Source organism: Neomonachus schauinslandi, chromosome 5 (genome assembly GCF_002201575.2).
Source record: "Neomonachus schauinslandi chromosome 5, ASM220157v2, whole genome shotgun sequence".
Lineage (NCBI taxonomy): Eukaryota > Metazoa > Chordata > Mammalia > Carnivora > Phocidae > Neomonachus > Neomonachus schauinslandi.
The window spans coordinates 11,056,055-11,195,049 of NC_058407.1; the positions used below are offsets into that span (position 1 = coordinate 11,056,055).

Below are 138,995 nucleotides of genomic sequence, written 5' to 3' on the forward strand. Positions count from 1 at the left end.
CACTGGGGCCCCTGGTAGGTGGTTGCCTCGGGGCTGTCTGCCGCCCCTCCACTCCTCCCTGGAGAGTTCTGTGACTTGATCTGCACAGTCCAATCTCCAGGTGAGGTTTGGGGCTGCCTCTCTGGCCTGGGCTGGGTCCCCCTTCTCCTTGCCTGGGCCTGGGGGGCCTCAGCCTGCTGTCTGTGGCCCTTTCTCCTCAGCCTGCCATACCCTATCCCGCCCAGCTCCCCTCGAGGCTGGAAGGCCTCCTCCAAATCTTTCTTGGTTTAGAAGAGCCCTTCCCTGCATCTCTGACAGCCTGTCTCCAGTCCTCTTGGGTCTCCCGAGCTAAGCAAGATCCTGTGTGTGTGTGTGTGTGTGTGTGTGTATGGGGTGGGTGGGGTGTTACACGGTGACAAGGGTGGGGACAGGGGAAGTTGTAGCCTCTCAAAGTCCCTGACCTCAACATTCTTGCCTACCTCTTCCCTGACCTTCTGCTCTGGCATCCTCCCGTGCCCTCGTTTAGAGAACTCCTGGAATCTGGAATGGTCCCGGACATCCACCTCGCTCCCCACCCCTTCCTCTTCTTGCTTTGGCAAAGGAGACTTCCATTTCCGAGGCACAAGAGCGGGGAATGTGTCGACTCTGGCGTGGGCTCTGCCGCAGGGAGCAGAATTCTCTAGAGCTAATTGAAGCAGGGAAGGAGTCATGAGAGGCGACCAGCCAGGGGTACAGAGGACCCGGACTGGAGCTTGTGCTTTCCAGATGGACTCTTCCCCAGGCCACCCGTGAGGCGGCTGCTGCCCCGTGGGCCCTTCGGAAGTCTGGGCTGCGGGCACTGGGACCCCAGCAGCCGGATGGACGTCCTTGGAAGCCGGTGACGGGCTGAGGCCACCCCTGCTGAAGCAGGGGGGAAGGCACAGAAGCAAAAGCCTGCCCTCTGCCTCATGATCTCCTTCCACACCTCTCTGAAGCCTGCAGGGCCAAACCACCTCTGACCCTCAGCTTCAGGGTGGTCTTGGCAGGTGCCAGCAAGGCCCCCTGCAGGAGGGTGGGCCAGTCCCTCCCATCTCTCCCACGGACCAAGTTGCTTATAATTCCCATGGCAACCGTGTGAAGTCGGTGCTTCAGCTCTGTTGTGCGTTTTGGGGGACAGGATCTGAAATAGGAATTTCCTCGAGCTGGTGCAGCGCCTCAGGGGCAGGCTGGGATGGAGCCCACCAGACCCTGCATTCTGATTCTTGCTGTTAAAATCCTGGTGACTGTCGAGCTCTCTGTTATGGATCCTTCATTTAAAGATGAGAAGAGTGGGGGCGCCTGGGTGGCTCAGTTGTTAAGCGCCTGCCTTCTGCTCAGGTCATGATTCCAGGGTCCTGGGATCGAGCCCCGCATCGGGCTCCCTGCTCGGCGGGAAGCCTGCTTCTCCCTCTCCCACTCTCCCTGCTTGTGTTCCTCTCTAGCTGTCTCTCTCTGTGTCAAATAAATAAATAAAATCTTTAAAAAAAAAAAAAAAAGATGAGAAGAGTGAAGTCCAGAAAACAGGGGATGGGGGAGAGCCTTCTCAGGTCACCGGGAGCATGGCATGACCTGGGAGGATGGAGGTCAGATCTCACAATATTTTGACTTGGCCACAGAGATGGGAAGGGGAGGAGGCAGATTGGTCCAGGGTCAAGAGGGGCCCTAGCTCGGGCTATGCACATCAGAGGGCCTGCTCTGCTACTCTAGCCCCCAGCACAACAAGTCTGCAGGGCCACCCCGCTTCTAGACCCTTCTCGGAATACCTGGGATCCCGACATTGTCTGCCTTGTTGGCCCTAGACCTGCTTCCAGGCTCTGTCCTCCCAAGGGCGGACTGTGCCGCCCCCAGCAGGAGAGATGGCCAAGGGTAGCTGTGTGTGTGTGTTGGGGGGGGTGTGGACAGAGCTTGGAGGTGTGGGTTGGGGGGCTATAGGCATCCGTACGAGATGCCACAAATTGTGGGCTAGTGCTGAGGGAAAGAAGGGAAGGGGGTGTGCTCAAGGCCAGGAAAAGGGGCCTCCCTCTCCTGGGGCCACCACATTCGAAAGTCCAAGAATTTGAAGTTCACATCTGTCGTAGGTCATGGGGAAGGTGTATTTGTGTCAGGGCAGGAGGATGTGCTCACAGTTTTTTAACTTGATTTCTAACTGTCAAATACTTAGACTACGGGATCTGAGCTTCCCTCTGTGCTCTGGCCCAGGCCTTGCCAGCACCAGGGGCCCGCCTGGGCTCAGGGCTCACGGAGCCCACCGAGGGCGGTGGATGGTGCGGGACGGGCCCACTGTTTGGGGGAAAAGGCTCTATGAATGGTGTCGGATTAGGAAACGGTTTTGCTTTCTTGTGTCTGGGCGGGAGCAGGTGGGCTTGCAAGTCGGTCACAGAGGAGGGAATGCCCGTGCAAGGAGGGGAAGGGTTGGAAGCAAAGATGGCCCAGCTTGGGCCCAGGACTGGGGGGCTGGATTTTGTCTCCCAGGGGAAGAGGGATGATGGAGCTGGCTCCTGAGGGAGGGAGGGGCAGGGAGAAGGGGAGATCATAAAGGCAGGTTGCATTCACTGTGTTGTCCTCATTGTGCCTTTTTCAGCTAAGTAAAAAAAATGATTATTTTATCTTCCCTCTTCCACTGCTCAGCCCAAGGTTTGCCTAGTTTCTTACTCCAAGGGTCAACCCACGAGCCTTGCTGTATGTGCCATCGGGGGGCGCTGGTACTGGCCGACATCTGCAGTGGAGAAACATAGAGGAGACACGGCCTTGTCCCTTGGGAGCCAAGAAATGCCAGGGCAGGACAGTGGCTTTGGGGGCAGCACACTGGAGAGGGCCAGGGGTGGGGGGGCTGCTTGGACGTGGCCATCCCTTAACCACCTCTAAAGTTCCCTTCACATTCTTTAGGTGAGGATTCAAGGCAAAATGTAACCCTAGTACTTAATGGGGCCTCACGTGGCTCAGTCTCTGCAGCAAATGTCGTTCCTCAAAGCCCAGTCCAACCATCAAATAACAAGGAAAGGCGACGCCGCTCTTCCCTCGCTCTCTTGAAGACCATCAGGATTGCATTTAGGATTCTAGCAATCCTTTCCAGAGACCCCTCTTTAATCTGCTCGTTTGTCTCCTGCCCAGAAATTGCTCCCGCACCGCCCCCTCCACTTCTCTGGTGTTGTGGCTGTCGCTCTGCTTCTGGCCCCCCAGCCAGTTTTGGTCCGTGGGTTCCCCGCTTCCCAGCCCTTTCTGGCCTAAGGACCATACTGGCTTTGGACGTGAAGTCGCCGCACCAGTGTGTCGTTAACAGTTGCCAACCAACCCCTATAGTTAGTGCCAGAGAGCTGTCGCTGTGCCAGGCCTGCTGTTGGCTGCTCTGGTGGGGGAGGGGGGGAGCGGTCCACGGCTCCTGCCCTGGAGGACCTCCCCTTAGGGACAAAGCACCTACTACATGTCTGCACACAATGCTAACCATTTAAACCTCACAGCAGTGCCACAAGATGGGCATCATCAGGTCGTCAGATCTTTGCAGTATGCTAGTGAGATACAGGGTTATTCTTCGTGTATGGACCAGGGAACCGAAGCTCAGCAAACGCTCATTAATATAAGCAAGGCCAGACTCCCACAGCTCACGCCCCTGCCTCAGGCCTGGCTGACCCCAACACCCATCAGCAGATGATGACTTGTCCCAGGCCAGGCTCTGAGCCAAGGGCGGAAATGACCACCAGGGGTGACCCTGAAAAGGGAAGGAGTATGGTGGCCCAGGCGCTGAGACTCGGAGGGCTTGCCGGCACTCCAGGGCCTCAGTTTCCACCTCCGTGAAATGGAGCTAGCCACACCTACTCCAGTGAGCAGGGGAGTGCCGAGAAGCACGCCCACAGGGCTTGGCCCAGCGAGGCTGTCCAGGAATATCAAGCCGAATGCAGGAAGACGTGAAGCAATGATGGAAGCATATGTTTTGTCCAAAAGAAATAGGCCCCAGAGCTGGGGAGGCCGAGAAGCTGGGGGTGGGATAAAAGGAAAAGGGGAGCGCTGGGGGCGTGGAGAGGTGGGATCTGGCAGCTGCCTGGCAGGGGGGCCTCCCACCACCCAGCTCCTTCCTCTCCTTCCCCGCCTGCCTCTGGCTGGATCATGAAGTCCTACAGATTGCATCTTCGATGTTGCTGGAGTTGGTCCTCTCCGGTGGGGCCTTACTCCGGGCCTCCGGCTCTCTCGGATCCCCTCAACAGCCGGAGAAACGCATGCGTGCGCAAAACGTGTCCGCTCATTGATTCTCTACTGCATGGGCTCTCCGGGGCCCCAGGGCTTCAGATACCATCCACATATTGATGACGCTGAGCTGCAGGTCCGGCCCAGACACCCCCGGCGGCCCCCCAGACCTCCTGCTTCCACATAAGTGGCAGTACTCAGCTGCCCCAGTCACCACCGCAGGTGGTCTTTACTGAGCTGTCCCCTCACTCTCACGTGCGGTGGCACAGACTTTACCTGGAAAGCCCTTCTCCAAGCTGACCGTTCCCTCCATGTGCACCATTCCCCCTGTGGGCCTTCCCCGGGGTGATGGCAGCAGCCTCCAAACTGGCCTCCCTGCCTCTGTCGTGAGCCCCAGTCCCTCCCCTTGCAGCCGCCGGAGGGACCGTGGTGGGCATGCATCCGGCTGTGCCCTCATCTGGTTAAAGAAGCTCACGGCCTCCCTCAGCCAGGCCGAGCAGGCTCTTCACCCGGTCACGCTGTTCTCTCTGCTGGGGTTTCCCCGCCGGACCTCCCTTTCTCCCCTCTACCTTCCTGTAAAGAAGGCTCCTTTTGTTCAAGAGAGCCCTCCCCACCAACACACGGCGCTGCCGGGCCAGATAGGGCCCTGTCCCCAGCCCGGGGCCAGGCTGGATTGGGCTGAGGCCACCGTGGTGGTCCTACCCCCCTTGCCAGTGATTGGTTTAGGAATGGCCATGTGACCCGGTTCCCACCAAGGAGGGGAAACCCGACGATGAGGAAGTGAACGACGGTGTAGAGAATTCTGCTAACAATTTAGGGCAAGCTCAAACTTCAGTGGGTGTCCTTCCCACTGGGGGAACTTGGTAAAAGCACAAAGGCCCAGGCGCCCCCCCCCCCCCCCCCGCCCTTTCAACGAGCCCCGCCTCTGAGTTCTTAGCATTCCAGGAGATTGTGAAGCCCTCCAGCATCAGGGGACCCCTGACTTAGAGGAAAGGAAGCCAGCATTTGGTCTGGTGCTAAGCTGTGCCCATCTGACTTTGACACAAATCCTCAGGGCCAAGCATTGTTGTTACAGATTGTTTTGCTAAGTAGGGAGTCCCCCATATGAGGCATAACTACAACTCAGACAAAGGTAACCAATGCAATAGCAAAAGGAGGGTACCGGAAAGGTAATTCTTAGGTGGTGAAATGAAAATGGCTGAGAAACCTTCCAGTGCGGCAGAGATCACTAGCTGTCCTCCAATATCCACCCTCCCTTCTTCCATAGGAGCAGAATCCTTGAGTTTTGGCTGGCCACGCGGTCATCTAGAATAAAGACTCTCCCTAGCCTCGCATCGAGGTGAGGCCATGTGCCCAAGTTCTAGCCAGTGAGAAGGAGCAGATTCCCGGAACCTTCCTGAAAAGACAGCTGGTAGGTGCTCTTTGTCTCCTTTTCCTTTATCCTTCCTTTCTTCTGCTGGCTGGAAGACAGGACATGATGGTTGGGGCTCTGGCAGCCATATTGGACTGTGAGATCCTGGAACAAGAGATCACACACAGCAAACAAGAGAAAGAGGCTGGGTGATGCCACCGTGGAGTAGAGCTGTCATGTCAGCCCTGGATGGCCCACCTCGAGATTTTACTTGAGCGATACCTTTCTGGCTTAGGTCTCTGGTCTTTGTACCCATGCCTAATTCTAACTGATAAAATGACTATAGAGAAATGCAAAGTCAGACCATGGACTGTCCTTTTTCATTCAGGAGATTGGCAAGAATGAAAAGATGATTATACCACTAGAGACCGTGTGGCACCATTGTTAATAACCCACCTGGGCTGGACTCCAGCCGTGGACTTACCAGCTATGCAAGCGTGGAGCAGATCTGTCACTTCAGCACCTTGTGCCTTTTTTGGGTGTTCCCTTACCTGAAAAAAAAAAAAAGGTTGGGGAAAAAAACAGCATTCATCTATAGAGTCTTGGCGAGAAATAAATTCTGAGAACAGTGCCCAGTACAAGCATGCACGCAAGTATCTGCCTTTCCTGTTACCGCCGAGCTACCCTCCCGCTGTCGTGTGTGGGGGTAGATGGGCCATGTTCACCCTCGGTCAGAGGGAGTGTACAATGTAGACAGCCGGTTCAGAGGGCTCTTGGCCATATCAAAACTTCAAAAGTCCATACGGGACTCTTTTCAACATGGCCCCTGGAACCTGGCAATCTGCCCTAGGAACCTGAAGCCCTTGGGGCCAGATGTGTTCCAGACTTTAGCGATGTGGTGCGTATGCCCCACTCTGGGGCGTTCCCTCATGGGGCCTGGGGGTGTTTCATGCTGTGGACTCCTTGCGGTCTTCAGCCCCCTCTGATTTCAGCCTCCGGCAGACAGTGGCCCCCCTCGAGTGCAGCTGGGAAGTTCTGGGGCATGAGTGCTCGTAGGGGCACCCTCGCCTGATAGGGCCCAGGCGCAGGTGGGTGAGTGCTCAGCTGCCTTCAGTCCTTTCTCAGGAGGTCCGAGAGGGGTTGACTTCCCTGCTCGTTGCCCCATGGCCCTCTGCAGTGACCTCAACAATGACCCTTGTTTGGGCTTTCCCCTGTTCCTCTCCCCAATCCCTGCCTCCTGCTTCCTGGCATCATCTTCTGAATAAACCACCTGCGCTCAAGTCCTACCTCTGGCTCTGCTTTTGGGGAGCCCAGCCCAAGACCGCCCCTTAATGAAACACACTATTTTTTCAGCAAGCTGCATCCATATTCACAGTAAGATAAACAAAGACTTTAAATAGTCTATCAATTTGGGTTGGGTTTGCTGCCAAATAGGTAAAGAAAAGGGGTTTGGTTTTCTGAGTGTTTGGATTTCATAGCTGCGGGTACGGGACTAGCCTCTACTCACCTGGTACATAGAGGCACAGTCTCTCCCGCTTGGTTCAGTCAGGGGAATGGAGAACTTCCCATTGCCATGGATTGCTCCCAGAAGGCCCCAAGGACACAGCAGTTCCCAAGACCTGGAGGTCCTGCCCCAAGGAGCTGACCTCCAAGTGGGAAGAAACAGTCAATAAGCCTAGGTACAGAAGGTGATTTGGCCTCTGGCAACAATGGGAAAGGAGATCCCAAGGTGGGAAGACAAGATTGCATTTAATGGGGTGTTCAGGGGAGGCCTGTTGCCAGGATGATGTCTGAGCAGGGACCTGACCGGTGAGAAGGGGCCCTGGACACGGATCCAGGGACAGGGAACAGCAGATGCAAAGGCCCTGAGGCAGAGTGGGGTTTGACTTGTTTGAGGAGGTGCAAGAAAACCACAGGGGGAGGCACAAGAGCCGACAAGAAGATGGGAGCAGGCCTGGGTTAGAGAATCTCTAGTGTCTAAGAGCAGAGGGGTGTACTGAAGGGCTTGGGGTGGGGGGAGGGGGGAGGGGGGCCCCCACGATCTGATTTGGAAGAGCCCTCTGCTTGACACTCGCAGAGTATTAGCAACAGGGCGGATTCAGAATGAGCTGAGTGGTGTTCGCTGCCCACACGAACCCCATGTCCTCTCCAACAGTATCCACGCCCTCTCGGCGGGAATGAGAACCGCCACCACCACGGGTGCTCCTGATTGGTCTAAGGTGACCGCAGCCCCTGCCAGTGATAGGTCGGGAGTGCACACGTGACCATTCCCTGCCAAAGAAACGTCAGGAAGAGTCAGCGGGGGTTCTGGGGAGGCCTTGGGGAGTAGCTGGCTTGGGGGTGATACCTTTCGAGAAGATGGGGAGCCCGCAGAAAGAGGGAAGAGGCTGCTCCTGCACCAGGAGCCCAAGGCACTCCATGCTTCTGCCCTGCTGAACTGGGGATGTGTTGGTGGTCCATATGACACTGAGCCGGGTTTCAGCTCCCGGCAGCGGAAACTTCCAGACGGACAGCAAGCAAAATGTCCATTGGAACGGAGGGTCCAACAAATCAGGGCCGGTTCTGTGCTACGGAATACAACAGAGCCATCACAAAGAATGCAGGGTAACCTCGTGTCCTGAAAGGGACCCAGCCATTGGAGATGCTGTTTGTTCTCAACCTGAATGATTCTGTCCCTAGCTAAGTTGCCAGGTTAAGCAAATAAGAATGCAGTGCAAGCCGTTAAATTTGAATTTCAGATAAACGATGGATAATTTTTGTAAAGTCAAAAAAAATCTCAGATGGTGCCTATTAACTGGATGTCCTGTATTTTATCTGACAACTGTACTCCCAGAGGACTTTCGGCGGCGCCTGGAGCCGCTTCTGACTGTCGGTATTGGGAGGAACAACCCTGGCAGCGAGAGGCCGGGGACCCGACCCTACTGAATGCCCTCCAGTGCAGAAGACAGCCCACAGCAAGGAATGATCCCGCCCCAAATGTCAGTAGTGCCAAGGTTGAGAGCCTCTGTATTATGTGAAAAACAATGACCCGGTAGGATATGGTAGGATCCCGTGTATGTGTGTGGGTGTATGTGTTTTAAATCCAACCAAGCTATACAATTGCATAGAGAAAGGTTTGGAAGGTCCCACACCAAAGTCATGTGGGGGTAAGGAATGCTTATTACTTCTCCGTCTAAATACTTCTGCAGTGTTTTCTTCTTTTTAAAGTTAATACATTTGAAGTTACTATAAATGTACACACACACACACACACACACAGAAAGCACACGGATCAAAATGTGCGGTTTTTCACAAAGTGAACATGCTCACGACACAGCCCTCCAGGGGAAGACACGGTCTGTGACCAGCCTTCCATGAGGCCCCTCGTGTCTCCTTCGGGTCTCTGGCTGCCCTGCTGGGATCGCGGCTCTCCGGACTCCTAACCTTCAAACAGACCCATGCAGTATGTAGTCATCGGGGTCTGGCTTCCTCCCCGCAGCAGTGTGTCTGAGAGAGTCGCTCACACTGAGTGTGCCTTCGCTTGTTCTCACGGCTGTGAAATATACCACCATTTATCCGGCCCTTCTCCTGTTCACCGACACGTGGGTTGTTTCCAGAATGGTCCCACGAGGAATCAAGCTGGTATGAACATCCTTCCGCAGGTCTTTGGGTGAGCATATGTGCTCACTCTTGACAGCTACTCACGGCGGCAGAAATCATTCAGCCCGAGGGGGTGTTTGCGTTCAGCTTTCTGACCAGAGAGCTTCCCAAGTCCTTGCACCGATTTCCACGTCTGCCAACCGTTCGTGAAAGTTCTCGTTATGCCGCCTCCTTGCCAGCCCTCCATACGGTCTAGCTATTTCATTGTAGTTCCTCTGGTGGGTGCACACACTGGTAATCCGTGTGATCCTGATAATGAAGCTCAGCACTTGCTCCCATCTCTGGGGACCCCGTGGATATCCCCTTCTGTGCAATGCTCGTTCAAGTCGCTTGTCCACTTTGCTCTCAGGTCGTCTCCTTTTCTCTCCTTGATTTGTAACTGAGTCCTGTTTGCAAATATCTCTTCCCATTGTGTGGCTTGCCTTTTTCCTCGCTGCCAGGGCTGCGTCCTTTTCTGGACCTTGACATCACCCAGACCCAGGTAATAGAATGGGGACTTTTGTGAAGTGACTCAAGGCCGAGGAGGTCACAGACACTCTTAGCATAATAAGGTCCTGGGGAAAGAACAGCTGGAGGTCAACCTTTGCTGTGTGAAAGGTCTGGTTGTCCTTTTATAAGTGCCACTGTTGGACTAGACCCCCTCCCAGGGCAGGGTGGGGGGAGGCTCTGTTCCTCCTTCCCCCAGGACCTGAGCGCCCCTCTGCCTCCCCTCCATTCCCCACCAGGGCAGTGGCAGAGCTGGACAAAAGCTGAGAAGGACCTGACAGCCCCTGATGAAGCCTGGATGCAAGAGGAGGCAGAACTTCGGTCAGAGGAAGGAATTAAAAAGAACCAAGGTATGGAGCCGGAGGGGGGCAGGGCAAAGGAAGGGTGAAGAGGGCAGAGGGTCCTGGAAAGTGCTTCCCGCTGTCGTGGATGGAACCTCACCCCACCCACCAGTGTCTCTTGCCTGCATCATTGCACATCCCTCGTACTGGCCTCCCAGCTTCCATTCTTGCCACCCCATCCCTAACTACCCACTTTGTGCCAGCAGCCAGAGTCTCGAGATCATTTAAAATGAACAAGAGAACACATTTCTCTTGTGCTTAAAACCTCCAGGGGCTGCTTTTTGTGCTTAGAAGGCATTGCGCATAATTTCTAGGGTCAACCAAGCAAGACATGGTCTGGCTTGGACTGTGTCTTTTACCGCCCTCGGCCCCAGCCGCACTGGCCGCCCGTGGCTCAGACAACCACCTGTTCAGCCTCAGGGCCTTTGCATGTGCTGTTCCTGCCATCTAGAAGGACAGGCCCCATACGTTTGCATATTGGCTTCTCATCATTCGGGCCTTTTCTCAGTGTCACCTCCCCTCTGGGGGTCTTCCCAGAGCTCTCGAATCTGACCCTGCCCCAAGTCACTATCCCCTCACTCTTAGATTTCCTTCCATTATACTCACTCTGAAATGATTTACTTTTCTAATCAGTGGACTTGTCTGTCGGGTTCCTCGCTATGTCCCCAGAGTCCCAGCGTGTACCCAGCACACAGTCCGTACTTGATAAGGATTCTTTGCTGAAGGCTGCTGGAGTCTGGATTGATGGGAGGTCCCCTGGGATCCTGCGTAGGCCCCACCGGATGAGGGAATGTGCACTCTGGGGAGGACACTAAGAGGCTACTTGCTAGGGTTACTTATTACCTGGGTAAATAAACAACCATTACGAAAAGTAGTATTAATTACTAAAGAAAACCACCGAGCTGGATGAACCGTCAGTGTCCTCCACCCTGGCCAGTGTCTGACATATCCGAGGTCTGAGGAGCCCACACAGGGCCGGGCCCTTGAGACGGGGTTGGCTTCAGATGGGAGCAGGTAGGGGGAGGGGAGAGTGCATCTTCCAGTTCCAGCCAGAGGTACCCTCCTGGGCTGCCTGGGAGGGAGGACGGGGTGCTGGGGTTATGTGAGTGCCCCCCACCCCACCCTGGATGACTGCCAGCTCAGAGTCGGGGAGCCTAGGGGCCCCAGGAGGCACAGAAACACTGTCTGGTCAGGGGGCCAGGGAGGAGCAAAGATGCATGATGAGGTCCCAAGGACAGAGGGAAGGTCTGTGAGGAACCCACTCATAGTAAAAACAAAAACATAGTAAAAACAAAACAAAAGAAATAATGAGGCCAGGAACCAGAGCAGGTTTGGAGTGAACTGTTGGCAGCCTCTTGCTTTGGCCGAAAAACTGAAAGGTGTGGAAGCCACGCAGCCGGGCTTCGAGGAGAAATCTCATTTTACAGAGGGGCAAACTGAGGCCCAGAGGCGGATGGGCAGGGATGCCACTCTCTGGACTACCAGCCCAGTGCTCTTTCCTCCAAGCTTTGGATTCTGCAGATAGCCAGATAGCCAGAACTCAAGGGAGGGGATGGAGGAGCTTGGTGGGGTGCAGGGGAGTGGGGTGGGGGCACTGGCTCCCATTGGGGAAGTGAAAGGTGCCTGCAAGCCTTGGAGGAAGGGGAGCAGCAGGGGAGTGGGATCATCCCCAGCAAGCAGCCCTGCCAGCATAGGGAGAAGTGAGGGAGGAGGAGGAGGAGGAGGAGGAGGGCAGGGCTGGGGGCATTAGGATTCCAGGCAGCTGCCGACACCCAATTTTCCAGCTGGGTGCCCTAGCCTGTTCTCTGAGCACCCTGCCAGAGCCGGTCTAATTGACAGGGAGAGAGGAGGCTGCTGGTGGGGTAGGGGGGAGCAGGGGTGGGAAAGGACAGGGGGAGGGAGGGAAGGAGAGGAGGGAGACAGAGGGAGGAGGGAGTGGAGTGGGGGGGGTAAAGGGGAGAAGGATAGGAAGCAATGGGACCCCTGGGGCTGCAGGGGAACACGGACCCTGGGGGAAGAGGGTTTGCAGGTTGATGCAGCTGGAAGGCAATCAGTTCCACCCCCTGGTTTAAGGGAGGAGGAACTGCCCAGAGAGAAGCAGCAACTTACCTGGGGTCACACAGCCAACAGGTGACAGAAGCAATATACCAAGAGGCAGGGGCAGGTTTCCTGACTCAGGCCACAGGAGGGAGAGAGAATCCTGGGAAGAGAGGGAGAGGCTTCTGGGGCAGTTGGAAGGGGTGAATTCCCGGGAGACTGGGGGTGGCCCTGGCCTCCTCCTGGGGTCCTGGGGACGTGCTTGGGCAGCGGCTGCCTGCCTCCCGCCTCCCCTCCCACGGGCCTTCTGCCTGGCGATGGCAGGAGGGCCTAGCAGGGATCATTGGCCTTCTGACACGGTGGGTAGATGGGTAGATGGCCGGAGTGGGTGCCAAGGCCGCCCCCTCCAGCTCCCCTGGTGCTGACTGGAGTAGTAAGCGCTAATGACAGGATTCGGGGCTCAGCCCCCGGGGCGGGCCAACAAGGGAGGGGCTGGTGGATGGTGGGAAGAGAAGAGTGGGGAGGGGAGGGACCGCCCAGCCCCTGCAGCCCCTCAGGTGACCTGGGCCTGCCTCAGGATGTGCCCCAGCCACGCTGGGTTGGTCGTGGGCATCCATTCACTCAGCTGCTGGGCCCAGGGTGTCCACGCCCCCCCTCAGCCCGCAGCTGAGGTCACCGTGTCCCGGCAGAAGCTTCTTCAGGCTGCGACTTCACGTGGCATTTACAAGAACTAAACCTCATCTATTTCTTGCCTCCACCCCGTTCCTGCTTTTTCCATGTTTTGGCCACTTGGCCCCTTCTAGACAAGCTTGGCCCAAACAGGGATTGCACTGGTGCATCCCGTTCTCCTTTGACCTGCTCTCCTGGGGTGTGTCTGGGCCCCCGGGCTCTGGCGGGGACGGCGGGACAGCAGTCCTCTGGCAGGGCTGTGGCCGGTGGGTGCTGCCAAGCCCTCTGGGCGCTGTGTCCTTCCACTGGGGGTGCTCTTGACTGCCAGCTGCTGCCCCGGGGGGATCCCAGAACCCCCAGCGGTATCTCTCGGGGGGATCCTTAGCTCTCAACTGCCTGTCCTCCCGCCCCCCCAACCCGATCCCGTGTCTCAGGAAGCGCTGGCTTCCTCTGTGCCCACCGACTGGGCGAGCATCTCCTTCCTCCCTGTGCTGTGCGCAGACACACGCTTCAGACTTTTATTTAGAAACTCGAAAGCTGAGCCTTAACTTCTGTGGGCATAATCACACCCTGAAGGTGGTGAGTCTGGAATGTTCCAGGCTGGAGAAAGCCAGTAGCATAAGTCGGTAGTGGTGAGAGGGGGATGTAAGCCCAGCATGGGTTGACATGTGTTCCCATGCAGAGCCTCACATGCATCAGTGACCCCCCCCCCCCCCTCCATGCCAGGTGATTCTCTGGTGGATGAGGGAGAAGGGGAGGGGACCAAGGGATCCGATGTACCTGGGAGGGAGGAGGGTCTGTGAAGGGGTCTCCCCTTCCCTGGGCTTACCTTGTGCCAAGCTGGGAGTCAGGCGTGTGGGTCTAGGATGGGGTTGAGGCCGGAGGTGGAGGTGGGCAGGGCCCCTGGGGAGCTTCTCCAGAACTTCCAGGCATCCTTGAGCAGAAGTAGGCCAGTCGGCCAAACTGGGGCAGGAACAGGGAATCTGGGCCGAGGGCCTGGTTGGTCCCCAGGGCTGTGCCTCGTGCTCTGGCACCTCTCTGCTGCCCGCCCCTGCTGGGGCAGCCCAGGGCAGGCTGGCTGTCCACCCGCTGGTTAGTCCCTGGCCCTCACCACTGCATAGCCCTTCATTGGCCCTCGTTCCATCCTAAGGAACCAAGGCCCCAAGAAGGAAAGTAGCCCATCTCCAACCCCAGGACAGCTGTATGGCAGGGCTGGGATCTGGCCCCTGGCCTCTGTGATGGTAGGGCTTAGCCTTTTCTAGGCTGTCACACTGCTGTGGCCTTCAGGGGAGATGGGAGAGGGCAGGCAAGCTCTCTAGTCCTGGACTGCAGGCCCAGCAACCCTAAGCAAGGATGTCGTAGAGGGGCTTTGAATAGTAGAGACGTTGGATTTAGGGTTTCTTCTGGCCCCAGACTCAAGGAATTTGGGAGTTCTCTGCCTTAGAGTATCAGACATCATGCCTTTTCTGGGGGAATCTGCATCTTCAGAGAGGACTTTTCCAGATGCAAAGGAATGGATTGATAATGATAGGTCGGAGGCCTGGTGACTAGCGTGTGCGTGTGTGTGTGTGTGTCTCTGTGTGTATCTGTGTGTGTGTGTACTACCACCTAACAGTTGTGTAACACTGGGGGAGTCCCTCAGCCTCTCTGAGCTCAGTGTGTTCCCCGATGACAGGGAGGCCGCCGGCCCAGGCCCAGCCCAGGAGCTGCCCGGTCTGTCGGGGGCCACGGGGCAGATGGATACTGAGAACAGCTGGGCTTCAGTGGCCGGAGGTAAGGGTTGTTATGTCCATGGTTTGGGTCGTGATCTTTGTCCAGCCAGGCAATCGGAAGCCTGTGTTGAGGAATGAAGCAGAGTTGCCTGATGGTGAACCCCTGCACCTTTGGAATAAGCGTGGAAGTCAACCCCTTCTAGAAATAATGAAGGTGAGGCTGGTTCCGGAGCAGGATGCCTGGGGGTTTGGGGGAGTAGAGGCAGAGAGAGCCAGGGGGGGTAGAGGTGGTTTGGCTGCAACCCCCCACCACACACACACAGCTGAAGGGGCTGCAGAGAGGTGGCTGAGCCCCCCTGAGGGGTGGGTGCAGGCTCTTCACCGAGTGGGGGCTGTGTGGATGTGTGTGGGTGCCTAGTGGGTGTGCATGTGGTGTGCACCCCTGTGTTGGTACCCGGGCCTTCCCGGACACCCCTGTTTTCCGCTGTCGCAGAGAGAGCTGCCCACAGGCCCTGCTGTCTCTGGCCAAGGGCAGAGGAGTTCTTTATTTCCATGGCCTTCCACGGTGATTAAGTCTCCAAACTTTTTCTTAACCATCATTTCTTCAAAATGAAAAATCAAATTGCATCTCCAAGCAGCTTGGAAATCGATTTCTTTCGAAATGAACTTTTGGAGAAGCGATTCCAAAGAGAAATAAGAGGAGGAAGGTGGGAGGGGGAGAGGGCGGGGACAGAACAGCTGCCAGGGCCTCTGAGGGCCCAAAGGGGTGCCCTGGACAGGCTGGGGCCCCCCCTCCTCACCTTCCCCCCCCGCCCCCGCCCAGCCGCAGCTTGGACAGTGCCCCCCACCCCTGCCGGCCCTCAGTCCTGACCCTGCACTGGGGCCTGGCGGCCCGGCGTGGGAGACCCAGCAAGTGCCCACCTCACGTGCAGGTCTGAGCCCTTCGGGGGCAGAAACGGGGCTCCACAGTCAGCCCAGGAAGGATGGGCTGTCGTGTTTGCCTGTAGAGGTTCCAGTTCAGGTAGATGTGAAAGGCTCAGCACTATACCAGGGTAGGTGCGGGGTCAAGGGAGGGGGGCAGCTCCGTGCCAAGGAGAGTCACAGCCAAGTCCAGCATTCAAGGAAGGACAGGTGGGGGTGGGGTTGGCGGGAGACCCTTCACGGGGGAAGAGGTGTATGCCTCAGGGCTTGTTTGCGTCCCTACTGTGTGCCAGGGACTTTGGCATTTATGAATCCATTTTACACATGAGGAACTGAGGCTCAGAGAGGTGGAGCAACTTGCCCGAGGTCACACAGGGAGAAAACCCAGATCATCCTTGGTCCCCAGCCTGTACACCACCCAGGGTCCCCACAGAGAGCATCTCGGGAGGGCTTCCCGGAGGAGGTGGCTAGTGAAGGTGATGGAGAGGGAACGGCAGAGAGGGTATTCCTGGCAGGGGAAACTGCACAGTGACAGGCAGAGGGTGCACAGAGTGGGGATGGCGAGGCAGTGGCTCACAGTCCGGGGAAGCAGGGAGACGGGGTGGACAGGAAACAGGCCAATTCCGCCCCTGTGAGGGGGCAGGGGGAGGGGCTCCTGGTCTCAACAGGCAAAGGGGGTGGATGGGGAGAGCTGCCTGCCAGAGGGTACGGCGGGGGGGGGCGGCGGGGGCGGGGGCGGTGATGGTGGCACCCACAACAAGGGCTTACTAGGGGCTAGGCGCTGTTCTAAGGGTCTCACATGAACGAATCTGGCAGCCCAGTGAGGCAGGTACCAGGACGATCCCATCTTACAGATGCGAACGCGGAGATCAGAGAGGTTGAGTCAGAGCTCAGAAGTGGTAACACTGGGACTCCCACGCAGGCTCGCCCCTAACCCCCCCCCCCCCGCTCTGCTGGGGAGAGAGAGCAGGGGAGCAGCGGGGAGGTGGGAGGGCCGGCTGCCCCAGCGGCTGGGCTGGGTGAGGCCCCGCGGAGGAGGGCAGAGGAGGCCTGCACGGGAGGACCCTCGTAGGCCATGCTAAGGAGCTGGGGCTTCCCCTGAATGCTGAGGGCCTGTGGAGTCTTCCAGGAGCAGGGTGGGGGTGATGGTGTGACCAGGGCTCCCCCCGCCACCCTCCCCTGCCCGCGGCAGAGGCACGGGCATGAGGGGCAGGAAAGAGAGGCAGCCCACGGGGAGAGGCAGAGGCAGAGTTTCCTGGGGTGCGACAGGAGGCACCCAGAGCCTGTCTGTCTGTTCCCGACACTGTTCCTCCTGGGCCCCGAGAGCCGGCAGCGCCAGGGCCTTCTGTGGCGGCCTAGAGCTCCGGGGCGAGTGGGGTACGTGTGCGTGTGAGGGTGTGTGGATTTGCGTGAGTGTGAGGTGGCTGCTGGGTTAGTGGGGGGGGATGTGTGTGTGTCTCGTGGTGGTGATGGTGGCGGGTGCGGACACGGTGCAGCCAGCCCAGGGCAGGAAGGTGCCGGGAGAGGGTGATGGGGTGCTGGCTCGGCTGCCGCGCACTGCAGTGTGGGAGCTCAGTGTGGCTCTCAGAGAGCCTGGCCCGTCCCGTGGCAGGTGCTCCTCTGGTCCTCGCCCCTTCCCCACGCTGCTCTGCCCACCCTCTGGTTGACACCTGAGGGAGGGGAGCTGAGGCCAGAAAGAGCAGGGGGGAAGAGGGTTGGGGAGATCTAGAGGGGGCAGGGAGGTGGGGCAGCAGGAGGTGGGGCAGCAGACGGTGGGGCCTGGAGGTCAGTGGGGGCGCGGGGGCAGGTTGGGGGGCCCTGGGAGAGAAGCGCCAGCAAGGCCCGGCTGCCTCCCTCCCTGGCTGGCAGCTGGGGTCAGCAGGAGTGCTGGGGGGGGGGGTGGCTTAGCAGCAGGGGGGAACAGGGAACGCTGGCCAACGTGGAGGAGGAGGAGGAGGAGGATGAGGAGAAGGAGGCAGAACCACAGGCTGTGGAGTGGAGCCGTGGGGGCTGAGAGACAGACAGAAACCTCAGGCCGGAGACAGCCTGGGGGGGCTTGGAGGAGGCACCTCCTCTGCGCCAGGCTCCGGGGAGCTAGTCCTCACAGCAGACGAGACAATGGGCTTGTGGGATGCCCCGTTTCCCTGGGGGAAACTGAGGCTTAGGTGGTCCCGCAAGTGTTCAGGCAGAGGGGGGATCATAGAGCCCAGGGTTTTGTAGGGAGAGGGTGGGGAGGGGAGGGGGAAGGGGAGGTGGGGGGGAATGTGGGGTCTAGACCTTTCGGCTGGGGCTCCCTCATGCCTGGGGATTCCTGGACAGAGGGAGGGGGCTAGCCTGAGGGTGGGAGCTCTGAGATCTAGTCTCCACCTTGTGACACCTCGCTGTGTGTCCTTGGCCAGTCACTGCCCCACGGTGGGTCCCAGTCTCTCTGTCTGTGAAGTGGAGGAGGCCTTGAACTGCATCATCTGCTGTATTTCTTTCAGCTTCTGTGACTCGAACCCCACGAGACCCACCTTGCTGACATTCACGGAGAGCCGATGGGCACAGCTAAGCTCCCTACCCAGGACTTTCCTTTAGCTGCTGTGGGAGCACTCTCTCCAGCTCTCTGTGCCTCAGTTTCCCCCTGCTCTGATGGGATAGAGGGACTTGAAATGGATCTGTCTGCCCAGGCCTGGCACAGACTAGCTGGATGAATGCCTCCTGTCTCCCCTCCCTCCCCACACCTAGCTTCCCCAGCTCTTGAAGCCTCCGCAGGCTGGCTCTGATGAAAGGTTCATTTTCCTTTCATTGTGCAGGTGACAAATTCTGCCGCCAATAATCTCTTGTGAAAAATCAACAGTGAAGCCCAGCGGCTCCCAGGGTCCCAGAGAAATTTGAGTGGATTTCTGGAGGAACAGGGTGGAAAAAAACCCAGGGACAGCTGTGGGATCTGGGGGGCAGGGGAACAGAGAGGGACAGCCACACTCAACAGTGTGCAGCCGGGACTGGACCGCACTGGCACCTCGAAGGGAGGGGCTGCCCTTCTCATCACATCGGGAGCCTCTGCCCAGGCCGACCCTTCCTCTCCCCAGCTCCCCCAAGGAGATGGGCCAGCCTTGCGGGCAGCAGGAACGGCCCGAGTAAGCCAGGGTGGTATGGTGGGCTTGCTCTGAGGATGCGCGGGGTGTGGTGGGGGAGGGTTGGGGGGAGTGTGGGGGGCGAGGCAGGCCCTGCTCAAGGGGAAGACAGAGGAAGATGGGAGGGGAAGACAGACGGAGAGAGGGGTCCCGCTCTGAAGGGCCTGAGAGCCCAGGAGAAGTTGGGCTCCCTTGGAGGACATTAGGAGCCATGGAAGGTTGGGAGCAGGAGACAGAACTGTGCCACCTATCTTCTCTGCCCTCCTTTGGGATGGGGGCCCTCAGTCAGCCTCTAAGGACCCAAGCCCAAATCCTCTCTTGGGGGAGGGTGGGGAGTGCAGAGAGTGGTAGGGCAGAGGGCGGGAGGCTGGGGGAAGACCCACCTAACACAGCTGGAGCACCACCCTCGTGCCAGATTCTCTCAGGGCTCCCTGCAAGGCGACACAAGCTGTAAGTGGCTTTGTCTGATCACAGAGCGCCAGCAGGAAGGGGACCCTTGCAGTGACCTGTCTGTGGGGGGAGCTCTCCTAAATGGTCTCATTTGTGCCTCTTCCTCCTCCCCGTGAGGGGATCTGTCCTCACGGGCCCATTTTACAGATCAGAAAACCGAGGGTTTCAGAATCGTCAAGTGTTAGCGGCCATCAAAGAAGCCCATATTTCTGGCTTCCGGACCAGTGTTTGGCACAGAGAAGGTGCTTAATGAATGGATGGGAGCCAGGATTTGACCCCTCCCGCTCTTTGGACTCCAGAATCAGTGCTCTCCAGATGGCACCATAGAGCTTTCTCTGAGCTGGTGCTATTGTGAGAGAGCATGACAACCCCAGAAATAGAACCATCTGGGAAATGTTCAACCATCTTGGAAACCTAGCCCAGAGAGGGAAGGTGATTTGTTTGAGGCCACACCGTGGCAGAGCAAGGACCAAGACTCAGGTCCTCAGACTTGCCCCTCAACTCTGGGCCCAGGCTGGTGGGCACCGTGGACTTAGCCCTGAGCTGGGCAGGAAGTGTGGGCACTGCGGCAAGCGCTCCCTGGCTCTGAGCCCGGGCCCAGAATGGGCAGGGAGAGAGGGCGAGGGCCATGGTCACCAGCTAGTGTTGGTGCAGCAGGCTGCGAAGTGGACGATCATGTAGTGAGCTGGGGCTGAGCCTCCCCCAGCTGCTGGGGGGCCCCCTCTGTGACAGCCAGAGCCCCGAGAGGCAGGCCTGGCCCACTCCTGCCCTCCATCTCTGCCTCCCTGCACCCCTTTGGACCCACTCAGCCCCAAATTCCCATTTCTATCATTGCCCCGTGGCCGCTTGTAAGGACAGTGGATCTCCTCCCTCAGGATCCTTCTCGCCCATTCTTTCCCTCCATCCGTCCTGATGCCTCTCAGACTTCAGCTTCAGACAGATGTGGTTTCGGAGGCAGGCATCTCTCAGCTGTGTGACCTTCGTGAAGCCACATCCATTTGCCTGTGGCCTTGCCCGGGGCCTCACTTTCTCATCCGTACAATGGGGTTAGTACCCGTGGCACTGGCCTCTCAAGGGTTTCTGTGTCCAAAGAGGCCCCTGAGCATCAAGCAGGTGCTCCCTCTGTGGTAGCCGCCAGACGGTGATGGGGATTTGTGGTAGAAATCATTGGACTCCAGGCGCCTCACCACCCACTTGCCACCTGACAGCCGCCTTCCGGCTCTCCATCATGGCGGGGGAGGCCGGGAAAACTCCCCACTCCCTGCTATTTCTCCTCTCAAGCCTCCGGGAGGTTAATAGCAGCTTCTCACCGGGGTAGTTGGCTTTTTTCCGAGTCTCCTCTGCCTGTTTCTTCTCTGGGAGGATATTCTCAGGCTAGTCTCAGTGAAGAAGGGAAGGAGGGGAGGCAAATGCCTCACTAAGGGGACCCTTAGGGATGGGAGGGGGGCTGGTCTGGGCAGGACTTGGATCGGGCAGTGCCTGTTTCCAGAACAGTCCCCAGGCGCCGGGCTGGGTTTAAGTGTGGCAGAAGAGACTCCGGAGTGGGCTTGCACAGTTCACTTCCCTAGCCCAGGTTATTTGACTGGGGGGGTGTCTGAGCCTATTGGGGCCCGAAATGAACCTGGTGGTCCCTCCTCAGGAGGAAGGGAAACTGCAGATGGAGTGCGGGCCAGGCGACACGCTGGGTGATGGGGCTGGCCGGAGAGCCCCTGAGGTCCCCCTGGCTCATCACTGGGGCCCAGGGCTCCTCCTGCTGGTATGCGCCCCAGCCAGCCTTGCCGGGTGGGGGCCGGCCACTTTGTGTGTGTGTATAGTTTTTATAAAAACTGTGGTAACATAACATAATGTGAAATGTTAACCAGTTTTAAGCAAACAATTCTGTGGCTCTAAGCGCATTCACACTGTTGTGCAACCATGACTACCCTCCATCTCCAGAACTTTCTCATCTTCCAAAGAGAAACTCTGCCCATTAGACAATAACTCCCCTCTCCCTTCCCCCCATGCCCCCCCCCCCAAGAACTCCTTCTACTTCCTGTCTCTCTGAATTTGCCAATGCTGGGCATCTCACAAAAGTGGAATTAAATATTCGTCCTTTTGTATTTGGATTATCTCTTTCAACATATGAGTAAACTGAGGCCCAGAGAGACCGCGGGGCTTGCCCAAGCTGCGGGCCCTAGCCCCCATCCCTCCATCTTGTCTCTTCGGTTTCCACATATCTGTGAGTCTTCCAGTTTGCCTGTCACACCTCCAGAGTACCATTTCCTGGAGGAAGAGAGAGAGGAGCTAAGAGCCCCTGGGTTGAGAGACTCTAAATGTGGCGCCCACATCTTCAGGGGGCCACCTGGCTCTGCCTAGGGGAGGCCTGGCAGTCCCAGGCTTGATGGGGAACATGCCGGAGACCACTAGGCCCCTTGGAGGTCCCAGTGTTTCTCTTTTGATGCTGACCCGGTGACCAGACAGACCTTGCCCATCGCCTCTGGTTGTGCTGACCTCACCCTTCCCCAGGGCTCTCTGGGTAAGGGAGGGGACAGGCTAGCAGCTAGCAACTTGGCCCCAAGGGTCGCCTGAGGCAAAGAAGAGCCTGATCCAGGGCTCTGGCCTTGGGGTGACCCACACTTCCTTTTTTTAAATTAAATTAAATTAAATTTAATTTTAATTTTAATTTTTTTAAAGATTTTATTTATTCATTTATTTGAGAGAGTGAGAGAGAGAGCACATGACGGGGGGAAGGTCAGAGGGAGAAGCAGACTCCCTGCAGAGCAGGGAGCCCGATGTGGGACTCGATCCCGGGACTCCAGGACCATGACCTGAGCCGAAGGCAGTTGCTTAACCAACTGAGCCACCCAGGCGCCCGTGGGGTGACCCACACTTCCTGACACAGTTCCCATGTCCTCCTCCTAGGCCTTCCAGGCTCAGTGTGTGTGTGTGTGTGTGTGTGTGTGTGTGTTTAGAGAGGTCCAGAGTGGCTGGGAAGCTTACAGTTACTGGGAAACACATTTATTATGCTCTCAGTGTGTGGGGGGACATAAGCAAGTCAGGTGTCTGGTGAGGGAAGGGAAGGTAGAAAGAGTTCCCCCATACCCTACTCACCTTCTTAGTCCAACACTTAAGACCCTATGTGATCTGGCCCAGCCCACGTGTCCATCAGCAAATTCCATAGATGCGTTCGTTCATTCAGCAAGTATTGACTGAGGAGGGCTATGCCCAGGCACGGTGTCAGATGCTGGGGTCTCTGCCACAGCTGTGCCGAAGACGAACATGCCCTGTTTGCCTGGAGTTCCCGAGCTTGTGGCCCCGTAGCAACACCTAACATTAAACAAACAATCCGATGACGTGGGGCCACAGACAGTGCACAGGGAGCTCCGAGGCCTTGTGAGGGACCTGAGAGCAAGCTGGACTCAGAATGGGAGCTCGAGGAAGGCTTCCTTAAGACGCTGTGGGGCAGAGGGATGGACGGACCAGCCAGGCAAAGAGCTTCAGGAAGAGTGTCCCAGGCAGAGGGAACAGCACATGAAATGGCCCAGGGGTGAGCTTGGGGAACGTCGAGGAGGCGAGACAGCGGCAACCTTGTTGAGTGAGTGGAGGGTGGGGGCCATGGGGTTGGGGCCTGGACACTAAGGACTCACCACAGGGGACTGCATACCCGGGGTGATCAGAAGAGTTAGTAGGGGACAAGGAGGAGAGATCCCCTAGGCTGGGGGACCGAGTCGGGGTCGCGTGGTGTTACCGGAGTCCAAGGACCACGGAACCAGGTCGGGAGCTGGGGCCTTGGAGGAACGGGAGCCATGGGCAAGCAGTCAGAGAGGGGAGGACCCTGGGCACCTCCCTTCCTCTCTCCCTCCAGGCTCCCAGTAGGGCCTCCGGTTGGCTGACTCCAGCTGAAAGGCAGGTGATACGGTGATACGGTGATACGGAGGCTCAGGAACCGTGGCCTTGGGCAAGTCTCTGTATCTCTCTGAGCCTCAGTTCCTTCATCTGTTAAAGGGACCAACCCCACGGACCTTGCGGGTCTTTGGTAAAGGCTGGAGGTAAAGGCAAGGGGGCCGTTTCTCTGCTGGGCCTCTGATAGCACAGAGTATGGCCGGGACCCTGCTTGGCTCTCTTCTGCCCGAAGTTTGACCTGCAGACCCCACTGCCTGTCATTCCTCGGATCCGTCAGTGCTCACCGTGTCCCTGCGGTCCTGGAGCCTCAGAGCTGGGTCAGACCCCGGCCTCTACGCCCCCAGCTCAGGGCCGGCCGATGGTTGCAGACTGCACAGGACTGCTCCCACAGGTGCAGGTGAGTGCCATCAGCTTCCAAAATGGGGGTGCGATGGTGGGGTTGCCCATTCCGAAAGAGCTCCCTGTGGTAGGAGGCTGTGCCTTGAAGGCCTGGGAGTGTATCCCATGCAGAGAAAGCACACAGCAGGTCTGATGGGCCTTGAACCCCAAGTGGAGTCGTTTGACTTGGTCCTCAAGGCTGTGGGAGTCACCAACGATGAGAGAGAGATAGAGACAGACAGACAGAGACAGACTGGGCAGCTCTGCCCTGGGAAAGACCTGTTAAGATCAAGCCCAGCATCAGGTCCCGTAAGACCTGCATTGTGGGTGGTGGCCTGGAGGGAGTGAGGCTCAAGACAAGGACACTAGTGAGGAGGGTCTCTCTAGGGGGGTCCCAAGATCGAGTCCCCTGAGTTCCCAGCCAGCCTCACCCCCATTGTGCTGGCTTTCTGGGGCTGCCAGGGTGATCCCTCTCCCCTGCCCCAGAGCCCTGGGAGATGCTGTTGCCTGGATTCTGGAAAGCTCCCCAGTCCTCCCCCTGTGGCCCACATTGAGGCCATACTGCCACATCCGAGACTGGACTCCGGCGGATTACTTGTTTCCGCCTTGGTTCATTCTTGCCTAGATCGGGAGGCGGAGAGCTGGAGGAGGCTGGGGAGGAGAGGGGAGGAGGAGCCTGTCAGTGAGGAGAGGGAGGGCAGTCGGGGGCTCTGCAGTGTGCAGTGTGATGGGGTCCTCCCGATGCTGTGACGGGCTGTGTGTGTAGCTGGGGGTTTATGTCTTGGAAGGGAGTGCACGGGAAACCTAGCAGTCCACTGGGGGCTACACCTGCTGTTTTTACTTTCTCCTCCCACCCTTTCATGACCCATCGAAGGGTAAATAGGGACCCCACCACCACCTCAAAGCTCCAAGGGGGGGTTATCGCTGAAGTCAGGCTGGGCATCCCTAGCCAAGGGGAATCCTGTGGGTTGGTGGGCGGCACAGCTCGCCCTCTTCCTTCCCCTGGCTACACTGCAGCCCAGCTCCACTGTCACACATCCTCACGCCCCTCCCTGGAGATAGGCTGGAGGTGGGCGGCAAGGTGCTTCAGTGCAGGGAGGGGCTTCGGGGAGCAGAAGATGAGGGGAGGGAGACTGAAGAGGCAGGGAGCTGAGAAGAGGCTGGGAGAAGGTGGGGGAGGTAAGGGGGGCAGAAATTGAGAGCAGGCAAGGGAGAGCTGGCAAACCAGCGGTGACAAAATAGGGGCGGTTGCCTGAGTCCTGCGTGTGTCTGTCTGCTTCACACACATTATCTCATTTAATCCCAACACCTCCAGATACTGGTATTATTTCCAAAGCCTAGTTTTGTAAATGTTTGCGTTTTATTTAATCTGTTCATTGGAATTGCTAATGCATTCATGCATTTCAATATTTAAAAGACAAGTGTGCAACACCAGGTCTCTGTCTCCTGGTCCCTTCCTCCAGGGACCAGGCTCCCCTCCCTGGAGGCCGACAGCTTCAACAGCGACTTTGATTCTGCTCTGCGCCAGGGTATCTGCGCAGAGACATGCAAACATATGCATAGGAAAGCAAATATGTACACAGACATTTCCCCCCTTTTTTAACCCATTAAAGGGCCACATTCCATCACCAGGCGCTTCTGAGTTTTTCCCCCGCTTAAATCTATTTTATACCGGAGGCCAGCACTGAGGCTCCGGGAGGTTAAGACAGTCGTCTAGGGTAGCACAGCAGGGCTGGCGAGGTGGGCAGAGACCACGGCACACTAGGGGGAGAGTGGAGAGGATCAGTTTGGAGTGGGGGAGAAGGGGAGGAGCTCTCCCTGCGGGGGCAGCCAGCGGAGGCGCGACAGGGGCGGGAGGCGGGGGTGGGGAGACACGACAGCGGAGAGCGGAGGCGCCAGCCCGGGCGGGCGCCGGAGGCGGCGGAGGCGCTGGGGCGGGCGAGGCTCCGTCTCCTGCGGCCCCCTGGGGGGGGGGGGGGGGGGGAGCGGGTGGGGGCGCCGTCCTGGATGTCCTCCTCTGCCCCCTTCCAAATCCTGCGCTTGGGGCCATCAGGTCCCCCCCTTCCCAGCCTCTGGATTAGGGCTGGGAACCCGGCGGAAAGCAACCTGGTTCTGGTCCTGCTCCGGCCTTCCGAACTAGGACAAGCCACCTGTGACGTGGGTCGGCGGGCGCAGGCAAGGGAAGACAAGCCTCGCCCTTGGACGTTCCGGGGCCACTCTCCTTATGGGTCCCGCCCGTCCCCTATTTGGTGTCCCCCTTCCGTCCCCGTTACAGTGCACTCGCGCCCCTTCCCCCACTGCCCAGGCTGGAGGAGAGGTGGTCCCCGAGCGTTGGGGGCCCGGCAGCCTGCCCCCCTTCCCGGAGGAGGATCTACGTCTGATGCAGCAGGCGCGGTGGCAGCGTCCCTGTCGCTGAGCTTTGGTGAAGGCCCCCCGCGGGGTGCCCCGCCGGGTCCTCGAGCGTGGCCTCCACTGCTGCACAGCAGAGTTCGGGGCCCAGAGCCGTAGCTGTCTGCTTGGTTTCTGAGAGATACCTCCCTGAGCCTCTCTTGGCTCCTCTGTAAGGGTTGGGGTGCGGTGGGGAAGGAGGATAAGATCTTAGGATGTTTGAGAGGGTGGAAAAGAGTAACCCATGGCGATTGCTTAGCTCAGCGCCTGACTTAGTGAATGCCCAATAAATGTCTGCCAGGATGATGATGGGATGGTGATGGTGATGGTGATGGTGATGATGATAAGGATTCCAGATGGCCTGGCTGGAGGATTCTGGAGCCAGAATGGACCTTAGAGAGACTGCATGCAAATCCCCAGCCCCCTCTACATTCAGGAATAAAGGAGTAACTTGTTCAAGTCTAAAACCAACACTGGGGAGGGAATGTGGTTCCCAAGTGGAAATTAGAGGGTCCTTGGCCCCCCAGTGCTCTGCAACACTTCCTCTCCCTGACAGTGGGTGCTGCAGCTGAGCCCCCCTTCACTCTTTGTCTTTACTCCCTTCCTTGGAATATCTAAACTGGAAGGGCAGTTGGGTCATCTGGCCTAACCCTCTGGCTCACTGTGTGACCTGGAGCTAGACACTCACGTTCTCTGGGCCCGCTTTCACACCTGATAACTGAGGGGGTTGGGCTAGCCTAGCAGTTCCCAAAGCCTAGCCATGCATTAGAGTCCGAGAGCTTTTAATAAACTGTCAGCGGCTAGACCCCTTTGCAGACCTGGTGAGCCAGCTCCTCTGGGATCTGAACTGGGGAATCAGCACCCAGCCGAGTCCTGGTCCTGGGAGGCACAGCACAAAGGGCCTTTGAGCTCTTGACCCTGAGCCCCTCTGCAGCCCCCTCTGGGACAGATAAGGACCCTGAGACGCAGAAAGGGAAGGTCATCTGCCCCCTTCTCAGTCTCTTCTCTCACTGGGACCAGACTGACCTGGGGGGAGTTGGGGGGGCAGGGCCACCCTGCCCGTGGCTGACCATCCTTGTGCCCCCCTGTGCCAGCCTTGTTCTAACCTCACGGCCAGGGGCCCTGCCTCACTTTTCTGAGCCCACAGTTGGAAGAATCTCTTGGGTGCTCCTTGAACACTTCAGGTCCCCGCAGGGCCCCCTCCTGCAGGGGCACCTGGGAAGGACAGAAGTGGAGGCCCCAGGAGGTGGGGGCAGGCATGCAGGAAGTAGGCTCATCCGTCTTCCTTCTCCAAGAGCTTGTGTTCTGGTCCTGACTCCTCTTAGGAGGGATGGTTTGGGAGAGGAACTGATTGAAATGTACTTTTCGTTTCGGGAAATTAAAGTCCTCAATTTGAGAGCATGGCGACAATTAGTGTTTAATCATGGGAGGGTAGAGCACGGGGAAACGTTCCCAGTGCATGGCTGGGTGGGCTGATTATCAGCCCTGCTTCCTCCTGTGGGGGCTGAGGCTCATCCCGCCCCTTCGCCAGGACAGATTAAAGGTATAATTTGATGAATCAATTTGTTTTCTGGAGGAGGGAAGAGGGAAAAGGGAAGCAGAAATATGATAATAGCTGGAATCGAGTTGCTCCATCCTGTCCTACAGGAGTCATTAGGAAGGGGTGCAGGGAAAAGAGGCAGATCCAATCAAGGAGGCAACAGGGTCTTCCTTCAGGTAGCGTGCTGACATAGTGGCCTTCGAGGACTGGAAGAGCTGAGTTCAAATCCTGATTCTAGCATTTATCAGGTGTGTGACCTTGAGAAATCCACTTAACCTCTCTGTGCCTCTATTTCCTTCCTGGTCTCTAAGAGAGGCACAAACCAGCAGGGTGGCTGGGCCATTGGTAGATGTGTCTCCTGCAGTGTCTGGCACATAGTAGGTGCTCAGTGAAGGTGACAAGAGAGAGAACACTGGCTTTGGGAGGGAGGAAATGAAGCTGAGACAGTTGCCCCTGCTGAGCCGGGCTTGGGGCGGTGGGCCAGATGGTTCTTGGCACAGCATCCTTTGGGTGCCCGCAGACGGGGCGCAGTGATGGGGCCCTTCTAGGCAGAAGGCCAAAACTCCAAACAGTGGGCAGCAGCAGCAACTGTGTGGTGCCGGGACCCCAGCCTGAAGAGTGAAAATAACCTCTTCCTTCCTTCCAGAAGTCTCCCCATCCCCCTACCAGGTCAGGTGCCCCAGCTCATCTCAACATCCCCTTGTCTCCCCTTGTAGCTCGGCGAGCACCCCTCAGGGCCGGGGACACAGCCGGTCCTCAATCCAGTGGGTTGAGCACTGTGGGCAGCTGGGAGCAGTGGCACCAGGTGACGGGCTCTGGCTGCAGCTGGACTGGCCAGGAGAGGGTGTGTTGCAGCAGAGAGGGCTCAGGTCCGAATCAGACAGACCTGGGTTCAAATCCTGCCTCTCCCTTCCTGTGTCTGGGGAACACGTTGCTGCCTTCTCTAGATCTCATCTGTAACTTCCATTTTCCCAGGCTGGTTATTGATGACAGTAACATTTGCCTCCTCCCTCTTCTTAGCAAGGGGGCCCCAGAGAAGCCTTAGCGCAGCATCAGGGGATGGTTTGGGGCACTGAGAGGGGACAACAGGGATAGAGACAGAGGCCTCTCTCCATTTACTGAGTATGAGTCACATACCAGGCCTTGTGCTAAGGTTTCTAGGTCCTTTGTTTGACTCTACTACTCCCCTCTAAGACAGGGATAATCGTCCTGAGGCTCAGAGAGGTGACCTGGCTTGCTCAGGCTCACTAGCGAGGAGCCAGTTGTTGAACTTGGGGCTCTCTGACTCAGAGTCTGGGCTCTGTCCAAGCTGGTAGGCACTCTAGGAGGATGTCCTGGGGCTGGAGGCTACAGCCGGGCAGGGGGGGAGGGGGGCGGGCAGGCCCATAGATCCTGGCTAAGGGTTCCAGGTGGGCCTAGCACTAATGGGCACTGTGAGTGGCAGGTGCAGATCTAGCGGGGAAGTGGGAGCTGGCCGTAATGGGACCAGGAGCTCTGCCCACCTCTTTCCTGCTCCCACTCCTCTGGCCAGGAAGGAAGGGGTGGAGATGGGGGGCTCGGGGAGGAGGCGTGCACCCAGCTTCCCTTCACGGCTTCCCTCAGCTTTCCCTTCTGCCCAGTAGGCTAATGATCCCCACCTCCCAGGTCTGTTCTGAGCCCTGAGGGCAGTAACGTACTGGGGTGAAACTTGTAAAAATCAGGAGGTCAGGTCAGCTAGAGTGGTCCCTCTCCCCACCTCCAAGAAAATGTTCTTTCTTTGGGACCCCAGAATCTTGGGGATGCAGGCAGGTGCCCGCAGATTATGCCAGGTCTCCCCCTGTCCCCCCTCCTCCCCCAAAGCAGTCCTAGGCGAGAGACCCACACAGCCTGGCCTGAACGGGTGGGTGGGTGGCTCTGGCGTTACCAAGAAGTGCCTGCCTCTGATTGGAGAGCTGGTTTCCATGGTGACCGATTGATTGCCCGACTTGCAGAGACTCAAGGGGAATGAGCAATGGGCCTTTCTCCCAAGCTGGACAGCTCAGGGTTTGGGCTGGGAAGCCCAGGCAGGGGAGACACCTATGACTCCTCTCAGGCCTGAGGGGCCCGCAGGGAACAGGAGGGCCCCTCAGCTCAGCCTGGGAGCCATGGTTGGGTACCTGCTCTGTGTGTGTCCTGAACTACGATGCAATGGGAAGGGGAGGGGACGTGGGCTGGCAGTTAGGAAGCACCTACTGTATGAAAACGAAGCTCCTGGGACTCAAACCTGGCCCGGTAGAGTCCCAAGCTCATGAGCTTAACCACCAGGCTACGACGCTTCCCCATGATGTTTGTAGGGACTCAGCCCATTGATGGGGACATGCACCCCAGCACACACCTTGGACCACCAGAACAGAACCGGCGGCGTCGAGCCCTGTGGGCGAGGGAGGGACTGGTCACTGCTGGGGGGGGGTCAGGGCCGGAGTGTATGAGGGCTGCAAGAGTCCATGAATATGGACATGGGGGATGAGTTAGGACTGAGAGGACCCGGTTCGGAATGGGGAAATAAAAGCATCCCTGGCGGGGCCACCGGCCTTCACAAAAGGAAGGTGTGGGACGAGCAGGGCATGTGGCAGGGGTCCGATTCTCCTTCCGTGGCAGTGGGCTGTCTGGTTTGTTAGCCCCCAAACCTTGCCCCCCCATCTTACTCCTTCCCACTCCCCTCCCTCCTGTGTCCTCTCTGGGTGGGGAGATAGGCTGGTTGAACCCTGACTGCTCCCTTTGCTGGGGTCTGGATGCTTCTTTGGGCCCCCAAGCCACAGCCCTATCTCCGTCTTAAACCCAGCCCCCTGCTCTAGCCCGAAGATTCCTGCCCCAGCCTGGCTCCTCCCCAGTGCCGGCCCCCACCCTGCACTGCCCTGGCCCCTCTCCTATCATCATCTTCTGCCTCATCTTCACCCAGGACTCTTAGCCCAGCCACTGTTCCTCTCCTATGTCCGCCTCCATTCTGCCTGCCCCTGTCCCCGTCCAGCCCTGCCTTCATTCTGAGCCTTGTCCCGGGCTCGGCTTCGCAGATGGGCTCGCTTAGGTACGGGCCTCATTGGCATTCTGTCCACAGCGGCATCCGTTGCTGGCTGCAGGCGCTGTCGGGGTGAGGGAGAGAACGAGACAGACAGAGGTCGGGGCTGCGGGTTGGGGGGAGGTCTGGGTCTGCTCCCTGGGCCTCCTCTCCGGACAGGGGGCCTCCAAGCAGGATTGGAAATAGCTGCTCTTTATTGAACACCTACTGGGTGCTGGAAACTTCAGACAGTAACGTCTCTAGCCCTCCGGCGGCCCTCTGTGGCAGGTGTTATTCTCCATTTCACTTCAAGAGGGGAACCAATGTCTCTGTGGTAGACATGGACAGGCTTCACCCTGGACCCAAGTCCTCCTCATCAGAGGCCCCGCTCGCAGTCTTTGGCTGTGGGGTTGGGGAACGTGAGAGTAGTTGGCCCCCGACTTCAGGCGACCCTGGTCCCCGAAGCCCCATGAGATCTCCAAGGATGGTCAGGGCTCCCATAGGCACAAAAGGGGGTGAGTGAGGAGAGGGAGGGAAGGGGGGAAGGAACTGCAAGAGCAGATGCTTGGAGACTGGGACACTTTAGGGAGGATGGGCCTGGGGGATGCAGCTTGGGACAAGGCCAGGCAGGGGGTCAGAGGCACTTTATATAGGGCTTGGGGACTTGGAGACCCGGCAGGGTGGCTGGCCCTTAGAGAGAACTGGGGAGCCACCGGTTGTTGAGCAAGAGACAACTTGCTCAATATCATCCGTATCGATTCCTCCCTTCCTTCACTGGTTCATTTATAAAACACGTACTAGGTGCCTTCTCTGGCCATGCCTTTGCTGGGACTGGTGATACAGAAATACCAGTCACACTCTTGGTCCTCAAGAGGCTCCGAGGCTCACCAGGAGAATGCATATTCATGCCTTCATATTCATGCATATTCATAATGGTCCTGAAGCCCCATTGGTGGGAGGAGAACTTTGGTATACTGGGGGCAGTGGAGGTGGGTGAGAGATCTGGAAAAGTTTCATAGAGTCAGGGTCTGAACTGAGTCTTGGCGGGTCCTGTAGAGGATGCCAGGCCCACTGGACTGGAGATAAAAAAGAAGATTCTAGGCAGGTGGGAATAGCATGAGCCACCTCCTGGAGGCTTGATCCAACCTCTTGGATTCAGGCGATGGCTAGTAGTTTGGGTGTTCGGTAAGACTGCACTGGGGAGCACGGCCTGAATGGAGAGGACAGTGAGGAGCTGGGAGCAGGGGTGTAGGGAGGCATGACAGAGGCAGGTCACCCAGGGGGTGAGAGAGAACTCCAGGGGGACAGAGAGACCTGGCAGGCGATGATGAAGGTCAGAACAGAGGGGATGGATGAAAGGAAAAGACTGCCAAGTATCCACCCATCCATCCATCTAGAAAATGTTTGCTGAGCACCTACTGTATGTCAGGGACTGTGCTGGGCACCGGAGGTGGAACCAGCGGGCTTGCTCACTGATTGGGTAGGTGGCTGGGGACTCAGCTGGTGAGCATGGAACGAAGACAAAAGACAGTAGAATTAGGAGATGGGCGATGGACACTTTGAGCTCAAGGAGCATTCCTCCAGACACTGTGATTGGGGACGGGGGAGGCGGCGAGGAGCAGGGCTGAGAGAAGATAAAAGGTATTTCCAATGGGGGAGTAGAAAGGACTAATTGCGTGTATGGTGCTTTGCTGGTCTTTTCATTTAATTTTCATTTAATAGCGTTCCCATTTGTCCGGATGAGGAAACTGAGCCCCAGAGACTTCAGCACTTGTCCCCTTAGTGTAGGGGTGGGCAAACATTTTCTGGAAAGTGCTAGGTAGGAAATATTTCCAGCTTTGGGGACCATACCTCTCTGTCAACCAGACTCAAGTCTGCCATTGTGGTGGAAAAGGCAGCCGTATTCAGTAGCAAAAATGAATGAGTATGGCTGTGTTCTAATAAAACTGCATGAGCGCTGGGATTTGAATTTCATATAATTTTCACGTGTCAGGAAATATTCTTCTTCTTTTGATATATTTTTTTTAATATTCAAAAATGTAAAAACCATGCTTAGTTCCAGGTTGTCCCCAAACAGCTGTTGGCCTGTGGGCTTGGTTTGGCCACCCCTGGTTGGGAGGTGGTAGACCTGGGTTTCCAACCCAGATCTGCAAGTCTGTGGACCTCCAGCTCCAAGTGCTGTGCCCACCTCTGCCTCCTTCCCGTGGGCTCTGCTCAGTCTGTCCCATGGTCCAGTCATCCAGGATGCACATTGGCACTCTGCTCCCAGGCAGCTAGTCTCGGGGAGGAGGCAGGGTGAGTAGGCCATGAACTCTGGATCTGCCATTCTGGAAGGGGTCCCTGCCCAGCCACTCACCAGCTGGGAAGACCCGAAACCTCTCCGGGCCTCAGTTTCCGCATCTGTAAAGTGGGGCTTAGCAGAGAACCCACTGTTAGGCTCACTGTGAGGCCACCGTGAGAGTAGGCCTGGAAACGTGCCTCTTCCCTTGGTGGCCTCAGTTTCCCTCCTCCGCCCCTGGTCTCCAAGCCTGGTCCCCTCTGCTCCGCACCTCTGCCTCTGCCTCCCCCATCGGCAGCCCCATCCTTCACGCCGAGAACGACACCCCAGGTGTCTTCCCAGCAGCCACCAGCACCAATGGTTTCTCGGTTTCTCGAAAGCTTTTAAAAATGAGGTTCCCTCCGGGGCAGCGGGGGTGGTCGGGAGGGGGCGCCGGGGGAGCTTCCTGGGTGGGTGGCGGCTGTGGCTGTTCCAGGCCTTTCGAAAGGAAGATCTGTGGCTGACTATTATGGAAATCAGGCCCGAGCAGCCTGCCGGTGGCGCGGGAGGCGGGAGCCTGGGGTGAGCACCTGCTGGTGGCTGGGGGAGGTGAGCTGGGGTGTCCCGTCCCCGCCGCACTCCTGCCCCACGTGTGAGCGTGCCCTATCTTCGCCTGGGGTGGGGGTGGGGTGGTGCCAGGGAGCCTGGGCGGCGCTGCTCCCTCGCAGGGCTGATGGGCAGAGCTGCAGCTGGAGGGTCTGGGCTTTGAGGCGCTGGGGACTGGGGGCCGCGGTGCTGGTTACTTTCAGTCCAAAGGGAGGAAAAGGCTGTGGGGCCCCCGCCCTCCCCGTGGGAGTAGAATGGGGCATAACCCATTCTAGAATGTGGCATAACCACAAGTCCCTCTTACTCAGTGTGCACTTCGCACCCAGCACTCTGCTCAGCGCACTGTGGCTGTTAATCTATTTAAAATTTTTCCATTGATGTGGCCGTTATCACTCCCATTTTATAGACGAGAAGATAGAGACCCGAAGAGGCAAAGCTCATAGGGCAAAGACCTGAGAAATCTGAACCTGAGGCTGCTAACACCTGTGGCCAGTTCTCACACCCTTGGTCCTCCTGTCTCCAGCTGGAGGATGGGCCACTTGAACTTCCAGGGGCCCCTTTCCCACCCTGAACTCCCCACGCCTCTCCAGAGGGGGCCTCTGCGGATGGGGAGACAGACACTCTGCCTATGTGTGGGACAGAGCTGAGGGTGAGGGGTGGTCGGTAGTGCTGAGATCCCCAGTTCCTGCCTATGCCCTGTGCCCTGTGCCATGACCAGAGGGTTTGAGGTGAGCCAGGAGGACACCCTCCTGTCACCCTGCCAACTGCAGGTGCACAAAATCCCATCATTCAAAATCCAATTCCTTTATATGTTCCACATTCTGGAGAACGGAAACCATCTCGGCCTAAAAGTGTTGGGGAAATAAAACTAGGAAAGTCAGATGCATTTGGCCACTCTGTAAGCCGGAAAAATGACCCTAGTAGAAAGGCAGGCAGCAGCCTTGGAAAAATCACTGTAGCAAACAAGAGCTGCTAACGAGGCCGAGAAACCCACAGGTACACGGGCAAAGGGCAGGAGCCGACAATTCACACCAGAAAGGAAACACAGGGGCTTAACCATCCCATGGAAAGAAATCCATTCCCACTCAGAGACATGAAAGCCATGCAAACTTTAATAAATGTAATTCCATTCAAATTAATCAGTATTTTAAAACATGAAGTTATTTAATCCACCGCTGAATCAAACTCTCTTTAGCTGAACTCTAGTGTCTCGCCTTCCAGAGCTCTGCAGATGTTAGCTGCTCTCAATCTTTACAATGGCCCCAATTTACAGAGGAGGAAACTGAGGCTAAGAGCGGTTAATTATGTAATTTGCCCCCCGGTTACACAGCTGCAGAGTAGCTGAGCAGAATCCCCCGTCACACTGCCAAGCAGGGGCGTTTCAGCCCTAGGCCAGTGGTTCTCAAAGGGCGGTCCCAGGTCAGAGGCGTCAGTATTACCTGGGGACTTTTACAATTGCTGGTGTCCAGGCCTCACCTCAGAGCTACTAGATCAGACTCGGGGGGTGGGGCCCAGCTCTCTGCATTTTAACAAGTCCTCCAGGTGATTCTGATGCTAAGATTCAAGAATTAGTGCTCTAGGCTCCGGGCTCCAGGTGAGCATTCAGGACTGGGTTCTTGCTCCTGTTACAAAAGACAAGTTAGACTGGCCCAACCCTTTTGAAATACGAATGGATAGCAGGAGTTCCGAGCCGGTAAATGGCCAGAACTGCACTCCCGAGAAGCCCTCTGGACAAGGTTTTATTCCTGAAGCTATTTTAGACAATGTATTTATACATGTGCAAAACTGTAAACAATGTAAGTCTCCAACAATAGGGGGTTAGGGGAGAAATGTTGTCATCGAGAAGTGAGTTTGTGAAGAATGGACAACATGGCACAGTGAGGGTGAACGACGTGTTCTGGTTTGCCCAGGATGTTCTCAGTTTTAGCTCTGACAGTCCTGTATTCTAGGAAACCCACTGGCCCCGAGAAATGAGGACAGTTGGCCATCCCAGTTGTAACCGGGACTAGTTCTGCAGTCCAAATATTTCTGTTCTCTCTTCTCAAAGGGCAGGTGGCAGGATGGTCCTTCTCTTCCCTCTTGAAGTTAGGTGGCTCAGTGACTTGCTTTGGCCCATGAAATGTGAGCCAAAGTGACGTGTCCTATCCAGACAATGCTCCTGACAGCCTGTGTGGGGATGACACCTCCTCAGCCCGGGGTTCCTGGGTGACTGATAAGCAGAGGCCCCTGGCCACCCCCCGCAATGGGCAGACAGTGTGAGCAAAGCATAAACTCTTGTGTGTGAAGCCACTGATATTTTCAGGTTATTTGTTACCACAGCATAACCTAGCCTGTCCTGACTGCTACACGTGGGGGAATATGAATTCCACGGTGTTAGGAAGACACGCATTACAGACTTCTATATGCCACAGCATTGCACACATAAAGCTTACAGGTGTGCTGGGAATAATCTGAAGTTTAATTATTATTTAATTACCTATATTAATCAGGTAGAGGAATTCTTTTTTTTTTTTTTAAAGATTTTATTTATTTATTCATGAGAGACAGAGAGAGAGAGAGAGAGAAGCAGGCTCCCAAGGAGCAGGGAGCCCGATGTGGGACTCGATCCCAGGACCCTGGGATCATGACCTGAGCCAAAGGCAGACGCTTAACCATCTGAGCCACCCAGGCGCCCCAGGTAGAGGAATTCTTGAGCTAACTTTTTTTCTTCCTGATCATTGCATGATCCAACTTTTCTATAATGAGCATGTTTTATTATTTTTTTTAACAGGGGACATTTTATTCAAAAAATACTTTCTTTGGGTCAAAGCAGGGTCCTCTCTGGGCTCTTATTCATTAAATGAAAATCTGGAGGAGGGAGAGAGGGGAATTAAGCTTTCGCTTCAAAGGATCAAAGGGACTGTTAAGGTCAAGGAGTTAATCCTCTCGGGCATCTGCAAACTCCCTGCTGGCTCCCAGGTCCCCTTGGCCTCAACTGCCCAGTGGAAACAAGTTGAGCAGATGCTACTTCCTGGCCCTGTGACTCTGGGCAAGTCACAATCTCACTGAGCCTCCACATCCTCATCAGTTAGATGGGAATAACCCTGTCAACCTCGTGGGATACTAAGAGAAGCAAACGAGAGAAAGCATGCTCAATACACGTTGGTACCTTCTGCCTGCCTCTGTCTTCCTCGTGGAGCCTCCGTGGTGGGGCGCCCCTTGGACATGTCCCTTAAGCTCCATGAGCCTCAGTTTCCTCATGAGAAAGGAGAAGGATGATGTTACAGGCCTAGGCATCCCTGGATGAGGCTGGAAGTCCCTGTGCAGAAGCTGAGAGATGGGGAGAAGGAGAGGGCTTGGGGAGTTTGGAGTCCAGCGGCAGAACTAAAGCTTATACCCTCCCTTGAGACTTGCAGCCGCCAACCACAAGACCGGCACGCCAAAAGCCAAAACTGTGAGCATTTAAGATCAGGACAAAAGCAGGTGCTGGGTCTCCTTTGGAGGTTTGGGGCTAGCACACCTGTTTTCTGACATCTCCGGAGTCTTAAAGGGGCTGGGGTGGTCAGGGAGGACTTCCTGTAGGAGGAGGGCTTCAGCTGGTCTTGGGAGGATGGTATGGGCAGCCCCGGGCACCTGTGGGGGTACCCTTGCTCTGGGCCTTGTAAGGAAGCCCCTAACAAGAATATAAGAGTGGCAGGTAACATCTGTGGAGGGCATATTGTGGATTTGGCTCACTGTCCTTGTGATTAGCCCACACACTAGCACTGGGGCAGGACTTGGGGAAACTCACGAAGGGGAAGAGTTCCGGGGCATTGGGTGGTGGTAGAGGCCTGGGGCCCAATGTGTTCTGGATAGAACCTCAGCCCTTTGCTTCTCTAGGATTTAGCAGCCATAGGTCACATCCCTTCTGGCCCACAGGGTCACCTGGATGTCCCCAGGTGGACTCCTGTGGATGTGACCAGTCTCTTGGGTGAGCATATGTCTCGGGGTACCTGGGGCAGCCTGGTTTACTCCTCCTGTGCTGGCATCCCCTCTAACCCAGCATTCTAGTACTTTCTGACGGGTCCTACTTTGGATGATGATTTTGTGGCCGCTCTAAATCTACATGGTCTCAAGCCGGGCAGCCTTGGTTCCATGCTGGCGCAGGCCCTCCTGTCTGGGCCATGTGGCCCTGGGAAGTGGGGATCTGTAAAGTGGGGACGATAGTGCTCATGCTGGAGAGCACTGGGAGGTGGGGAGGCACCGTGTTGGCAGAGGCCCCAGTGTTATAGCTGGTGTTCCGTGAGCGGTGGCCCCGGCCATGACCTACTGATGCTTGGCACGGTGGGGTGGCTGGGTGTCTGGGCCAAATCTGGAGCATCGGGTCTTTGTGGGCTGGTTTTGAGCGTCAACTAAGAACTCAGAGGAGGATATAAAGGGAGACCTCCGTAAATACTGCCCTCGAGGGCAAAGGTGATGGAGGCCTTAGCTCCTGCCTTGCGCGGTGGGGGCAGGAGATGCCTGTCAAGCCTCTTGGCTCTCCCAGCCACCCCATACCCATGTTGCTCCTATCCAACCTCTGCCTGTCCCTTACCCCTTTCCTCCAGCCCCCATGCTGCCCTGCACCTCCTTAATCCATCCCCACAAGCAGCCTCTGGCCACTCTCCCAGTGAGCTCTTCCCTGGCTCCCGGGCTCCAGGGTCTGCGGGTCCCCTCTATGCCCCCTGGGCACTTCGCTGCTCCCCAAGGGGCCACGCCACTGTGCTGGGGCTCTGCGCATTTCCCTGGGCAGTCCCTCCAATCAGGACCGTCCCCTCCCCACTGTTTGGCAGGTGTCCCACTCTATCCCTACCGGCCCTTCTCCCCTGTCCCTCACTGCAGGCCCCAGTGCTTTGCCCTCAAGGAGGTCATTTATTCCTCTTTTCTTTTCCTGGCCTCTGGCCTCAGCCTCTGACGCATCCATGTTTCTCCTGGAGCCCAGTGCTGGCCTGGAACCAGGTATCAGAACATGTTCTCCCTCAAGGAGGCCTGGTGGAATCTGGCTTCTCTCCTGGAGGGAAGTTGGATTTTAGGAAGAGGAGGCTGTGCTCACAGCTGCCTAGAAGAAGCCAAATGGGGTGGGGGGGGTGAGGGGTGGGGGGTGGGAAGGGCTGTTGGTGGGGTTTGGTCCTCTCTGGTGACTGTGGGTCCAGAGAGGGTCCGCCACTTGTCTGAGATCATGCAGAAATTTAGGGCAAGGCCAGGACTTTGACCTAGATGTGTCTTACTTCTTCAGCCATTCTGGGGAGGTCTGGCAGGGTGGGGGGCATGCAGGCTGGAGGAATGGCTGGGTCTCTGCTGCCTCCGGGCATTGGGCGGGGCTGGGCCTTTCATCGAGGGGAAGGAGGGGCTCGAAGCTGGCAGCTAGGGTGGGAGGAGACCTGTCTTTGATTCTTTGATGCTCACACTTTTTGGACCCCTGGGGAACGCCTGAGTCATCGCTGAGCCAGCAAACATATTTAGCTTCTTTCATTGTCCCTAATAAATCAATTTCTCCAGGTCTCTCACACCTGCCGCTCGACTCCTGGCTGCCCGCCCGCCATCTCCTGCCTGCTGGCGTCTGGGCCCAGGGCCCCAGTGCCAGCTCCGGGTTTCCAGGCCGGAAGTGCTCCCACTCCCCGGCACGGGGCAGACGCCCCCCCCTTGCCTCCGGGAGCCCCTTGCTCTTTTCTCCTCCATCCCAGGGCATCCTGTGCCAAGCCTGTCCTCCCTTATTCTGGGATGGCCTCTGTTCAGCAGCCACGTTCCTGGATCCCCAGTCAGAGCATCATGACAAGGGCCACTGTGGTCTCAGAGACCCGAGGGATTATTGTGCCTGCAGCTCAACCCCTGCCAGGGCCCAGCCTCCCTCAAACTCTTGGCCTGCTGAGACTTGTGTTTTGGGCCCAAGGGAATACCAGAAGTACCTGGCCTTGTCATGCCTCCTTGTCCTAGCTCCTCTTGGCCCCATTGGCTGGAAGAGCCTCCACTTAGTTTATCTTTCACAGGCACCTCTTCCAAGAAGGCTTCCCAGATCTTCAATTCTCCTGACTCCATGACTCTTTCCTCCTTCTATGGCCCCAGCCTGTCTTGTACCATGAAAGCATGTGCATGGTTTGCTTTGTAATGAAAATGATAGCACTTAACATAACTCTGAGTAGGTACCCAACACTGTTCTAAGTATTTTGAACATATTGGATTATTCCCATTTTATAGATGGGAAATCTGAAGCTCAGATCTCTTAGGAAACTTGCTTAAGACATGGTAGAGTTGGGTGCCTGGGTGGCTCAGTCATTAAGTGTCTGCCTTCGGCTCAGGTCATGATCCTAGGGTCCTGGGATCGAGCCCCACATCGGGATTGCTGCGCAGCGGGAAGCCTGCTTCTCCCTCTTCCACTCCCCCTGCTTGTGTTCCTGCTCTCGCTATGTCTCTCTCTGTCGAAAAAATAAATCAAATCTTTAAAAAAAAAAAAAAAAAGACACGGTAGAGTTAAGCCTTGAACCCAGGCCCTCTGGGTGGCTCTCACTACTGCCTCCCTGTGGCTCTTCACAGTGAGTGGCTTTTGAGGCACCTTCTTATCCACTCCGCCCCTCCTCCCCCACCCCCCACCCCGCCCCAACGCACCCTCCAAACAGTCTTGATTCACCCCAGGGTAAGGGCTCCATCGGGCCCATGTCTGAGACCCCCTTGTACAGGGAAGTCCGCATTAAAGGTCGTGTCATGGAACTCACCTGGCTCAACCCTTCAAGGAGGAAGATCGCATCTAGAGGGGCTAGGCCGCTAGGGCAGGGTCCCAGAAACAGAAAGTGAGAGAGCCCGGGTGTCTGATTCCTCGGCTGAGCAGGGGGCCCTGTGCCCGGCAGGAGGCGAGAACGCAGGCCCGTGCTCATCGGTGCCTGTGAGCAGGCTGCTTGAGCCTGCAGATCCAGCTGCTTCCCCTTCTGGGATGCCCAGGCCCAAGCTCTACTCTGGGCAGCTTCCCCTCCCGCAAAGGGCAGCTCTCAGGCCTCCCGGCTGCCTACGCAGTGGCAACTCTCATTCATGTGTGGTGGGAGCCCCCTGCTGCCCACAAAGAGGAGTGGCGGGCCGGTGGGGAGGTGGGCAGAGGGCCATCCTGGGGAGCGGCGAGGGGCCTGGGCCAGCAAGTCCGAGCCCACTGGTCCTTCCCGACTGTGGTGTGGCCCTGGCTGTCCACCTCTTTGGCCAATCCCCCCACCCGCAGCAGCACCAACTTTCTCCCAGTTCCCTGTGTCTCTACACACCTGCACCCGCTGAGGCTGAGGCCCAGAGGGCCTTTTCAGTGGGTTTCATCCTAAGCAAGAATTATTGAGCACTGAGCAGGGACAGACTGGCCTGGGAGGAGTTCACAGTTGGTGTGTGCGTGCGTGCGTGTGTGTGTGTGTGTGTGTCGGGGTGGGGTGCAGCACACACAAGGTGAGCTCACTGCAAGATCAGGTGTGTGTCTTTCCCCCGACCTGGCTGCCAACAAACACTCATGCACAGCTCCTTTGAGAAGCCTCTCTGCCCAGCCCAGCCCTCCACTGGCCCCCGTGCCCCCGGCCGTAACAGTGCAGGTTGGTCTAGGCTGTCCCTGCCCCTTCGCACCTGTTTTCCCCAGCAGCCCCCAGCTCCCTTTGAGGGCCATGGCTTTATTTCCATCATCTTTGGATGCCTGGTTCCTTGCATGGAGCCTGGTACTCGGTAGGCGCCGGGACCGGAGCAAAGAACGTATGGAGAGACTGATCGATCGGTTTGGCACCTTCAGTCCTCAAGGAGCAGCTCAATGGTGGAATCTCAGGCAGGGGCCCCGGGAGAGGGTGTGAGGGCCACTTCATTGCCCTACATCCAGAGGGGGCTGCCTAGAACCCTGGAATTCAGGATCGCCTGATTGTAAACCCCATGTGGGCTTGTCCCCCCAGTGCCTGGAACATTGTAGCTACTTAAACATTGTGTAAAGTACCAATAAGTGAAGGTTACTGAATTCCAGCTTGGGAACCCTCCTCCCCCTCCCCAGTGACCGCTGGGGTCAGCCTGTACTTGCGTCCTTCCGGAGCCAGCCTGGATACCTGCCTTCCGAGGCAGCCGTTCACTCTCTCTTCAGCCAGCACTGCCTGTTGGGAAATTCTCTTGCCTTTCCCTGGCCTTGACAGGGCCACTTCTCCCCTGCCCCTGCTCTGAGGGGACCTCCGTCACAAATCCAGCCTCCGGGGACATCTGTCTGGGTGGCAGCCATGTTGCCCTGAGGATGAGGGTCCAGGGCCCTCTGAGGGCCCACTCTTCCCTGTCTGGTCCTCCTGCCTTCAGCTGGGAAAGGAACAAGGGTGAAGAGCCTGAAGGGGGGGGGGCGTCAAGGACGGCAGGTGTGGTCACAGAGAGGACAGACCCCACTCCCGAGATGTATCATGAGCTTTATTCTGTCTTCTGAGTGATTTCCAGGACAGCCACTCATGCCTGCAAAACACTGCTTCCACCCTCTCAACGATGGGGGAGGAAGCTGAGGACCAAAGAGGGAACAGGGGGGCGGGGGGCGAAGGCCACACAGCCAGCGTGTGCCAGTGGCGGGAGAGGACCTCGGAGCCCATGACCCTCAGCCCAGTGCTCTTTCCATGACCCCCGGCTGTCCCTTCAGGGGCCTAAGGAGGCGGCAGCGGTGCCATCCAGTTCCCAGGCTGACGTGGGGTCTGTGGAAGTCCTCAGATGTCTGCCAAGGCCCCCTGCAGATGCCCATCCCAGACCCTCTTCAGTACCGTGTCATTACCAGACACTCGCACACCTCCAGAGACGAGGATCTCACCCCTCACAAGACAGCTACTCTCTCCCTGGCCCCACGAAAGGTGTGCGTGTGTTAGTGGGGGTGGAGGGGACGAGAGACTGCCTCCCCTCCCCTGGGGAGCCCACCTCGCTCTGGCTCGCCCACTCAGGCTGGTGGTGGGGCAGGTGCAACCGCATCTCCTGCTTTCCTGCCAGGGAACTGCCCTCCAGGGTCTCCCCCAGAGCCTGTGTGAGGGGGTGAGAAGGGCTTCTGAGAAGGAGCCTGTTCAAGGACTCCTCCTCCAGGCTGGGGCCTCCCTGAAGGCAGAGTTGCTTGCGTGCATGCTGGGAAGTCAGCTCAAGCCTTGATGCGCTACCGCGGGTCTCAGGGTGCCAGGACCCGCTGGGGCAGCCCCTCACCACCACAGGACCCCTGGTCAGTGGTCAGCAGAGAGGCTGGGGCTGAGGCTCTGCCATAAGCTTCTATGTCATTCAGTGGCATGGGCGCTGCCTCCAGGCCGCCCTCCTGGTCACCACGGTTCACAAAGCTCTCTCTTCTTGGCTTCGTGGCTGTACCACCAGCCCTGCTTGCATACATCTGTCAGGGATGCTCTCTGCCATTTTCTTGAAGATTCCCACTTGCCCCTCCTCCAAAATGGACATCCTTGCGATTGGAGCCCACTCTGCTCTTGGCTTCCCTGCAGCCTTCGGTCGGAGCCCCACCAGCTCAGGCATCAAGTGCAGACATCTCCAGCCAGAAGCTCCTTAGGTGGACCCAGTACAATCTTGTCCTTCTACTGAAAGGAAGTGGTCCGTGAGGAGGGAGGTGGCAGGTGGGGCACCGCTGGGATCTGCACTGGGGCTGTTACCGTTGCTGGGGGTGAAGGGCACAGACACAGAAGGCACCAAGACGTTTCTATCCAAACCCCGCAGTTTTCCAAGAACCAGAGGAGTGTGACTTGGCAGAGGACACACAGCAATTTGGAGACGGAGCTGGGATGGAGTCTGCAGGTGCTGGGCTCCTAGTCCAGTGCTCCTGGCGTCTCCCGGCGGTCCTGTCTGTGGGTCTGAGCTGTGTGTGTGGGTCCCTCAGGCAGGGACGGCCAAGCCCCAGCCAAAGACAGGGGAGGGGCTGGCTGAGAACCCCCTGAGCAGAAGGAGGAGGCATTACCATGGCCAAGGGCGGGAAGCACTCAGGATCCCCACGGCTCCTCCTCCCTCGAGGGCCGACAGCGTTTCAGAGTCCAGGAGATGTTTCACAGAAGAGGAGACTGAGGCCCAAAGGGAGGACAGGGTGCAGGGTTCTGGGGCTGCTTTCCTCGCTCCTTGCTGCAGTGACGTGGGCAGGGGGCAGGGGCCTTTCCTGGCAGTGCCTGGGTGCCGAGAGCCAGGGGACCTGAGTGCCACCTCTGAGCCCGTGAGTCTTCCCACCCACCCTCCTGAGCCCTGCCCCCTCTACCCCCCACTCCTGGTAGCTCAAAGTCATGGGGGCGGGGACAATGTCTATGCGCCAGAAGAGGGTGTCCTGGGGTGGGATATAAGTCTCCAGGTACCACAGGTCATGGGGTTCCCGTGACCCCTGGACCCCCCGGCACCACCTCTCAGGAAGCTCAGTGCTTGTTGGCAATCTTCTTCTTCCGAGCAGAGACCAGGTCGTAGAAGGGGACACGGGTGATGCTGGCTCTGAAATGAGAGCAGGTGAAAAGATCGCAGGGCTGGGCTGGCTGCCAAGGGGCTCCCAGCTCCCAGGGTTTGTAGCAGGGGCGTGGGTCTCCCAGGGAGGGGATGGCCTGCCGGGCTGCAGGAGAAAGGCCAGATGGCCCCACCAAGGACCAGGTTACGGTGAGTCAGCCTTGCCCGGAGTCCCACAGGCCGGGCGGGAGAGGGTGAGGCTGAGAGCGGACAGCTTTGGGAATTCTGCCCCCCCTCCCCCAGTTCTCCAGACCCCTCTTCAGACTCCCAGAAGGAGGCGGAAGGAGCCCAGATGGAGCCAGCAGGCCCGCTTGCCCCCCACTGGCTATGTGCGGGGGCAGGTCCCTCCCCTGGGGGGGCCTCGGGGCCTCATCTGTAAAATGGAGGTCAGAGTGGGTTTGGCCTGGCCACTTCACAGGACTGCTGCACGGCTTGAGGGGAAAGAGCCCGCAAGTCCCTGGGACACAGCTCCTGGCCTGGCAACTCCTCGGTGTCATCCTCTGGCTGACAGCACCCACCATCACCCACGTCTCCCCATTGGCTCTTGCCCCTCACCTGGCTCCCTCCACTGCCCATCCCGGCACCTCAAAATCAGCCCCTACACCATGGCCTTCCTCACCTGGCCACACCCCTTCTCTGTTTACCAGTCTCCCCAGTGCCCCCAGGAGAAACCCGCACTAGTTGCCATGGCGACTAAGGACTTGGTCTCCCACTGCCCAGTCCCTGCAGAGCCAGGCCCCCTGCACTGCCCCGCACCAGGCCCCCCAGGACACCAGGCTGCTATCCAGGGAGGCCCTGCACTGACCTGCCCTCTCGTCTTTGCCGGTACTGGTCCTTCCCCTTAGAGAGCCCTTCCCTCCCTCTCCACCAGGTCTTTCCAGGACCCCTTTGGATCCTGGTGCCAATGAGAGCGTCATTCAAGAGCACTGACCACGGGTCAGGCACTGGGCAGAGAGCTTTACATGCAACATCTCATGGGATCGTTCCGCCAGCCCATGAAGTTGGGGCCTTGCTCCCCTGTGTCCTGGGGCCTGGCTACAGAATCTGGGTGGCAGGGATTTGCATGCCAGAGACAGGAGGGAGATTCTGGATTTAACCCCTTTTGCGGACAAAGAGACAAGGCCCAGAGAGAAGCAGGGGCCTCCGGGAGGGACAGGAGGCCCAGCTGGCCCTTACCGGATGGCCTCGATCCACTGGTCGCGCTCGTCGGCGCTGGACGCAGAGATGCGATAAGACTCGTGCTTGCCCTCCACCACCTTGCCCTCGCCGTCCGTCTTACACGCCTTGATCTTCTGGCCCCGGCAGCTGGGGTTGTAGAGCTCCAGGCAGAACTGCGGGGAGGTGGCTGGGTGAGGGCTGGGTAGGGGTGGGAGGAGAGGGCGGCCGGGCCGGGCTTTCCCGGGTGTTCAGCGAGGACTAGCCACTTGGGGCTCGGACCGACAGCAAGACACACCCCACCCCAGGCCGGCTTCCCATGCAGGGCCAAGGGGCAGGAGCTGCTCCTCCTCACGTTGAGAACCTACTATGTGCCAGTCACGACCTAAATCCACCGTTTCCCCTAAAACCCCCAGCTGACTGCTGGGGAAACTGAGGCTCAGAAAGGAGCAGAGACTTGCTCAAGGTCATCGGCCAGTGTCAGAGGCAGGCTCTGAGAGACAATGAGACCGTGCCCTTTTGATGCCATTGACCTGCCCCCAGGTTCTGGAGGGTCCAGGCCAGCCGCCCCCTGGCCTCCCTCCCCATTTCAGAAATTCCCCCAGCAGCTGGGGCTCTCAGGACCCCACTGTGCCACCTACTGGCTTCTTGGGGTCGTCCACCTTCTGCACAGAGAGGTTCTCCAGCGGTATGATTCCCCGTGGCTCCTTGTCCTGCAGGAGGGGCCGGGGAAGGCCAGGATCAGCAAATGCAGCCTTGACACCCAGGGCAGGGAGTGAACTTGTGGGGCTCCCCAAACTCATAGAGGAGTGCACTCATCTCCCCAGACTCTGTCCAGCCTTGGAGGGGGAGGGGAGCAGTGCACAGAGAGCCCAGGCAGGGAGTTAGAAGGCTGCCCCTCCTCCTTGCCGCTCAGTCTCCCCCCCTGTGAAATGGGTGCGGAGGGGGGCTGAATGGTCTCAAAGGGGCCCCAAGCTCTGTGAGTGGACTGATTAGCACCAGTCTGGGAGTGGGGAGAGGGGCAGGGGCAGGCTCAGGAGCATCCTGCTTACAGTGGTGAATTCGAAGTAGTAGAGACAGTTGTCAGTCAGGATGAACCAGCGGCGTTTCCACGTCTTCACGCGGCCCCCTGCGAGAGGCCAATGGTGCAGTCAGCCAGACTTCCTCTCCCTGGGCCACTGACACTTCCTTCCGTGAGAGCGGGGCCTGGAGAGCTTTCCTCTGCCCCTTCCTCTCAAGCCTCCTAACCCCCAGCCCACCACACTTTCCCCCAGACCCATCACTTTGTCCCTCAAACACCCTAGCGGCGCCCATCACCCCAGGCTACCCCTGTCCGCTTGAGCTGGCATTCGAGGCTCCTCCAAGATCAGGCCCCAGGACCAGTGGCCGCCCTTCCCCCTCATTTCATCCCTTGGCCGCCTCCCTGCCTGGCACCGTGCTAAGTATTTCGTCTTTTGCTTGCCAGACAATGTTCTAGATGTTTTTAGAAAATATTTGCTTATTAATCCCTAGAACCACCTATGAGGAGGGGACTGTTATTAACCCCATTTTACAGATGAAGAGACCAAGGCACAGGGAGGCGCAGTCATCTGCTCAAAGTCCTGCAGCAGAGCTCAGATTCGAGCCTGGTGTCGTAGCTCCAGAGCCCAAGTGCTTGGCCATTTTGCCACACACTGAACTCTCCCAGGGCTCGTGATGACCATTTCACAGCCGTGGAAACCAAGGCCGAGGTACCTGACCACTGGCACGTGCAGGGAGGAGCTGGGATCTGTGACTTAGAGTCTCCCTGGGGCTGGGAACTGTCTGTCGGGCAAGGAAGGAGTCGCCATGGTCTGCAGAACAGCTGGCATCCGGGCATGGGGCCGTGGAGGGCTTGGGCGGGCATCCCCAGCCCAGGTCTCTGTTGCAACACGAGGTGTCTGTCCTTACCTGTCTCCAAACGCCACCATCCCTGGCTGGGCTACCTCCGCTGGGGAGGCATCCAGGAGCGCTGGGCCCTGCAGTTCCCCTGCCAGATTTGGCAGTCTGTCCCTGCTGCGAGAACCGTCACCCCAGCCCCCACCCGTGGCTCCTCTGCAGGCTGGAGGTCCTCCCAGCCCCCTTGTCATGCTGAAGGGAAGCTCCCCTGAGCCACATCCTGTCCCATTTCCTCCCCCATCTTCAGGGACACCCAACCTTCTGCCCACCCACTTGTTGGCTGTGTGGCCTCAGACAGGTACCCTAACCTCTCTGGGCCGGGCTTCCTTAGAAGCCCTCCAGGAAGAGAGAGAGGCCTGTAGTTGAAGGGTCTATGGGCCTCTCATCTCCTCTTCCTGCTTGTCCTCCCCTCCCCCACTGTTCCCTTCCTGCCCAGGACAGACAGATGGAGGGATGGGGCAGGCGGACGGCTGGGGGGCGGGGGTGTTGCCTGACTCCACCCCCGAGGCTGCATGTCAATGTGTGCGTGTGCGGTGTGTGCTTGCATGTGTCTGAGCGCACGTGCCACGTGCCCAAGTGTGCCCGAGTGTGCGCCTCACCCAGTTTGAGCAGCCAGCCCTCGCGGTCGGGGTTGAAGAAGGTGTGAGTGAGGTCATTGCCGTCATCCTCTGGGATGGAGAAGGGTTCGCTCTTGATGCTGTCAAAGAGATTCTGTCCCCAGAGAAGGGAGGGGAAGACCGGGCTGTGATGTCCATCCCAGTCTGGAGCCTGGACCCGGCTGGGTCCGTGTGGCCTGGAAACGCTCCCTGCTTCCCCCAGGCTGCTGGGGCCCCCAACCCCACTGCATGCCAGGTCCCCCCACTCTGTGGCCAGAGTAGTGCACGCACGCGGAGGCCGCTCCTCAGAGAGACTGTGCCCAGCTGCCTCGCCCATGCCTGTCTGCTTGCTGGGCTGGGTCTCCCCCACTGGGTGGGGCGCTCCCCCAGGGCAGGCCTGGGTGTCACAACCCCCAGGACTCCCCCAGGGCCTGGCCTCAAACAGGTTGGCAACTCTTTACCAACCAGTCGGTTGGTGGACCCCCCTTTCCTACCCCCCCGGCCCCCATTGCTAGAATTCCAGAAGAGCACTGGCTTTGGCCGTCAGGCTATCTGGGTTAAAGTCTCAGCTTAGTCGCTCGATGGCTGTGTGACCATGGGCATGTTCCTCAACCTATCTGAGCTGCTGGTCCTCATCAGCAGAAATAGAGAGAAAGATGCTGACCCCTCAGAGTTCTGGGGTGGGGTGGGGGGCAGTAAATGGACTACACAGGGGTCAGAGCCCCTCCCTGCCCTAAGTCTAGGGGAAGGTGAAGAGGAGGGAGGGAGGAGTACAGCTTCTGCCTTCACCCAGCCACCCAGCACCCCTCTTACAGGTCAGATGAGGGAGTCAGAGACCATCACCCCAGTGTCTGAGAGTGTTGCCGACAAGGACACTCGGCTGGGACCTGTACACCCCCACACCTGTTTGCCTGTGTGTGCACACACAGACGCTCAGACATACACACACACTGGGGCAGAGCAGCCAGAGTCAGGGCCTCCTTAGGTAACATCCATGAGGGGAGGGGGGCCCCCCTTTTGCTTAGCTGCAGTAGCAGAGGCTTCTAGGTATACCCTGGGTAGGGGGACACGGAGGAGCGACCAGGGAGACGGGGATTGACTGCCTGTGTCAAGAAGCCCAGCCCAAGGACAGACTCAACACGGGATGCCGAACTTGGCTCTCAAGGGCAGGGACCTGTTCCAGGTGGGCTGTGGTCGCAGGGGTGGGAGTTCCCAGAAAGCAGATTTCAGTTCTCCATGCAGGACCTTCTAGCAGTTAGAACTGCTAGCATATGGATGGAGCAACCTGGTATGGTAATGAGATCCCCGTCACTGGAGGTATGCAAGCCAGGGTGGAGACCTGTCTGCAGTGTCATCCCGGTGTGTTTTGAACCCCCTGCCACAGGGCCCTGTGTTCTGTGATCAACCTGCCCATGTTTCCAAGTGTTTGGAAAAACATTCTCAACTGTTTCAGCTTATTAAAACCAGACCCAATGCTGGATCTCCATCTCGAAGATAATCAGCTCCCTTCTGTTGCCTTTGTGTATACTGCTGTTCCGATGGTTTCCTTGAGATTTGAAATGAAAAATTTCACAGGTACTGTTGGATTCCCCTAAGGTTTTAGAAATGGTGTTTGCTGGTTTTTAAAAGATCTTTGCTGACCCGATAGCTCCGGGGTCGGGTAGGAGTGGGGGTGGTTACAATCCCACCAGAAGCAGCTTTTCCTGGGCTTGATGGAGGTGGCTTCGGATGGACTCCAGAATCCCTGGCTCAGCCTGGCTGTGCTGGGGTGGGCGTAGGGAGAAGCAGGGACCACAGGCCCTTTTTTGGAACCCCCGCACCCCTAATGCAGCTGGGAAGCCCTGTTGCCCCTCCTGCCCAGGCCCAGCCCTGGGAATTCCCAGGTGGTGCTGGCTGATCGAACAAAGGGAGTGGCAGAAAGGCCTTGTCAGCAGAGCTGTCAGCACAGACAAACGTTTGGGAGGCCCAGGACGCAAGCAGGGGGCCAGACAGGGGGGTCTCATCCTCCGCGGTACCCACAAGAGGCCCCCTGGCAGCTTCTGCGGGTGGCCTATCAGCTTGCACGTTCTGCCCCCCACAAAGGAAACAGCTCGGTTCATCTACCGTTCCTGCACCTTGTAAACCCCAGCCCTCCCCTGTAAGTAAACACCCCTGAGCGGGGGCGGGGTGGGGGGCTGGTGGCCACCAAACCTGGCTGGGTAGATGCCACCTTCCAGCGGTTCTGCTGGTCTTGTCTCTGTCTCTCTCCGCCCCCGGTTTTCCTCTGGGGGCTCCCCGCCAGACACTCTCTGTCCAGGTTGCTGAGGGGGGTTCACACCCACTGCCCCCCTGTCCCAGGCTCCAGGAAGGAGCGAATGACTCCCATCTGGCCAATCAGAACATTTCCTCCTGCTGGCCACGGTGCCTGGTTCAGGGAGGACGTGTGACCCAAGCCAGCCAATAAGCCTTAGTTCTGGGACTTTAGTTTTAGCTGCTAAGTGAGAATGAACCCTGAAGCTGCCTGGGCAGTCTCTGCTGCAGCTTGAAGAGAGCCTGTTTAGGAGGGAAGCCAACATGGAGGAAAAGGTTGCCGAGAGATGGAGAGACCAGATCGAGTCCTGACCTCACTGAGCACCTGGATCTAGCTGAGCCTGAAGCCAGAGGATCTGAAGCCAAATCGATCCCTGATCTTTTCCATTACACAAGTTGAGATTCCTTTAGCCAGGAAGCAACCGGTAACTGGGAAACACAGCCAAGTCCTCCATCCCCAAATCCTGCCTTCTGCTCTCTGCTGAAGGAAGGGCCCTGGAGTCAGAGAGGCATGGGTTCGAATCTGATGTCCTCACAAACTATGAGACCCCTGGCCAGCTCCTGCTCTAGGAGGTTGGTTTCCTTTGCTGCGAACTGGGAAGGGTGCCCACTGCCTAAGGGTGTCAGGAGGAGTTAATGAGAACATAGAGTGCCCAGAACTGGGCCCGGTATGTGGTCAGTTCTGATGAAGATGTTTGGACAAAAACCCAGGAGGTCCAGGGCTGCCCACAGCAGAAGATACCCTGCACTGGGAGATTGTTCCCCTGCCTGAGCCTCAGTTTCTCCACCTATAACACCAGAGGCTGGAGAGCCCTCCTTCTTGGCCTCTTCCCTTTTTCCGCTCTTCCACCTGAGCTCCCTCTCTGGGCAGCTCTTTCAAGATGAGTGGCCCCCTTCTTGGCATTTCTTGGGTGCCTGTCAAGTGCCAGGAGCTTGAAGTGCGTTAACTCGGCTTCTCAGGAGAACCACCCGAGGGCACCATCATCTGCCCACTTTGCGGGTGAAGAAACTGAGGCTCACACTCAAGGTCACATAACCATAAAGGGCAGAGCTAGGATTTGATCTCCTATCCTCTGAGTCCACACCCTGTACCTTTGCCCTGAGTCTCTTAGGCATTCTGCCTCATCCCTATCAGGATAGCCAGGGCAAGAGGGGCTCAACCCGCCTGTCCCCTGCCTCCCATAGTGCACCTCCCTGAAGCCTTGCCCAGCTTAAAAGCATTATGTGTCCTCAGCAGGGCCCAAGCTCCAGTACCACGATGGGGAATCTTTCCACAAAGTGACAAACTTTGAATATCTGAAGGTGCTTAAAGGTGAGGTCTTGCTTTACATATAGGGAAGATGAGGCCCAGAGAGAAGGCAGGCAGATGCCCCCCCAACCACACAGCACCAGGCTTCCCCCCAGACTTCTGCGGTAAAAGCCCCGAACAGCAAGGACCAGGCTTGTGTGGTTCTCTCTGCACCTTGGGAAGGGGCTAATAAACCCTTCCCAGACCTCCCAGGCAGAGTGTGACCTTAAACTGAGATACTAGACCCTAAAGCCCCAGGAGGAGAAAGTTACAAGCTCTACACAAATGTAGCGCATTGTTATTCACAAAAGGCTTGAATTGGGAAACATGCCCAAGGAGGGAGGTGTTCAAGAAGGCTCATGGGGGAGGTTGGGGGGCTGAGGCAATAATGCTGGTGTGCCATTAACTCATTATCTGCCAGACCAGGTGTGCCCAGCCTCCTGTCACTGGCACCGCAACGAGAGGACTTACTGATTCCCAAATGCATTTTAGATTTCGGGCATCTTGCTAAGTGCTGGGGTTTTAAAATTATTATTAGTTATTCTTCATAGTGACCTAAGCCACCATTTAGACCTTGTGCTCTGTACCTGGCAGGGGCTGTGCCCTTTACATTTTTACAAATTGCTACTCCCAGCAGCTCGGTGACGCAGGCGTCATTATCCTGGTTGAGAGAATGGTGGCTTGGAGAGGGGGGTGAGTCATTCCCCAAGGTCACCGACAGACAAACGGGGCAGACGGGGATTTGCCTCGAGCTCTAACCAGCTCTCAAGGCCTCATTCTGTGCTGTGGTCCCCCCACCCCCACCCCCATGATAAACTTTCTCCTCTGGGGACCGAGGAGGGTGGTGGGCTAAGGGCGTGGCAGTTCTCAAACAGGGAACCTGGCGGGGTGCTAAGCTGGGAGGGTGGGGTTCTCACCTTCTCCTCCCCTCCTGCCAGGCTGTCACCAGGAGGCAACGGGAGCTTTATTGAGTTCTGGGGCATCTTTAGTCCTGGAAATGAACTGTCAATTCATTTTTGCTGCACCAGGTTCTGCAGCTCACTCCTGTGTTTACAAAACAGTTCCAGTTCCGTGTTGCCCATAGTTACCAGGCAACCCCCTGAAGCTCATTCGAAGCCTCCTTCCCCACCCTGCCACCTGTCCCTATCCATACATACCCACACCCCCAGCCAGCCACTGCGGACCCTTCTCCCTTTCCCAGCCAGGCGAGGCCTGGGTTCTGGCAGTTCCCCTTTTCTGGACTGTCCTTTCCCTGTTTCCCTCTGTGAAAACTCCCATTCAATCTTCAAGGCCCAGTTCAAAAGTCTTCTCTGTGAAGTCTTCCAGGATGGCCTCCTTTCTCTGCCCCCAGGAGAGCGACAGTAATGTCCTCTGTGTCTCTGCAGCTATGTCCCCATAGTTAGTACAGCATGGATCACATGGGGCTATAATTCACATAGGCATCATCTTCCCACCAGACCCTGAACTTGGCCTGGGTGGTTGATTCATCCCCAGGTGCCCCGTGCCGGGCACAGGGCCTGGTGCAGTGTGGGGGCTGTTTGAGGAAGAGGCGGGGAGGCCCGCGTTCTGCTTGGCTCGCAAGCTGCCTTGTGGAAGACCTCAGTTTCCCCCTCCCTGGAGGAAGGAAGGCTTTTAGCAGAGTCTGAGGATTTTCAGCCCTGACATGCAGAGACTCTAAGAATCTGGGATTCCAAGCAACACACCCGAGTTGTGTGAGGTGCCCTTTCTGGAAAGTGCGACTGATGGGTGCCCAGAGTTCCCCAAAGGATGAAGTCTGGGAGGGCCTCCTGGGTGGTCTACAGCAGACATCCCCCTTAAGATGGGGGCCACTTGGGAATGCCCATGTCAGGACCGACGCGTTTGGTGGTGGCCCAATTCAAGACAGTCACCAACCTGGGTGGTCCATCTCAGAGCTCCCTCTTGGAGTGGTCTATCTCAGAGGAGCCCCTCTTGGACTGTCCACCTAAAGACGGGCCCTTCCCGGATGCCTGGGGACCAGGAGGGTCAGGCCGCGCTCCTCTTACCCGCAGCTGCTCCTCAGGCAGGTCACCGCCACCATTGATGCCTCGGTTCATGGACACGAAGCGCTCGAAGGGCGGCCTGTCCCGGACATTGGGATTGTGGAGGCTGGTGTTGAGCATGATGATGGAGAAGGACAGGACGTAGCAGGTGTCTGCGAGATGGAACAGCAGTCACAGTCCTGGCCCTGGTCACCCTCGCCTCGTCTGCCCTGACTGCTTTGAGGGGCCAAGCATCAGCTGTCTCAACACCCCAAAGGTCCATGCTGTCCTAGCTTGGCATTCGAGGCCCGGCCTCCTCCCCGCTCTTACAGGCCTCCCTGCTCCAAAGAAACTTCAGCTGCCGTGCTCCTGAGCCCCTCCCACGCCTTCCCACCCCTGCACTTTGACTCCTGCTGGGCCCCCTGCCAGGCACGCCCTCCCTTTCCCTTTGCTACCCATCTCAACCCTCCCCTTTCAGCTTGAGCTCAAGCCTCTCCCCGAGCTCTTCCAGCCTCCCTGCCCACTCTGTTCTCTGCCTCCTCAGAACTCGGAGAACGCTTATTGTTGGCTCTACTGTTCAAGGCTTAGTCACGTGCTGCTTGGCAATCTTGCCGGCATTGCGGGGCTCCTGGGGCCCAAGCTCCTGTTCCATTCTTCAGACTTTCATGGGCTTGGGGGCGAGGCCGGGCTGAGCATTTGGGAGGGAGGTGATTGCTCCTCTGGGGCATTTTTAGGCTCTGGGTCCAGAGCCAGAGAAGTCCAGCTGTGTCCTCAACTCCCTGGTGGACCTTGGGAATGTACCTGACTTCCTCGGCTTCTCCATCTGTGACATCAGGAGGTTTAACCTGAGGTATCGTCATGCTCTAGGACATCAACGATTCTACCGCTGAAAACAGTGGCACCCAACAGAACCACCTAATAGCTGTCCATTCCCACCACAACCCTGTGAGGCAAGTGTCCTTACTAACCCCATTGTACAGAGCAGGGCACTGAGGCACGAGGAGCTTCAGTTACACGCCCAAGGCCACAAAATGACGCAGTTAGACTGTGATTCAAATCTGGTGCTTTAAAATTCCGTCCTTTCTATAAGTATTTATTGTGCACCCATGAAATGCTGTGGACTGGGGATTCATTGGTGAATAAATTGGATATGGTCCCTACCCCTGTGGGGTATTTAGACTGGTGGAGGTGACAGATGATAAAGAAACACACCCCCAATTTATAGGCCACTACAAGAGAGGGCAGATGCTCCATGGGACCTGACTATGGTCACACAGCCATGGACAAGCCACGGCGCTTCTCGGAGTCTGTGTTAGACGCGGAGAGGAGAACACTGCTGACCTCAGAGCGGAGGCAAGGATTACCTGACTTTGCACAGGCAGCGCTCAAGAAATGGGATTCGTTATTGTTGCTGCGGTAACTTCAGGTACAGAGAAGAAGCCAGGACAAGCCTGCCGCGAAGACTTCTTGTCCACCCTGTGGGGGGCGGGGCGGTGTGTGCAGTACTGATCTTTGCTGGTATCTTTCTAAACCCCTGTGCCCCCGACCTCCTGCTCAGCGTGTTTCCTGCTTCTGGCCTTTGCCCAGACAAAAACTCCTGCCCGAAAGGTCCTTTCTCCACCTTGACCCGCTGGAGAACTCCTATTCATCCTTTAAAGCCCTGTTCAGACCCCACTGCCTCTGGGAAGCCATCCTGGATAGGCTGACTCTGCCATCGCTGCCCTCAGCCAGGGGGACTGTGCATCATTTCCTGCCTCCTCTCCCAAGGACCGGGCCCTGAGGCAGCCCTGCCTGACAAGCGTCCAGCAGAGGGACTGGCCCAGCGTTGGCACTCAGAGAAGAAGTCTGGGCTCCCAGGGTCTGGGTGCTCGGGGGGGACCTGAGAGGGTGGGGCGGGCATGTGCCCGCAGTACCGGAGGGGTCCCGCAGCCCCACGTCCCCTCCCACACAGGCACCTGTGGACTGGAAGACGCCTGGGTTGCAGAGGCAGTATCGGGTGGCAAACGTCTCCATCATCCGGTCAATCTTCTGGGCCTCGCCTGGCAGCCGGAAGCTCCACAGGAACTGTCTGGGGGGAGGAATGGGGCGGAGGGTGGGGATCCCGGTGGCACGGGGTGGGGGGACCCTGGATAAGCTGCTATGCCTCTCTTAGCCTTAGTCTTTATTCTGTACATGGGAGAGTCTGCCCCTGTCCTCTAGGCGCTCGGGGAGGTGCCTTTTCTTTCAAAGTGGAGTGGTGCCCCCCTCCCCATCTGGGCCCAGAACCTTTTGTGGCCCCCTCCACCTCAGCCCAGAGGGGGCCTCTGTCTGCCCTGGGATCTGACTGGGGACCCCTGGGCAGGTGCCTTCCGCTGGCTGGGGTTCCTGTTCTGTGAACTTAAGCCCTTCCAGAGCTTCGAACTTAGCTCCCCAAGGGCAAGGGCTGTCTGTACTGCTCCTCTCACACCTCCCGCTGGCCTCACCCTGGCCTGGGCGCCCAGGGACTGCTCAGTAACGAGCAAAAGAAGGAAGGATTGAATATTGGAGACTCCTGAGCACTTACCCCTCTCCCTTAAAGAGCGTGGGAATTGGAGGGTAGGCCACATGGCTTGGGTTCTAGTGGCTTCTTCCTTCTCTGCCTTGCAAACTCCTAATCACCCTTCAAAGCCCAGATCAAATGCCCCCATTCGGGAGCTGATTTTCCAGGCATTACTCATAGCAGCAAGACTTACTAAGCCAATTCTAAGTACTTTCTGTTTAGTTGGTACAGCCCTATGAATTTGGTACTGTTATTATTATTATTTTTATTTCTTTATTTTTAAATATTTAATTACTTATTTTATTTATTTGAGAGAGAGCAAGTGAGAGAGAGCATGAGCAAGAGGAGGGGCAGAGGCAGGGGGAGAAGCAGACTTCCCGCTGAGCAGGGCGCCAGACACGGGTCCCGACTCCAGGACCCTGGGATCATGACCTGAGCCTAAGGCAGACCCTTAACCAACTGAGCCACCCAGGAGCCCCTATTATTATTATTTTTTAAAGATTTATTTATTTATTTGACAGAGGGAATGGGGGGGGTGGGGCAGAGAGGGAGGGAAAGAACCTTGAGCAGACTCCCTGCTAAGCGCAAACCCGACGTGGGGCTCCATCCCAGGACCCTGAGATCATGCCCTGAGCCGACACCAAGAGTTGGATGCCCAAATGACTGCGCCGCCCAGGAGCCCCTAATTGGTGCTATTATTATTCCCATTTTGCAGATGAAGAAACTGAGGCACAGAGACTTGCCCCAGGGATGAGTCGCAGAGCTGGGATATGAACCGGGCAGTCTGGCTCCAGAGTTTAATATGTAATAATAAAGGCAATACCTACTGCGCTGTAACACTAATCTCAAAAGTAGTGAGAATAGCAGAAGGAGTTAGTAACAGTCGTCACGATAGTCAAATACGGCTGTAATAATGTAAGACCACGAGGAGCAGTGGCCGCAGGAAGGTGATCAGAGGCATCAGAGACCAAGGGGTGATGCTGTTTTGTGCCATGAGTGTGGCTCCTGATCCCCCTGCCCCGCCCCAGGCTGGGCCACCCCCGGGGGCCGGGCCCTGCTCTCCGGACCACTCACCTGAGGGCCTGCACGAGGTTGAGGTTGGCAAATTCGTGGCAGTCCACGAAGGCGTGGAGGACCTGCAGGTTGAAGGGATCCCTGGAGAGGGCAGGAAGAAGGGCACATGCACTTGGGAACTTGCTGGCCCCCACCTCCTGGAGGGGGCTGGCGGGGAGGGGGGACGGGAGCCACGTCCTCCTTCTGGACCCAGCCACCTTCTGGTCTGCTCACCTCTGTCTGAGCTCACATCATCCCCCACACCCCCCCATGGTGTGTTCACCCGGGAGGAGAGCCCTGGCTTCAGAGCAGCCTGCCCTGCGTCAAGTCCTTCCTCTGTCACTTCCTGCCTGGATGACCCTACTCAAGCCGCTGGACCTCCCCAAGCCCCCGTGTCCTCATCCGTAAAATGGAGAGAACCACGCCTACTCCTATTTCTTCCCACTTCCCAGCTCAAATCTGGAAGCTCTGCCCTTTTCTGCCACCTGCATCCTCTGCTCTCTTAGGAGAAGGAATGTGTTCACTGGGGAGCCTGGGAGGAGAGTCGGTGGTCTAGCTCCCCTCTTGTCACTTACAGCCCACCTGGCACCCCCAACAGCCAGAGGGGTCCTTTCTCACCACTCCTCTGCCCAGAACCCTCCCATGGAGCCTCACCTTGTCATCTACTACTTCTTCCCTCCCTTGGTCTCTTCTAATCTCACCAGCCTGCTGTTCCTTGAGCATGCTTCTGCCCCAGGACTTTGCATGTGCTGTTCCCTTTGTTTGGAATGTTCTTCCCCCAGATGTCTTCACTGCTTACCCCCTTTAAGTGTCAAGCATCACTTTCTCCACGTGACCCTTTCTCCACGAGACCCTTCCTATCTATAATATTTATTTATTTATTTATTTTTACTTTTTTTTTTTTAGATTTATTTTATTTATTTATTTGAGAGAGAGAGAATGAGAGATAGAGAGCACGAGAGGGAAGAGGGTCAGAGGGAGAAGCAGACTCCCTGCTCAGCAGGGAGCCCGATGCGGGACTCGATCCCGGGACTCCAGGATCATGACCCGAGCCGAAGGCAGTCGCTTAACCAACTGAGCCACCCAGGCACCCCTATCTATAATATTTAAAGTCACAGCCCTTGACCTTGTTCCTAATGGTTCTCATCTCCCTTCCCTACTTTATTTGCATTCCAAAGAACTTGCAATTTTCTAACATATTTTACATATGTTGGGATCTGTCTTTTAATGTTATCTCCCTGAGGGCAGGAGTTTTGTTTGTCTTGTTCACTAGGATAAATTCAAGGATTAGATACTGCCTGGCACATGGTAGATACTAAAAAATATCTATTTGTTAAACAAATGAGTGAATGAAGGAAGGAAGGAAGCCAGGCTTTGGTTCAGAAGGTGGAGGAGAGTGATCAATTATTCCTCTCAAGCCCAAGAGTTATGATTTCCCTAACATAATTCATTCCCTCATTTACCTGCACACATACACACACACACACCTGTGCACACCTGCACACCCTCATTCCCCATCTCCCTAAGGCCACACCCCACCTTACCTCTCCCCCAGGTAGGTGCCAATGGCCGTCTTGTTGAGGCCCTCGCCCTTGTACAGGAACTGGGCGATGTCCTGGACATTGGGGGTCAGCAATTTGCGCTCAGTGAGATACTGGATGCCCTGGAGGGGGTACACAGAGCCCACGATCAGCCCCCACACAGCTGCTGGCCTGAGAGGAGGAAGGGAGGGGGCCTCCGTGGCCAGAGTGCGGGACAGGTGGTGGGGCACTGGGGCCTGGCATTCTGACATAGGCACAGACTGTTTTGGGAAGTTCTGTCCTCCTTAAGAGAAGCTGACTTTGTAAGGTGGTGAGTCCCCCATCACTGGAGACATGCAAAGAGAGATAGCATTTCTGCAAACCAGGTTCACGCCATGGTCTCCCCAGGTCCCCTTCAGTCTGAACTCTAGGATTAGAGTTCAATGATTCTATGAATTTATAACTTTAAGATTCAATGATTCAGACATTTCTTTTGTCCCCTTAAAACTCATATATTTAAAAATAGTGTTTCATTTTTTTTCTCACAAATAATCTATGTCCATTGTATAAAAATCAGAAAAAACCCAGCTAAATCCAAAGGAGAGGAAATGGCCGAATCCCACCACTCAGAGGGAGACAGTGTCCAGTGTGGCGCCTTTCCTTCCCTTTCTACGTGCAACTGCTTTTCTGATCTGACAATATCACACACACCTCTTGCCCCCCACCAGCCCCGGCACTCACAATCTGTCCAATTTGGGGAGTTTGAGGAGTTGGTCTCTGGTTTTCTGGGAGGGCTCCTTCGTGTCCCTGTCTGTCTTGGGGAAGAGGTTACTGGAAGATGGGGGGCAGGTGGGGGGGGAGGCTCTCAGTGACAGACAGAAGGTCCTGGGACCCCTCAGGGGCCCCTCTCCGGTGCTCTGGTGGGAGTAGGAGTTAGTGTGCATGTGTGTGTGCATGCGTTGTGGGGTGTGTGTGTGTGTGTGTGTGTTCCGTGTGGATGGGGCCGGGGTCCGAGGGAGGCGAACGGGTGTGTGACACTGTGATGGGGAAGAGGCAGCCTTCTCAGCCAGGGCAGTAAATTTCCAGGGATCCCTTGGCTGCCCTGACCCCACCTCCGTGTGTCAGCTTGTGGCTTCCTCCCGTCTTTGTTCGAGCAGGAAGGGAACCGGCTGCCACCTAGCTGGCTGAGAGGTGGGGCTGGGGTTGCTCGGAGGCAGGGGGAGAGGTGGGGGGGTGTGGGGGGTGTGGGGGAGGGGCAAGCCCTGGGTGCTCCATGCCAGGGGCCCCAGACTGGCTCCCCCTGTCAGAGAGGCTGGAAGACACTTCTGGAGACTGAGCCCCAGGATCTAAGGGCCCCACTGTCCAAAGACCTACTCACAAAGGAGGAAGCGGAGGCTCAGCCAGCGGACTCCAAGTCTGTGGGCTTCACGCAATGTCCCCACATCCTCCTGGCTCCCACCTCATGCTATGCTATGGGGTGACAGAGCCCTTCAGCCCTGACGGACTGTGGGACACTGGACAGGTACTGAGCTCTGCTGGGCCTCAATTTCCTCATTTATAAGGTGGGTAATTGTCAGTTGAGGGGAACAAGAGGCCATTGTGAAGGTGTCCAGCCTGTAGCTCCCCCAGCCCCAGGACCACCTGAGCCCCCCACAACTGCCTACCTTCATGGGGTCCATATTGAACTTCTTACGCCCGATGCATAGCTCCTTCTCCTTCTGCACCAACCGGCTGTAGACACAAAGATGTCAGGCTGGACTGCCCCAGGACCCCAGGGCACCCCCTCCAAGCCCCAAGGATGCTTTGCTCAGCTAGAACCAATATTCCCCAAGAGCCTCCAAGTGGGGTCCTCACACCCTGCATCGGAATCACCTGGGAGAGCACGAGAAATGCAGGATCTGGGCCCCTCCCAGAGCTACTAAATCAGACTCTTCCGATGGGCCCAGTGACAGCATTTTAACCAGCTCTGGAGCCATGGCCTTGGGAGCCCAGAGTTGCTCCAGGGAGAGCATTTAGAGGGGCTTGTGCAGGATAATAGGGAGGCTGGGGGTGAGGGCACGGGCTCTGGAGCTGGACTCCTGGTGCAAATCCCACTCCACTACTTTGTTGGCTGAGCCACATAAGGTGAATCACTTTATCTCTCTGGGACTCAGTTTTCTCCTCTGTAAAATGGGGATGACACCATCACCTGCCTCCCAGCATTGTGGAGAGGTGAAAGCGTTCAAAATAGCTCGGTGGTAGGTGCTCTGTAAATGTGTGTTATTGTTAGAGCTGGAACAAGGCCTCTGCAGACCCAGGGCAGCCACGTGTGTGCCCATGCTTGCCTGTGTGATTGGTGTGTGGGGCTAGAAAGGTGATCGGAGACCAAGGGGTGGCAGGGGCAGGGCTGATTTCCTGAGACAAAGTTGTAGCAGTCAGTGTCTGAGGCCTTAGGGGATTATGTAGGGACCAACATTCTCTCTCTCTCTCTCTTTTTTTTTTTGAGAGAGAGAGAGAACAAGAGAAAGCATGAGCAGTCGCGGGGGGGGGGCGGCGCGGGCAGAGGCAGAGGGAGAAGGAGACTCCCCACTGAGCCCGGACCCCAAACTGGGGCTCAATCCCTGGACCCTGGGATCATGACCTGAGCTGAAGGCAGACGCTTAACTGACTGAGCCACCCAGGTGCTCCTGAACCAAGATTCTTATTCTCCACAAGTGGGGAAACTGAGGCCCAGGGAGGGAAGGGGACCAGCCCCAGGTCACAGAGCCAGTGGGAGTCTTCCCACAGGAGGGGCGTGTGGATGACACCCTATGGGTGGAGTGAGGTGGGCCAGCCTTGGCCTTGCCACGGCCAGGTTCTGGTCCCTGTGAGGCCCTTGGCTCCTGGTCCTCCTCCTTGGGGCTGAACTCCCCTTCTCCTGGCCCATCCCATGATGCTCGCGGCCAGCGACTGATCAGGGGCTGGGTCAGGGTGGGTTGGGAGAGACTTTGGGTGGAGGGGTTGAGGGTGGGGTGTCTCTCAAAAGAGGGGGCCGTTGGAAGTAAGGACCAGACCAGACCACGCGATGGAGTCTAGGGTCCTCCCTGTTCCTATCTCACCTCCACTGCCGCCTCCTCCAGGCCGACCCCTGGTTTCACCAGTGCCCTAGCCCCACGCATGGCCCCTTGCTCCCTCATGCTCATTCCTGGGGTGTGACATCTTTGGGAAGCCACCGTGGCAGCTTCTCAGTGTCCCCTGGCCCGGCCCCTCACCTCTCCTCCGCGGTCTCGAAGCAGTCAATCTGGGCAAACACATCTGCGATCTCGTCTTTCAGCTTCTGTGGGGTGGCAGGGGGCACGACAGGGCGGGAAAGTCAGGGATGGAGGGTGGGACGGAAAAAGATTCCCAAACACCCTCCCCCACACCCACTTGCACCCCTGGGCGTGACCCCCGACTCCACGGAGCTGCCACTGAGTGCCCCTACCCCTGACAGACCACTTTCCCAGATATTTCTTATCCTCACAATCCCAAGCCAACCTATTGCCTGTTGATACCCAATTCCCCAAAGGCTCCTGTCTTAGGGGAGGCAGTCCCCAAGTCCCCACCCTTCCCCCCATTCTATTTCCAGCCTTCCTTCTCCCCTCTGTAGCTGTGGTGTCTCCTGCCTTTTAGACACTCCTCTCTGGCTTCCATCCCACATCCAATGACTCTGCCATTCACCCTTGACTCCATGCCCACTATGGGCCAGGAGTTATGGGTACACCAGGGTACCAGAGAGTGCAGGTCCTCTTCTCAGGGACCTTGTAATCCCAGTGGAATTTACAGAAGAGGACAGCGAGGTGCAGAGAGGTGACGTGACATGTCCAAGGTCTGATTCCAAGTCTGTGCTTTCCCCACTCCCCTCCAGCCTTTTTCATCTTGACCCTGCAGGAGGTGCCCAGGGGAAGAGGACCCCCTAATTACACCAACCACAACCCCTGGGCAGATAGCAGAGTGGCGGCTTGTCCAGCACCCCCTTGCGGGGCAGCAACATGAGTCCCTGGCAAGAGCCCCTAGAACCCAGCCCAGCCCCTCCTCACCTTTCCCTGCAATCTGTGGCATGAGCGTGGTTCCCCAGGCTTGTCCGGGAACCCAGGGGCAGCATGGGGGCCTGGAGACTAGACCTGAGCCCAGTCAGCGTCTGCCCATGTGATGATCTTGGCCAAGTCACTGAGCGACTTCCCCGTGATTCACTTGCAATTATTAATTGAGCACTTACTATGCTTTGACTATTGAGTTGGGGTATGATGGTGGGCAAGAGAAACCTAAGCTTTTGTGGAGCTCCCAGTTGGGTGGGGTTGGGATCATGGGGCCATGGGCAAATGAAATGACCGTGCAGAAAATGATCTGAGTAGCTACACTGTGGTGAGCACGGCGTAAGGGATAGGCTCGTCCAATCACCATGTCATACACCCGAAACTAATGGAACAGTGCGTGTCAATGCTACTCAAATAAAAAAAAAAAAGGAGGGGCGCCTGGGTGGCTCAGTTGGTTAAGCGACTGCCTTCGGCTCGGGTCATAATCCTGGAGTCCCGGGATCGAGTCCCACATCGGGCTCCCTGCTCAGCGGGGAGTCTGCTTCTCCCTCTCATGCTCTCTGTCTCTCATTCTCTCTCTTGCAAATAAATAAAAAAATCTTAAAAAAAAAAAAAAAGAAAAGAAAAATGATCGGAGTCATGGTACAGAAGGAGCATGGCACATGGTAGGTCTCGAGAACATACCTGCTGAGTGAATGATTCTGTATCTTCAACTTTCTTAGGGTAGATGTGTGTGGGGTTGGGGTGGGGTCCCCGCAACCCCAGCCGGGTGGTCAGGGTCAGGGCAGTCTCTAGGAGGCAGCATTCGAGCTGACAGTGAAGTCACGAGAATGAGGGGCCACGAGGAGAGCTTGGGAGAGTCCCAGGCTATGGGAACTGTGAGTGCAAAGGCCCAGGGGCAGGACGGAGCCTGGCACATTCCAGGAACAGAACCAGGGCCTGCCTCACAGGGGGCTAAAAATCACATGGGTGAATGTTTGAGCAACTGGTGCATTGGCGAGTGCCGGGCACATACCGGTGTTATCTTGACAAAATGGTTTAAGTTTTAGAGGGGCTGAAACTGAGGCCCAGCGTGGAGGTGAGGCCTGATGGGGGCCACACGGATGGGAGTAGAGCCTGCCGTGCTGTGAAGTGTAGAGAGCACTGGGCGGGGCTCTATACACAGTAGGTGCTTAGCCAATTGCCCCCTTCCCTCCCCCACGCTCCTGGCTCTCTCCGGGTCCTGGCAGCTGGGCCCGGCAGTGGGGAGTCCCCCTGGGATTCTGGTCTCCCCACTCCTGGGGGCCGGGGCCGAGGCCACGTGTGGGCTGGAGCCTGGCCCTGCTGTCCGACCAGCCTCGGTCAGGAGTGGGGAGGTGTGTGAGCGTGTAGGAGTGTTTGCTTCTGGGTGGGTGTGCTTGGAAGGTGTGTCAGCATGAATGTGTGTGTAGACATGCGCACGCACGTTTGTGAGTGTGAGTGTGTGAGTGTGCACACACCTGGATGTCTTCCAGAAGCTGCTTCCGGTGCCACTTGATCCGCTGCAGCTCCTCTGTCTCCCCGCTGCTCAGCTCTGCTGGGTCTGGAGAGAGAAGAACCAGTGGTCACTGGCCCGTTCACCACCCTCCCCTCCATTACTCCCCTCCAGCCACACAGGCTAGCTCTTGCTTCCGCCAGGGCCCTCTTCCTTCCAGAAACCCATGGCTTGCTTGCCCTCATCACTCAGGCTTTGGTCCAGATGTCACCTCCTCCAGGAGGCCTTCCCTGACTACCTTCTCTAAAGCAGGCCCTTCCTCTACCTTCCCTTCCTACCCAGCTTTGTACCCTTTCGGTACAGACTCCTTGAAACCATTTTGTTTATTTGCATCTTTTCTGTTTTACTCATTATACTCCCAGCACCATGAGAGCAGACACATCAACAATTTTGCTCACTGCTCAGCCCCTAGAAAGAACCCGACGCACAGCAGGTACTCAGAATACTTGCTGGAGGCATTTGTCCTTCCTTGGAACTTTCATTTACTCTTTCCCTGGATCCCGTGTTTATCATTTATCCACTTACTTATTTGCACAACCAGGAAGTGGTGTATCATTTTGTCTCACATGGCATTGGCCAGAAGTAGTCACATGACCACACCTAGCTGCAAGGGAAGCTGGGAAATGAGCCTTTAGTATGGTGGTCCTGATACCCTTATTATGTAAGATGGGGAGATTGGGTTTTGGGGGACAATTCACAGTCCCTGCTCTAGACACTGAGGCTCAGAGAGATGAGGTGACCTGCTCAGGGTTGCACAGGGACAAGCCGCTGAGCCAGAGTGGGACTTGGATTGGGCTGGCTACAAAGCCTGGGTTCCTTCCTCATCACCTGGAAATGAATGAAGGGAGACAGGTGTGTGCTGGTATTCTGTGCAAGGTGCCACACTGGGGTCAGCGACCCACCTCTAACCCATCATGCATCCTGTTCCATCCACAACGCTCACCCGGTCAAAATCCCCAAGGACTCCCTACTACTTAGAGAGAAAAGTTCTCATCCTGATCCTGGCCTTCCCAGCCAGCCTTATTCCCCACTATTCTCATTAAGAGCCTGACAGTCCCCTTACCAGCTCCTCACTGTCCCCGAACTGTCTCTGTCTTATTTCCCCACGTTTGCTCATGCAGATCCTCCACCCTGGCATGCCTGTCTGCCTGTCCACACACTCCCCGACCCTTTAAGTCCTAGCTTTACGGAATACCTGCTCACATTTCTTTAAGGTTTTCTAAGGACAGACATTATCCCTCTCAAATGAAAGCAGAGAGAATATTTTTTAAGTTTTATTTAAATTCATTTAGTTAACGTACCGTGTATTATTAGTTTCAGAGGTAGAGTTCAGTGATTCATCAGTTGTATATAGCACCCAGTGCTCATTACATCACATGCCCTCCTTAATGCCCATCACCCAGTTACCCCAACTCCCAACCCCCTCCCCTTCAGCAGTCCTCAGTTTGTTTCCTATGGTTAAGAGTCTCTTATGGTTTGTCTCCCTCTCTGATTTCGTCTTGTTTTATTTTTCCCTCCCTTCCTCTATGTTCCTCTGTTTTGTTTCTCAAATTCCACATATGAGTGAAATCATATAATTGTCTTTCTCTGATTGAGTTATTTCACTTAGCATAATACCTTCTAGTTCCATCCACATCATTGCAAATGGCAAGATTTCATTTTTTTGATGGCTGAGTAATATTCCATTGTACATATATATACCACATCTTCTTTATCTATTCATCTGCCGATGGACACCTGGGCTCTTTCCATAGTTTGGCAAACAGAGAGAACTTTTTAAAAAAAGATTTTATTTATTTATTTGACACAGAGAGACACAGCGAGAGAGGGAACACAAGCAGGGGGAGTGGGAGAGGGAGAAGCAGGCTTCCCGCCGAGCAGGGAGCCCGATGCGGGGCTCGATCCCAGGACCCTGGGATCACGACTTGAGCCGAAGGCAGGCGCTTAACGACTGAGCCACCCAGGCGGCCCTCAAGGGACCCTATTTACAGAGAAGCCGGTGTGGGAGGAGAATACGGCCCTGGCCCTGCTGGTCCTCTCAGGCACTTCGCCCCCAGAGGCTGCCAGCCCGATGGAGCGAAGGCACAGCTTCTTGAAGGTGCAGCAGACATACCAGCTTGGAGCCGACATCCTGCTTGGACCAGGCACCGTCCACCCGGATGCAGTACACACCCTAAGCCAACGACCGTTAGTGGTGCTCTGTCCCCAACGGGTCACTGACACAGATCCAGGCACAAGGAGGAGTGACTCCGTGTACCCGCCTCCTGGTGACCCCCATTTGGGAATTTTCCTTTCTGTCCCTGCAACTCTGAGCTCGGCAGGCCTAGAGAGCCTGGCTTCCAGAGAGGAGGGGGGAGGTGGCCCTTATACCAGGGGACAAAGCAAGAGGCCCATTAACCTTCAGCTCAAAAACCCCTACTTTATGCCAGTAGCTCTGTATAAATTGTGCCTTTTAATCCTTACAGCTCCTGGAAGTGGCCAGGACCCCAGCAGACACGTGACACGCAGTGCTCTCTTGCTCTCTCTCCCTCAAGTCTCCCCACCCCCACGCCCTGCTCATCCCCTTTGTTCCCACGGCCTCGCCCCACTCCCATGCAGACCACAGGCTCGGCCCTGGATGACTGCAGGGCATCCCTGTATCTCCCTGCCTCCACTCGGCACCTCCAATCCAGTCTCCCTGTGCTGGGGATAAGACCCCAAATCTGCCCGGAGCCCACCAGCCCCGCAGGCACAGCGCCATCCTCAGCGCACGCCACACTGTCCTTGCCCCGGCCCTCGGCCTCCTGGACGTCCTCCGCTTGCTCCCACGTGGGCCCTCCCCACGTCTGTAATGCCTTTCCTTCTCCCCTCGGCCTGGTAGCTCCCACTCATCCTCTCCCCTCTCAGGTGCCCTCCAGTGTGGTGTCTGGGCCTCTCCCTCACGTCCCTCCTGTCTCCGCAGTGGTTCCGGGATCTGCTCAATAAACAAGCTAAGCTATCTGTTGGGGGCAGCCCGCTGCTGGGGCCCCTACTATGTGCCGGGCCCTGTGGGCTCCGGGCTCTCTCCGTCCTCTATCCCTTTGGATCCCGACGACAGCTCCGGAGGAAGGTCTGTCTGATCTCATTCTATACGTGCGGCACCCGAGGCTCAGAGAGGTCCAGTGACCTGCCCGAGGTGACACAGCTGGAGAGTGGTGACACCCAGGCCCAGCTAGGACTCCGAGGCCACCGCCCCGATGGGGATCTTCTGATGCCAGATACTTTCATGCAAATCATCAAAGCCCCATCAGACACTAGACCTGGTGGTCCTGACATGGAAATGCTGACCATGACGATGTGTTTGAGAATGAAGGCCAGATGCGGAATGATGCCACAGTCGGTTCCTCTTTCCCTTTCTGGGGGGTGAGAGAGAAAACCAAGCCAACTTCCTCGAGCTGGGGATACTGAGGTACAGGTGTGGGTGGAGAGTGTTCTCGGGATAGTGGGGTGGTGTGGGGGTGGGGAGGGGGCTGTTTTGCCTTCTTTCTTCACAGAGCTTCTTTTGGGGTTTGACAGGCATGCTCATGGATCCTCCCTGTACCCTGTCCCCTTCTGGCAGGATTCTGACCCCTGTGCTGTCCCGATAATCACGGGAAGCACCCCACCTTCCAACCCTTCACCTCCGTGTTTCAAAGCGGGGACTTCTCCCCATTTCAGAGCTGAGGGCACAGATGTTTCAGGGAGGGTGACAAGGACACAGAGTGAGAGCCTGGTGATACTGGAGTTTCAAACACCGGAGCAGCTCATGGGAGGCGCGTTTTGATAACAACAGACATAAAACTACAAACAAATAATAAAAGGAGAAGGACCAAAGCCACCACCATGAACTCTGTTGACTCCTCCATTGGCTCTGAGCTTCCCACCTCACAAGGGCTGCCCGTGGACGACGGACCCCACCCACGGTGCAGGCTGGGGCTGCCCAGGCCAGCTGGGGGTGCCCTGGTGCCCACCCCGACCCGTTCCCCAGCTCCTCCCAACTTCCCCTTTGTCCTTCCTCTTTTCCATCGTATTTTTAGAAATTGTTCTGCTTGCAGCCCCGCTTCCAGAACAGCTGGCCTTGCTTCCCCTTTCCAGGGCAGGAGGAGGGCTTGATCCTGGGGCCCCGAGGGCAGAGATGCCTCAGAGTCTCAGCATGAGGGGCACGGGGGCAGGAGGGGGTGTCTGGCGGAGCTGCTCCCCGGCCCAGCCCCCGAGGCTCTGTGGGTGTCGTGTGGCTTCCTCCCCACCCCCAGAGCCAAGCTGTGTCTATTTTTGACTACGCCCAGCCTCCCTGCACCAGCCCAAAGGTGCTATCTTTGGTCACGTAGGGGCTTTGCTGCCTGGACCTCTAGCCTTCCCAGCAGGCCCTGGGGGAGGGGCCTGATCTGCTTCTGGGCAGAACACACGGCAGGAGGGGAGGCTGTCCTGGGGGACCTTGCTCACCATCTTGTCTACAGTACAGATGGGGAGCCGGAGCCCACAGAAGGAAAAGGCCTGGGGTGCCTGGGTGGCTCAGTTGTTTAAGCGACTGCCTTCGGCTCAGGTCATGATCCTGGAGTCCCGGGATCGAGTCCCGCATCGGGCTCCCTGCTCAGCGGGGAGTCTGCTTCTCCCTCTGACTCTCCCCCTCTCATGCTCTCTCTCTATCACTATCTCGCTCAATAAATAAAATCTTAAAAAAAAAAAAAAAGAAGGAAAAGGCCCATCACGGCCAAGGGTGGGTTGGTGACGAGCTGGGACCTGAGCCAGGTGGGGCTGACTCCCAGTCCCTACTTACTCTCCCAGCTCGGGCCGAGAGGATGGTGCCCACTGACAGATGATGAATCTGAGCTCAGAGAGGGGAAGTCACCTGGCTGTGGAGGAGCTTTGATTAAGACCCACTCTGGGTAATGGAGGATGACCTTCCTTCCCTCCCTCTGACTCCTCCAGGAAGTTTTCCTGGCTCTCCCCCTCCCAGGTGGAAGGAGTCGCTTCCTCATGGGCTCTGGGTCATTGTGCTGCAGGATCTGTCTTCCCCTCCCCCACATCCTGGACCAGCAGCTCCCCCACGGCTGGGCCCACAGCGGGGTCACTGCTGTCCCCAACACTGCCCAGCACAGGACCTGCACACAGGAGGACTGTTGATAGCATGAATGAATGAATGAATGAATGGACCAATCCACGGAGATCTCAGACCTCCCAACACACCACCTGCATTGACTTTACTCAGTCCACTTTTCCCCAGGGCCAGCCTAAAGCAGAGCAGCACCCCAGCTTCTGGCCTCCCGTCTCCCACAGCCCAGGCTAACCCGCGGCTCTCCTTGCCGGCTCTTGTCCTTGCTCTGGCCCTCTGACGTCAAGCAAGTCAGCCTTCTCCTCTAGTTCACCTCTGGGAGCCTCCATTTCCTCATTGTGGAGACAACCATCCCTGTTCTGAAGGACTCAGTCTGTGAAGCCCCGAAAGAACAAGGTAAGAAGGGTGGGAAGCCAGACAGCGTGTGCGGACATGACCTCCCTCGCTCCTGTCGCCTCGTATCTGCTGAGTGACCTTGAGCCCGGCGCTGCTCCTCGCTGGGTCCCCTCTTGTCTTCTAGGCACCACCTAAGACATGCTCCTGGAGCCCGCCCAGTCTGTGAGCCACCTGCCACCAAAAGCCGAAAGGCAGTTGAAAGGGATGGGTGGTTCTCTGACTGGGTTCCCCAGAGCCCGCAGGGCCTGGGAGGCCTGGGGGGCGGGGTCAGACCGCTCCGTGTTAGGTTTTGTTTGAAGAAAGGGCTCTGTTGCTCACAGGGTGGATGTCATCTGAACCTGGGGACCTGGACAGCTCCTGGCCGCGCTCGGCTTCTGGGCTTCCAGGCAATGCTGGGATATTCTGAACATGGGGCACAGAGGCTTTGTCCCACTTCTTCTCCGTGCCTTGCAGAAACACAGCACCATCCTGTTCTCTCCCCTCCCAGCTGTGCAGACTGTGCCTCTCCTCTTTCCCCCTGGACACACGGTCCTGCTCATTGGGGAGGGTCTCAGCCCTGGTTCTCTGCTGCTCCTCCCTGGCCCTCCTCCACCGGCACTCTAGGCAGTGGCCTCAGCCTCCCTAAAGGCAGCCCTCACCCCCCCATCCCCAAAGGCCAAACGGAGCTTCAGGGCCCTTGTGCTGCCCAGACAGCCATTGTCACCAACATCATCATCTTCACCTCGAGCAACCTTTCTTGCACTGATGGTTCCTTCCCCCGGGAATATTCCTTCCCCAGAAACCCATATGGATCACTCCCTCCCTCCTCCAGGCCTCTGCCCAAATGGTGTCTCCTCCTGAGCCCTTCTCGACCACCTTCTCCCATCATCCTTACCTACTTGGCTATTCTTCCTCCTGCTTGTCACCTCCTGACATATTACATTAATACCTTTACTGTCTGTCTCCCCGTCTGGAGCGTGAGCTCAGGAGGGCAGGGACAGGGCCTGCTTTGTTCACTGGACTCCCAGCTCCTGGAGCACAGCTTGGCACCTAGCCTGAGCTCATAAACATTTGTTGCTTCCTTCTGCGTTTCCCACCTGTCTTACATCTACTTATTAATTGATTCCTTCCAGGATCCTGCAAAAGCAGGCACTATTGTCCCCATCTTACAGAAGAGGAAACTGAGGCCCAGAGAGGTTGGCCCCAGGTGCTTACCTGGGTGGCAGAGGTCCATTCTGAGGCCCTGGGGAAGGGTGGCCTGTACTGCCGTTCCTGCTGACCCAGCTGCTGCTGGAGCTGGCGGGGCAGAGATGTGTCACCTCGGCTACAGCAGGCCGCTTCCGGGTGGCCCCGCCCAGCCCCGTGTGGGGAGGAAGTCAGTCTGTCTGCTGGGATCTGGTGTGCAGGCTCTTGACACAGTGGCACTTCCTAAAACCAGCAGTTTCGTGTCTCAGGGACTCTTTGCATTTTTGGGTGCAGGCAAGGGAGATTTAGAGACAACAGAGGCAAAGGGAGGGGTTGGGGGATAAAAAGAGAAAGTGAGACAGACAGACAGACACACAGACACACACACACACACGCGCGCGCGCGCGCGCACGCAGTGAATGATGGCTGCCGGGGGCCACAGTCTTCTCCAGGGGACAGTGGGCCATTTACTTAGCGACCTCCCCAGATATAAGCCCACTTTGGACAGCTGGGCCCCAAAGATTCTACACTACAAGCTCTCTTTTGTCTACTCTCCCTTGGGAAAATGAAAAGGGATTCAGTGCTAGGAAAGGCTTTGCTTTCCCTCCATGACATGTCTGGCTTTTTCCTATCTAGTGACCAATTGGCAATCATATGTTTAGTTTCTCTTTTCCCTCAGGCTGCTAGGAAACTCAGAGGCAAATCTGAGGCTCCTTTACAGCTGCCCTACTGTAGCATATGGACTTCGGGACCAGACTCAGCTGTGTGACTCTCCGCTCTGCCACTCGGGACCCGTGAGAACTTGGGCAAGGCCACTTATCTGCAATGAGCCACAGTTTACTTATCTATAAAAGGGAATGATAATGCTCACCTCAGGGTTACAGAAAAGAGGGTGGGAGAGAATGTGCGTAGGATGCTTGGGATAGTGGGTCCTCAATGAGCACTATCTCCTTTCCCTTTTGGTTTCGATTTTCTTTCTGGATCCCAATTTTCTTGCTTGTGCCTTTCTGGCAGGCTGATCCAATTTCTTTGTGGAAAAAAGTCTTGTGTAAAGAAATATCTATAAAATAAATGCTCACTCAGTGTAACTTCTTGTGGCACCCATTGATTTCTTCATCTGTTTCCCTACCAGGCTGTAGGGGGCCCCATGAGGACAAGGTCACCTCCGTGTCTCCATGTCTGGTAAGAGCAATGAAGGAAGGAAGGAAGGAAGGAAGGAAGGAAGGAAGGAAGGAAGGAAAGGAACGGAACATAGGGGATAGTGTGGTTGATGCCAAAGCTGGCTACATTTTCCACCCTTCCCTGTGTGCATCCCCCTTTGCAAGGCTACCCTGCCACTCCGCCCATCAAGAGGTGGAGTCTATTTCTCTGCCCCTTGAATTTGGGCTGGGCTGTGTCTCTCTCTGGCCACCTGCCTGCCCAGCTTCCATGGGAACTAGCCTGGGCTAGCCTGCTGGGGAATGGGAGGCCATGTGGAGAAAGGCCCAGCCGTCCTGACTGCCACCTGGTTGCAGCCTCGTGAATGAGCCTGGCCACTGTGGGAGAAGGACCACTAAGTGGAGTCCCACCCTCATGGCTGTCCCATAGCACTGTGAGAAATAACAAATGTTTGTTGTTTTGAGCCACCAACTTTTGGGGTGGTTTGTTACACAGCGAAAGCTCACAGGTGAAATTCAACGCCTTCCTTTCATTGAAGTGGAAACCGAGGCTCATTTCTGGGACATGCTTGACAAAGTTGGAACTTGAGTTAGTGGCCAGCTCAGGGCCAGACCTGCCAGTCTTGTGCTCTCAGGACTCTTGGAACCAGCCCCCCTGTTGCCCTTGGGCCCGTGCCTAACTCAAGGTCATTCTCTAGGAAACTTGTTGAAATGGTCTCCATAGTAAACTAGATTTTTCTCTACACATCTGGGTCTGAGGCACAAAAACCCATTTCCTGGATCACTTCAAAAACAGAAATGGGGAGGAAGGTGTCATTCCCCATGCAGAAAAGTTAACACATCAGGATTGGGACTGTGATCCTTTACAAGGCCTGCTTGCAGGTTTGGCTTTTGGCTGGTGTCTGGGAACTTGGGTTTCTGGAGGGTTCCTGCTATTCCCTGATGAGAGTGGCTCACTGAGCCTAAACTGTACAAATACCGTGGGTTATGCTGAACACCTACTTTTGTTTTGGGCGTCTGCAAGTTTGGTATATGCTGGGCAGAGGGTGCCTACATGCCTGGCCCCCAATAAAAACTCTGGGTGCCGAGTCTCTATTGAGCTTCCTGGGTTGACAGCACCTCACATGCGTTTGCACACTTTGCTACTGGAGGATTTAGTGCCTCCTGGGTGGCCCCAGTGGGAGAGGACTCTTGGGCACTCACACCTGGTTTCCTGCGGACCTCACCCCAGGCACTTTCTCTGGGTTTGCTTTGTACCCCTTTGCTGTCATAGATCAGAGCTGTAGGTAAGACTATGTGCTAAGTTCTGTGAGTCCTCTAGGTGAATCACCGAACCTGAGGATGGTCTTGGGGACCCCTGAAACATGCCCTAATGCTGCAGCCAGGCCCAATGGATGGACCTTGCTTGGGGCTACAAGCTGGCATCTGGGGCTTCCCGTTCTGTCTGAAGGGCTGGTTAAATGGTTCAGTTATTATGACTAACTCATTCTTTAAGACTCAACTCAAATGCCACTTTCTCTGTGAGGCCTTCTGTGATCACAGCTCCTTTCCCTCTGCTCTTCCAGCCCTGGCCATGTCTAACAGCTTGTATGCAGGTAGTCTGGGAGGGAGAGACCCTCTCATTGTGGGTGGCAATGGGTTTGGGAGATTTAATTAGAGGGGAACTGTGGAGACCTGGATTCAAACCCCAAATCAGCACTGGCTAGTTGTGTAAATTTCTCTCATCTGAGCCTCTTTTTTTTTTTTTTTTTCATCTGCAAAATGGGGACAGATAAAATTAGGTTTCTTTATATGACACAGAAAGCCCAAATAACAGTGGTTTAAAGAAATTAGAGGTATATTTATCTCTTATGAGAAAGAAGCCTGAGGTAGGTAATATAGGACTGTTCTCATAGAAACCTGGGAATCAGGGATCCAGGCTCCCTCTAACTTTTTGCTTCTATCCTCAAGATCTCCTCATGGCCCAAAATGGCTGCCTGATTTCCAGCCATTGTGCCTGAATTTCCGGTAAGAAGAAAGATGAAGATGGGAAGGGTTTCCTTTAAAGGCCTCTTCCTGAGGCTCTTTCTGGCCTGAGGTCAGCCCTTTTCCCTGAAATTGGTGTCTGCTTCCTCCATGTGAACTGCATGGAGGTCCATAGTTGGCTATGGAACAACACACAGCAGTCTGCAGACATGGGGTCTGGGAGGTCTTTAGACAGCCTCCACCACCACCATTTATGGAGTGCTCACTACATGCCAGGCACTATGCTAAGTGCTTGCACATCCTTTCATTTAATCTTTTCCACAACCCAACAAAGTGTATTACTATCCCTGTTTTATAGATGTGGAAACTGAGTTCAGAGAGGTTAAGTTACTTGCTCAAGGTCACACAGCCAGGAAGAGGCAAGCTCAGATTCAAGCTCTGCGCTGTCTGACTTCATTCCCACTGTGAACTTACACAAGTATCACTTTCAAACGTTTAGAAAGAAGTTTAATAGCTTGCCCACCCCTTGGGGGAGAGGTAGGAAAGGTCTGGCACTTGAATCCAACTGAGGTAAATTCATGTAGGTGATGCTTTCTGTTGCCCACAAGCTCAGAATTCCTCACCTGTTGGACATAGCTGACTTGAGGGCAAGAGAGCTGGAAAGAGCTTAGGAATGGTCTAGTTCAATGACCTCATTTACATGTGTGATAACTGAGACCTGGAGAGAGAGGGTCTTAACAGAGTGAGTAAGGGGCAGAACCTGCCCTTGAGCCCATTTGGGCTGTATAGTTGGAGTAAACCTTCCATCCATCCATCCATCCATCCATCCATCCATCCATCCATCCAGTCAGTAGATGTATGTACATTCACTATGTGCCATGTGCTGTGCTTGGCATTGGAACAAGACAGACAAAAATCTTGGCCCACGTGGGGTATGTGGTTGAGTCATCTGGACCAGGTAGGATACGGCAGGTAGTAGGCAGGGTGTGTGTCTGGGATGAATCATCTCTGAAGTCCCTCCCTTTCATAATTTTCTCTGATTTCTCATTTTTTTCTTGTGACTAGGTACTGGCCTGGCAGAAGGAGCACCTCTGAATCTTTTTTTTTTAAGATTTTATTTATTTATTTGAGAGAGAGAATAAGATAGAGAGAGAGCATGAGAGGGGGAGGGTCAGAGGGAGAAGCAGACTCCCCGCCGAGCAGGGAGCCCGATGCGGGACTCGATCCTGGGACTCCAGGATCAGGTCATGACCCGAGCCGAAGGCAGTCGCCCAACCAACCGAGCCACCCAGACGCCCCGGAGCACCCCTGAATCTTAGGACTGCTGAGGCTCTGGCCTATGATACTCCAGCTGCAAGTGGGGCTTCAGAGGGGGCTTTCCAAACATGCCTGATATCCCCCCCGACCTGTCATTCCTTGTCCAGGTTTGGCCGCAAGACTTACTGGGAGCCTGTAGCACAGAGGGACAGGAGGAAGCTGGGCCTGGGAGACAGTCCATGGCTCAGTAAGTCAAACGCAGGGATGGGGGTCAAGGGCAGCAGAGAACACTTTGATGTCCAAGTTCATGTCAAGAAATTGCTCCTGATGAGATAATTGCACAAATGTGGAAAAGGACGAGCCCATGAAGATTCTTCCCAGCATCCCGTTGGTAACTGGGGAATTTGGGAAGAGTCAAATGCTCATCAGGGACTGAATGGTTAATAAATTATGCTGAGTCCAGATGATGGGCCAGTGTGAGTCATTGAAGAGAATAATGAGGATGTAGAATTCAAGCATCTTTTGGTTTTCAGTAAATGTAACTCAGTCTAGCTTAAGCTGGAGTTTACTGGCTCAGTTCCTGGAGAGTCGAGGATGTGGTTGACCTTGGTGATATGGAAATCAGAGACTTAAGATGTCTCTCTCTCTCTCTCTCATTTTCTTGCCCATTCTCTCAGTGTGAGTGGTTTCTTTCTTAGATGGGTTTTCTCCATAGTGCAGCCAGTCCAGCCACAGACAGTGCCAGACTCACATTAGATCACCTTTGACTTTGGAAAGACAGCCTACGAAAAAAAAAAAAAAATCTCGGGGAAAGACTGATTGGCTAGGCCTGGGTCACATGCCTATCTCTGGACCAATCCCTGCAATATCATAGGAGGAACGCCATGATTGGTCAGTTCTGGGTCACATGCCCCGCAACCTGGTTGGGAGGAAGGTGAGAGGGGAGGGACAGGCCTGCCAGAATGGCCAGGAGAAGGGCAGTTCCTTAAAGGAAGGGAAACTGGGTGGAAAAAGCAACAAATGTCCACTCTGGCTTTTTTTTTTTTTGGTAAGTTTTGACTTTTTAGTTTCTCTTGTTTTTATGATACAGATGATCCTAGACTGTATGGATTGGTATGGAATATTATCCTCAACCTCGGGCTGAGTGTGTGTGTCTACATACAGCACGGGGTCGGCGGCAGACTGGAGCCAGACTGCCCGGGTTCCAATCCCGACTTTGCTGCTTTCTCACCGTGGTCTTGGGCAATTGATCCCCAGTTGCCTCATTTGTAAAATGAGCATAATAATAGTGCCTACTTTGGGGCGCCTGGGTGGCTCAGACGGTTAAGCGTCTGCCTTCGGCTCAGGTCATGATCTCAGGGTCCTGGGATCGAGCCCCGCATCGGGTTCCTTGCTCAGCAGGGAGTCTGCTTCTCCCTCTTTCTCTGCTGTTCCCCCTGCTTGTGCTCTCTCTCTCTGTCAAAAATAAATAAAATCTTAAAAAAAAAAATAGTGCCTACTTCATATCATTACTTTGACAATTAAAGAAGTTAACTCACGTCAAGCACGTTTGAGTGGTGCTTGGCGTGTTGTAGGTTTTCGATAAATGTTAGCTGTTGTAGATGCCTACAGAGAGGTTGTCAGCCTGACGGGGGTCAGGCAGGTAAGCGAAATGAGGACACAACAGGGAACGGTAGGGCTGTGGCAAAATGGAGAGGCTTGTCCCATGTGAAGCGGGCAGCTGGTTCTCAGGGCCAGCAGACTGTTGCCTTGAAAAGACAAGAGCTTGGGATGGTAAGATCTCTGTTTTTCAAGGATCACTGGATTTATAAATTTGTGTGTGATATTAATAAGCAATTAGTTTTTTTTTTTTTTTAAATTACAAAATGCTAAGCTGGAGAACAAGGTGAAAGTCAACAAAATGGTTGTCTCTGGCTCATGGCTTACTTATTTGATGCCTGGGCTACCAACACATGATGGAAGGATATTCACCAAAATGTTAACAGATAGTCTTTGGGTTGTGGGATTTAAGGTGGTTTGAACTTTCTGTGCATTTTCTATGTTCGTCTGAGACTTGGGCTCAGATCCCAGCTCTGCCCGTGTGGCCTGGGGCACGTGACCTTCCCCTGTGAGTCAGCTTCTTTATGGGCAAAGAGAAGATAGGAATGCCTCCTTCTTTTGTGTGGAGGAGATTGCAAAAGCAAAACGTGTAAAGGTCGGGGCCCAGTATTCAGGGCACAGGTGTGTATGGGATATAGGGCCAGCCGGTATCTAGCTGTGCCGCCCAGCTCAGACGTCTGAGAGCGTGGGCCCTCCCCAAATGTTTGAGTCTGAGCATGGGACTCGCAAAGTGGAGTTCCGAGGGGAGGGGAGTTGTTAGGTGAGAGTCATCATTTCACACTGAGTTCCTGAGTGTGACCCCAAGTGCTGGGTGGTAGGGACAGAAAACTCAGCAGCCACCACCAACACTCAGTGGTAAGCCTGCGGCTGGAGGGGCTCCGACCCACTCGGTGAGGACTTCCCAGAGCAGGGATGCCCGTCCAGAGTCTTGGATACTTGTACAAGAAAGGAAAGAATCCTGTGGAAGGTCGATTAGGAGTGTGTGCTTCAGCGAAGGGGGGGGGGGGGGACGTGTTCCAGGTTGAAGGAACAGCATGAACAAAGATTCAGAGGCTTGAGATGGGGTGGACATCAGAGGGCGGGATTGGGAGGAATCCAGACCCCGCCCTAGTTCTGCCTCAGGTTTCCCCCTCCCCCGGCTCCTCCTCCCAGGCCTCCACCCTCCACTCAGCTGCTCCCTGACTCCCACTTCCCCTTTCCAACACAGGCGGCAGGAGTTTTGGGTTGGGACTGTAGTTTCTGCTGGGGACCGGAATACACACATTTGCACATCAAGCATATGTACACATGCATGTCACGTGCACACGAGAGGTGGCCCCAGGCTCTGCCTCCTCGAAAGCTCACTTCAGTGGGGCCTGGAAGAGGCAGAAGCCTCCAGTGGGCCTCGGTGGCTGTGCTGTGGGGTAGGATGGGGCCAAGGTCTGGGGTTAGCCAGAGGCAGTGTCTCCCTAGGCTGGGCCTCCCTCCTGGTTGCCAGATGGCTTGGGCAGTTTCAGGTGTCTGTATCTGTTTGGCGACACCCGCCAGGGCTCTGCTCATCCCATTTGGTCCCGGCAGGTCTGTGCTCACACCTGGATGCAAGGCATCCTGGGAAACGGAGCACCTGGCATTTGCAGCATGTCGGTGGGAGGTGGGCTTCCCCCAGCCAGGGAGGCAGGATGGAAGGGGCTGCTGGTGGGAACCAGGGTGTTAGTCTGTGGAGCCCTGGTGGGAAATGCTACCACAGGGACGGGGGACGGGGAGGAGGGAGCAGGTGGAGGCCCAGGAGGAAACCAGGCATGTCCGAGACGCCGAGTTGAGGGCCTTTGAAGAAGTGGTCAGCAGTGCCTCTGGTGGGTGCTGGGGAAGTGAAGGTCTCTGGGCGCCCAGCAGCTCGGGGTGGGAGGTGGTGAGGCAGGGGCCACAAGCAGGGGGAACTGAGGACGTGGAGGCAGAGAGGTCGGGTGTCAAGAAAAGATCAAGAGGTGGGGCCCACTGGAGCAGGGGTGGGGGTGCGCAGAGTGTTTTTAAGACCAACACAGAGGCTCAGAGGGGTTGCCACAAACACGCAGAGATTCCGGCCCAGAGTTTGGTTCTGACTTGTGTGTTCTCGTGGTTAAGGTTGAGTCATATTTCTGGGACATCAGTTCTAGTTATTTGGGAGGCCACGCCTCTAGAGTTTTTGTCAGTCCTTCAAAGATTGAAATCTGATACTTGAGGATTTAAACTTATGGCAGGTTCAGTCTGCTGCAGAGTCTCATTTTGGCTCAAAATTGTGATTATAGACTTTGACAAAGTGCTCTGTTACCACGTGTTCTCGTGGGTCCCCTTTTGGCCATTTTGGTGTCATCTCTGGGCAGTGCTGGGGCTCCCTGGGACCTCCAGCTTTGGAAGCCAACCGATCACATCATTCTTCTGCAGGGGCTTCCCACTGCCCTCCGGATGGCATTGAGACTCCATAACATGACCTGGGAGACCCTCTGGAAGCTGACGGCTGCCTGCTACCCCATGCTACAGCACTATGGACCATCCTTCTTTGTCTTGGTCAGACCGTGTTCTCTCATCCCCCAGGACCTTTGTATATGCCACTCCTTCCACCTGACTTACTCTTTCTCCTCACCATCTCTGGCCAGCTCCTACCCATGCTTTAGGTCTTTGCTTAAGCTGTGCTTTCTCTGGGCATTGTGTCCTAACCCGAGTGCTCATGGCTCCGGCACACCCTGCCAGAATCCTAGGACCCATCTAACTGCTCGCTCAAAATCAGTTTTCATCACTAGAGCATAAGCTCTCTGAAGGATGAGGCCGGGTCTATCTGACTGGCCTGTGGTGCTAAGTAAGTTTTGTTGAATGAATAATAGCTGGGATGGGGGCCAGGGATGAGCTCTAAGGGCCTATGGATCCCTGACTCATGATGGCCCGCAGTGGTCAAGCGCCATCTAACTAAGGCAGCTAGCTGCCCAGCAGGTCGGAGTCCGAGCATCTTCCCCACCGCTAACCTCTGTCAGGTGGTAATGCTTCCTCCCACAGCGACCCTGGGAAAAAGCAAGAGCGGAGCCTATCAGCAGTTCCCAGCCATTTTCCAGCGTTGAGCTCAGGTCCTCACCCTCGCTCTGAGGTTGGCCATCCCCATGTTGGCAGGGTAACTCTGTTAATCCGAACTGATAGTTATCCAGAAGCTGGGTGAAATAGACCAGCGTGTGAGCTTGTGACCCCTGAATCCCAGAACATTCTGCTGGAAGGTCCTCAGGGGTGTCTGAGGTCTCTCCCCCAGTGAAGAGAAAACCATGGCAGGGGTGGGAGGCTGGGGGCCTGAGCACCCTGAGGCTCATTTTCATTCTCTTTTCCTACTGCCCTTTCTATCCCCTCAGCTGCCCCTCAGGCTCTGTGTGCTGGGGAGGAGGCCACGTCTGGTTTCTCCGTGTGGCCCCAGGTCCACAGGGCCCTGAGACAGGCCTGGCATAGATAGGGGGTGCACCTTGCCCACAGTCAGCACCAGGGGGTGTGGGACAAAGGACTCCTGACTCCCACCTGCTAGAACCTTCTATTTGGACCTGAGTTTTGAGGCCAGGACATGGGGCCTCGCAGGTGGGGGTCCCACCGGGTGGCATGAGGACACAGAAAGAGCACGGGGCTTGCGCTCAGGCAAAGCTAGCCTTCCCGCACTGGCTCTGTCCCTCCTGGCCACGCGATGGGAGCTGAGTCACTCAGCCTTGGTCTCCAACTCTGCAAGGTGGGTCTTGTGCTCCCTTAAACCTTAGACATGCCCAGAATGCATGTCCTCTCCCCCTCTGGGCCTCGGTTTCCTTTTCCACAAAACAGGGAAAAATGACGGCACCTCCCACGAGGACAGGTGTGAGGGGTTTCATGGAGGAATCCCCTAAAGGTAGCCGTCACTGGGCCCGGCCTTGGGGCAGTGGGAGGGCCTGGCCTGGGTCCTCAGCTTCTGGGAGCCTGGGTGGGGAGGAGGAGCCAGATGGGGGTGGGGTGGTGGGCCGGTAGATGGGGGGAGGGTGACCGGGTAGGGGGACTGGAGGGTCTGTCCCCTTGGTCACCCCCTTCCTGGGGTTTCCTGGGAGACCAAAGGCAGCTCGCGGGCTCCGCCCTGTGGTGGCCGGAGGGATGCCACTCAGAGAAGCCACAGCCTGGGACTGGGGTGGGGGTTGTTCTTGGGGCGGTGACTGTGGCTGGGACTGAGCAGAGCCGGGCAACCCTGCCTTCCCTTTCTCTCTCTACTCCGTCCCTCCTGACCCTCCATTGCTGGCCTTAGGGTGGCGGTGGGTGTGAAGGGGGGGATAAGGAGGTGCTGGGTTGGTAGGTAGGCCCCGACCAAGGGGAGGTGGGTGAGGTCATGAAAGGTTGGTTCAGATCCTATCTTTATTTAAGTGGTGGGTGTTTTGTCCACCATGATTTATGGCTTTGATTTTGATTTATAAAGATATCACAAAATATTATTTATCTTGATTCATGAAGTTTTGGCCTCCCCCTAGGTTCTGTGCCTGAGGTGATGGGGTTTCATGCCTCACCCTCGCCCAGCCTTGCTGGGGGGAGGGGGCAGGTGGGGAGTGGCTGGGCTGCAGCTGGAGTTCTGGAATCCCCCTGACTGTTCCCTTGTCCCCCTTTCCCAGCTTCCCTCCATCTTCTACCGCCCACCCCTTCATCACCTGTCCATCTTCCATCTGTCCGTAGTTAAGAACCTGCATTCTGCATTTAGATGGTCTGAGTTTGCATCTTGGCTGCCCATCCTGGGTGAGCTATGAAAATTAAAAATTTTGTGCGTCAAAACCCACCATCAACAGAGTAAAAAGGCAACCCACGGAATGTGAGAAAATATTTACAAATCATATATCTGATAAGAGATTAACATCCAGAACATACAGAGAACTCCCAGAACTTCTAAAATAAAAAAGCAGGGGCACCTGGGTAGCTCCATTAAGTGTCTGACTCTTGATCTCAGCCCAGGTCTCAATCTCAGGGTCGGTCTCAGGGTCGTGAGTTGAAGCCCCACGTTGGGCTCCATGTTGGGCATGGAGCATACTTAAACAAAACGAAACAAAACAAAACAAAACAAAAACCCAGCCTGATTAAAAAATGGGCAAAGGACTTGAATAGAGGTTTCTCCAGAGAAGACATACCAATTGCTAATGAGCACATGAAAGGATGCTCAATATCGCTCATCATTAGGGAGAAGCCGATCCAAACTCCAATGAGATACCACCTCACACCCATTAGGATAACTTTTTTTTTTAATAGATTTTTTTTAAGATTTTTATTTATTTATTTGACAGAGAGAAAGAGAGAGACAGCGAGAGAGGGAACACAAGCAGGGGGAGTGGGAGAGGGAGAAGCAGGCTTTCCGCCGCCGAGCAGGGAGCCCGATGCGGGGCTCGATCCCAGGACCCTGGGATCATGACCTGAGCAGAAGGCAGACGCTTAACGACTGAGCCACCCAGGCGCCCCAGGATAACTTTTATTAAACAAACAAACCAAAAACAAGTGTTGGTGAGGACATGGAGAAATTGCAACCCGTGGGCACTGTTGGCAGGAAGGTAAAATGGCAGAGCTGCTGTGGGAAACAGTATGGTGGCTCCTCAAATAATGAAAAGTAGAATCACCAGATGATCCGGCAATTCCACTTCTGGGGATACACCCAAAAGAATGGAACGCGGGGTCTTGGAGAGATATTTGTACACCCATTCCCACAGCAGCATTATCCACAGTAGTTAAAACGTAGAGACACCCCCGTGCCCCTTACAGATGAACGGATAAGCAAATGTGCTGCCTCCTTACACTGGAATATTATTCAGGCTTAAAAAGGAAGGAAATTCTGCCATCCGCTACAACATGGATGAACCTTGAGTTCCTTATGCTCAGTGAAGTAAGCCACAAAACTACAAACACTGTATGACTCCACTTATATGAGGTATTTAGAGTAGTCAAAATCATAGAGGCAGAAGATAGGGAGGTGGGTGCCAGGGGCTGGGGGAAGAGGGAGTGAGAAGTTATTGTTTAATGACCGAGTTCTGGTTTGACAAGATGGAAAGAGCTTTGGGGACTGATGGTGGTGCTGGTTGTACAATATTATGACTATCGAATACCACCAAACTATCTGCATAAAATGGGTAAGATGGGAAATTTGATGTCACGTGATTTTATGGCTGTCGTAAGTATTAAATTTGGCTCCCTCAACAGATCTGGAGCTCCATAGCAAGATCTAGTTTGGAGAAATGTATCTGGGTGTCATCAACATGTGGGTGACAGAGAGGTCATAAGACAGCCTGCGCTTGTTCATGGAAGCTTTGGCCAGTTGAGTTCAGATCCCTGTAGAAACCAGCATTATGGGGTCCAAGCTGTAGGAAGGGCCCAGAGCTGAGGATGAGATCAGAAAAGTAGAAGAACAGGAAGAGACTAGTCGAGGGAAGGTGAGGGAGGGAGCTAGAGGCCTTTGTTGTTGATACTTACTCGGCATCTGCTCTACCTTATTCAGACGTAGGTCTTTTGGAACAACCACACCTCCACTTCTAGTCCATGTGGTTTATGAGGCTCCATCCCTAGATCCAGGAAGGGGGTGGAGAAGGCAAGACAGACGTCCAGCTCATAATATTCCATCTCCTGACTGTGGTGATTGGTTCAAGAGTGGACCTGTGACCAAAGTAGGGCCAATGGGATTCAACCGTGGGATTTTTGCTGGAACAACTAGGAAAACGGAACTCCTTTCCAGCTGTGATTTCCAGCCGGGAGGATGATGCAAATCTGGAGCTGCTAGTGCCCCCAGAGGGCACCTGACAGGAAGTGAGTGGGCAGATGGAGAGCAGGAGATTGAGTCTGGATGATATCCTATGAGCTTCTGGATCCACCAATGCCCGAAGCCTGGACAACTTGATTACATAAGCCAGTGAATTCCCTTTATGGCTGTGACAAATATTAAAAATTGACTCCCTCAACACCTATTTCCAGTTTGTCTCCCAATTTCCTTCCTCTGCTATAGAGTCTGGAAAGCTAAATCATTTCCCAGTGTCCTTTGTGGCCAAGGTGGCCGTGTGATTCTGGCCAATGAGGAAGTCCCTGGGACTTCCCTTCCCAAGGACACCCTTTCCTGAATAGAAGGAAATTCTCATTAGGAGAATGCCGCTTGGGGACCCCTTCCCCTCCCCTTTCTTGACACTTGGCATGTGGGTATGGGGCCAGGAGCTGCAGCCGCCATCTTGCAGTGAGGACAGCGAGCATGAGATTTAGGACAAGCCCTAGGGGTGTTGGGGCCAAAAAACGGGATGAGCCCGGGCTCCTGATGGCATCACAGGGATGCGGCTCCAGGCCTGGGCTGCCTCTTCCTGACATCTCGAGAGGCAATAGACCCCTGCGTGTTCCGAGAGAGTCAGCTGATACCCAGAGATACCCAAAGGAGCCCAAAGCAATGCAAGGTGAGCATTTCAAAAGTACTTAAAAGGGGGTCGGTAGCCCCCAGGCGGGTGATGCAGAGAATCTGGGAGAATGGGGCTTGAGATGAAGCTGTGGGTCGTCTCACTTGCCTTCTGTTCTTCGCCCTCCCCTGTGCTTCCTTGAACCGTGGAGCCTGGAAAGCTCAGAACGCCATTTCTCCCAGACCCCTTGCAGCTGGGGTTCTGGCCGCGGGAGATGGGGCCGTGGGGGTGCCTACCTGCCACTCTAGGCAGCTGCGCGCACCCAGGAGACACTGTAGCAGATGAGACGGTGGTCAGTGGAGAAGGTGGAGGTGCCTCCAGCTGGAGGAAGGAAGGTGGAGGAGGTGGAGGAGGACAAGGGCCGTCTCAGGACGGGTTTGGTGGGGGTGGGAAGCTGAGGTCATCTGAAGGAGAGGTTGGTGGTTCCAGAATGTGGTTAGGGGAGGGGTGTGTGTCAAGGAAAGCACTCAGGGCTCAACAAGGGCATGGCTGAGCACCTGGGGTCTTGCTGAGGCTGAAGTGGAGTCCACAGGGGTGGACGGGGTGGGTCAGGAGGTCTAGGTTCCTGGGTGGGGATCAACCAGGTGTGTGGTGAGAAGGACAAAGAAGGAAGATGTTAAGGGTGTTCTGGGTATGTAGGACGAGGGATCTAAGAATGGGCTGTTGGCTGGGAGTGCAGGGGGAGGGGTCCCTGGGCAAGTGGCCAAAGAGAGGACTGCGCGGCCGGCGAGGTCAGGGCTGAGGGCAGGGCCGGGAAAGCCTGGAAGGGACACAGATATGCCCCAGATAGGCATGTGTGGTAGAAGAGATTTTCCTGCCTCCTATCCCCTCCCAGTTCCTCTGTCTGGTATTGGGAGGCTGGCAATGGGAGGGAGCTTCTGGTCATGCAGCTCAAGGCAGAGAAGGAGGCAGCCCCGTGGTCCTTCGGGTGGTCCTGCCTGTCTTCAGCGGGACTCGTCCCCTGGGTGACCTCCTGCCGCTTTGAGTATCTCTACCTCTGGACAACTCCATGCTTATGTCTACCCTGTATCTTTCCCCTTGCTCCAGACTCATCATGCAACACACTCGGCATGCATGCCTTTGTCTGACAGGCTTCTCAACCGAAATATCCAAAATGGAAGCCTTGATCCTGACCCTGCAAACACTCTCCTTCCAGTCACTGCTTTCTGGTTAAAGGGCACGTCCATCTTCAGGGTCGCTAGGAATGAAACTGGCGTCATCCTTGACTGCATCAGCAGATCCTGCAGACCCCACAGAATATATCTCAGGTCCAGCCACTTCTCCTATGCTCCACCATCACCTCCCTGGTCCCGGCCTCCGTCCCTCTCTCCTGGGCCCCTCAGGGAGGGCAGGCTCTTCCAGCTTCTGCCCTTGTCCCACTAGGGGCTATTCCTCACGTGGCCGCCAGGGGGCGCCTTCGCGATGCGGATGGGGTTTCCCTGCTCACGGAAGGAAGGCAAAGGGGTCACTGGTGCCTCCAGGCCCTTCCGCTGCTCTGCGTGTACACTTCCCTGAGTCCCACCCGCCTTCTTGCTGCCCCTGAAAACAGTCTGAGCTCCTTCCCGCCTTTGCCCTCGGCGGGTCCTTCCACCTGCAGTACCCTTCCCCCATCCTTGCAGAGCTCAGTCTGGCTTCTAATCACCTTGTCTTCTTCCCTTCTCGGTCTTTCTCTTCTCCCCGGCCTCCCTTGTTAGCTTTTCGTGGCACTTTTCACCACGTGTATTCTCGTTATATGTATTAACTTGTGTATTGTCTGTGTCCCTAACAGCAAGTGAACTCCCTGGGTCAGGGAACTTGGCTTTGCCCACTGCCATGTCCTCAGGGCCTAGCACCCAGGACTAGCTTGTTACATATATGCTGCATGATGCATAGTGCATGTCAACCTAGCACGGCCCAGGGGACTTGTCAGCAGGAAGCCATCCTCCCCCTCCCCGCCTCCTCCCCTCCCCGGATTGAAAGTGTCTTCCCCTCCCTGCTCAGCATCAGCGTCCTCTGGCCCACCCAACAGTGGAGCCAGCAGAAAGGCAAGAGCGAAGGGGTCAAATGGCCTGGGAGTCCATGGAGGAGGAAGGGGACTTTGAGAGTCAAAACCCAAGACCTGCCCATTGGACAAGATGGGGAGGATGTAGTGCATGGAATGGAGAAGTTGCCCCAAGACTCCTTGCCTTGGTCTGTCTAGAGCAAAGGTGTGTCCATACCTTGGCTTGTTCTGTGCCCTTGTGTGCATGCCTGAGGGCTGCCAGGCAGGCTGGGGTTGGGGGTCTCTGCTCTTACCCTCCCATGAGAAGGCTAAGGAATGGGGAAGTAATCAGAGGGTGCTGGGGGTCAAGGGGGGACCCCTAATGCCGAGTCTTGGAGAAGAAATAAGATCTGGTCAGACAGAAGCGGAGGGCAGGGATTTGGGGCGGAGGGAATGGCAGGTGCAAGGCCAGACTGAGTGTGGCTCTGAACCTTCCAGGGGTCTGGCCTGGGCGTGGTAGAGGGACAAAAGTGTAGGGGTAGGGACAAGCACGGGGACCCTCCCTCCCTGAATGAGAGTGAGCCTCACCAAGGGCGAACAGGATCCCATTCACAGGTGGGAAAGCTAGTGGCCCTCCTCCCGCAGCCCCCAGCACTGACACTCACCCACCTGCACCCTTTTTTTTTTTGAGTTTTTAAATTTATTTTACAGAGAGATAGAGCAGGAACACAAGCAGGGGGAGTGGGAGAGGGAGAAGCAGGCCTCCCGCGGAGCAGGGAGCCGATGCAGGGCTCGATCCCAGGACCCTGGGATCATGACCTGAGCCGAAGGCAGACGCTTAACAACTGAGCCACCCAGGCACCCCATCCTACCTGCATTCTTAATTAGAGCTGCAGGGTGGAAAGTGGGAGCCCAAGTGGAGAAATAATAAGGGGGGGACCATGGGGCCCTGAAGGGGCCTGGTGCTGGGACTGAGCAAAGGGAACGCTGCCCCATCCAGGAATATTCAAATGCATGAACGATCAGGTAGCAGCTGACCGCAGCTTTTCAGTCAGTGGGGAGAAAATACACTGTTAGGGTAAATGGTGCTGGTCGATGGGTAGCCACCTGGAAAAAAAAAACAAAGTAGCATCTGCTCTGCACGATGTAGCAACTAACCAAATGTAAAAAGTTAAACCTTAACACTGCAAGCAGAAACACTGCAGGAGAACGCTTTTAAAATGTGATTTCAGAGGGGCAGAGACCTTTCTAAGAATCACAAATGACCTGAACAATATCAATATGAAAATGTCTTCATGGCTCAAACCGCCATTAGTTGAAGCCAGTGATGGAACTGGGAGAACACGACTTGTGTGATGGACAAAGAGCTAATTTCCCTAATATGGAAATCAGTGAAAAGCCCAGACACCAAATAAGAAAACGAGCACCGGGTGTGAAAACACAGTTCACAGAAAAGAGAAATACAAATGGCTTTTAACCCCCTGGAAAAATGCTCACTGGTACTAAAAGAAATGCAAATCAACACCCCATTGCAATATCACTGCCTCCGGGAACATCAGAAATAAGAAAGTCGTCTGAATAACTGTTGGTGGGAACGTGGGAGATGAGCTCTCATGCACTGCTGGTGGGAGGGTGAATGGGTACAACCCCCCGGGAGGGCATGTAGCACAAAGGACACCCCTGTCACCCAGCAGCCCTCCCAAAGGGCAGGGCCTTCAGACGCTAGCACCTGGTAGAAGGGCGCGCGCACTGTGGGAGAAGCCAGAGGTGGAGGGGAAACCTACCTGCCCTTTCATAGGAACTAATCAGACTAATTCTGGCACGCCTAAGCAACGGAATCCAGCTGCGAAGATGAAGAAGGAAGCTCTTTCTGGATGAATACGGAAAAAACTTCAAGGTAAACAGTAAATGAAAACCAGCAAAGTGCAGGACACTGGGCATCGTGGGCTCCTTTTGGGGTCAGAGAAAGGAAGTGAAGAATGCTGTTTTTTCTGCTGGAAGGTCCCTGGAAGGACACACAAGAAATTGGCAATGGAGGTGACCTTCTAGGAAGGACTGGGCGGCTGGGCGGTGGGTCAGAAGGCTGACCTGTCATAATAAGCTCTTCTGCACAGGTGTAGGTGAATGTAGTACTCATTCAAAGGTAATGTGAAAATATTAAAATATAACCAAAAAAACTAAAAAAAAAAAAAAAGTTTGCTGTCTAGGTCCCAGGTTAGGGGAGCGGGATGGTTGTGTTGCACTGGGAAGAGGGTTGGGGGGTGCTGAGTTGGAGGAGCTGGTGGGTGTCTGGGGTCGGGGGAGGGCATCTTCAGCAGATCTCCAGGATGGCGATGGTGGCCCTGGAGTGGCTGGGATGGTCCCCAGGGTGTGAAGAGAAAGGCCAAGACAGCGTCCTAGGAGCAGGTATGTGACATGGAGGAGCAGAGTGCCCCTGCACAGGAACCAGAAGGAGCTGCTCTGTCCACCCATCAACGGGAGGAGGGTGGCCTGGGTGTGCTCCCTGAGGTCCGGGGCAGAGGACAGTGGGAGCCTGGCTGTGCTGGGTCTCTGGGTGTGTCTGGGGCAGAAGGAAAGCCCCTGATGAAGAGAGGGGTCTGCACTCGCATCTAGGGCTTCATGGGGGTCTCCTAGGAGAAAATCCCCTCCCTGAACCCAGAATTTGGCCCACGGAGCCCTTGGGCCCAAATATGGTCCCTCTACCAGGAAGGAGGGAGATGACTAAAACTGACAGGTGGCCCAGGAAGTTGGGTTAGGGGCAGGAGTGGGAGGGAGGGGATGGGAACAATCATCAGCTCTGTCTGAATCCACCTTCTGGTAATTGAACCCAGTCACTACCAAAAGATGGTAATTTGAGCCCAGTCACTCTGCCAGGCTGGGGACCAGACTCCAGCCACTGGGGGCTGCTAGAACTGGCCACCCATCTTTGGCCACCTCTCTTGGTTGTGACGCTGAACATGAAGCTGACCCAAAGCAGAGTGGACCTCCACCCAAATGGGTTCCCAGCATGCCTCCGGGGGGGCCTGCCAGAGATGCCCACCTCCCAGGGGGTTCCTCATTTCTTTAAAAGCTCTCATTTCTATAATAATTTTTTTAAAGATTTTTTTAATTTATTTATCTGAGACAGAGAGAATGAGAGAGACAGAGAGCACATGAGAGGGGGGAGGGTCAGAGGGAGAAGCAGGCTCCCTGCCGAGCAGGGAGCCCGATGCGGGACTCGATCCCGGGACTCCAGGATCATGACCTGAGCCGAAGGCAGTCGCTTAACCAACTGAGCCACCCAGGCGCCCTCTATAATAATTTTTAAGTGCTGACTTAAAATATAATAGATATGATAAAGTCTTTAAAAATGCTGGCTGCTATTTTAATAAAAGGTTACACATTTTCAGTAAGATAAAATAATTCTAAAGTTGTATGCATGTGATGATATAGCCTAAAGGTTTATAAAGCAAAAATAAAAAGGGAGAGAGTTACAAGGAGAATTGACAAAGTCACCATCATGGTGGAAGAGTGGACATACCTTTCTAGTAGCTGATGGATCAAGCAAGACAAATAAGAACAATTTGTAATGATATAAATGATTTGAGCACTGCAATTAACACCTTTGGTTTCTTAGACATATAGAGAACACTGAGTATCTACACATCTATGGAAAAATGAGCCTCATATTAGCTCATACATAAAGCAAGTCTCAACAAATTTAAAAGCATTAGTGTGATGCAGTCCATGTTCTTTGGCCACAATACCACTAAGAAAACTTAACAAAAAGACAACAATTCCTTCCCTGAATTTGAAAATGAACACACTTTCAAATAACTCATTGATCAAAAAGAAAATCAGGATGAAAATCTTAAGATACATAGAACTAAAACATAATAAAATGTTACATATCAAAGTTGTAGGTTATGACAGATTGTATGTCTTTTTTTTACCACAATTAAGAAAAGATGGTAGGTTGCAGCTAAAGTATCTGAGGAAAATTTATAGCCTTAAAAAACTGCTATTAGGAACACAAGGCTGAAAATACATGAACTGAGCATTCAAAATTGAGAAGTAAAATAAGAAAAATGCAATAAACCCAAAGGAAAAAAATAAGGAAAAATAAAGGTAAGAACAGAAATTAGTTAAGTGTGAAAAAATTGTATAATAGGATTAAAAAGGCCAAAAGTTGCTTCTTTGAAAAGCTTAGTAAAACTAACAAATCTGGGGAGCAATTCAGAACAAAGGTTGGAAGCAAAAATAGTCAATATGGAATGAAAAGAAGGGATATAACAGAAATTAAAAAGGAGACACTAAAAGTTTATAAGATAATACTATGAATAGATTCCTAGCAATAAATTTGAGAACCCGAACAAAATAGAAAGCTATATAAACTATTTCTAGAAAAATACATAAAAGATGGTTCCAGAAGTAATAGAAATTCCAAATAGTCCTGTATCCACTAAAGAAATCGAATTAGTAATTTAGAGCTACTACTTTCTTCTCTCACATAATTCTAAAACCAGGCCCAGATGGCTTTATTAATGTTATAAAATATTCACGGTAGAGATAATTTCATATTATCCAAACTCCTCTAAAATTAGAAAAAGAGATAATGTCAGGCGCCCCTGGGTGACTCAGTGGGTTAAATGGCCGACTCTTGGTTTCCGCTCAGGTCATGATCTTGGGGTCCTGGGATCCAGCCCCGCCTGGGGCTCCTCCCTCAGCAGGGAGTTGGCTTGAGGATTTCTCTCCCCCTCCCTCTGCCCCTCCTCCCCATAAATAAATAAATGATTTTTTTTTTAAAGAAAAAGAGGTAATTTCACCAACTCATCTAGTGAAACCAGCACGACCTTGATTACCCCTTTCCCTCCCCACCAAAAGACAAAACAAGAAAGGAAGGAACACGACTGGCCAATTGCACTGTTGAACATGGGACCCTCCCCGCCCACGTGTTGGCAAGTTAAAGTCAACTATACACACAAGACAATCATCTGGACAGCATTCCTTGGGGTGTAGTTTAAGCTGTGATAACAAAGAGCCACCAAAACACAGGGCCTGAAAGAAGACACAGTGTATTTCTGTCTCAAGTCCAGAGGGAGCCGTCCTGATCCACCATCCCCCACCCATCCAGGATTGCACCAGCATTTCTATTTCCTAGCCAGTGGGGAGAGGGGCAAAAAAGACGGACAGGACAAATGGTTTAAGCCTTCGAGGAGATGGTGGCTCAGAAGTTGCCCACATTAATTCCATGCGCACCCTTTCCCTCCACACTTAATCACAAGGCTGCACCTCGCTGGGAGGGACACTGAGAAATTTGGTTGAGCTGGGTGAGCGCATGGCAGGCTACAAGTCCTTGAGCTCTGTTACTAAAAAGAGAAGGCTAGTGAGTGACTACGGTCAGCAGCATTCCCCAGAGTGGCTAAGTTGGATTTATGCAGGAATGCATGGGTAGTTGAACACCAGCAAAATGGATTAGTGTTGTTCACATCTCCATAGACACAGAAAAAAAGCATTCAATAAAATTAAACCCTTATGATAAAAACAGAACAAAACTGCTGTTACTAACAATAACAGGGAAACTTCTTTAATGGATAAGAATATCTGCCAAGAGCCCACATCATCTTTAATGGTGAAACACTCAAAGCACTCTTTTAAAAATTAGAAATAAAACAAAGATGCCCATCATCACGGATTCTATTCAACACTATGGTAAAGGCTCCAGACACCCCAAGAAATTAATATTATAAAACTTGGGAAGGAAGAAGTAAAACCGTCATTTTCCACAAATGAAGGCTATCTACGAAGATAGTCTCAGACTTGTTAGTAGCAAAATCTCTAGATAAATTATAATAAGAATTTCCATCCATATGGCCATATATATAAGTCCAATATGCAAAATTTGACATTTTTCCGGCACAGAAGCAACCAACAGAAAATGCAATTTTAAAAGGTTTTCGTTACGATGACACTGAAAATAATAAGGTATCAAGGAATAAATCTGATGAGAAAATGTGCATGACCTTTCTGGGGGGAAATTATAAAACTTTATTGAAAGATATAAAGAGGAACTATAACACGTTAATGGGTAGGAAGACTGAATATTACAAAGATGTCAATTCTCCCCAAATTCCTCTATAAATTGAACGGAATTCTAATTAGAATCCTGACATAGTTCTTCTCGGAACTTGACAAGCTTATTCTCAAATTTATACGAAAGAGCAAATGGTCAGGGATAACCATTTTGAAAAAAGTTCAAGAGAGGAGAATTTTTACCCTGCCAGATATAGAGAGACCTGGCATAGGATTTCGGTAATTTAGGCAGCGTTGTGCTGGCTTCAGGGAAGAGCCGACTCACACCCGGGCAGACACCTGCCAGGAGACGGGTGGGCGGGCTCACTGGGGAAAGGCAGGGGGTGCGCCTCAGCGCTTTGTGCCAGAGCAGTCTCAGATGGAAATGACAAAATTAACTCGGTATCTCCCCATATCCTAAAATCCACCCCAAGTGTGTAAAGCTTTGAACATGAAAAGCAAAACTTTAAAAGCTTTGTTATTTTTTTAAAGATATTATTTATTTGAGAGAGAGAGAGAGAGAGAGAGAGAGAGAGGACGAGGGGGGAGGGGCAGAGGGAGAAGCAGATTTCCCGCTGAGCAGGGAGCCTGATGCGGGGCTAGATCCCTGGACCCTGGGATCATGACCTGAGCCGAAGGCAGACGCCTAATGACTGAGCCACCTGGGCGCCCCAAAACTTAAAAAGTTTTAGAAGAAAACATAGGAGAACATCTTTATGAAATGGGGGGTGTAGGGAAGGATTTCTTATGACTTACTCCAAAAGCAACATCACCAGGGAAGAAGTTTACATGAAGCTACATTCAAATTAAAAGTCACAACTGATGAGAAGACACCCCAAAGACTGGAAAAAAGATATGTAATGCATTTAGCAATTTAAGTTGGGAAATCAGAGTATACAAAGAACTTCCTCAAATAAATATAAAAGTATAGAAGAATGGACCAAAAAAATATGAAGAGGTAATTTAGGGAAGAGGAAACACACACATCCAATAAATACTTGCAAAAATGCTTGATGGCACCAGAAGTAAGTGAATATAAATTAAAACCACAGTGAGATGGGCCCCTGGGTGGCTCAGTTGGTTAAGCGTCTGCCTTTGGCTCAGGTCATGATCCCGGGGTCCTGGGGTCGAGCCCCGTGTCGGGCTCCCTGCTCAGTGGGGAGTCTGCCTCTCCCCCTCCCTCTGTCTGCTGCCTTCCCTGCTTGTGCTCTCTCTCTGTCAAATAAATTAATAAATAAAATCTTTAAAAATAAATAAATAGATAAATAAAAAATCTAAAAAAGCCCCCCCAGAACCCCACAATGAGATGCCGGTTCACATCCATGAGGTTGACCGAAGTATAAAGCCTACAAGGCCAAGTGTGGGCGAGGATGTGGACCCTGAGCGCCCCTGAAACATGACTCCTCACTCTATTGAAAGCCAAGATGTACATGGCCTCCAGTTCTGGGGCTCCATTTCTAGAGAGACCTCACCCACCACCTCCGGGAGTCCACATGCATCATAGTGGAGCTGTTTGTAAAGCCAGCTTTGCAAAGCTCACACAGATCCATTCACAGGAGACTGGATAAATACATTCTGATACAGTCATATCATGGAAGATTACATCCCAGCAAAAATAATCAAACCAGAAGTAGAAGTTTAAACATTTATCAGCACATTACTGGGTGGAGGCCGTGCCTCCCAAATCCTCAGGCTTGTGGTGAGGAGGAGGGAATGCCCTGATCTGCATGGCCTCAGAATAAGAACGGGGACCTCTGTGAGGACCATCTAGGGAGGTGGACTGGGGCTGAAATGAACAAGTGTTTTGTAACAGGCCCAGGTGCCTGAGGATGGAAGAGACTGTCTCCTAAGGAAATGAGCTCCCCGTCACTGGAGGTATGTGAGCAGGGGCTGGGCGGCTGCTCTGTGGAACCAAGCGCTGGATACCAGTGGTGCAAGGGCGGGGCTGGGTAAATATGGCCTTTGGTGAGCTCTGCATGCATGCCCAGAGGCCCCGCGGTTCTGTGATTCAGTGTGGTTAAAAGAGGACAGGACTGAATGAATAACCAAAGTGTGACACATCCCCGTGCTGGAACCTGCCCGTTGGCGCGAGGGGATGGGCCCGGCTCATGCAGCAGCATGGATGCATCTCCAAAACATGCTGCATGAAAGAAGCCTTCTGCAAGAGGTCCCATACTGGGTGATTCCATTTCTGTGAAATTCTAGAAAATGTGAAGTAATGTAGAACGACAGAAAGCACATCAGAGCTTATGTGTGTGGTGAGGGGAGGGAAGGAGCTTTCCGCAGTGATGGAAATGTTCTGTAAGGTTCTGTATCTTGATCGTGGCGAGGGGTTCATGGGTGTATAATGGATGGAATCGTACACTTTAAATGGATCCATTTATTGTATGCAAACTATATCTCAATATGGACACTTAAAAAAGAAAGAAAAAGATCAGGTGGAGAGGATTGGCAAGGAGGCCTCGGCTGCTGCATCTTCGCCTTGGTCACAAGGACTGGGCCTCAGTTTCCCCATCTGTGAAAGGAGGGAGAACCTGTAAGGAGAACCCACATTTATTTCCAGTGTAGTGGCCACAAGTGTGTCCTCCTGGGCAAGTCAGGGAGCCTCTCTGTGCCTTGGTTTCCTCCTCTGTAAAGTGGGGGAACAACAGAGCCCCCTCCAGGCATGCGCTCAGAGCCACGAATGTCACGCTGGATGTCACAGTCGCGGCTACGGTCCTTCTAGTCCTGCGTCCACCTGGATGCTGCTGTCTGGGCTGCTCACTTCCCATCTTGCTCCTCTGCCAACCTTGGCCTTGTCCGCACAGCCTGCGGGCCGCCTGCAGATCGGGACATCCCAAGAGAGGGGTTTCAGGGCACCTGGGTCACTCTCAGCACAGAGCACAGGTTCTTCGGGGCCAGCTTTCTAATCTGGGTTTTGTGTCCCCTGAAGTATCAAGCCCAATGCTAGGTATTCAAGTGATGTATCCTTGAATGCATGCAGGAGGGAGTCTGATGGCCCTAAGTCAGGGAGGATTTTGCTTGGGTTGTCTTGGAGAAGTGGCTTTCTCGGCCTGGAGGGCCGCCAGGGCCCTGTATGGTTGGGCAGGCTGTTCACTGCAAAAGGAAGCCCCGCCCTAGAGAGGTGAACGGGGGATAAAACCCATACATATACCCCTTTCGAAGTCATACCGTGTCTTCCCAAAGAAGTGCATTATTCTTTCTTTCCTTTTTAAAAAAATAAACATTTTCTTCTGGAACAATTTTAGATTTACAGAAAAGTCACAAAGATAGTAAGAGAACTCTCCTATATCCTTCACCCAGTTTTCCCTTACATCAACATCGCTTACATAACCACGGGACACTTGTCAAAACTAAGAAATTAACATTGGGACAATACTGTCAACTCAATTTCAGACTTGATTTGGATTTTACCACTTTCCCCACTGACGTTCTTTTTCTGTTCCAGGATCCAATCCAGGATATCACATTGTATTTAGGTTTTGTTGTTGTTGTTTAGATCAACAGGGGTTGCCCTAGGGGCTAGCAGTGGATGGGGAAAAGAAGGTGGGTACAGGGGAGCACCCAGAATAAAGTCCTTAGGGGGTTTGTGAGGGAGAAAGCCCAGGGTGGGTCATGGGGGGGCCACTGGCCTTCCTGACCGGGTCTGAGCACCGTGAAGTGTTTCCCACCGTCTCAGCTCAGCTTATGCAAAGGACAGAGGAAAGATATCAAAGTTTGTTGGCTGGTTTTAATTATTGACTGGCCACATATTGGAGCCGGCCACTGTCTTGTGGTTTCCTGGTTCGTCCTAAGTGACAGTCCAGGCTGGGTGACCAGTGGCTCAGCTTATTTCTTCCCTTGGGTGTGGGGAGCAGTGGCAAAATGAACGGTAAGAGCCAGGTGAACTCGGAGCCCACGGGGAGACGCCGTGCTGCTCAGATCCCAAGTTGACTCATGGCTAAGGGGGAGCACTCACCCTCCCCACGAGCTGCAGAACTCCGGCTTTGTCCCCTCAGCAGCTGAGGTGCCAGAAGAACTTGGAGTCACCTGGCCCTGGGTTTGATTTCAGGCCGAGTGGTCCTAGTGGGTCAGCTGCCTTCTCAGACCCTCCCATCTGCCCATCGTTAAAATGCACCACGGAGCCTCGTTCCAGGGCGCCTGGTCCCCCAAGGCTGCCTTGAGCACAGGACTGGCTCAGGTGGAGCACTGCCCATCATTTCCCTTTAATTTCCTCTTCTCCCTCAGCCTGGCCCCCGCCCCCTTCCTGCCCCCTGTCCCCTTGCATCTCCCGTCCTTCCACACTCTGGGATCCCCATGCTCGCACCTGCTTGGGGGAGCCTTGTGTGTTGCTCGCGCAATCCCCTCACCGGGAGAGTCCTCTCTCTGGCGAGCTTCCGAGTGCTGGCTCAAATGCTCACAGGCCCCAGTTCTCCCTCCATGTAGCTCTGAGGTCCCCTCCCTGGAGCTCCCCCCTGACACGTGTCAGGTCGCATCTTCCCCAGGGATCAGCTGTGCCTTTTGCACCTTGGACTCACCAGCACCTGATACTATGCCCGGCACACAGTAGGCACTCATTAAATGCTTAACACTTAGAATTGAGATGAATTGGATTCCTGGAAGCCTGACGTCTTTGGAGAACAACCCTGGCCCTCCCCCATGGGCAAGACGCGAGGCCCCAGCCGGCAGGGTACCCCGGTCTCCTGCGGGTGCCCCAGCCCAGCACCTGAGGGGCCCCGAGCTGTTCTGCCAGACCGCATGCTCCGCCTTCTGCAAACGGCTGTTGGGGCAGCAGCTTGGGTAAGTTCCCCTTCCGCTTCCTCCTGCCTCTTGTCCTACCATTGCTGCTCCTCTGCCGAGGCGCCTCGCCTCTCCAAACCCCTGGAGCCGCAGAAGCCCTCTCTGCCCTGAGCTGTCACCAACACTGTCCCCAGGCCCCGGACGCCATGCAGGCCATCAAGTGTGTGGTGGTGGGAGATGGGTAGGTACCTGGCGGAACTTCCTCCCCTGGCTGAAGCTCTCTACTGGGGTATCCCTGACACCCGCCTGCCCTGCAGATGTAGGAGTCCCTGGGAGGCAGCGGGAGGAGCTGCTCCCTTCTGGTCCCAGGGCCCAGAGACGGCCCCCGAGGTGGGCAGAGGACAGCTTCACCCTCTTTGCCTACTTCACTCCGGAAGCTGCCCGGGTGGCGGTGGGTGGAGGTGCCTGGGGTCCCTCCCCTGCCCCCTGAAAGCTGGAGCAGGTCTCTCATGGGACCTGTCTTCAGCTCTGTGGATGCAGGGGCAGGGGTGGAGAACCAAGAATCTGGCCTTTGTCCTCCGGCTGACCCGGGCTCTGGTCACTGGCTCGCACTGCTGTGTGTCCTTGGGCAAGCCACAGAGCCTCTCTGAAGCTCAGTTCATCCATCTGGGAAGAGGCCACGCCCCCAGGATTGATGTGGGCTCACCTGACATAGTTTGAGTGGCTGTCCTGTGCATAGTGTGCTCCATAAATATTCACCTCCTCCCCCTCCGCTTTCCCTGACTCTCCCCTCCCCCCTCAGCCTGCCTGGTTGGGGAGGATGTGTGGGGGATGTGGGTGATGAGCAGAAGGGGGAGGGGGACATGAAGGGAAGTTGGAGGGAAGAAGGCATGGGAGGGTGGTTGGGAGGGTCAGTGTGGGCTAGGCTGGGCTGAGGGGCTTTCTCAGCTGTGGGATCTCAGGGACCTCGGGTTGTCATGTCCCCGCGGGCCTCAGTGACCTCAGGTTGTCATGTCCCCGCGGGCCTCTTTCTAATGAGGTCTAAGATGCCGATCTCTGGAGCCAGCCAGCAGATGTCTCAGGGCCCAGCCCACAGGTGCATCCTGGCATTTCCTGTGAGTCCAACCCAGTAAACCCCAGCATTTCTAGCTGGGCAGGCCTCCGTTCCAACTCTCCCATTCTACAGAGGGGCAGCCTGAGGTTGGAGAGACTCAGATCTTTCCTGGCCTGGGTCACAGTGGCCCTGACATGACAGACCGACTTTGGCTCTGATAGATCTCATGGGAGCAGGTCCATTTATCAGCCCTCAGCTGATTCCGACACACTGGCCTGGCCTCATCTGCCCGCCTGCCCAGCCCTGCTCACTTCCGCTCTGTATCTGATCTGAGGAGGGGAGGGCAGGAGCCAACGTTCCAGTCATTCAGTCACCTTGGTGGCAAGCTCTGGGGAGGGCAGGGGGGGAAGAAGGTGGCCGGCCTCCTGAGAACAGGAAGTGACAATGCAGGAGTGGGGCTGGAGGGCCCAGGGCTGCCCCTTTGGCTGCTAGCCTTCCCACCGCACCACCCGCGCCCCCGCGCAGCCCAGCCGACCCGCAGGCCAGGGGAGGACAGTGCGTGTCATGGCAGTTACTATCGCTTGCTGTGTCAGGCACTGGACTCAGTCACGCCCCCTCTATTTGGTCTTCCCACCAATCTAAAACTAGGCCCATTTTACAGGTGGGAAAACTGAGGCTTGGAGAAGTTAAGTAATTTGCCCAAGACCTCATGGGATATGAGGCCGGGTCTCTCTGACCTCAAAACGCCATGCTCTTAACTGCTGTTCTCTCTGGTGAGGGGGGGAGGGAAAGAGGAGGGAGGGACAGGCTTCCCCTAGTGTTGACTACTAGCCGCTAAGCTCTGCCAGACACGGTGCTGGCTGCTTCTATGGGCTTCCTCTGATTTACTACTCAGCACACTCTTAGGAGGAGGAATGCCTCGGATCCCTATGTTCTAGATGGGGAAACTGAGGCCTAGGGAGGCTAAGTGCCTTGCCCAAGGCTGGGCCACTGGTAGGTGGTGGAGCTGGTATCTGGAGCCCAGGCGTGTGACGGCAGAGGCCTGGTTAGGCCCCTGGGTATTGTCTGGTTCAGCAGGCTCCTGGGCTCTTAACCCTATGTCCCACACTGGTGTCACCTGGGGAAGCTTGTTACAAATACAGATTCCCAGTTCTGCCCTGCACCCACGGATCAGAATCTCTAAGGGAGGACCCTGAAGTCTGCCCTTTAACAAACACCCCTGATGACTCTTACGACTCAGTTTTGGGACCACTGATACTGGCATTCTCAGGTGGGGAGACTGAGACCCAGAGAGGTGGGCCTGGGTCTTCCCTGAGGGCTGGGCTAGGGGACCCAGAAACCTCCCAGTGTCTCGGGCAGGGCCCATGACCGCTGTCCTCTCGAACCTCCTGTCTTTCAGAGCCGTGGGCAAGACCTGCCTTCTTATCAGCTACACCACCAACGCTTTCCCCGGAGAGTATATCCCCACCGTGTGAGTCCTGCGGGGGCCGGGGCGGGGAGCCGGGAGGATGGGGAGACACGCATCACCAAGCCCACCCCCTTGTCAGGCGCTTCCTGTGTGCCGGGCCCTGTGTGGGCCCCTGGGGGGTCTCTGCCTGGCAGAGCTGCCTGACGACCCCATCGGGAGGCGGTAAGCAAGGTTGAGCTGGGCAGTGACGACCAGTGCCCAGGCCCCCAGAGCGGGAGAAACTGGGCGGGTGGGGCAGGACGAGCGGCCTCCCAGCTGGGCCTCGGCAGGAGAAGCGGAGGGAGGGTGGGCTGTGGAGGAAAAGGAGGCAGTCGAGGGCCTTGACACCAGGACACCAGGACAGCGGGGCAGCTGCTGTTAGGAGAGAGGGTAGTGCCATCTGGAGGCCAGTGGGAGGCCCTGCCCTCTTGCAGGTGTGGAGGCAGGGCCGTCGTTCGAGGCCGTGTAGGAGTCCGTGGGTGGCAGCCTCGGGACGGAAGGGTACCTGGGGAAGCACCGGCCCTCGGCGGCCCCATCACTCCCAGGACAGTGTCCCCACCCCCAGCACTGCATTCAAGGCTCCAGGCGGGCTTCTCCCAACCTTCCCTTCCGGCGTCACTGCCCTTACATTGCCTCATGTTCTGTCTGCTTGTCCCCACCAAACACTCCCTGGGCATTTCCACCTCAGGGCCTTTGCTCAAGCCATTCCCTCTGCTTGGGGTGCTTTTCCTTTGCACGTGTCTAAGACCTCCAAGGCCCGCTCCAGGGCCCCTCCTCCGGGAGCCTTTCTCACCCAGCCCGAGGGACCTCTCACTTCCCAGAGTGACTCTATCTGATCTTTCCCATGACTATGAGTCTCTGGAGGGCAGGGAGCCTCATCCAGTTCCTTTGGGTCACCCCGTGAGCTTAGCACGGTATGTTAGGCACACTATGATCCGTGCATTGTCTTAAACACGCTGGACGTGTTTTGAGTTGACCTGAACTGAACTTCATGGAGAGGCCCTAGGAGGATCCATCGGGGCTACCCTCCATCTACTGAGGGCCTACTGTGTGCTGGCCCCTGCATGAGACATCACACATGTGTGCCCTCACTTGATCCTCATGAGAGGTGGGCATTCCACCCAGGCTGCCCACGGGGAAGCTGAAGCTCACGGCTGCCAAGTGGCCTGACCCCCCAGGACACTGACCGGCACCCCGTCCTGGGATGGAGGAAGGCAGGCAGCAAGGACAGGGCAAAGAAACTGGGGTAGGGAGCCTGGAACACCGTTTTTTCGGCCCCATCTTGGCTCCCAAGTCCCCAGGGGGCCTGGGGATGGTGCTCGTCCCTCTCCGCACCTGCCATGTTTGCCCCTTGGCCATCAGTCATCAAGTGTTTATCAGGCACCGCCTAATGCTGAAGGAGGGCTGGCTCTAGGCCAGAGGAAAGGCAGCTTCTGCAGAAGGTCATTGTCACCAGCCGTGCACTGGCTGCCTGCCGTCCTGCCTCTGCCTGTCCCAGCTGGGCTGGGGCCCGTTTGCTGAAGGACCTCAGACCAAACACTTCCCCTCTCTGAGCCTCAGTTTCCCCTTTTATAAGGGCAGGGCTGGGCTGGGCAATCCCAGGCTCACTGCCGGGGCGCCTCCCCTGGGCAAGGAGCCGAAAGGCATGTTCTCTGGCGCAAGATGGTGGGAGGAACAGAGACCAGGCTAGACCCAGTTGTGCCCAACAACTTGGAGAACGCTGGCCCCTGGTGGCCCCTGGTGGCCTCAGGACACTGGACACCCTTGCGGGCCAGATAGAATGAACCAGGCAAGGTCTGCCGTCCCAGGACTCTGGGGAGTTGGGACAGGCACTAGGGCCATCTTGAAATTCTTGACCTTTGCACACGGGATCTTCCATTTTCATTTCGCATTGGCCCCTGCAGAGGATGTGCCGGTCCTGTGTGTCACCCTCCTGTGTCATCCAGGACCGAGATGCTCAGCTCTGGACAAGCCCTCCTTCCGGGGCTCCTGCTACAATGCCTGTTACCCCCGTTACAGGGAGGGGGAGATAAGTCACGCTGAGCCCTTGACATTGGAAGGTGGGGGCCGCCGGGGAGAGTGGAGTTGGGGAAAACGGGAGATCTCTGGTACAGAGATAAAGACGGGGAGAGCAGCTAGGGCTCGGGGCCAGGAGGGTTTGCTGGGGCCGGGGGGGGCACATGTGCTGGCTCACAATCAGAGAAGCATGCGAGCTGAGCTCAGCTCAGGGTCAACCCCCCCATGCCGCACATGGGGAGACTGAAGCCCGCTGTGTGGGTGGTCTCGTGCGGGCCATTGGGGACACCAAAACAAGGCAGGAGCACCCTGCACTTGCGTGCCTGTGACATAGGGGCTCTCTCCCTTCTGCCTCTCCTCCTACAGCCATTCTCAAAAGGAACCCCAGACGAGTTTTCAAAAGGGAAAATCAGATGCAGCCAAGCCCAGGCCTAAACCCTTCCCATGGCTCCCCTTCACGTTTGAAACTGTCTCCTCTTCTGGCATGTGAAGCCCTGAATGACAGCTGCCCCCCAGCCTCATCTCCTACCTAATCCCCGTTACCCACTGACTCCAGACTCCTGGGCTTCCTTGCGGATCCCAGACGCACCAGCCTCCCCCACTCCTCTGTTCTCCTTCCCATCACTCAGTTCCCTGCTCAGGGATCAGCTTTCTGACCCTCTGTCTCAAGTGGTCCCTCCCTCCACCCAGGCCCCATCACCCCACCCCCCCTGCTTGATGTTCTTTATGGCCCTTCCTGATCTGACTTTCCCTGCTGGCTCTGGGAGGACAGGGCCCTGGTCTGTCCAGTTCACGGCTATCACACCAGCTTCTAGAACAGAGCGAGCACGTCAGTGATGCTCTGGAGTGACTGGATGCTCTGGTATGTTCTGAGAAGGTGTCAGAACTCGGCCACCAGTGGGTGGCTCAGCTGGTGGGAAGAAAGAACACACGGTTAATTTAGGTCCCACTGGCCAGTCCTCGATTTTCACCTTCAGTTCACCTCCTGGCAAGTCAAGCCTGGAGCTGCATGAACTCGAGGACACCCAGCGTCTTCTGCTGGGCGCTCACTGCCCCTCGCCCATACTCTTGGTGCCGCGGGCGGGATTCCCTCACTGCCTCGGCTGGCTCCAGCCTCCCCTGCTCATGCACCCGCTCCTGTCCCCTCGTGCCCTGCCCGGGAAACCCCCCTGCCTCCCCCCACCTCCCCCAGCTAGCAGTGATAAAACTGCTAGCTCTGTAAGCCTCCCACTGGCCCCCCCCAGCTTCCCCTCTGATCTTCCTCTCAGGCTTCTCCGTCCAGTGGCCAAGAGGAGCCTTTTCTAAATGCAAATATGATCACATCAGCCCACCCCATCCCCGCCCGGTGAAGCCCCTCAACGGTGCCCCATTGCCCCGAGGACCGAGACCCGAGGCCCAACAGGGGTCCATGCCCACCTGACCTGGTCACTCCTCCTTGGTCCCCGTGTCACCAGCCAAGCATGCCCCCTGGCCTCTGGGTTCCTTGAATACACCATCTTCCTTTCTGAGGGTGGGCTTGGGTGGGGCGATCAGGTGATGCTGGGTGCTGGGCCCCCTTCCTCCTGCCCCTAATCCCCTATTCTACTCCATTCCAGGGTCAGGGCTAGGCCTGCAGCCCTGGGAATGCAGAAAGAGGCCACACGGACTCTGAGTGAAAACTCTCCATCCGTGTAACCTCGGGCAGATCACTCCCGGTTTCTGAGTCTGTGCCCTCTTGTGTAACATGGGGACAAGGGTAACACCGGCTTCCTGGGCTCCCTGGGCCCACTGAAGTGGTCTAAGTAGGAAGGGCCTGGAACAGTCATTGACACCCCTGGGTGCTCAGCAAACGTGAGCTCTCTGCCTTCCCACAGCTTCGGGAAGCCCCTCGCCCAGGCTCAGACCACTGACTCTCCAGCCATGAAACAGCCCCCATGTTTAGCCTGAGAGATTTTCTGAATTGGGGAATAGGGCTAGGCCTAGATCTGCTGCCAACTGACTGTTAGATCTTGGGCAAGTGCCTTCCTGTCTGTGGGCCTGTTTCCTCATCTGGAAAAAGGGGTGAGGGCTGGCCAGGGCGGGGGTGTAAGGTTCTTCTGGTCCCCGCTGCCAGTGAGTCTCAAGTAAGGGGGACCCCCGGGGCATGGATCCCGGCTGCACGCGTGCAGCGATCCCTCAGGCTCTGGTGGCTGGGCCTCTGGGGAGGGACCAGCGGGTGTGTGTGAGGACATTGAAAATGAGACCACTCAGCTGCTCAGCATCTCCCCGTGGGATGGCTTGAATGTTTTCTGTCTCTTCGGATCTTCCTAATGGCCCCAAGAGAAAGGACTTTTTTTTTTCACATTGAAGAAAGTGAGGCTCAGAGAAGGTAGGTGACTCACCCAGGGTCACACAGCCAGGATGAGGCTTCGCAAGGAACTCTGTTCCCTCCTAGCTCTGGGTGGCTGTCCCTGGGGAAATCAACCCCCTGCAGTTCATTTGTCCACTTGCTCACTAACAGGTGTCACAGAAGGAGCAAGGCCCGAATCCCAACTCCTTTGTTTATGAGATGGTTGGCTTTGGAAAAGTTACTTGACATCTTGAGGCCTCGGTTTCCCCATCTGTCTGATGGGAATAACTTGAGGTTCTTTTGTCTTCGGCTACCTGGGACTTCAAGACCTAACATAGAAAAGTCCCTAGATTTCTGCCAAGCCCCAGATCTGGTGCTTGGTGCTGCTACGAGGTCCCAGGACCCTGCTCTTTCCCCATCGCCACGGCCCCTGAGACCCTGGGGATGGCTCCACGAGGACACATGGCTTTGGCTCAAGGGATCTTGGGAGGCTTTTTGGCACCAGAATTTCAGGCTGGACATTAGAGAGGAGAGTGTCCCAACACCCTAAGTGTGTCCGGAAGGAATGTTTCTGACGGAAGCCAAGGACAACCCAGGTGCTTCTTTTCCCATCATGCCCTGCGGTGTCTCCCTGGACAGCGCCTTCTTCCTGACGTCCCACGGCAGTGTGGGTGGTATCTAGAGTTGGTACACGGAGCACCGACTATGTGGCATATGCTGTGCTGGCCTCAGGGCGCCGTGAGGAGCAAGCCAGGCACGGTGCCTGCCGTTGGCGCAGATTGCTGGCCTGGGGCCTGGACTGGCTGGGGGCCAGGAAAGGTTTCCTGGAGGAGGTGACCTTGAGATGGGGCTAGAGGCGAGTGAGTAAGAGTCAGCTGGGCACCAGGGGGGGTGGGTGGGGAGGAGGAGCAAGGGAGGAAGAAGAGTGGGAAGTCAGAGGAAGAGTGTCTGTAGGAGCTTCCAGGCAATAGGGAGCGGGTCATCTGTGGAACTGAGAGGTGACTAGAACACTCCATGGATAAATAAGCATGATGTGTTAAAAATGTCAGGCTACTCACTTTTGGGGGTGTGTGTGTGTGTGTGTCTTTCTCAGAACAGGTGTCTTTGGAGTCACTCTGAAGCATTAGGGCTTCTTTAGCCTGTCCCTGAGCAGCATTCTGTGAGGGCTTCCTGGAGGAGGGGGCATTCCAAGGGCTTCAGTTCAGTTTGCTTTAATTCCGATGCACTCACTGGGTGCCAGGCCTGAGCCTGGAGATGAAGCAGGCATGGGCCCGGCCCACATGGAGCCTATGGCCCCTGGCAAGACAGAGACACACTAATTGCCTATTTAAGTGGAGATAGAGCGGTTGCCTGAGGGAGGGAACAATGAGCTCCTTCCAGGTGGGGCACAGGGAAGGTGGCCTGGAGGTTTCTCCACAGAAGAGGAACTGCCTGGGCACGATGTTGAAGCATGAATAGGAGACAAGGGTCAAAGGGGGCAGGAGGGTATTCTAGAAAGAGGCACAGATGGGAACAAAAACCCTGGAGAGTGGGTAGGACTGCATGGTCAGGGTAAGTGGGAATGTTTGGACAAAGAGAGGTGGGGAAGGGCATTCTGGGCAGGAGCAAGTACAGGGAGGTGGGCAGCGCAGGTCTTGCCCAGGAGACAGCTTGGCTGGTGTATGAGGGGAGGAGAAGGAGGAGGAGCCTGAGGTCTCAGTGGGCCAGGTCAGGGGACGCAGAGCAGGGCCTTCACGGGTGGCCTCAGTGAGGAGAGACGAAATGATGATCCTGGGCCCTCACGGGCAGGAGGTGAGGGCATCTGTGGAAGCATAGCTGGGGCACGGGGCAGGGAATGCTAGAATCATGCACAACTGGTTTCTCACTTGGTTTGTTCACTCACTGGCTGTGTGGCCTTGGGCAGGTCGCTATACCTCTCTGATCCCAGTCTTCCTTCCCACAGGCTGAGAAACCAGCACCTTCCTCTCAGGGGTATGTGTAGTGAGAAATACTGTTGGGTTGAATTAAAAGAAAACCTGGAAGCTTGTTTGATTGCCCTGGAGGCCTCTCTGGTGCTGGTGGGAGATTTGGGCTATCACTGTCAGCACCCCCTGTCCCAGCACCCCTTTGGCATGTGTCTTACCTGTGTGTGCTGATAGCATTTCTTGACATTGTCTGCAACAGCTGGCTTTTGGTGTGCACTCGGGGGTGGGCTGGAAGACCAGGGATTTAGCGCCGCAGGACATCCTTCGGCCAATGGAAGACAGAGATGCTGGAGAGAGACCCCAGGTCGTGCCCTTCAGGGGCGCTCCATCTTCAGTGGCCCCAACAGTAACAGCTCACTGACTGACCCTTCCTTGTCTCTTCCCCACTCCCCTCCCGAGGCTGCCACTGTACAGCTACTCGGCTCAGGGTTTGCTTCGGGGGGCACCCCACCTGCCGCAGGGGTGACCGACCTCAGTCCAGCATAGGAGGTGGGGAGAGTCGGATCAAGCCCTAGAGGGAACGGCGTGCAGCCTCACAAAATCACCTCTCAAAGGGCAGGCAAGGGCAGACAGGTGATTGGAGACAATATTTTCCTCTTGATGCTTACCTGCCTTTAAAATTTTTTAATGTAATGAATCAGTAAGGAAACAAAAGAAAAGCTGAGCGCCCAGCGCCGTGTGGCCGCCCGTGGCCGCCCCTCCCTGGGTCTCGGCCTCCGCACGCAGCAATACTGATCCTACTGTCCCCCCGCAGGTTCGACAACTATTCAGCCAACGTGATGGTGGACAGCAAGCCCGTGAACCTGGGGCTGTGGGACACAGCAGGGCAGGAGGACTACGACCGCCTCCGGCCGCTCTCCTACCCACAGACGGTGAGCTGCCCTGCCCTCCTGCCGCCAGCCGGAGCTCAGCCCGCTGCCACTGGGGGCGACGCCCTGGGGCCAGTGGCTGCGGACCCTGCCCGTCTCAGCAATGCCCTCCCAGGCGGAGCCGGACCTCCTCCCCGCGCCCCTGCCCGCCCTCCTTCAGTCTCCCTGCTCTCACTGTGCCCATCTCCCCAGCCCCTCTGCCTCAGGGGCTCTGGCACCCCCTGGCTCCCCGTGGGTGGGGCAGGCAGACCCTGGATGGGGCCCCAATAGGGAGCCCCGGACTCTGCGTCCCAGGGGTGCTGGGGAGGGGAGGAGAGATGGGGGGCAAGCCTGCAACTGTGGCTGCTAGACCCTGGCGTCCTTGGTTCTCCCTCCAGGCTGGCAAGGGAAGGGCTTCTGGCCAGACGACAGGGTTCTGTGGCAAGCCCTTGACCTCACTTTCCCCATCTGTAGAAAGGGGTGGTACTGGCACTGACTGCAGAGGGTCGCGTGAGGATTCACCACTTAGGACAGGCCTTTTGGAAGGGTTGGATAAACAAACAGCTCAGGGGCTGCCCAGGTGCGGAAGGGCCCAGGCGGGATGCCTCCAGGCCCCCTCTCATGGGTGACCGTTGACCGTTGCTCTGTCCCCAGGACGTCTTCCTCATCTGCTTCTCCCTTGTCAGCCCTGCCTCCTATGAGAATGTCCGGGCCAAGGTGAGCAGCACAGAGTGGGGCCTTGGGGGCTTGGGGGCTTGGGGGCTGGGGGCAGGTGACCCTGACAGAGGGAGGGGCCGCAGAGGGCGTGGGCAGAGAGCGTCCCCAGTGCCAACCGGCGCTGGGGGTGAGACTCAGAGGGGGTTCAGAAGGGGCTGGGGTCATTAGCTGTCCTGCCCACCCTCTATAACCGTGCCCCCTCTCTCCTCCCCGCACGACCTCTGCCTGCCTTTTATCTCTCACGAAATCTTGCTTCTTTTCCTGCAACCACGCCCCCTCCTGTACCACCTCACGCATCTTCTCCTCGCCCCCTCGCGCCGCCTCTTCTCGTCTCACACTTGGTGCCCCTCTTCTCCGCACACCCATGCCCTCTCCGGCCCCCCGCCCGCCTGCCCAGTGGTTCCCCGAGGTGCGACACCACTGCCCCAGCACACCCATCATCCTGGTGGGCACCAAGCTGGATCTGCGGGACGACAAGGACACCATCGAGAGGCTGAAGGAGAAGAAGCTGGCTCCCATTACCTACCCGCAGGGCCTGGCCCTGGCCAAGGAGATCGGTATGGGGCTTCGGCTCAGAGAGGGGAGCTGGCTGCAGGAGGACCCCGACTCGGCCTCGCTGGGGATTCCGGGGGCTCCCGGGCCACTGTGCCATGTGCTGGCTGGGTGACCCTGCCTGTGTCTCTGTGCCTGGGTTTCCTCACCAGCAGAACGTGGCAATAGTGATCGTTCCTGGTGGCTGGGGGAATCAAATGAATTCACACCCAGGAGGCCCCTAGCTCGGCACCTGCATGCAGGCAGGACCCCGGGCTGGGTAGTGGTGGTGGGAAGATACACACTCCATAAGCAGATGCTGAGGTTAGCGCACTGCAGGTGACAGGGGCAGGGAGAGAGTGACGTGTGCTGCGGTTGCGGAGCAGCCAAGCCAAGCTTAGGTTTTCCAGGAAGGCTTCCTGGAGGAGGTGCTTCTGCCTTAGTTTGAAGGGTGATTTCCCTGCTGCCTCTTCCTCACCACCTTTTCCCCAGCCCCCCTCCTCAGCCCAACTGCTCTTTGCCTCCTGATCACTGGGCCAGAGAACTAAAGTGACTTCTCAAGGTCACACAGCCAGGAGGTGGCAGAACTGGGATTTGAACGCAAGACAGCAAATTGCTGGCTTGGGGGCCTCCTTGCGGGGGCTCAAGGCTGCCAGCACCAGGGAGGCCGTGACTGGTGGGTCTGGCCTTTCCCATGGCGCCTGGGCCTGCTGTCCCAGGTCAAGTCCTGACCTGCCTGCAGCCGGGGGTTGGGACACTTGCCCAAGAGCCTGGCATCCCCAGCCGGGTTTGACCACTATGAGCAGTGGCCCAGCGGCCTGGGGCACTCTGCCTCGCCACAGGGTCCTGCAGGCCCCGGGTTTGGCCCCCGAGTAGGTAGGGCCTCCCCACCCCAGGCCTGCCTCAGCCCCACTGCTCTTCCTTCCACCGGAACTGGGAGGGTTCTGGGGACTCACATCTCTACAGGAAGAGAAACCACAGCTGCCACCTCCCCTTTCCTGTGACTAGTCCAGCGACGTGGCCATCTTCCTTAGGGGGCCTTGGGCTGCCTCTTAAGCCTTGGGTCCCGAGCCCCACCCTGGGGTCTTTGGCTCCTCAGCCTGCTGGCTTTCCTCACAAATATGGGGGTGTACCCTTGCCTTCTCTTGTTCTCTGGCCAGCGCATCCCCCAACTCCTTCTGCCCAGGGCTGACGCTCTAGCCAACATGTGACCCGTCCCCTTCTAAAGCCTGTGCTTTGGGACAAGGAGAAGGGGGCTGGAAGCCTGGAGGCTGGTCCTGGCTCTAGCACGATGGTATGTGTGACCTTGGAAAAGTGGCTCCCCCTCTCTGGGCCTCAGTCTCTCCATCTGCACAAGCTGGCCCGAGTGATCCACAAAGGTCCTTTCTCCTCTGTAAGGAGGTGGCTCGGGGTGCTGCCTTGGTCCCTAGCCGATCCTTCCGGGAGCCGATCCCAAGTGAGGGTGGGGCAGGGGCAGTGACTCTGAACTTGACTTGGACCAGCCTAGGCCAAAGGGGAGGCCCGGGAGACCTGCGGGTCTGATGAGGCGGACAACAGCTGTCTCTGGCTGAGCCTGTGGTGGTGAGTTGTGGAGTCGAGGCCCCAGCCGATAATCACTATAATCACGGCTCGCTGACCAAGACCGAGCACTTCCTGGGCGCTGGGTCACTGGTTCAAGGCCACCCAGCCAGGCTGGGGCAGAGCCCAGATTCAAAGCCGAGCTGCCTGGCTCCATCAGTCATGGCGATCAGGGGCACCTGCTGCCTCCTAGCCTGCCCCCACGCCCTCTGCAGCTCCTCTGCCCCACCTGCCTCAGCTTGACAAGCTGTCCCAGGTCACCATGTCCTAGACTGATGGGAGGCTCAGGCACAAAGAGGGGGACTGACCAGAGTCCTAGGGTGGTCAGGAACAGAGCTGAAGGGAGTGCAGGGTTCCCGCTCAGGACACTTGCTCTGGATGCTGCTGGGCCAAGAAGAGCAAGAGGGCGGCAGGTTCCAGGGAGGAGGCAGTTGGTGGGTGTGGAAGAAGTGGACACTGGCTATGGTCCCTTGCAGGGAGACAGTGGCCAGATGCCCAGCGACACCCTTCTAGGCACAGAGGGTTATAAGGTGATGAGGCTCCCGGACTGAACCAAAGGGAACTCTGTCCCTCCCAGCCAGGCCCTGGGACCACTGCCCATGCTCCCTGGTGGGAGTATGCTCCCAAGTAGAGGGGAGACATCCAGCATGTGACTTTGTGCAAGTGACATGCTCTCTGAGCCTCAGAGACAGTTTCCTTGTCCCTGCCCCCCCTTTTCTTTCTTCCCAACCCCAGGTCATCTGTGGGTTTCCTCCTTCCAGGGGCTGCCCCCTCGGAGGTCCTGGCTTCCCTCTCCCCAGCTGTGTGTGTCTGGGACCCAGGCTTCCCCCCTCTCTTGCCCTGTTTCCTCATCTCTAAGTGGGGAATCACAGTATTTCTTCACATGGTATTTTGGAAGCACCCAGCTCAGGGCTTGGCAGGGAGCAGGTGCCGATCAGAGTCGGTCTGCTTCCTTCCCCCCAGAAGAGCCAACTCCAGCATGGGGACAAAGTTCTCCTTCTTGCCCCTCTCTTTCCTCTTGTTCCTGAAATCAGCCCCCAGCCCTCTCAAAGAGGGGGTTTTGTGGTTCCTTACTTCAGGGAAACTGTGCTGTAGTGGTCATGGGAACTCACACAGGTTCCTTCCAGAAGGTCAGGGAATGCTGCCCCTGGCAGTGGAGGCTCAGCTGGCCTTTCTGGCTGTCTGGGCCCCAGGCTCCTGCCCTGAGCCATAAGGTGGGAGAAGGCCAATCCCCTCAGTGAGGAGGGAAAGCTCTCTCATCCCGTTCCCTCACTGATAGCCCCCAGCCACCCCGAGGTGGGGAGGAGAAACATCCAGCATGTGGCTTTGGACAGATGACTCCCCACCCATGAACCTCGGTGTCCCCGTCTGTAAAATGAGGTGATGCTAAGGAATGGTCAGATGACATTTGGAAGGTCCTGGTGCCTGGGCCATGAGCACTTCAGGCCTCCTGGTGGAAGCATGGAGGCGGGTATGCGGCTGTTTTCTAGAAGAAACTGAGGTGTGGAGAGATTCAGTCACGGTAGCTCGAGCTCCCCGTCCCCCCCCAGGAATGTATCCAAATGCCTTCCTGCCTTCCACAAATTAAGGGCTGCCGTGTCTAAGAAAGATACAGACCTGCCCTTGTGGGTCTTAGCCTCTCCTTTTGAGATCAAGCTCCTTGTTCCAGGCATGAGGAAGCGGAGGCGAAGGGCAGTGGTTACCCAACCCCACGGCCTGGCAGTGTGTGGCTCGGGAGAGGTTTCTGCTCAGGGCCATCCCCTGACCTCGGCTTCTGCCCTCTTGCCATCCCCCCCCACCCCCCACCCCGCCAGACTCGGTAAAATACCTGGAGTGCTCAGCCCTCACCCAGCGAGGCCTGAAGACCGTCTTTGATGAGGCGATCCGGGCCGTCCTGTGCCCCCAGCCCACGCGGCCACAGAAGCGTCCCTGCAGCATCCTGTAGGGTAAGAGCTCCTCCTTCACTGCTCCGTGACCCACCCGACCCACACACAGCAGGCTGGGCAGGCTCCGGCCGGGAGGGGCTGTCCAGCTGCAGCTCCGAGGCCTTCTGCTTCGCTGGGAATGGCATTTAGGCCAAGACAGAACGGGGAGTATCAGAGTGGCCTCAGTTTCCATATTTGCCTGAGCCAGTCCAACTCGGTGGGGCCTGGCTCCCAGAAGGAAGGTGCAGGGTGTCAGAAAGTGCCAGAGCCACGGCAGGGGTGTCACGAGGCTTCCACTCTGCCAATCCTGCAGGAGGGACAAGGGATAGAAAGATGCCTTTGGCCCCTGCCCTCAGGAGAGCCCGGCGGAGCCAGGCAGACCCAACACCCACCGATAAGGGTGGAGGGGGGGGGCAGGTGGAGCTGAGACTCCTGGGGCGGAGGAGGGACCCGAGTGTGTCAGAGGCAGTCTGGAGAGCTGGGACAAGAAAGATGGAGGGGCCTCGGTGTGGTGGGCTCACAGGGTGGGCTGGTGGGAGGGTCAACCTGGAGAAAAAGATGGGAGGTGGCAATGAGCTTTGAGTGGGGAAAGCCGTGAGGGGGCAGGCGATTCTGCTTGTCCCCAGGTTCTTACCCTCCGCATGTCTCCCTTCCAGGTTGCGCCCAGCCCTCCCAGCCAGATGGCTGTGACCTCCAGGGCCCTCACCCAAAGCCCGGTGGCACCCGGGCTGGCCCTGCTGTCCCCTCCCTGTGGTGTTTCTTAGCAGATGGCTGCAGAGCTTGGTTGCTCATCTTCTCCGGGCTGGAGGCCCCCTGGGGCTGGAAGGCTGTGAATTTGCAGGCTCCACTCCTGATCCCTTCATGCTCCCACCTTCACAGGGGCCAGAGGGGAACCACCCTTGCATTAGTGTGGCCAATGTCAGCTGCCACACGTGACAGCATCTATCCCTTTACCCCAGTCCCACCTGATGCCTGAATCCCCTCTGGAAATTTCGGGCCGGAGGGTTGCCAGCCACCACTCGCATACCTTCAGGGACGGGTCGCTCACTCCCTCCTGAGGCAGGCTACTCCAATATTGATGGTCTTGCTTGTCTGAAAGTTCTCCTTCTGAGCTAAAATGAGTGTCTCAGACGTTTGCTCCTGCGGCCTTAGTTCTCCTTTTTGGAACAACATAAAACAGATCAAATTCTCTGCATGTCGGTGGGTACCCGCAACAGCCAGTCAAAACCCTCAGCCCAGCTGTCTCCTGCTGTCTCTCAAGTCTTTCTACGCCACTCACAGGATCCTGAGCTACATGTGCCTGTGGGAGTCTTGAAACTTTCAGACCCTGCCAGGCAGGACTTTTGCTATTGCAAATGGAAAACCTAATTCAACCTGCTTAAGCAGAAAATAAATCTATTGATCCAAATTTGGAAATATCATGACTTCAGGTGCAGTTTGATCAAGGGGCCTCAAAGCATGTCATCAGGACTTGCTTTCCTGTACCTCTTTCTTTGCTCTACCTTCCGCTGTCTGGTTCATTCTCTGGCAGTTGACTCTCAGAGCATCCTTCCAGGTTCAAGGTTTGGAAAAAAAAAAAAAGAAAAGAAAAAAAGGGGGGGAGGGCAAGCTTCTGCCCCAGGCAAAGTTCTAATTAAGGTTTACTCTGATTGGACCAGCCCAGGTCTTGGACCCCACTTCAACCAATCATATTTGTTGGGGGGGGGGTTCTGAGCTCTGATTGGTCAAGCTTGGACCACTTGTTATGCTAGAGCAAGGAGGGGAGACAATGGTGTAAAAATCTTGCATTCTAGGATGGAGGGGTTGGTGCCCAAATGAAGACTGAGACCTTGCTGGAATTTGGGTGTGTGGGTGGGTGTCAGGCAGCCAGAACTCCCCAGCCTCCACTATTGGACCTCACGGGAAGTGTCCCAACAGTGTAAGAAAGCAATGCCCGTCCGGCAGGCACTAAGCTAAGGCGAGTTTCTTTACAAGAGAAGGTGGGGCTGTTGTAAGGAGTTAAGTTCACCCGTCAAGTCCAACAGTGCCTGGTGTGGAGCTGGTCCCACCGTAGTGTTTGTTACTTTACAAGTGCCGGCCTTTCCCTCCTGTGGATGATTGCTCTTCTCTATCCCAACTTCATCCATGCATTCAATGCATATTTATCGAGCACCTTCTCACTTTGTTCTAGGTGTGGGGTCCAGCGCTACGTACGAGTTCCTGCCCTCGTGGGCTGACCCTCTAGAGAGGCTACAAGGAAGGAATAAAAAGAAAGATCCAAGAGCCCACCCCTGATAGCACAGAAGTCCCCCGATTCCCAGCCAGCGAGATGCTTTGGGTTTCTATCTTCTGCTCCCCCAGAGCTGCCCCCTAAGTCCTGAGGTTCGGGGACAGGGCCCTCCAGCTCACTGGCCTCCCGGTATCCCCACCCTCTTGAAAGGGGCTGGGCTCAAGGGGGAAACCCCGTGGCGCTTCTCAGTTTCAGCTCAGACAAGGCCTTTATGTTTTTAAGGTTACTTCTCCTTGGAAACCAACCACCCCCGTGAAAAACCCAGATAAGCATGACGCAAACACAGACCCCACACCGAATACGTTTGTTGTTTAGAAGCCCTGGGGCGCCCCCTCCAGTTGGCCAGAGTCTGAAGAGAGCGTCTTTTGCTCCCTGCTCTTCTGGAGCCTCCAGACAAATCTGGGACCCCTTCTAGTGTGCGCCGGGGGCCCGGTCACGCTCGCCTCCCTCTCTCCTCCCCTCCACCCTGAGACTAAACTTTCGTTTCCTCAAAGCCACTTTGACACCTCTTTCATCCAAGCCCTTCCACACCCTGGTCTGGTCCTCTTTCCTCGAATGATTTCCTCTGCTCCTCGAACTTCCTGCACATCGAGGGTGGGAAGGGGGGAAGGGGCCTAGGCCGTGCGCCTCTTGCCCTGAGCCCACCCCAGTGGGCACAGTCCTCGCTCTATGCCAATAATAACGTCAGCAAATAAATTCTTTTGCCACTGTGTGTTCTCACCTAGCACAAATGATCTCCTTTAATCCTTAGGGGCCTTCCCATGTAGGTTCTAGCAGCTGGGTTTTGCGGATGCACAGGAGGGCCCGGGAATGGGAGCTAGAGCTCAACTCACCGCGACAGACCCTCTACTTTCCCACCTTCTCCCACTACCCCCATCCTTCTTGCTAACAGATACCTAGTTTTGAGCAGAGCAGCAAGGTGTCCAGCCCCAGACCAAAACACTTGTTTTCCCCACCTGCTTTGCAGTGGAGATCCCAAGGTGCACAGCGCTGGCCAAAAAGACAAGTGTAAGTCAGCTAGAGAGGTGACTTCTGTGACAGTGTTTGTTTTCTTCCACAAAAAAAAAAAAAAAAAGGACACTGCCCTTTGTCCCCAGCCCCTTCCCTGATGAATACTGATGCGATGTCTGGAGCCGCAGCAGCCATCTTACACACTTGAAACCACAAGCATGAAGATACAAACTAACATGCTCAGAATGGAGGAGCGGAAAGATTAAAAGAGCCTGGATCCTTGACAACTTTGGTTGGCAGCTGAGCCAATGCCAATGGCTGTCTTGTTATGGGAACAAAAGGAAAATGAAACCACCCAATGCGTATGCCACTGTTGGTCAGGACTCTGTTACCGTTAGCTGACAGCATTTGTAACTAAGGTCTTAGGTTGCTTAGCCCCATGCTCTTTCCACCATATCATTGTGTCCAGCGGTCACTGGACATGGGGCTCACTGGACAGAGTCACTCATTTCTGTTCTGCGAAGTGGCTGAGCACCAGAGAGGCCCTTTAGATAGGAAAGAGAAACCTCAAGGCGAGTAGGTGAGGAGCTGGTTTTGAAACAGGAAGAACTGTTGGTTGTGGCAGAAGCTGACAACTTGGTGATGCTTCACTCCGACACCAACCACCCCCGAACACCCACCTAGTGGTGCCAGGCCTGGGCTAGGCAGCAGGGCATCAGGCTGGGCGCCTTGCAATGACAGGACTGCCTGGTGGGCCAGGAAAACACCTGCCAGATGAACTGCTTCATTTGGGGCTTTTGGTCTCAGAGCCTGGCTGCTCCTTGCTGCTTCCTCCAAAGCAGAGGCCTGGGGGGCCCCCTGGCGCCTCCCATTCCCCCCGCCCTGCATCCACTGGTCGCCAAACCTGGAAAATCTGGCCTCTCATTGTGTGTTAAACCCACCCCTTTATCTGGACCCACTGCCACTCCCTGCTCCAGGCCTTGCATCTCTTCCCTGGACGGTAGCCGTGACCACCTTGCTGGCCCCCTGCATCTGCTGTTTCCACGGGGCAGCTCGGGGCTCCTCCTCATTTACAAACAACTGTGCCACCCAGATGTCACGATGTACACCTCTTGCCTTAACACATGCTTGTACGGCCATGGATTCACTCAGTCACCCACTCATTTAGCAAATCGTTATTGGGACTGTGCATCAAACACGGGGTTTGAGGGTGAGTCAAGCATGGACCTGCTCCTAGGAGCTCGCAGCCCTGGGGGGAGCCAGTGGAGAGCCCTGAGAAATGGCCCCTCTGCTTGGATTGCTCACCATGACTCTAGCAAGTATCTGGCACCTTGCAGATGCTGGACAAATGTGTGTTGTTTATGTAAAGGAATAAGCAGATGGAAGAATAGACTTCAATGGAGAGAGAGACCCAGACTTTCCAGTGACCCAGTTGAGCCCAGCCTTCCAGTCATCCTTGCTAAGGCACCTGTCATGTGCGTCGGAAATCTTGGATGTGCCAGCCCAGTCAAGTCCCCGGATGACAGTGGTCCCAGCCAAAATCATGTGTGGCAGAAGAGCATCCAACTGAGCTCAGCCAACTCGTAAAATAATGAGAAATAATACCAGGCTATACTGAAACAGTGACTTTTGTGGGGCTGAGGTCCCTTTTATCTCTTGGTGGGGGAGTTAAGAGGGTAGGGAGGAGAGGGAAAAGATCAAAGGAGCAGAGAAGTAGTCACCTCTGGGGACATCTGACTCCATCCGGGTCTCATGGGATGTAAGAGGCAAGCAGGGTAGGCTCTGGGGAGGGAGACAGGAATGTAGGATGGTTCTTGAAGACTTCTGAAGGCCCTAAGGTAGGTGAAATGATGAGCAGTCATCCATGTAATTCGAAGTTCAGTTCAGTTCAGTTCCCATGTACTAACCCCAGGCTCCATGCCAAGCTGTGTGGGAGCTGGAGGTGCAGAGATGATGAGATCCAGCCCTCTGCTCCCTGGGGGCTCAGGAGCTAATAAGACAGACAAGTGAGCAAATCAACACCTGCCATGCGGTTGATCCACATACCACAGAAGTGTATGCCATAGAGTAAGGAAGAGATTCTGGTCTCAAGGTGCCAGGGTAGAGATGTTTCTGCCCCCTTCCCTTGCTGAAAAGCAGCCACGACAATAAGGAGAACACGAAACAAAAACACAAACTCTCATCTTCAAAGAAACCAGGAGACACCTGTGACCCCAAACCACAGCATACGAGTCTGGAGAGCAGATGGAGGGGTGGTAAATGATTTAACAGAGCTCAGGGAAGGCAAACTTCAGTGCCTGCTGTTTTGTGGTGGGGCGGGGTGGGGGGTTTGGAGGTGGGAGAGATGCAAACCGACTGACCTTGCAGAACCCCCAGGAGTCTCCGAAGTAGGGGATCCAGACACCACAGATGGCAAGGCAGGAGGCTTAAACCCAGTGGGTTATTTGTAAATTTGTTTAAGGAGCGATCAGACCCGCAGGACCTCCCCCATGCACTATGCAGCCAGGCAACCATCCCTCCCTAGCCTGGGCAGGAAAATCCAACCAGAGATTTCTGGACCCAAGGACACCAGCTACAGGGCAGGTGGGGGTGAGGCCCCAGCCTGATTATTTGGGATGTAGTGGGTTTGATCATGCTTGGCAGATTATCACTCCTTCCACACCCACCTCCAGGGGCAGACCTACTTCCCCATTCCACTGATGCTAGCTTTGGCTTTGTGACTTGCTGTTTGCCAGTGGGATGTTAACATATGCGTCATAAGGTGAGCCTGATGTGCTTTCACCCTTGGGCATGCTCTCTTGTGCTGATGAAAGAACATGCCCTGGTAAGCCCACCAGTTCCAAGAACATAAGGGCAGAGGTGTCCAGCTGACCTGCAGCTCAAAGCAGATCTGCCTAGCTTAGCCCAGCCTAGATCAACCCATTCCAGCTGAACTGAAGGTGTGAAGTACAAGAAATGCTTATTGTTTGTGTGGTTGTTTGTTACACAGCAATAGCTGACTGATGCAGGGGGATTCAGTGGAAGTCTGTATACTCATCAGGGTGACCCTAGCCCCCTTTCCTGGCTGAGTTCAGGAATGCTAGCACCCAGGCAGACACTTATCCCAGACAGGAATCTGTGGCCAGGATCTGACCACCCCAGAGAAAAGTCTTACCGATGCTGACATTCGGTAACATCTAGGCATCTTTGACAAAAGAGCCAGCTGTCCCTCCAGAGATGTTCGCTATCTTGCAAACTCTGCCTTTTGACACGGAGCTGCCAATCCAAGTTTTAATGTTTCATTCTGAAAAATGAATAGGTAACAAAAGATGAATGGACAATTGAGGAAAGCTCTGTCATGAAAGGGACCCAATCAAACAAACAGAGAAAAAGGAACTAGCAAGAAATAGAGACAAGGCAGTGAGCAGAAGAAAACTTAATATATATTATATATATATACATAATAGAATATTACTCAGCCATCAAAAAAGAGTGAAATCTTGCCATTTGTAATGATGTGAATGGAGCTAGAGTATATGCTAAGTGAAATAAGTTGGTCATAGAAAGACAAATACCATATGATCTCACTCATATGTGGAATTTCAGAAAGAAACAGATGAACATATGGGAAGGGGTGGGAGGGAAAGGAGAGAGGAAAATAAAACATTAGAGACTCTTACAATAGAGAACAAACTGAGGGTTGATGGAGGGAGGTGGGTGGGGGGATGGGATAGATGGTGAAGGGTATTAAAGAGGACGCTTGTTGTGGTAAGCACTGAGTATTGTATGTAAGTGATAAATCACTGAATTCTACTCCAGAAACCAATATTGCCCTGCATGTTAACTAAGTAAAATTTAAATAAACATTTTAAAAATGAAAATTTTAAATAAAATTTTTAAAAAATTAAAATTAAATTAAAAAAAAGAATAGTACTGGGAACTAGACAGATGGACAGATGCCTTCCACCATCTGAGTCGAAGTAATTCTCAACCTAGAATTCTATACCCAGCCCGGCTATCAGTTGACGTGTGAGGAGAATGAACAATTTTCAAACACGCACACTTGCTCAGGAAATTACCGGAGGATGTGCGCCCACAAGATCAGGGAGCAAACCATTAAGGAGGAAGATTCAAGACATGGGATCTAACACAGGAAAAAGCTGAAGGGAACCGCTGATAGAATGGTGAAGAGAGACTCTCAGGGCGGTAGCCGCACACAGGCATAGAAGATAGCCGGGACAGCAGGGAGGAGTTTAGATGCCTCCAAGGAGAAATCTTCACAGAGCTCAGACCCTGGAAACTCCCCTGCGAGGTTTTGACACAGCAGTAGGAGTGTGTGCAAATATGGAGTCCTAGAAAACTGAGATACTAAAAAAAAAAAAAAAAAGCAACTAAGTAAATGAAAAGAATGAAACAATTATGAACTCCGGGCTGGGCAAGAGAGAATATTTGCAGTGCATTCCTAATGAAAACACCAAACATATACTTAACCGAAAATGTCGTCTCGTGGAGAGGGTGGAGAGGAAGGACCAGAGTGTGTGAGAAATCTACAGTCCTCGTCTTCCATAATAGGAAGTCAGTAGATAATGGACAAAATTGGGGGATCAAGAGACAGAAAAATAAATCTGGTATTTGGCAAGATGGAGAAAATACAAGGAGAAAAGAGCTGAGAGGGTGGAATTGCTTCTGGGATCAGGGGTGGGTCAGGGCCATGGGAGGACTGCTGTTTTCTGCTCTTGTAAGTCTTTTTACCACTTTGGTTTTTAAAATTTAGTTGCAAACAGTACTTTGCTAAAAATAAAACCAAATAAAAAATAATTGCTTTACAGATTAAAAAAGAAGCCAGAAGAGGGAGCGTCAGAGAATGGGAAGGCTTCAGAGCAGCTGGTGCCTACACCTGCCGAGGGATTAAGAGAGCGACAAGGAAAAGCCTGTGCAAAGGGCCTGGGGCACGCACGGGGTGCTGTAGAAAGAGAGGAAGGGGCGGGTGGGAAGGAAGCAGGCAGAGGCAGTTTACACGGACTCCTCAGGCCACAGTAAGGATAGCACATGTCATTCTACAGCAACAGGTGGCCCTAGAGGGTCTCAATGAGGAAGCAAGTGGCTTGACTTGTTTTTTAAAGGACTCACTCTCCCTGCTGAGGGGGCGGGGCGAGGGCAGAAGGACGGGGACGGATGAGGCAATGGTGGCTTGGCCTAGAAGGGAGGCTCGGGGGATGGAGAGCGGTGAGCAGGTCAGAAAACAGAGAGTCCGAGGTACAAGCAATGAATCGTAGTGCTGGGGGCCGCAAGCTCACAGCCATTTCCTCCGTTTGACCATCCTAAGAACCCGGGGCCAGACAGGAAGGTGGACACATTCGACTGAAGGAGGAAGTTAGCAGAGGGGTTTCACAAAGTCACGCTGCTTGACTGGGCCAGGGAGGGGCTGAGACTCAGCTGTGTGGTCTGCTGGCCCCTCCCCGCCCACATAGGAGGCCGGGGGTGGGGCTGGGGGCTCATGCTGCGTGTAGCTTCTCAGTGTCCCTGGGATTAACTAATTCTGGTCTCACCACCCCTGTGCAGCAGGTGCTGAAGCTGAGGGTCGGAGGCTCAGAGAGGCTAAGTCACATATCCAAGGTCACACAGAGAGTGAGTGGAGAAGCTGAGATTCGACCCTAGCAGGGAACAGCAGGGGCCGATGAACCCAAGGACACCTTTAATGGGGACTCCTGTGGCAGAGGCCCAGGCGCTGGGCCAGGAAGGTATTTTGGCTCGCCTTGTCTTATTTGAAGGACAGACCTCAGCATCAGTGGCTCGGGCCCCCAGCCTACACTGTGGTTGGCTCTGGCCCAGGCATTGGGGGGTGGGGGGGGGCAGACAGTACTGTCTGGGCTCTCAGGAGTGGGAGGAGCCTGGGCCCCAGCTTCTGGAAAACTGCCTGTCTGATGGCAGAGACACAGCCCCTGGTCACAGGAAGCCCTCTAGTCTGAGGGTGGAGACGTGGCCCCAGTTTGGGGGAGGTCAGGGTCTGATGGGGCAGACATAGCACTGTCCTAGTTTTGAGAGGCAGTCCAGGCAGCCCCTCCAGGGTACCAGGCAGACGTGGCAGCGCCGAGTGGCAGCGCCGAGTGCCAGGCCTGAGGTCAGAGGTTCTCATGCTCCAGGACCTCCATGCCAAGCAAGGTGGGGCCACCTCCCGGCTCCGACACCCAGCAGCCCCAGCCTCCCAGGGCTCACAGGGATGGAGTTGCACTTCCTCTTCCTGCCCTGCCACCCCCAGAAGGAGAGGCTGATCAGGGATCCCTGGGTTACTTCTGCTCGGGGAAGGCCCCTGGGTGGCAGTCGGTGTCTGACTCAGGCCACACCTGCCCCCAGCCTGGTGCCGGGGACCCCTTACCACCCCTCAGCCTCCAGCAGACATGCAGCGGATTATAGTCTCTCCTCCTCTGTCACCCTGCTGCTCGCCCTCCACCCATCTTCTCTTCCATAGACACAACACCTGCGCTAGGCCAGTGCCAGGCCTGGGGACATGGTGAGGCTGGGGGCTCTGGGGAGGCCTAGCTCATCTAGGACAGGGAAGGCTCCAGGAGGAGGCCACCTGAAGGAGGACTTCAGCTCACATGTAGGGGTGGGGTGGGGTGCGTGAGGGGAGTGACCAGGGCTGGGGCACAGCCTGTGCAAAGGCCCTGTGGAGAACCAACACTGTCCCCGGTGCCTGACTGGTGAGCCCCTGAAGAACAGAAATTAGGTCAAGAAACTCCTCTGCTCCCGCCTGTGACGCTCCCGACCCACCCAGCCTGAGATAGGGCCCTCCGTGGTGTGGCCTCCCGAGGCCTCCCCTGCCTCCCTCCCCTCCAGCCACCCTGCTCTCCGCCTGGGCCCTCCCCCTTAGTTACTGCTCGGGCCTCTCACTGTCTCAGAGGCCTGAGCCACCCCTCTAGAGGCAGTGAATGAATGAATGGGTGAGGCTGGGTGTGCCTGGAGCTCGGGGAAGAAGGAAATGAGCAGAGCAGGATGAGGCAAGACTAGTGGGATATAAAGCCTGGAGGGCTGCTGGGCGGGGGCGGCTAATTCTGAGGCGCCCTCAGGCAGGGGAGGCACAGGGCCATTGAAACCCCTTCCTCACTCCCAGGAGCTGCCTGGAGCCCTCCTACTCTTCAGGAACTTGCACGGACGGGCAGACGGACAGAACGCTGGGAACCCCTGGCAAGTGGAAGGACGGTGTCAAGGAACGGGGCGTCCAGAAGCCTCTGGAAGAGGGTGTGTTCCTAGTCCTACTGTGTTCTGCGGTAGCCAGAATGGCTCTTCTGGAAGAATCTGATGCCGGGCTCTCTGAGGACCTACTCCACCCCATCCCTGGGTGCCTAGTGACAAAGCAGGTCCAGCCCCGGCCCTGAGAAACGGCCCACGATGGGAAGGGGCCTGGATGGTGCCTGGCACGCTGCAGGTGCTCAACCAAGACCCCCTGCCGTCCTTCCTCCCTCCTGGGACTGGTCCTGCTTCGCCCTCTGAGCAGGGGCAAGGCCGCTCCGCCCGGAAGGTGCTTAGCGGCACACCGTTAACGTGGGGCCGGCCCTTCTCCACTCGCTGGCTGTGTGATCGGAGTAAACTGCTTTCCCTCTCTGAGCCCCAGCTTCCCACCCGTAAACCAGATACACTGTACTGCTCACCGTGGGCAGTGTGGTGGCCACGACGAAGACTCAAGGCAATGCGTGTGAAGCAGGGGGCGGGGCTTAAGACCAAGCGGCCATTGCTAATTGACCCCCCGGCAATTATAATGGTCACATAGAAGGAGGAGCTTAGGAATGATCCAGTCCAACCTCCTGACTATCCAGATGAGGAATCAGGCCCAGAGGAGGGTCGACTCACCTGTGGTCACAAGGTCGGTCAGCAGGAGCTGGGGTACACATCCAGGGGCAGCCAGGGGTGTGCTCCGGCCCTGGGCAGAGCACCTTAGACCATAGGCTGGCAAAGCCGGCCCACTGCCTGCTTTTGTCCAGGCTGCTGACTCAGAATGGATTTTACAGATGAGCATTTGCAACCGATTTGAGGATAGGAAATACTAACTTGAACTCCAGTTAAGCACAATGTCCCCCTCAGCCCCCACCCCCGCTCAGAGAATTCCACTCTTCTCAGTAGTAGCAGACTGGGTTATAAAACGTTGTCCTCAGTTATTATTATATTTTAAATTGTGTCAATTTATAAACAGTGGACATTTGTTTTCTCCTGTATAATGTCTTTGATTCTGCCCTTGACCCCCAAAACCTGAATTATGTATTCTTTACCCCGTCCTCCAACCCCCCCACCCTGCCCTGGGCTCTCTGGGCTCAGTCAGGACTGCTGTCCCCAGCTGGCCTTCCTCTGCTTGGTGTCCAGCTGGCAGCCAGGACCGTGGACTCCCAGCCCAGTGCTCGTCTGTGCTCCCAGCCCTCCTAGCACTGCCCAATCCCTCACCTGCCTGGCCTCGGGACCCAGCTGTCGCCCTGGGGGACATGTGCCACGGGGGCCCGGGGGGCATCCAGCTCCCCTGAGCACTGCGCTTCCCCCCTCCGCGGCATGAGCCAAGGCCAGCGTGGGTGGCCAAATCTCCGCAGTAACAGGGTCTGCCTCTCCCCCACCCCGCCTCCTTCCCTAACCTGCCACCCCTCCCCCCTCCCTGCACCTGCTCTCCAGCCCCCCTGCACCCCCCCACCCCTCCCCACTCCTGCTCCCTCCTTCCCTGGCTCTCCATGTCACCATCTGTAGCATAATCCCTCTCTGTCACTCTGCCTGCCACCCCCTCCTTCTCCTTCCTCCTTCCCCGCTCTCCATCCCTGCCTCTCTCCACATCTCCCTCTCGCCCCTTCTCTCCTCTCTGCTCCTGCTTCTCTTCTCCCTGCCACGCATTTCTTATCACTCCCCCTCATTCTGGCTTTCCACGCACTCACTGTCTTCTCTCTCTCTCTCTCTCTCTCCACCTCCGACTGATCCCCCCTTTCCCCTCTATTTCTATTGGCTTCCGACAGTCCCTGCTCCCCTTTTCTTTTCCTTGGGAGGTTCTCTGTCCACCCCCACCCGGAGCTCCTGCCCACAGACCCCCCTCTGTGCCTCTAACCGCCCCCCCCAGGATGTGTCCTGGAGATGGGGGGGGTGACGCACCAGGCACCCGTGGGAAGTCAGGGCCGGAGACCAGATGGGAGAGGCTCTGTGGGCAGCCGTGGCCGCCGCAGGCCTAGGAAGGGGCTCGGGCCGTAAGCTGTCTAGAAGTGGGCAGTGTGTGGGGACCCCAGCTAAGGGTGCTCTGGGCACTTGGGGCCTGGGCAGGGAGAGGGGGCAGCAGAATGGTAACCAGCCTGGCGGCAAGCAGGGGAGCCCTCACCCCATGGGCAGGTAAGGAGGCTGGGGCCTGGGTGGGGTCCCAGAGGGTGGGATGCTGGAACCCACCCTCTGCCCAGGAGAGAGTGGGAAGGCCCAGGGAGGAAGGAGGCCTCCCTGTGACCTCTTGGTGGGCTGTGGGGGGTGGGGGGCAAGTTCATCTCAGATTCTCGTGCCATGGTTCTAGAAACTGGAACCACAGAGCAGCAGAGTGTCAGAGCTTGGGAAGAAACCAGACGCATCATGTTGGTGGGCCTCCTCGGCCCCCGGGGCCAGCTTCCCTGAGGTCTCCCTCCATGCTGGGCACTGAGTTTGGCACACTCCCATTTAACCTTACAGCAACCCTGGGACGTGGGTTTACCTGTCTTCATTGGAATAGGAGGAAACTGAGGTCCAGAGACAGGATGTGATTTGCCCAAGGTCACACAGTAATTGGGTATCATCATTCTGTGGTAGAGCCCAAGCCCCGAGCCCAGCGTTTGTGGGGTGTGTTCCTGGGGGTCAGACCCCAGGCCTGGAATGGGAGTGAGTCCGTCGGCACTGATTGACACAATCCAGATCTTTGGGGGGAAGGCCCAGGGTTGCAGAGGGCAAGCAGAATGCGGTTGGCCGAGGGGCATCAGCCTGCAGGCTTTGGGCCATCGCAGGTCCCAGTCCTGGATTCCTCTCAGCCGGGGGCCTTCAGGGGAAGCCAGCAGGGCCAGGAGGTACTGATGGTTTATGAGTAGACAGAACTGGGTTTGAATTCTGGTCTCCCACTCACCAGCTAGGGGACCTTTTGCAAGTTACTGAACTTCTCTGAGCCTCAGCTTCTTCCTCTGTAAAAATCCTCCCTCCTGGGCTTTGTGAGGATTTCATGATGTGGGTCCGAGTCTTGTGCCCAGGAGCAGTGGCCCGCCTCGTTTGGAGCTCTACTTGCTGAATTGCTTCGTCTGTCCTCATTTCCCAGTGCCAGGCGCTGTGCCAGGTGCTGGGGCTAAAGAAGTAAGTAGCTCAGGGTTCCCACAACCCAGATGCAGCACTCAAGAGGGTAAGCGGATGGGGGCAGACAAATGGAAAGTGGTTGGGGGTGTCTGGCATCTCTGAGCGGCTGTCCTGAATTGCTGTGTGGCTCAGGGCAGCCCCTCACCCTCTCTGGGCCTCTGTCCCCTCTCAAACTGTCCTCTGAGGAGTCCGCCCCCAGTTTTCAGGCAAGCTTGTGCCAAAGATAAACCAGACAGGGAGGAAAAGTCCCTCCTCCCTGAGGATGAACTAGATCATGGACAGGATTCCGGCTCCTTAAAGAAAAGGCGGCACCTAAATTGCAGGTTGGCTTATGCCTGCGGAAATCTGTAATTTTCCTGCTTCTGGCGCCCGGCCTGTTCAACTTTGACAGGGAAGATGGGCCCAGATGAGGGCGGAGGCAGAGTCTTCCAGGGCGGCTGGGGCTTTGGGAGGGGCTGTGGCATCCCCCCCAGTACAAAGGCAGGGCCTGGCTGGGTATGCTGTATTCCCAGGGCCGCGCATGTTATTACGTGTGCGTGTGTGCAGGGTACACGCGTGTGCCCTAGCAGGAGGGGGGCGGTCCCCAGAGCTACCTCCAGGCTTCCCTGGGGGCATCTGTCCCTGCAGCCTGGAAATTAGATTTGCCCAGCTCCCTGCTCCTCTCTCAGGAGCCTGGCACTTTCCTGCCTCCTCCAGCCCTGGGCTGTGATTGGCTGCCCCACAGGGACACTGGAAAGAGGATGCGCGCGCACGGCGCCAAGGTGGACGGATGGGTGACGTAGGGCTCCTGGGCCGAGGAAGCCAGAAAGAACTCCGAGGTCTCAGATTCCACAATTCCAGGTGGAAGAGGGCTGATTCTGGCATTCAGGAATTCTGACATTCTGATTCAAGGACACAGAGTCTAAAGATCTAGAACTCCATAACTGAGTTCTAAGAATCTAAAATTCTACTTTTAGGACCCTACGATTTCAGAGGTTTGAGCCCCTGATCCTAATAGTTCAAGAACCCAAAGAGCAGTGAGGGGAGCTCTGCATAGCCTGGTGGGAGAGTGGGATGCCAGCTGGGGGCCTCCCCAAGGCTCAGCCTCAGTCTGCCGGCCTGTGAAATGGAGGTGTGTGTGTGTGTTGGAGCATGACCTTCAGCGTCCTCCCAAGTCTGCCCCTTCCTAGCTGTGTGACCAGGGTGGTATGGCCTCACCTTTGCGGAACTGGCAGCACTGTTAGGATCCTCCCTGTCCAGATAGGCCCTCCTTCAGTGCCACTGTCCCAGGCTCAGGAAGGCTGATGAGGTCCTGGGGTGATGACAGGTTGGGGGCTCCTCCCCTGGGGTTGGAGGAGCAGGGAGGGGGTGCTCTGAGCCCAACCAGCCTGGGGTGTCATCAGGAGGAGCCACGGCCAAGGGGTTCTTTGCCATTCTCTGCATTGCCTGGCCTGGTGCTCAGAGATTATTTGGAGCCCAAGGTCCTTGGGCAGGGACAACCTGGCAGGCTCACCCACCCAGGCGTGTTTGCTCCAAGTCGGGGTGCCTCTCCTTTCCAGAAGCTTTGCATCCTAAAAGTAGTTGTCTGGATAGGGCAGGCAGGTGGCAGGTCCCACTGGAGGGGATCCAGGCTCAGTGTTGGCTCAGAGTGGGGATATCGGAGGATTTCTCACGGTTTTCTGTAGGGAGAGGCAGGGGATGGACAAGAGCCAAGAGACTGGGGGAAGCCATCAGGAAGAAGGAGTGCGGAGAGGTCCAGGCCCCAGAGGAGTCTTGGCCTCTAACCAGGCCTCCTGAGAGCCAGGAAGTCCCACTGAGGGAGGCTCACAAGTTCTGAGGCGGGTGGCCTTTCCGAGGGAGTGGGGCTTGAATTTCTGCTATCAGCAATTCATGCCCCCTTTGCATTGAGAATTGTCTACTCCGGGTTCCTCTGATTCACTCAATGCTTCAAACACTGATGCAGAGCCTATACAGTGTGAAGGGATGAGGAGACGGTTCAAAGCTGAGAGGGTGTCTCCACATTTAAGGGGAGCCAGTCTAGCCGGGGAACAGGAAGAGTCCTAGCTCCTTAGGATACACGGCAGGCATGATAAGAAAGGGACTAAGGAAGTGAACGGGCATGCTGGTTCCCACTCTGTCATTTGGCAAACTCTTATTCATGCTTCAAGACCCATATGAAATGCCCTCTTCTCTGGGAAGCCTGCCCCACCGGTGCGGAGGGAGTGGCTCTTCTTGTACTTACTCCCAGTGTGCTGTGAATTTCTCACCACAGGGAGAGAAGGGACCCCATGGGCCCACCCCCCAGGTTCACAGCTAGCCACCCCAGGCAGGGCCTTTGGGGCACCGTGGGATGGGCTAGGCTTGGGAGGTCTCCAAGCATTCCAATTCCCAGGAGAGGGGACATCGCTATGCTTGTGGTTCTTAACTCCGTTCAGAATCTGAGGAACCTGATCAAAGCTCTGGGATTTGCCCAGGAAAGACATGGACGCATTCACTTGCACCAGAGTTTTGGGGGTTCATGGATCCTTTGCAATTCATCTAGAGACCCAGTTCCAAGGTTAAAGACCTGTGATATGCAGCACTGGTTTTCAAATGTGAGGGCTGGGACCTGCTGGTGGCCGTCTTAGTCCATTCGGGGCTGCTATAACAGAATACCACAGCCTGGGGCGGGGGCTTATAAACAACATTTATTTCTCACAGTTCTGGAGGCTGGAAGTCCAAGATCACGGTGCCGGCAGATTCAGTGTCTGGTGATACCTGCTTCCTCGTTCATAGTCATCTTGCTGTGTCCTCATATGGCGGGAGTGAGGGAGCTCTCTGGGGCCCTTTATAAGGCACTGATCCCATTCAGGGGGGCTCCGCCCTGAAGACATAAGCACCTCTTGAAGTCCCCCGCCTCCTAATGCCATCTCTGGGGGTTTAGCATTTTAACATACAAATTTGGGAGCAGGGGGGACACATTCAGTCTATCACAGTGGGTGATCCACTTGGGGTCAAACTCTGGCCAGGCACACTGCAAGTCTCCAAGGTCAGTGTGATGGGGGAAGGGCATCGCAGAGAAAGCCGTCATCCACCATGACGTGGCTGTGTCCTTCCTCCTCCAGGCCAATAGCCGACCGCTGACCACCCTCCCCACGGCCATGGACGCCCCTGGCTATCCTGCATTGGTGCCCACAACCTTGGAACCTGGGAACACCTCCTCGGCCTGGCTCCTGAATGCCACCCTGGCAAATGTGTCGGCAGCCCCCAGCGTGGCAGGGCTGGCCATCAGTGGTGTTCTGATCCCACTGGTCTACCTGGTGGTGTGCGTGGTGGGCCTGCTGGGCAACTCCCTGGTCATCTACGTGGTCCTGAGGCATACGGCCAGCCCTTCGGTCACCAATGTCTACATCCTCAACCTGGCCCTGGCCGATGAGCTCTTCATGCTGGGGCTGCCCTTCCTGGCTGCCCAGAACGCCCTGTCCTACTGGCCCTTCGGCTCCCTCATGTGCCGCCTGGTCATGGCCGTGGACGGCATCAACCAGTTCACCAGCATCTTCTGCCTCACCGTCATGAGTGTGGATCGCTACCTGGCCGTGGTGCATCCCACCCGCTCCGCCCGCTGGCGGACGGCGCCCGTGGCCCGCACGGTGAGCGTGGCCGTCTGGGTGGCCTCGGCGGTGGTGGTGCTGCCCGTGGTGGTCTTCTCAGGGGTGCCCCACGGCATGAGCACCTGCCACATGCAGTGGCCTGAGCCGGCGGCCGCCTGGCGCGCCGGCTTCATCATCTACACGGCCGCCCTAGGCTTCTTCGGGCCGCTGCTGGTCATCTGCCTCTGCTACCTGCTCATCGTGGTCAAGGTGCGCTCGGCCGGGCGGCGGGTGCGGGCGCCCTCGTGCCAGCGGTGGCGGCACTCGGAGCGCAGGGTCACGCGCATGGTGGTGGCCGTGGTGGCGCTCTTCGTCCTCTGCTGGATGCCCTTCTACGTGCTCAACATCGTCAACGTGGTGTGCCCGCTGCCCGAGGAGCCCGCCTTCTTCGGCCTCTACTTCCTGGTGGTGGCGCTGCCCTATGCCAACAGCTGTGCCAACCCCATCCTCTACGGCTTCCTCTCCTACCGCTTCAAGCAGGGTTTCCGCAGGGTCCTGCTGCGGCCCTCCCGCCGCGTGCGCAGCCAGGAGCCTTCTGCCGGACCCCCCGGGAGGACAGTGGAGGGGGAGGAGGAGGAGCGGGGGGAGGACGGGGAGGAGGGGGCAGGGAAGCAGGGGGAGGGGCGGGAGATGAATGGCCGGGTCAGCCTCATCATGCAGCCTGGCACCAGCAGGCAGGAGCGGCCGCCCAGCGGCAAGGCCAGCAAGGACAAGCAGTTCCTCCCGCAAGAGGCCTCGGCTGGGGACAAGCCGGGCACACTGCACGTCAGCTATCTGTAGGGGCCTGCGGAGGGCCCGCGGGGCCCACGGACAGGACAGAGGCTGTGGGTGTGCCTAGGGCATGGCCGTCCATGGTGCCAGAGGCCCACGATGGGATGCTTGGAGGCCTGGGCTCTGATCCCATAGCTGCTGAGGCTCGCTGGGTGACCTTGCCTAGGTCCCTTTCCTTCTCTGGGCCTTGTGTTCTCTTCTGTGACTCAGGGATGGGAGTAATCGGCCAGGACAAGCTCTGCTGGATGAGAAGTCCAGAGGGGCATCGCCACTGGCTGGCCTTCCTGAGGGGGGCCCAGTTCAGGGGACAGGTACAGACTGGCCTTCCCCCTCAAAGAAAGAGCATCCTGGTGGACCAGCCTGAATCTTGGCCCGCGGAGCGACTGACCAAAGTCTGGATTTCCTGGGCTCAGAGTCAGGTTCGCAGGGAAGGGACTGGTGTAGAAGTAGAAGAAAGTCTTAGCCAGTGCAGGGAGGGATACAAATTGCTCAGGCCCCACCTCAGCTCTCCCCCACTTGCTGCAAGGCCTTGGCCGGCTCTTCCCCTCTCTGGGCCTCAGGCCTCACCTGCTGAACAACCCAATAACCTCCAGGCCCTCTTGGCCCAGATGGTCAGTGCTGGGACTCCTGTGTTCCTGGCCCTGAGAGGCCGTGGATTTTCCAGGAAAGTCTCTCAGGCCAGCTTCAGGGTCCCTTACCACTTGGGCCCATCCAAGGCCCCGTATCTCATTTTGTACTTGGAATTTTATATTCATTTTCATAAAGAGGGTCTCCAAACTGCATAAGTTTAGGCCACTCAAAGCCCCACTCAGCCCTTTTGAGGGCAGCTGACCAATTCCCAAAGCAGCTCACATTGTGTCCTGTGGCTGGGGAGGGGGGTGTCTCCGGGTGTCTGAGGGCTCCAGGGGCCCCCTTATAGCAGCACCCATCAGCGTTCCTCCCCTCCCAGAGACCCAGGCAGGGCCCAAGCCAGGCAGACTGGTGGGGAAAAGCAGTGTCTAAATAGCATGGTGAGGAGAAGGAGGAAGAGGAGGAGGGGGAGGATGAAGAGGGAGGAGAAAAGAAGAGAGGAAGGAGGAGAAAGAGGGTGGAGGACAGATCTGCCCCATGACCACTCAGCCATCCTCAGCCCCTCTGGGCTGAGCTCGGTGGCAGCATTGCTGAAAGCAGGTTGTGGATGCCTGGTCTGATCAATCTCAAGGGAAGGATGCAGTCAAGATGGGATAGCAAATGCTCTGGAAGGTACAGCGCAGGCTCCCTGCAGGGCCTGTCTGTGCTGGTAAGAGGGGCTGCGCCTTGACGGTGGCCTAGGGACAGAGCTGAGACTCAGGGCCCCACGGGTCGGGGATCAGGCCTCCCCATTCTCTATATTCTCTGGGGCCACAGTGTGGGGCGGCCCAGGGAAGACAAGACAAGGGGGGCTGGCGAGGACAGGAGAGGCCGCCATGCAAGGACTCTCTCTCCCAGAGATAAGCCCTCAGAGCCATGGTGAGATTGGCCCTGGGGTGAGCGGCACCTCAAGCTAACTCCCTCCATCCCCCACCCCGGCAGAGGGCAGGGGAGTCCTCAAGGAAAGCACGCGAACCGCAAGTTGGAAGACCTAGATCTTCAACCCACCTCAGGATCCTAGCCTGGACTTCTCTGGGGCTCAGTTTCCCCATCATAAAATGGAGGCTGTCCCAGTCTGCCTACCTGCTCGGATTTGGCGGGGGTTAGGGTGGGGGGGGGCGGGGGATGAGTCATGCTGGGCAAACCGGCCCACACGATACAATGGGTAGAGGTGGGGGTGTCAGATTACAAAGTGGAGGCAGCTCTCATGCCAGGCTTGGCCTACACCTGCTCCTTCATCAAGTGGCCTCTCCGTCTCTGGCCCTTGGGTGTAAGGATAGTGCGGGACCCAGGTTCGGGGGATGGGGGGAGGCAGAGGCCAAAGATGGAGAGGTGGGGTTTGGGGAGTGTGCCCGCTCAGTTCACAAAACCAGACCTTGTATGGATGTTGGAGCTGGAGACCCAGCCCTCAGTCTGGGGTTCCCCTGAGGAGGATCTGAGTGAAGAAGGGCCCCCGGCATTTCAGCATTTCCTGGCTGACCCTGCCTTCCTGATTTCTGGGACAGGTGAGCCTATTCAGCAGGGGTGGCTGGAAAACCCCTGAGGGAAACCCTTTGCTTCTCCTGCCCCTAGCTCTTGTCAATAAAGACGGTGACACATGACACCAGCTGTGACCTGGGCCAGTTCCTCTGCCACGTGCTGTGTGTGTAGCTTGGTGGGCATGGATGGGTGTGTGTATGACGTCTCTCCTTCTATTCGTCTCTCAACCCTGCATGCCTAGGTCTCCGGGTATGGCCTCCCCGAGTCTAGGTCTCCAGCATGCAGGGAAGATGCCCCACAAGCCTCAGCTTACATCCTTACAGATCTTGATCCCAAAGCAGTAGATAGAGTCTTTTCCGGTGCCCCAACAGCAAATCTCATGGCAGAAAGCTGATTGGCTTGGCTGGGTCACGTGACAGCTCCTTGGGCCAATTACCAAAGACAAGGTGATGGAGTGCGATGATTGGTCAGGTGTGGGTCACATGCCTATCCCCCCCCCCCCCCGAGAAAGCGGGACGCTGTGAGGGACAGTCTGGCCTGACCCAAAGGCGGGGGTGTGCTCCAGGCAGCAACAGACTGTGTGTGCGTTTGTGAGCACGGGGTGCATGGTAGGGGCTTGGGCATCTCAGCCACATCCACGCGAGTGAACGCGCATGGGGGTGTTAACACCAAGGGTCTACTGTGCCCGAGGCGGGTGTGCATGGGGTGAGAGCAGAGGGACTGCTGGGGGCTAAGTGTCCCATGGGAGTGGTTTCCCCGCCAGGGTTCCCCCTCTGGATCCCACCATGCCATGTGTCACTGCCTGTGCCCGCTCACATTTATGCGTGTGGGTGTCCCAACGTCAGCGTTGTCTCCGCGGGCAGGGACTGTGTTCCCAGGGTCAGGTAACTACGACTACTTGCAATAAATGAATGAATAGGGGAATTGCATCTCACAAACTCCAGGGGCAGTTTTCACCCCGTGACTCTAGCCTCCTTTGGATGTATGCCACCCAGTGACCCTGAATCAGTGGGGGGAGGGCCAGGGGGATGGAAGGAACCTATATAGGGGTTTGGGCCTGAATCTGTGGGTTATTGGAAGCGCAGGAGCCGTAGGGTGAGGAGAGGCTTGGGGCTGGGGGCCTGGGCAGGCAGGAAGGGGTGGAGATGACCCTCCCTGCCTGATTGCCCCTCTCCAGATCTTCAAGTGGCTCACACCCAAGGCCTTACCTTGAACTTGTCTCTCAGAGGCGGTTGCCAGGCAACAGCTCATGGCCACCAGGCTCGTGACCAGGACTTCTTGCGTCAGCATCAGCATCAGTGGGGAGGACCTGGGAGTCTCCAGGGCCTGGACCAGGGCAAGCCAGGGTCCCAGGCTTCAGGTTGTCCTCACCTACAAGCAGTTCCAGGAGACAGAGGCCACCAACCCGTGGGGAGGTGACAGCTGGGCTCCACAGGACTACAAACACAGAAGGAAACACTCTAAAGGTGGCAAGAACCCCAGGCTGGAATGTGGGGGCCATTCCCAGGAGTAGCGCAAGGCCACAGTCCTGCCATGGCCTTGCACTGCCCCCTGTCACTGGCAGGCCCTGGTGACATTCTTGGTGAGACCACTGGAAGCCTGTGGGGGAAATGCATCCCCTAAAAGTTATGGGACCCGAATCAGGAGGCCTGGGACCGAGGCCCACTCCATCACAAACCTACTGTGCAGCTTTGGGCCATTTACTTCACCTCTCTGGGCGCAGCTCATGAAGTTAACAAAGATTTTCCTGAGCACGGACAGTAGGCAAGGCTCTGACCCTGGACTGAAGGTGTGGTGGAGGAAGACAGACACAGGCCCTGCGCCCTTGTTGTTCCTGGGCAGCCACACTAAATGTATGACTATCTAGTTGGGAGGGAAGCGTGATGGGGGAGGGGTCACGGGGGGGCGGTTTCTGCACGGGGAGCAGAGGGCAGCCAGCCGAGTGCCTGGCAGAGGGACCTGTGTGTGCTAAGACCTGAAGGCCAGAGGAACGCAGTCAAGAAAAGGAGGAAAGGCAGAGGTAGGGCCCGGCTGAGGGGCAGAAGTTGTGTCAGACAGGACCTCGTAGGGGGTTAATTCCTGTTGCGGGTTGAGTTGTGTCTCCTTGCCAAATTCATGTTCAAGTCCTAACCTCCGGTCCTCTGGATGTGACCTTCTTTGCAAGTCCGGTCCCTTCAGATGAAAGTAGCTAAGATGAGGTCATACTGGGGCAGGGTGGGCCCCTAATCCAATGAGACCGGTGTTCTTAAGCAAAAGGGAGATTTGGACAGACAGGAGCCCAAGACGCCAGGGGATGCTTCTACAAGCCCCAGGACACCGAACGTTGTCAGCCAAGCGCGGGAAGCTGGGCAGGAGGTCCTCAGAGTCCTCCAGAAGGAAGCAACTGTGCTGACTCTTTGATCTCAGACTTCCAGCCTCCAGAACCAGGAGCAAATGAATTTCTGTTGCAAGCCACCTACTTTGTAGTACTTGGTTACGGCAGCCCCAGCGAGCGAACACAGCTCCCCATGTGCAAAACAGAGACTATGGTCCCTCCTCTCCAGGACCTCCGGCGGGGGGAGTCTGCTGGACTGGCCCATTCACTCTTTCATTCAGCAAGTGTTTTGGGGGGGCAACTGCCAATTGCAAAAGGCTGAAGGCAGAGAAGTTGCAAGGACTGTCTTTTAGGAGCTAAGGAAGTCACAGTAAAGAGAAGAGATAAACTAAGCCCGTTCTGAAGCACATGGACCCTGGAACTGCCTGGGTTTGAATCCCGGCTCATCCATTCACTAGCTGTTTGACCTTAAGCCCGTTAATTAACCTTCCTGTGTTTTGTCTCCTCCTCTCTGAGAAGAGGATGAGAGCAGATGTCTCTATTGTTGGGAGGTTTAAATGCACCCAGGCGCCCCATAAATGAGTGAATATTTCTTAACAGTTTAGCACAGTGCCTGATGCGTTAGGTGCTATGTTCAATGAACGTGAGACGTGCTTTCACAGAAGCAAGAATCCCTCCACGGGTGGGGGGTAGAAGTCTCCCCAGGAGGCATGATGGCCCCGCTGAATGTAAAGAGGAAACGAGTTTATGCACAGGGAAGGGGGCATGCAAGACAGTCCAGGCACTGAGGATAGCTCTGATACCCATTTACAGCGGAGGACGGTGAGGCCAAGGAGGGTCAAGCACCTGGCTCAGGGTCACGGTACCAGAAGCAGGACCAAGAACCCTGTTTTCCCAGCCCTCAGTCCAGTGTCTATAGTTTTTTTTTTAAAAAACTATGAAACTGAGGGGCAAGGTGGCAGGAGCGATGCGGGGAATGGAGAGGTGCCAGCACTTCGGTGGCCACTGGGTGGTGGCAGATGGTGTCCTCAGGGAAGATCAGACAGGCATGAGGGAAGCCCAGGCCCGGCGGGGACTCCGTGGCCTCCTAGAGGCTCAGCCACCCTCCAGTGAGCCCTACAGCCCAGCACAGGCCTGGCCGGCAGACCTCGCTGCTGTGCGCACAGGGGTGAACGAAGAGCAAACACTTGTGCATGTGTGTGTGCGGAGGGCATCTTTTCAAAAAAAAAAAAAAATGCCTGAGCCACACCTGGCATTTCCAGGGTCCCAGACACCTCAGGTCCTGGTTCACACATCCCAGGAACACAGCCTGGAGGCAGCCAGGAGCCGAGGTCCCCTGTGGCCGGCTTGTTACAGGTGCGGAAAGGGAGGCCAGGGATGGGACGTGGCCCCGGGTCCTGCTAATCTGCTTTAATTACCAGCAAATATGTCATATTTGCACACCGATCGGCCAGTCCTGCGCTGCATTTGGTCAACACGGCCCGGAGCCTGCTTAGTTTCTCCATCTGTAAGGAGGGGTTGTCTCTGAGCTCCGGCTTCCCTCCGCTCATCAGACAGCGCAGGTCCCTCCTGCTCTCTGGCCGTAAAATAGCAGCAATCATGGGGACAACAAAGCAAACTCACAATGCCTGTTTATGTGGGGGGCAGTCAGCTGAGCTGTCAGCCACGCAATCAGGCTCCAACCCCAGCGCCACCACTTCTTAGCTCTGCGGGCCTCCGGGCTAGCCTTGGAACCGCTTGGAGCCTCAGTTTCCTCATCTATAAAATGGGCTTCCTACCCTCACCTCACAGGACTGTCGCAGCCAGACCGGCTCCGGCCGGGGCCCGCACTGTGCTCTGTGTCCGGCAGGGGGCGCCGCGAGACCTCCGCCTGGTCGCAGCTCCGCTCGGCCGGACTCGGCTCTCTTCGGCCACGTTCGGCTCCACTCGGTCAGACTCGGCCATGTTCGACCGCCCCCGCCAGGCTCGGTCAGACTCGGCTCTGCTCGGTTGTCCTCGGCAGCACTTGGCAGGATTCGGCTCTCTCGGCCGAGTCCGGCCTCGCTTGCTCCTGCCGGACTCCGCTCGGCGCTGGACGCGCAGAGGCCCCTCCCTGGCGCCGCGGCGGCTCGTCGCTGCGGCCTCGGGTTGGGCTTCCCCGGTAGAGGCCCCTAGGCCAGAACAGAGCCGCGAGTGTCCGCGCGGCGGGGTCCGGTTTGGCTGAGCCCTGGGCCGTGCTTTTCCGGGGCATCAGCCCGGCTAGCAGTCAGAGGAGCGTGCCCGCGGCCGGCAACGGTCTTTTCCCAGTGCTCGGGCCGAAGCGGGTGGGCCTGGGGTCAGGGAGCCGCTCCCCTACTTCTGCCCAGCGAAGCGGGGAGGTTGGCTGCTGCCTCCCCACTCGCCTTGGCGGCCTCATCATTCTGGTTCTGCCACTAGTCGGCCGTGGGGAGGGAGCCCGTTGCTGCACCTGTTCCCTTTAGCCTCAGTTTCCCCCTCTAACAGTTCACAGGGTTCTTCTGGGGCGGGGTGGGGGGCGGCGGGCAGACGCCCCGAGTCCTGCTGGCTCTTTCCTTCCCTGGGCCTCTTGGGGATTCAGTTTCCCCTTCTGTAAAATGGAATTAAACTCGCCCAACTCGGATTAACACCCTTGGGATCAGACATGGATTGTTGAAAGCAAGTGGAGAAACTGAGTCTGGAGGTGGAAGTTCACCCAGGACAACCCGGCTCCGTAGAACCAGGTCTGGGGTTCTCCGCGCAGGAGGAAGTGGGACGAACTGCTTGGGAGAGGGAGGGTCCCATTGGACCCTCTGGCCACTTTGTGGAGAATGGGGTTTGGAAAAAGTGCATGGGCGCCCCAGCCAGCCCCTAGCGGGTCGCAGTGGGCTCTTCATCCTTCTCCTGCCCCTCTCCTACCCCCTTAGCTCCTGAAGAAGGGGATGGGACGGGTGGGGAGCGTCACAAGCCGCGGGTGGGATAAAGTGGGGGCACGGGGGGTTGGGTCACACAAGCCGCCGGGCCGAAGGCTCTCCCCAGCAGGTGGCGCTCGCGGCTTCCTTTGTTTAGTTTCTTAATTGGCTACGACCCTGAGCAATTAGTGACTTGCCATTCACAACTTGCAGTGCTGACTCCAGGAATCATGTTTTCTATATCACGTTTTGACAGGCACGCGTTTTATTTTTTTAAATAAATGAGGGGTCCTGGCACTTTGTAAACACTGACTCACTATTTTTATACCCTCTCCTCAACCCTGGGTTGTAACCTAGGTGTGGCTAGGAGCTTGGTTCTGAGAGTCTTTGAGTCCGGGAAGCATTTTGCTCATCTGTAAAATGGGGATAATACTTGTGCCTACCTCAGAGAATTGTTGAGGGATTAGATGAGTTAACACACGTAAAAACCTCAGAACAGAGCCTGGTAGGGAGTAAAAGCTGTCTTTTGTGAGCAGGGACAATAGGCGGGGTGGGTGGGGGCAAACACGGCTCTGCCCTGGGTTTCTGGTCTTGGTGACCGAGGTTTTGGCTTTCTACATTGGGGTTGTACCCTTGCTGATGGGGGTTATTGCAGAGTGATGAGGGGTATCCCGGGCCATCTTCTCCTCTGGACGTGCTGTCTCCTGGGTCCCAGGGCTTCTGACTCAGGTGTGCATGAGGAGAATGGGCTCATACCCTTACCCTATTCAGAATGTAACCATGGAGAAGCACTGATGGGTGACCAGTAGAGGGTACCCCTATTGGGTATCCCACCAGACTGCTCAGGTGCTCTTGGCCTCCTCATGTCCCCCTGGCCCAGGGACACCAAGGCTCAGAAGTAGGAAGTGTGCCCAAGGTCACCCAGCTAGAAGGAGCTGGAGATGAGACATAACCCAGTTTTGTCTGGCCCAGGTTGGAGCTCTGTCTCCAAGCTATCTGGCCAGCTGGGGAGATCCTCCGAATGGCTGGGAGACCAAGGGATGCGGCACAAATGAAGGTATTTTTAGGCAGAGGGAGAGTGAGAGGAAAAATACTGAAGTATAATATATCTGAGTCTTGCTCTCTTGTCCGCCCTGCCTGCAGCCAGCTATTCTGGGCAAAGAGAACAAGGGGCCCTTTTCTGGGGCATCGGCCTGGCTGGGAGCCAAAGGAGTCGGCCCTAGAACCTGGCAAATCCAGTCCCTCTCCTGGCCTCAGCCTCCTCACCTGTTAAATGGGATGAGCGGCCTTTGGCAGAGGGGCTGTTGAGTGTGGCATGGGGCACAGTGCTGGCACAGCATGGGATAAACTTCCTGTGTCCCCAGGCTGTGCCCCCCATCCCCCATCTGTCTTCCCTTCCCTTCTCCTTTTCCTCTGATTCTAGGCTTTTGAAGCCAAAGGGCTCAGAGGCAGCCAGGAGCTGTCTCCCCCTCTGGTGCTGCTGACTCAGCCCTTTTCCTGGGGGCAGCAGCATGGGGAGGGTGGGGAGGGTGGCTCCCCTTGGCTCCCGCCCTCTGCAGCTCTGGCTCAGGGCCCTGGGAATGCTGCCTGGGGCAGGGCCACGTAGAGGGCATGGCCAGTGTGGCCCTGGTGTTTTCTCAATGCCATAGTACTTCAATCTGCTTTTTGGGGGACCCCTCTGAACCCCTAAGTAGGCCTGTGCTGGGTGAGGGGGAGACTCCAAGTGGGCTTGGGAGGTGAGAGCTGCACCTCGAATCTGGGAGAATCTGACTCTCATTCCAGCTTGGACTCCGGTCTGCTGTGACCTTGAGCCAAAGACTGGGGTCTATCCTTGACCCAGAGACTGGGTCACAGAGTCTCCACTGGTCACATTAAGTAATTGGGTCAGGCCATCTCTCAGGGTCCTTCCAGGCCTGACGTTCTGCTGCTTGATTATCCCCAAAACTGCTAGAAAAACCAAGGCCCAATGTGGTCAAAGACACACAGGCCCGGGCTTTTCTATCCTCCACATTTGCCCAGTTGAGTGGGGACTAGGGTTCGGTATCTGAAGCCCCAGACTGAAATCCATCCCCCTCAGATCTCGACATTTCTATACAGAGGGCAGTAATGTCACCACCTTCCTCTTCCCAGGGGACAGACTTTACCTGCCCCCCCTCATGGCCAGGCATGCTCATAGGACTCTAGTGGGGTGGGGACCGCACCTTCCTGTGGGGCTGTGACCCTGGGAAAGCGCAAGGCTGGGGTCGGCTTAGTTGAAATAATGGATGGGAACACCCTTCAGGGACCAAAAGCCCCTGCAAAGATGGGACCTGGCCCGGGCAGTAAGTACTCAGCCAGTGCGGAAGGAGAGGGTGCTGGAGGAGGAGGGACACTGGGGACAGTCTGTGCACAGGGGGGCCTCAGACCCCAGAGTCCCAGGGCTGCGGCTTTGGAAAACCTCCACAGACCAACGGAAGAAAGCTGGGCAGGACCCCGTCCAGGTCCAAGGGCATACTCCACAGGCTGCCCCTCCTGCCAGCAGGACCCTTCTTGGGGCTCATTTTCATAGAGCGGTTGGCTCCAGAAGACCCAGTGGGTGGACCCATCAGGGGAGATTTCCAGGCAGAGGATGGGGACTTCCACGTCCACTGGGGAGCCCAGTGGCTGGCTGACCTGGCTGCCTAGCCCTTACCTGATACCTGAGGGGGTAATACCTGCTCATCGACATGTGCTGAGCCTCCCCTGTGCCTGGCACAAGGGGGCTGGCGACTGGAGTTCTGCAGACACCTAGGGACTGAGAGGTCAAGGGATCGGCCCAAGTCCCGAGCTAGTGGGCAGCCTTGCCCTCTCCACTCTGCATCCCGCCCCTGTGACGCAGAGCAAATAGGCCAAGCCCACCCCTCACCCCGGATTCTAGCGCTGCCTCCTCCTTCCTGAGCAACTTGGGGGGCTCCTGCCCCCTCCCTTCCCTCGATTTTCTAGCCTGCACCTCAAGGGGCCTTAGGCCCCTTCCTGCTCTGACTCTGTTGGGCCCCTGACTCAAACCAGACCCCACTGGACCACCAAAGAGTTAAGCAAAGGACATCCCCAGCTCCCTTGGCTCCCTTTATCTCCCGGAGATCATCCCAGAGGCTGGAGGGGAGGAGCAGGGAGGAGGGGAAGTGGGAAGCCAGCTCACCCCGCTCCCTCCGCCCTCCCTCCGCCTCTCTCCCTCCCTTTCTCCCTCCCTCTTCTGCTCGGCCTGGGGGTCTGGGCCAGCAACAAGCAGACATGGGCCAAGGAGCCAGAGACTGCCCAGAGGCCGGGGGTCCGTAAGCCACTGTGGAGGCCGCTGGACACAGGGTGAGTGATGAAAGGTCCTGTAACTTCTCCCTGCAGGGCCCAAGGCGCTGGGGTCAGAGCCCGGAATTCCCTTCTTCCCTCCTGTCTTCCTAGACACGTCTTGGGTTCTGCTCTCTCCCTCTGAC

General features: G+C 56.0%; 4 protein-coding genes across 5 annotated transcripts in view; 3 read left to right on the top strand and 1 right to left on the bottom strand.

The window, feature by feature from the left end:
• Window positions 1-43,000: 43,000 nt before the first annotated feature.
• On the bottom strand, window positions 43,001-69,973 carry CYTH4 (cytohesin 4). Of its 2 annotated transcripts, XM_044915816.1 has the most exons (14): window positions 69,905-69,973; window positions 63,230-63,312; window positions 60,948-61,012; window positions 59,382-59,448; window positions 57,742-57,860; window positions 56,219-56,299; window positions 54,582-54,694; window positions 52,651-52,799; window positions 47,053-47,164; window positions 46,052-46,054; window positions 45,589-45,665; window positions 45,178-45,249; window positions 44,558-44,712; window positions 43,001-43,372 (listed from the first exon to the last, which is right to left on the bottom strand). In XM_044915816.1, the coding sequence occupies exons 1-14, from the start codon at window positions 69,921-69,923 to the stop codon at window positions 43,300-43,302; spliced, it is 1,188 nt and encodes a 395-aa protein (XP_044771751.1). In that variant the 5' UTR covers window positions 69,924-69,973; the 3' UTR covers window positions 43,001-43,299. The 2 variants fall into 2 exon arrangements, with proteins under 2 accessions (XP_044771751.1, XP_021543312.1); XM_021687637.1 differs by lacking the exon at window positions 46,052-46,054.
• Window positions 69,974-96,067: 26,094 nt separating this feature from the next.
• Window positions 96,068-111,766, top strand: RAC2 (Rac family small GTPase 2). Its single transcript, XM_021687635.1, has 7 exons — window positions 96,068-96,220; window positions 98,433-98,504; window positions 105,523-105,640; window positions 106,271-106,333; window positions 106,731-106,890; window positions 110,257-110,388; window positions 111,024-111,766. The coding sequence occupies exons 1-6, from the start codon at window positions 96,186-96,188 to the stop codon at window positions 110,385-110,387; spliced, it is 579 nt and encodes a 192-aa protein (XP_021543310.1). The 5' UTR covers window positions 96,068-96,185; the 3' UTR covers window position 110,388; window positions 111,024-111,766.
• Window positions 111,767-126,985: 15,219 nt separating this feature from the next.
• Window positions 126,986-128,271, top strand: SSTR3 (somatostatin receptor 3). Its single transcript, XM_021687634.2, has one exon. It carries the CDS (start codon window positions 127,003-127,005, stop codon window positions 128,269-128,271), a length of 1,269 nt encoding a protein of 422 aa, XP_021543309.1. The 5' UTR covers window positions 126,986-127,002.
• Window positions 128,272-138,673: 10,402 nt separating this feature from the next.
• C1QTNF6 (C1q and TNF related 6) overlaps window positions 138,674-138,995 on the top strand; it is an 8,727-nt gene continuing 8,405 nt past the window's right edge. Inside the window, exon 1 of the mRNA XM_021687633.2 lies at window positions 138,674-138,870. The gene's annotated coding sequence lies outside the window, so the exon portion shown is untranslated. The remainder of the gene's footprint in view (window positions 138,871-138,995) is intronic.

What these genes read in the sequence shown, in the direction of transcription:
- RAC2 (XM_021687635.1), top strand. Translation starts at nt 96,186, where the DNA reads ATGCAGGCCATCAAGTGTGTGGTGGTGGGAGATGG. An exon ending in CGCTCTCCTACCCACAGACG is followed by an intron (nt 105,641 to 106,270) that starts GTGAGCTGCCCT and finishes CTCTGTCCCCAG; the next exon opens with GACGTCTTCCTCATCTGCTT. An exon ending in GGCCCTGGCCAAGGAGATCG is followed by an intron (nt 106,891 to 110,256) that starts GTATGGGGCTTC and finishes CCACCCCGCCAG; the next exon opens with ACTCGGTAAAATACCTGGAG.
- SSTR3 (XM_021687634.2), top strand. Translation starts at nt 127,003, where the DNA reads ATGGACGCCCCTGGCTATCCTGCATTGGTGCCCACAACCTTGGAACCT.
- CYTH4 (XM_044915816.1), bottom strand. An exon ending in TTCGAGACCGCGGAGGAGAG is followed by an intron (nt 59,449 to 60,947) that starts GTGAGGGGCCGG and finishes TTGTGTCTACAG; the next exon opens with CCGGTTGGTGCAGAAGGAGA. An exon ending in AGGCGTCTTCCAGTCCACAG is followed by an intron (nt 52,800 to 54,581) that starts GTGCCTGTGTGG and finishes TCCATCTCGCAG; the next exon opens with ACACCTGCTACGTCCTGTCC.